The following is a 144,179-nucleotide window of genomic DNA, read 5'->3' on the forward strand; positions in this document are numbered from 1 at the left end:
AAGGAGAAGGAGAAGGAGAAGGAGAAGAAGAAGAAGTAGGAGAAGAAGAAGAAGAAGAAGAAGAAGGAGAAGGAGAAGGAGAAGGAGAAGGAGAAGGAAAAGGAGGAGAAGGAGAAGGAGAAGGAGAAGGAGAAGGAGGAGAAGGAGGAGAAGGAGAAGGAGGAGAAGGAGAAGGAGAAGGAGAAGGAGAAGGAGAAGGAGAAGGAGAAGGAGAAGGAGAAGGAGAAGGAGAAGGAGAAGGAGAAGGAGGAGAAGGAGAAGGAGAAGGAGAAGGAGAAGGAGGAGAAGGAGAAGGAGAAGGAGAAGGAGAAGGAGAAGGAGAAGGAGAAGGAGAAGGAGAAGGAGGAGGAGGAAGAAGAGAGGGAGAAGAAGGAGGAGAAGAGGGAGGAGGAGGAAGGGGGAGGAGGAGGAGGAAGAAGAAGAGGAGGAGAAGATAAGGAAAAGGAAAAAGAGAAGAAGGATAGAAGGAAGAGGAGGTGGAAGAGAAAGAGGAAGCAAAGAAGGGGAGAGGGTAGATCAACATATCCAGAGACACGCTGAGACAGACACATATGAACAGAAAGAAATAGAGACAGAGAGAAAAAAAAAAGTGAACCTTGTACAGATTTCCGGCTCTTACTTCAAAAGGGAGCTCTTTTCTCTTGCATTATTTCCTTTCCCATTAGCTTTCCTTTTTGGCTCATGATTCCAAAATGAGCCAGGAGTCAACCTCAGTGCAAACTTGATATTAAAAACTAACAGGCTAATGCCAGGGAAAACATACTCTCCTCTTGGTTTCAAAGAAAAGGATTCCTCCCCCCCATAAGTATAGCCATACTTTTCTAATAAAAATTCATTAAATAATGGTTATAAGGGATGAAGCACAGGAGGCAAAAAAGAGCACACAATCAAGTGAATTCCTTTGAACTTGTTTTTTCCCCCTCCCCTAAATACAAAGAAAACAATTCAGCTGTTAGTGTAGCACTCACTGTTCCTCCATAACTCCAGACCCATACGTTTTTGTTCTCCTTTAAGCAGGATAAGAGGAAAAAAATAGCTCCCTGAAAACTGCCTTTTTCCCTTTTATTTATTCAATATATAGAGGTGAGAAACTTTTTCCCCCATTTACATTTACATAATTTTATATGTAGAAAATGGTATAGAAATTGCTTAATTCATATGTGGAAAGTAAAAACAAATGTGGGTTCCCTCATCAATTTTATTGTTACCATAACACTGAGAAGCAGGAGAGTAAATATTTTGGAAGTTGAAAGCAATCTACTTATGCTTAATAAGAATGCTTGGTTTCCAGTAACAGAAGACAGTACAAGTTGTTGGTAGATCAAAGATTACTATGAGTTTTATAGCAAATCTGGGTCAAAATCACTGGGGAGGGGTAAATCTTTAGAACTTTACTTTTCCAGTCTTTCATGGCAATCATTTGACATCTATGGAGAAAAGAAGTGATGAGGAGAGATTTCAAACAGCTCTTCACTACAAGAAAAGTCTGTTTCAGAAATCAACCAAATCCTGGCTTTTTTTGGGGTGGGCAAGAAATGGGGGGAGCTTATTGATTGAGAAGCAGAGGGAAAAGAAGAGAGAAAATTCCCCCATTCCCCCTCTCCTAAATAGCTTGTAATTTTCCTTTTAGGTAATTGGGTTTGGGTCTTTAAGGAGACCTGAGAGGCCCTCCAGGTCTAGAATATATGCATATGTGTCAGCACTTTTTTTTGAATCATCTACCTATTGAGAGACACCAGGCACTTTTTATATTCTTCTGAGGAATGTCTGTCCTTTCATCTGAAATGAAAAGGAAGAATTCAGTATGTAGGGGTTATTGATATGCTTATGCAGCTTTTTAGAAGAAAGATTAAGGAAATATCTTCTAATGACTAAAACCACGAATGGATCCCACGTTAGGAAAATTTAGTATGTTTTATGCTTCAAGTACTCAATATGCTTGAAGTATGCTGTGTGGTAGTATGGAGCTCAGTTGAAATCCGAGTTCCAATTTTGCCCCATAATGTAGTTTGACCTTCTTGGGAGGCAGCATTATCCAGTAGAAAGAGCACTCAGACTTGGAGTCTGAGGGCCTGGGTTCAAATCCAGAGCTTGACATTTCCCACTGTGTAACCTTGGGCAAGTCATTTTGACTCCCCAAGCCTCAGTTTCCTTATCTGTAAAATATGTAAAATTCCTTATCTGTAAAAATCTACAAAATCTATTAAAAACATTGTAAAATTGGAGTGGGGATTGGACTAGATGATCTCTGAGTTCCCTTCCAACTCTATGATCCTAGGAATGGAAGGACATCAAAGTAAAGTTAGCAGATAGATGAACAAAAAAATGTCTCTATTTAATACTTATGATCATCTCCAAAAGAGTTGAGGGAAAATTTACTTCAAAAGCTTCAAAGTGGGTGACTTGAGTCATGGAACAGATTAGTTGCTTTATGACTCCGAGTAGGTCACTTAGCCTTAATGAGTAAAATGAGACGAACAATCACATCTCTTTTACAATGTTTTTTTTTTTTTTTTTTGGTGAGGTTTACATGATATAACTCATGTGCAGGTATCCTTTCCACATCTCAGGGGTTAGGGTCAGTGGGCCTTTTGATCTGGAAAATTCACATAAAATTTTTTGGCCCTCACTTCATACCAGAGAAGAAATCTGAATTTTTTTCTTTTTCTTTAATGTGTTGTTTACAATACCTTGTAAAACTTGGGTTGATATTATGTAATACTATGCATATATTTTATACACTTCTGAATTTCTAAACTTTTTCTGTGTTGTCTGCCAGCCTTCAAGTATTGCGGCTTCCGCAAAACTCCCCTCAAATTACCATTTAATTTTTATGCTGACCTGTGATATACTGAAATCATCATGGAGATGGGGAAAGTCATGATGTGGAAGGGATAATTGTAAATACTTTCTAAATCTTAAAGAAAGAGTTTCTATCATTTTTTGGGTCGCAAACTTCCTGGCTTTCAGAAAACCTTTTATATCCCTATTTAATATGAATACAAATAACTTTCAGAACGCATCATACATTTGTACATAAGAAACAAAATAAGTTAACTAATCTTATTAGGGCAATAATTTACCCAATATTCCTTGCATCTTCTTGAAAAACTTCTTAGTTCTTCCATGGATATTCATGTCACTGGTTGGGACCCCTTCATTTAAAAGCTGATCTACATAAATGTTAGCTTTTGAAAACTGACCTGTATTACATAGGATAGTGAAGTTTGAGTTAGAATGGACCAAGGTCATCGAGTCCTTTTAAACATGAGGAAAATGAGACACAGAGATAGTGGGGTAAGTGACTTGCCCAGAGTCACATGGCTAGTAAATATCTAAGGGATGGATTTGAATCCAGGCCTTCCTGACTCCAAGACTAATGTCTTAGCCATTTTGTTGTTTGGTCTTTTAGGTCATGTCCAACTCCTCATGACCCCATTTGGGATTTTCTTGGCCTAGATACAAGAGTAGCTTGCCATTTCCTTCTCCAGCTCATTTTATAAATGAGGAAACTGAGGCAAACAGGGTTAAGAGACTTGCCCAGGGTCACACAGCTAGTAAGTATCTGAGGCTGGATTTGAACTCAGATACTCCTGAGCCAGTACTCTATCCACTGTGCTCCTGATTCCATCAGCATAGGGAAAATCCCATTAGGAAGATAGCAAGACAGGTCAGCATGTTCTCTGCAACTTAGAGCTGTAGAGAGGTGCCTAGAATTTTGACCAGGAGGTTAAGATGCTTGCCTAGGGTCACACAGCCAGTGTGTGTCAGAGGCGGGAAGTAATTCTAGGTCTTTGTGCCTTCTGAGATCAGTTCTCTATGGTGTCTATGTATTACTTCATGCTGACTCCATTAGCATTGTATGCATGTGAAGGGAGAGAATTATGAAATAACAATAATGGACATCTACAAAGAAGGACTTTAAGGTTTACCAAGTATGTTATTTACAAAGTATATTAGCCTATTTCATTTGGTCCCCAGGACAACCCTGTGAGGTAATAAGTGCAAGCACTACTACTCCCATTTTATGGGTAGGGGAAGCTGGCTGGAATTCCCATGACCCTTAGATGATACATCTAGAATACAGATTCCAAATCTAAATCTATTTCAAGCACAGCATGCTGCTTCAGAGTTGAAGGAGATCATTGAGGTAATTAGACAAATCCCCTAACAGAAAATGGATAACTTCTATGTCATCCCTGACAAGCAGATGGGTATGTTTTGTTTTAAGTACCTCTGGTGACATGAGTCCTCACTACCTCATGAGGTTTTCCATTTCATTTTCAAATAGCTTGAATTGTTGGAAAATTATTTTAATGAAGCAGATACCGGTTTTGCTATAACTCCCATCCATGATCCTGGTTTTCTCTTATATCTTCTACATAGAAAAACTCTAATTATTCTCCCATGTATCCTTTGTGTATTTTCTCTAGATTAAAAATCCCTTGGTTCTTAATTGATTCCTATGTGAGGTATTTTCAAGTCACCTCATCATCATAATTCCAGTGGCTCCTTATTACCTTAAGTCTCAAATATAAAATCTCATTTGGCTTTGAAAGCCCTTTATAATTTGGTTCCTTCCTACTCTTCCAGTCTTCTTACACCTTACTCACTCCCAGTGCCATCCAGTGACAACGGACTCCTTCTAGTTCCTCAGTCATGAAGTGTTATTGTCTGACTCCATTTATTTTCTTCCCCCCCTTTTATTTTAAATAAGTTTTTATAGATATCTTTTCTTTCTTACATCATCAGAATTATCCCAAGTATCCCTCCACCTTCCTTCCCTGAGAAACACACCATATATTAAATAACAGTGTTTTTTAGAGAGGACAAAATCACCACAACTGATCAATGCTTTGAATAGTCTGAAAACACGTGCAATGTGTAACACCTGTGGACGTCCTACCTTCACAAAAAGAATGAGTTGGGGTGACCTGTCATATCTCTGCTTGTTCTTTATAATTTTGTTAAATTTACTTTTGGGGGGTATATAGCTCTTTACCTTTACATTGTTATAGTTTCTGTGCATAGTTTTCTTGGCTCTGCTTGCTTCCCTCTGCATCAGTTAATATGGATCTTTCTATTCTTTTCTGTATTCATCACACACCTCATTTATTACATCATAATAATATTCCATTACGTTCATGTACCACAATTTGTTTAGCCATTCCCCACTTAGTAGGCATTGTTTTAGATTCTTGTTTTAGATTCTTAGATATCATAAAAAGTATTGCTAAAAACATTTTGGTGTATGTAGGGACTTTCTTTTTTTTCTTCTTGTAACTTCCTTGAGGCATAAATCTAGTACTGGAGTCTTCACAAGTTATGGGCATTTTTGTCACTTTATTTGCCTAATTCCAAATTGCTTTCCAAAATGGCCATACCGTATCATAGCTCCTCTCTTTCTCCAACTCCTCCAACATTGACTATTGCCATTTTTTCATTTTTGCCAATTTGCAGGTATGAGGTGAAATCTCATGGTTATTTTGATGTGCTTTTCTCTTATTATTAGTGATTTGGAACATTCTTTCATGTGGTTGAAAATACTTTTCAATTCTTTTTGAGAACTGTTTGTGTCTTTTGTCTACTTACTTCCTGGGGAATAGGTAGTCATACACATTTATTGAATGCTTCTATATCTTGGATACTAAACTCTTATCAGAAAATTTTGATATAAAGTGTTTTTCCCCTCCAACCACTTCCTTTCTTTTCTTAGGTGCATTAATTTTACCTGTGCAGAAGCATTCAGTTTCATGTAATCAAAGTTTTTATTTCATCCTACAATTGTAATTGCCTCTATCTCTTGTTTGGTTAGTAATACATCTCCAACCCAAAGCTGTGAGAGGTACATGCTCTGTTTCTCTTCTATTTTTTAATATTAGGATCTTTAATATTAAGGTTGTGAATTGACTTGGAATATATTGTGGAATATGGTATAAGATATTTATCTAAGCCTAATTTTTGCTATACTGCTTTCTAGTATACTCTCTAGTTTTTCATCCAACAAGGGATTTTTTCCTAGGTAATTTGTTTTCTACTTTATTAAACACTGGGTTATTGAGTTCTATTTTTTTTCTGATTTTCCTTGTCTAGTCTGTTCCAATGATCTAGCTTTCTATTTTTTAACCAGTACAAGATAATTTTTATAGCTGCTGCTTTATATTATAGTTTGATGTCTGGAAGTGTTATTCCTCCTTTGTCCCTACTTCTTTTTATCATTTCCCTTAGTTTTCTAGATCTTTTATCTTTCCAAATGAATTGCTATTATTTTATTATGTTCTATAAAGTATCAACTTGGTATTTTGATTAATATAACATTAAATGTATAAATTAATTTTGGTAGTATTTTTATTTTAATTACATTGGCAAAGCCTAGCCACAAGCACTGAATATTCTGTTGTTTAGTTGTTCAGTTGTGTCTGAGTCTTCATGACTCCATAGACCATTATACTCCATCTAGGCCCTTCTATCTTTTGCTGTCTCTCAGAGTTTGTCCAAGTTCATATTCATTGTTTCCACGATGCTATCTATCCATTTCATCTTCTGCTGTCCTGTTTCCCTTTTGTTTTCAGTCTTTCCCAACATCAGAGTCTTTTCCAATGAGTTCTTTTTTCTCTTTATCTGGCAAAAGTATTTAAGCTTCAGCTTCATTCAGTATTCTGCCCTCCGGTGAATGGTCTTTAACAATTTCTTTAACCATTGACTGATTTGATCTTCTTCCTGTCCAAGGAACTCTTAAAAGTATTTTCCAGCACCACAATTCAAAAGCATTGATTCTGCAGAGCTCAGCTTTCCTTATAGTCCAACTTTTACAGCCATACATTGCTATTAGAAAAAAAAAAACATAACTTTGACTATACAGTCTCTTGTCAACAAGGTGATGGTTCTGCTTTTTAGTGTGCTTTCCCAATCTGCCATAGCTTTCCTTCCAGGAAGCAAGCATCTTAATTTCATGGCTGTAGTCACCATCTACATTGATCTTTGTGCCCAAGAATATAAAATTTGACACTGCTTCCATTTCTCCTACCTCTGTTTGACAGGAAATGATGGGATCAGTAGCCAAGATCTTAGTTTTTTTATGTTAAGCTTCAAGTCAGCTTTTTACACTCTCCTCTTCCACTCTTATCAAGAGGCTTCTTAATTCTTTTTCACTTTTTCCATCAGAGTGATATCATCTTTATATTTAGGATTGTTGATAGTTCTCCCAGAAACCTTAATTCCACCTTTTACTTTGTCTATCCTGGCATTTTGCAAACTGAATTCTGCATATAAGTCAAATAAATAGGCTGCCAATATACACCCTTGTCATACTCCTTTTGCAATCTTAAACCAATCAGTTGTTCCATGTTGAGTTCTGACTGTTGCTTCTTGGCCCACATACAGGTTCCTCAGGAGACAAGTAAGATGATATGGTACTCCCGTCTCTTTGAGGACTTGCCACATTTTGTTGAGATCCACAGAGTCAAAGACTTTAGTGTAATGAAGCACAAGTATATTTTTTTCTCCCTTGCTTTCTCCCTAATTTGTGAATGTAGGCAATTTGGTCTCTAGTTCCTTTGCCTCTTCAAAAACCAGCTTGCTCTTCTGGTAATTCTCAAATCACATGTTGCTGAAGCCTAACTTGAAAAATCTTAAGCATAACTTTGCTGGTGTATATGAAATGAGTGCAGCTATTTGGTAATTTGAACATTCTTTGGCATTGCTCTTCTTTAGAATTGGTACATAAACTGAGCTTTTCTAGTCCAGTGGCTACTGTTGTGTTTTCCAAATTTGCTGGCATAGTGAGTACAGCACTTAAACATCATCTTTTAGTATTTTATACAGCTCAGATGGAATTTCATCACCTTCACTAGACTATTGTTAGCAATGCTTCCTAAGGCTCATTTAGCTTCATTCTCAAGGATGTCTGGCTCTAGATCAGTAACCGCACCATCATGGTTGTCAGTGATGTTAAGATCTTTCTTGCGTAGTTCTGTGTATTCTTGCCACCTCTTAGTCTGTTCTACTTCTGTTAAGTCTCTACCATTTTTGTCTTTTATTATGCCCATTTTTGCATGAAATGTTTTCTTAGTGTCTCTAATTTTCTTGAAGAGATCTCTTGTCTTTCCCATTCTATTGTTTTCTCCAATTTCTTGCATTGCTAATTTAAGAAAACCTCTCTCCTTGCTATTCTCTGGTATTCTACATTCTTTTCCTTTCTTCTTTATCTTTTACTTTCCTTATTTTCTCAGCTATTTGTAAAGCCTCATCAGACAGCCATTTTGTTTTCTTGCTCTTCTTTTTCTTTGGAATTTTTTTTTGTTATTGTTGTCTCCCATACAACATTATGAACCTCTCTCTATAGCTCTGTCTACCAGATCTATTCCCTTAAATCTATTCATCACTTCCAATCCATATGCATAAGAGAAGTTATTTGGGTCATACCTATATGGTCTGACGATTTTCCCTACTTTCTTCTATTTAAGTCTGATTTTTGCAATAAACAAGTCCATGAACTGAGCCACAGCTAGCTCCAGGTTTTATTTTAACTGACTATAGAGCTTCTTTACCTTTGGCTGCAAAGCATATAATCAATCAGATTTCGATATTGACCATCTGATGATGTCTCTGTGTAGATTCTCCTTTTGGGTTGTTGCAAAAGAATGTTTGCTATGACCAATGAGTCATCTTGACAGAAGTCTGTTAGTCTCTACTCTGCTTCATTTTGTACTCCCAGGTCAAACTTGCCTGTTATTTCAGTTATCTTTTGATTTCCTACTTTAGCATTCCAATCCCCTATGATGAATGTGACCTCTTTTGGGGGGTATTATTTCTAGAAGATGTGGGGTTTGGGAGCAGGTTTTGTTTTAAGCCTAAGCCTGTGTGTTGGGTCCTTGGGTCTGCTGCTGCAGCCTCATTACTGGGGTGTGGGATATACTCAGGGTCAGTAACTGTAAGTTTGTGGAGTTTTTGCCCTTCTTTTTGATTCTAGGTATCTTAGACCATGGACATAGCTGCAGTTATTTTACCTTTGATTTCATAATTTCTATTTTGAAAGGGTTTGGGAGGTTGTGGAGATCAGTGAAAATATCTGCTCCTCCATCTTGTTGTTCATGCAACCCAGAAGACTGTATATTTTCACTGCTTGTCTTCCTTGACTGAAATTTTCTCCCTTCTCTTCGGTGTTTCCTGGCTTCCCTGATATTCTTCAGGTCCCAGGTAAAATCCCACCTTCTACAAGAAGGCTTCCCTGATCCAATTTAATTCAAATACTTTCTCTTCAAGATGATCTACAATTGATGTCTATATCTTGTTTATGCATGTAAACAACTTGTTTACATGTTGTCTCCTCCATCAGATTATGAGCCTCTTGAAAGCAGAGTGTTTCGTTTTTCGTTTTTAGTTTTCTTTGTGTCTTCAGAGCTTAGCACAGTGTTGGACATATAGTAAGTGGTTAATAAATACTTGTTGACTTGGTTCGATCGTGTCTGTCCTCTCTTTTGGACACACTCCACTCTGTCGTTATCCATATCAAAATGGTGCCCAGAAAAGAATCTGGTGCTCCCAAATTGTGAGAAAGATAGGGTGGATTTGATTCATGTAGCCCAGTAATATTGTTACACCACTAGGGAGGAGGTAGAGATAGACAGCTGACATAGTAGATAGTGAAAGACTTGCAGTTAGAAAGACCTCATTTCAAATCCTGCCTCAGATCCTTACTAGATTTTTCACCCCGGGTAAGTCACTTAGCACTTCTGTGCCTCAGTCTCTTTATCTGTAAAACAGAGATAATAATAGCACATATCTTACAGGATTATTGTGAGGATCATATTAAATAATATGTGTATCAAATGAAAATATAAGGTTTGGAAACCTTAAGGTCATATATAAATGATAGCTAACAACAACAACTCTGAATTCTGGTAGACAGAGCAGAGTCTTCTCCGTTTCTCTACTGCCTTGGATCAATAGATGTGGTGGTGGTTGTGGTGGTAGTGGGAGATGTTAGGAGGGCTTGAAGAGGGAGCAAGGGACCTGAAAGATGGAAGGTTGGAAGCTAAAGGAGCTCTCTGCTCTGAGGTGTGAACTCTAGCAGTGTTTTCCAGAATGAAGCTATAAGATTGGGCTATAAGAAGTGAGCTGGTTTTGGAAACCCAGTTAAGGGTATTGGAGTCAGGGGTTCTGTTCCTAGATTATGGTAAAAATGCCTTCCAGATTCCTGGAGAGGTGTATGGGCTGACATTAACCATTCTTAGAGATTGTGTGCGTGCATGCATGCGTGTGTGCTTTACCTGTATTTATATAAATATTTCAAAAAAGAATCGTAATAAAGTTTATAAAGTCTATGAAGCACTTCATATTAATTATCTGATTTTTGATTATAATTAATTAATCACAATTATTTGAGTCTCACAACAATCTGTAAGCTAGGTACTTTGGGTGCCTGCTTATTTTTTTAATGGATGAGGTCTCAGATGTTTGGAAGTAAACGACTTTTCCATGATCATGCTGCTAGTAATCAATCTATCACCAAACATTTATTAAAGCCCCCTATGTGACAAGTACTGTACAAGTACAAAAGTAAAGCAGTTCTTGTTCTCAAGGAATTCTACTGTAAATGTCAAAGGTGGATTTTTTGGGGGGTACGTAAACACATTCATTTATTCCTCTGAGAATAAATATTATGGCCTTTATAGTAACCTTTATTCACCAAGCTGTATAATTAAAGAGCAGTCTCCCTGTCAGTCATTTTAGAATGGGAAATACACTTCGACTTGGGGAGGTCAGCAAATTTGGCATCTGAAGAGCATTTCACTGCATGTCTACATCAGGTCTGGTTATATCAGTGCTCTCAGTTGGGAACCCAGCTCTTCCTGACTCCAATTTTGGCACTCTATTCAACATGCCAATTCTTCTCAATATTTAGAAAGGACCCATAGATTTCTTATGACCATTATTCACATGAATGTGCACCTCATCTCCTTTACTGTTTGACAAACTCTCCTGCAGCTGCGTGGAGTGTATTTTTTAATATGCTTTCCCCATGAAGCTCCCAGATGTACAGCAGACTTGCTCAGCAATATCTGTTCAGTCTCTCATGCCAACAATACAAAAACACAACAAAAAAAGAAAAGTGATTATTGAAAATCAATACCATAATAACAGGGAGCGAGGCTGTTTTTTCCCCCTTCTCTGATAGCCAATTATGGACAATTTACTAAAGTTGTCAACTCATGGCAAAACAAATAGTGTTAATAGTATCAGTTTCATAAAGACCTATCTATCTTGTTATTGCCTCACTCTGTGCAGAGTTCCAAGTTCAAAGTGCTAATGGGATCATAACTCACCCAGGGACAAGAAGAACATTATAGTCATCACCAGTTAAGTTGGGACAACTGGGGACAGATGACTTTTCCTCTGATCTAAGTTTGTCTGTGAGTCTCTTTTTGAGAAACATCTCTGTATTCTAGAGTTAAAATCTAAAAATGTACTACCTTTAAAAAGCATACAGTCTTTTTAGAGGAGTGGTTAATAATATTATCCATATGTATTATCCTTTTCCCTGAGATACTTTGAATACCACATGGGCATTACCTAAATTATCCTCAAAAGCTCCATTTTAAGCAGATAGAAATAGTTCTATTCTGTGTGTGACAGATGAAGAACCTGGGGCACAAAGAGATGAAGCAAATTGTTCATGGTAACAAATGCTTAGTTCTGGTCTAGAGATGGAAACCAGTTCTCTTAGTTCCATATAAAGTTCCATTTGAAATGTAAAAATCTTAATATTCTTATAAAATTAAAACAATCAATTTTTTGAAGCTCATGAAGGACAAACATATCATTCTATACAATTTTAGGTATAATGGAAGTAGTGCTGAACTTTTTTGATGAACTTAGAGTTGTATTATAGGATGTCCCTCTCCTTCTGGTAGATTCATATTCAAATTATTCTTGTTAATTAGATGTTAAGCTCAGTTGTTTCTTGCTGCAAAAGGACTTAAGTTTTTTTCATTGGACATTGCCTAGAGGACTGGACAACTTTATAGTAATTACTTAATGTAGAATTCAGCTCAAACTATCACTACCCAAATGCATAGAGGTCTTTCAGTAAATATAATTTCTTAGATTTTTTCCCTCCTTCATTTTATCGCAGAGGTCAAATTCCTCTAAGACAAATGTGGGTGGAAGTTGCAGAGAAAATATTTAATAAAAATAGTTTTTGTATAGTGCTTTATGCAAAGCACATTGCAAATATCTCATTTACTCTTTACAACAATCCTGTAAAGTGATATATATTTTATTATGCTCATTTTATAGAATAGAAAACTGAGGCAAATGCTGTCTAAATGATTTGCCCAGATTTGAATTCAGGCTGGCTGTAAGGAAAAACTTTCTAACAATCACAGCTATTAAGAGTGGGCTGCCTCACTGGAACTCTTCATGCAAAGGCTAGGGACCATTTGGATGTGTTGTAGAAGGATTCTTAGTCAGGAATGGGTTAAATTAGATGATCTCAGATGTCTCTATTAAAAGAATTCTGGGTTCCTGACAAGTCTGTACTTTATAGACTCAGCATATAATGGTTCTGAAAACTAGAACTTTGGGTCAACCTCATGAGTGCTGTTGAAATACACCTTTGCTTCCAAACCTGGAAGGAGATGTGATGACCTCATCAACTCAGAGCTAGTGATCAGATCAATATCAGATCACAATGATGGCCGGTTACAGTCAGAATATCAGTTATTGGTGTAGTTCTGCCATGGAGCACACTTCATAGACTTGTAACATTATAGAACTTAGAGCTAGAAAGCTTGTTAGTATCAAGATATTAACAGATACCCTGTTTTTCAGAGCTAAAGCCCAGTAAGCAAGCTGAGCCCTGAGCTTGGCACAACAGCAATTCTTTGCACTCAACTTCTAGAACTGATGGTGCCTTCCAGAAAGCACCAACAGGCCCAGACATGAAGCCCTGCTATGAAGAGACTTTTCGTCACTGGATAACCTTGCCTCACTGCTGTTGTGCCTCACCACCATTGCTAGGCTGCATTGTTTGACTCTTTGTCTAGCCACAAATATATAAATCAAGGTTTGACCCCACTAAAGTGGGTCCTCCCCCTAGGGGTGGGGCCCCAACACATGTCTACATCTCTCCTTGCTTGCAAACTGTTTCCCAAACACTTTGAAGTTAAACTTCTGTTTGATTCCTGACTCTCCTGTCTCTAGCCTGCTCTGTTTGGCTCCAGCCATCCATAGGTTAGAAGCTGGTTTGGTCTGGTTGCTATTAGAAATCATTTTACAGATTTAAAAAATGAGGCTCAGACAGAGACCATAGTCATGGGCTTAGGGCTGGAAAGCACCTTTGTGGTAATTTCTCATCTCCCCCTCCTTTTTTTTTTCAATGAGGAAATGAAAACCTAGAGAAGTTAAGTTATTTACCAAAGGTCTCAAGGTAGTAAGTCATATAACTGAAATCCCAGCTCTGGTTTTCCAACTTTGAAGCCAAAAGTCTTTCCATTACACCACACTGTCTCTCTGCTATACAATGCTTCTGTATACTTAACTTGCTGATATCTTAGGTGAAATGGTAGTTCTCAGAATCAGGGATTAATTAAGACTCATCATGCTCCTCCTAGTTGCTAGAATGCTCTTTCTCCAATGTTTTTGTATGTATTTTGTATTTAGGGAAACCTATTCTGATCCTCCCAGTGGATATTGCCACTCCTTTCCCTAATTTCTTTGTATTTATTTATTTATTGTTTCTCCTAAACACAATGTAAACCCCTTGAGGGCAGGACTGCTTTCATTTCTGTGTTCATATTCCCCTGTGCCTAGCACAGCACCTATTACTAGTGGATAACAATGGAAGGAACATATTGGAATGGCATCCTCCTCGCTGCTTATTAATCAGGTGCTTGTCGAATGAATGAATGAAGGTAAAGGTTTGTTGTTATCAGAGTAAAATGATAGAAAAGGAGCTGTGTATAATGATTGGAGAAAGGAATTAGTAGAAAAAGGAGGAAAGGGATCACGTTTGTAGGGTATCGATAGTGCGAGAGACCATGTGAGGATTTTGATCTTGAGAAATTTGGTCACTGTAATGGGAAAAGCATCTTCCTCCAAATCTTTGACTTCCTTGGCAGCCTAGGTGTTTCTGAATGTTCCCCTCCTGTCTGCTGAACTCCTGAGCTCTGATGGGATTACTGAAGAAGGCAAGATGCCTAAGGGTGATGAAATGTACTGGGTCAATATTCTCTTGCTTGCTGCATAAGTGGCACCAGCACCGACGGCAAACAGTACCTGGCCTTTTTATTGTGGGAAACTGTCTCCTGCAAGCCTATTAACCATGTGGTGAATTAATCTTCTTCATGAAAGAAAAGCTTTGTGCCACAGAGACCACAATTTACTGCATAACTGGAGGAGAGCAATTTTTTATTGTCAAAACTGCTAAAATATGGTCAGATGATACGTTTTAAGGATGGGTTTATGAGGAAAATGGCGTCATCATCGAACATTCTCACAGTTGAGCTTTGTTTCAGGGAGCAGAGGAGCGGCTTCCCTGGGACTTGAGATATAGTTGCTATCTGATTGCAGTTCATGTATAAGGAATAAAGTAGATCCTATATTGTGTCACCCCATCGGATCATTCCAGGTGTTGTGAATGAGCTTTTGTGATCTAAAAGTTTGAGAAGAGTTGCTATTTTAATCAACAGCTTGCTGCCGAAAGGCACTAGTGAAGCAGTGACAGTCTATAGTTTGTGGAATTCCCTCTTGACTGTTATGACAGAGTGGAAATACAGAACTAAAAGTCCATTTTCAAAAGCCTCGTGTTTTTTTTTTTGTGATGGGCAAATTCTTGAGTCATTCTGTTCTTATGTTAGGTACAATAACAGAGAACCACATTAAATCTTTGCTTTAACACCTTTTTAAACAAGTTTTACTAAAATCCATTTTGGAGAAATGTCTTGATAAAGCAGTCTATATTTAAAGCAGTTTATAAAAGATTCAGGTTGCTAGGAAGAATCCCAACTGCTAAGAGAAGTAGCATTGTGTTTAACTTTTATACAACACTTATCAGAGTACCTAGTAGCTGAAGTTCCCAGTTTCTAGGATAGTTTTCTTCTCTTCTCTAAGTAAAGTGAAAAATTGTTCTTTCCTGATTAGTAAAAGGGAATCACATGAGTTTCTAATTTCAAATATGGAGATACAGTTATGTTATTTGGTTTCCCCCTTTTCTGCTTATGCCCTATTAAAAGGGAAGAGACTTGCCTGCAGTTATCCAGGTAAAATGAATACTATTTTGTCCTCATTCTCCCAGAGAGGGGTCAGCAACATCTCCCCCTCCCAAGGATCTAGTGGTACCCCTGAGGAGTTGGGGGGTCCCTTTTCTAATGCTTTTGGCTCAGGTTACTACTCCATTATGCTCCCTGTAGCCCCTTTTAGATGGGGCTAGCTCCTCAGTTCCATTTAGCCAATTCATGCCAATTAGCTTTTACAAAGGGATATTTTCTTTGAAGATTTGGCAAGAACAGAAGTACTCATGTCACCCTCTCCCTCTCGATACCTGGGGAGCACCCTGTCTCCTGTACTGCCTCCTTGATCTCTGGGGAAAGTAGATTTAGATTTAACATGTTTTCTACATATTATTAGTTCCTAAAAGTTCACATCAAATTGCAGCATTGCTATTGGACATGTCCCTGTTTCAGTTACTGATGGGCTTGGTCCTGAAGGCTGCTCCTTATTCTTCAGGACTGGCTGAAAATCTCAGCCTAAGTTCCACTTTTAGAGCTCCATCTCCAATATCTTCCACCTACAACAAACAAGCGAATGCTGAGGCAAAAACAAAGAATAGCCCCCAAACAAACAAAAACCAACTTGGCCTATGTTCAAGGGCTTTATGTTAGCCTAAAATGAGAAGGGCCCAAGGCCTCTGCTCTTATAGCATTCATTGTCCTTCTCTTTCAAGAATGTCTCTAGGTAAGACTGAATCAGCCTAAGGAGAGAAAAAAAAAAACGTGTTATTGCCAAATAGCGTCTTTTGAACATACCTCTATTCTTGGCTACATAGCCAATATTAGAGGCTTCTTTTCACCATGTAGTTAATGGACTGGAACCAGTTACAGAATGTCTATCCATGGGCCAAAGTCCATGTGGAAATTATATCAACAGCATTCTTTGATGGCTCATAAAGACTGAGGTTATTGGCTACCTGTAATGAAAGTAAATGAAAAACAGAGTTAGGATTCAAGCCCTGGTATTCTGATTCCAGTTTCAAAGATCTTTCCATTAAGCCATGCTGCCTCCCTCATTTCTGTTAATATTCCTAGAAAAAGCTAACTATAATCAGTGCTTCCATTTTCTTGCTGTCTACTCACTTATCAATCCCTTCCAATTTGGTTTCCAGTCCTATCAATCTACTGAAGCTTTTTTTCCCTTTCCCTCCAGGAAGTTTTACCAGTGATTTCTTACTTGCTAAATATAGTTCTCAGCCACCTTGGTTTCTGCTACATTTGACATTGTTGACCATCCTTTCTTCCTGGATAGTCTTTTCTCTCTGGGCTTTCTTGGTACCTCGCCCTCCTGTGCATTACCCCTTCTATTTCTTACCATTTTTCAGGCCAGGGAAATTTCCTTTGCTGGATTATGCACAGTTCCTTCCCTCCATTGGTGTACCCAGAGGTCTTTCTGTGAGCTTTGAAGGGTCCAGAGGACCTTGAACTTTCCATCTTCCCATCAGGGTCCTAGCTGCATTCCTGGAACATCTGAGCATAGTGTCTGCTTTGGGAACCAAGGACACACTGCATATAGATTCATAGTTCATTAAGGAACCCAGCAATGAAACTATCCATGCCTAAGGGGAACTTTTTGAGCACCTTATAAATAAAATTACTTCCATCAACAATGAACTACAAGTTACAACTTTGCTACATATGTTCTCTATGTTTGAGTTCATCATCCCCTGTACTTTGTATGTACTTGTGAAAGAATGTATCTCAGACTTTTGGGAGGATGTTTTACACTATTTTCTTCCTGCACCACATTAGTAACACCTCTTTAAAAAACAAAAACAGAACTACTTAAGATTAGCTGATTTAATTAATCCTCAATTGATAACTTTGGGTACTGGGATTTTCAGTGGTGGGACCATGAATCAATCCTGACTCCTCAATCCTGATTCCTTGAGATCATGTTCTTCGGACGCTGAGGTGACGTAGCTCTCGTCTGTGAGAGTCGCAACTGTGAGAAGGATCTTTTGGGATTTCATAAGAGAGGTGTGGACCTACCTGGGGATTGTAGCTCTGGCTTAGAAATGATCCAGGGAGCCTTTGGTCTTGGCTTTAGGGCTCTCCCCTTTGCTGTTTCTTAAACCTTCACTGAGTTCCAGCACAAGGTCTTCCTGACTTTTTAAAAGTGACTTTCATGGCTCCCTAGCTGCAGAATATCTTTTATTTTGTTGTTGTTCAGTCGTTTCAGTCATGTATGACTCTATGTGATCCTGTTTGGTGTTTTCTTGGCAAAGATGCTGGAGTAGTTTGCCATTTTCTTCTCTAGGTTATTTTACAGATGAGGAAACTGAGGCAAACTAGGTTAAGTGACTTGCCTACGGTCATATAGCTAGTAAGAATTTGAGGCCAGATTTGAACTCAGGAAATCTTTTATGCCCAATCACTAAATTATTGCTCCCCCCACTTCTGGCAATGTTATTTTATCTTGCCAATTGGTTCTGGTACATATTTTTATCTTTTCTTTTCTACCTCAATCACCATACTCTTTTGATGATGAGTATATTTTTAGGGTCAATTTACAACAGGAAACTAGGTGATGCAGCGCTTAGAGTTCTAGATTTTGTGTCAGGAACACCTGAATTTGATTTCTGTTTTAGACACTCACTAGCTATGTGACCCTGGATAAGTCTCTCATCTGTAGAATGGGGATAGTAGTAGTTCCTTTACAGGATTATTGTGAGGACCAAATGGGATAACATATGTAAAGCTCTTTGCAAACTTTAAAGTGCTATATAAATGCTAGTTATCATCATTATTAGAGAAATGCATGTAAGACCATGTAGCGCCATACCTGGCTTCTCTTAAATTTCCTAAGCTACTTATTCTCTCTAGCTATAGCTTCCTAGATTTCCTTTGATTTTCTTTGGGTCATAGCCTATGTTCTTCTGGGGCCCCAAATGATATGCTCCATCCCAGAACATTCCTAAACCAATTTTGGAATCCTTCCCAGTTATTAGTGCTAGATCAAAACATGTTAAGTTTAGTAGGCAATGAACCAAAGTATACTGGGTATAGATTTCTTTTAAGTGTTTCATCTCCATCTACCATCTCTCTGGATGTACCACTTACTTTCTTTAAATAGAATGTTCTTTGGTGTTATATAAAGCTGTTTTAATAAAAAAATTATACATGCCATTAAAAAAAGAAATAGTCTAGAAAAATTCATGTTTCTTTCTAAGTCGTTTGTAGTTAAGAGCACTGCCCCTTTTAAGACAAAAGTAAATGCTACTGAAATTAAAAAGATACAAAGCAAAACAGATTTTCCATCAGGGAATATACTGCTTACAGCAAAATTGCTGTAGAGGAGAAACCTCTGTTCCTGGGCCCCTGTTTACCTGGCTCCTGACAGCTTAATCTGTCTTAATTTTAAATAAATGAATCTTTAAATCAAATCTTAATTTTATCCCCTTTCTTCTTACTGCACGTTTATTGTTCCTCCTTTATGACCTGGTCTATAGTTGTACTGTTTTTTTCATTTTGGCATGATGACTCAATTTGCTGATTCCTCAAGTTCTAATCCTTGATTTTATTCTTTGTCTAAAGCCTTGTTTGATCCAACTGTCCACAGTTGATTCTGGTGGTCCTCTTCTTTGCCTCCTCTTTCCCCATCTCTCCATATATCTCCTTTCCCATCTCATGCATAAATGGCTGCTACGGTTTGCTAGCATTTCAGCTGGTAAAACCTTTTGGACTAATGCCGGTGGACCCAGTGGCATGTATCTCTAATTCAAGTCATCATGTGAATGACTCCTCTGCCTGAATTCTGATAATTGGATTGTCAAACCAGATTACCCACTGTTCTGTGTGCAGATTCAATTCTCAAGGGCAAATAAGCCTCCTAAGGGATATAAAACCCAAATGGATAATGTTACATGGAGATGATGTGCCTACTTGTGCATAATGTATAATTTGCATATTTAGGTCAATGTGAAAAGTTGGGGGAAGAAATTTAAGTCCTAGACTTTCAAGAAACACTTTATTCATTACAATAATAGATCATAAAGTTTAGATCTGGAAGGATCTTTAAAGATGCTCACTTTTAGCAGTTCTTAAACTTCTTCCCCTGGACCCCTTTGTACACTTAAAATTATTGAGGACCCCAAACAATTTTTGTTTATATGGGTTATATTTATTAATATTTCCCATATTAGAAATTAAAGCATCTTAATATTATCATAAAAGTACTTTTGAACTCACAGAGTCCCCCAAAAGATCCTGGGAACCCTCTGACTCCCCAGACTATACTTAGAGAACAACTACTCTATTTTAATGCACTTCTTTCACAAATGATAAGAGCTTAAGTGAGTTGTTAGAGGCAGTACAGATAGCCAGTCAGCTACAGATCCAGGATTAGAACGTAGACTTTGAATCTACTTACCAGTTCTGTTCTAGGTTTCTGTTGTTAGGTGCCCTTCTTTTCCTGCTACCTCAAAGTTCGAGATGCTGTTTCAACAATTTGGCTAGCATCTGTTGTGGGGGTGAAAGGCCAACACAAGCCCAACAACAAGAATGTTGCAAAAGCCCAGGTTCTTTTGATCTGCTTTACCAAGGAAAGCAATGTTAAGGGGTTGACAGGTTTACTTTAATCCAGCATACAAATATCACTCACTTAGTTCAGGGGGAAAAGCCAGCACCCTGAACTTTAGAGCAAATACAAATACAAAGATACATTAGAAACAAACCAAATCACAATTCATAGTTACCAAAAAGCATCAACATCTGAGTTCACAAGCCGGGAAGCTCGATAACTGCTGGCCCACAGTCATGCGCCACTCCTCCTGCGGCTCAGAGCTCCAATAAAGAGAAAGCCAACCCCTGGTTTTATATCTTTTTCAGGGTCAAGGGTGAGTCACACATGCGACTCACCCACATGACCTAAAATTGTCACAAAGAGGCGACTTAAACCCACGTGGTCTAAAAGCCTCTGATGTCCCAAACATGCCACTCAAACACATGTAAACTGGGCCCTCCCCTGAGGCAAGGAGGTCACCAAGGGCTCCCAATCTAATCAAGAAAACAAAGGCCAAACTCTTTAAGGGCACTTGGTTGAACTGAGTGCTGAGAGCCCATTTTGATTGCCAACACAGATGCCAAAGGAACACCAAATTAAAAAATATTCAGTAGGCATCTGCTAATACAGGATTGGAGCTCAGAATAAAGATTAGGACTAGAGATATAGATTTGGGAACCATCTGTATGGAGATGATGATTGAACCTCAGTGCCCTAGTCAACTCCCTAAGACATGAAATAGAATAGTAGAGACTAAGTTACATTAGTGGAAGGATCATTGATTTAAACAGAGCTGGAAGGCACCTTAGAAGCTCTCTAACTGATGCCCCTCATTTTCCAGATAAGGGAATTGAGAAGTTCAGTTATTGGCCCAATGTCACACAGAACAGAGCTTGAATTCAGGTCCCCTGACTCCAAATCTAGTATATTTTCTATTGTATCACTCTATTTCCTAATTTCCTTATCAGATATTTCTTCTGTGGATTAAATCACAAGCTTATTTTCTCTCCCTCCACCAACCCCCCAAAATCATCTTTTATCTCCTCTGGCAAGAAATGTATTATTGAATTCCTCTCCCCCTTTCCTATTAAGGAAAGAATACAAACAAAACCAGCAAAAAACAACAACAAAAAAATACAAACAAAAAGCCCCAAAAACACTAGATCCAAAATCCTGTTCTTTTGTTTAATTTTTGTTGTTGTTCAGTCATTTCAGTCATGTCTAACTCTTTGTGACCCCATTTGTGGTTTTCTTGGTGAAAATATTGGAGTGGTTTGCCATTTCTTTCTAAAGCTCATTTTATAGTTGAGGAACTGAGGCAAACAAGGGTAAATGACTTGCCCAGGGTCACATAGCTAGTAAGTGTCTGAGGCCAGATTTGAATTCATGAAGATGACTTCAGGCCCAGTGCTCTTATCCACTTCCCCAATTTTAAGTATTGATAAAAACAAGACAAATAAACAACAGTAATGAAAAAAAAAACAAAATAGAGCAAAATGATGTCTCACAAGAAAAACAAAAAATTACAAATCCTATACATTTTCCTGTGCTTTAAAGGGTACACCTGATCTATGTTTGAATGGTCATTCTGGACCGCTCACTGATCCCTACTTGGTTTCAACTGTTGAGTAAATATCTAAATTTTCCTGATATTGAAATGACTCCATCTCAACCAATCTCTTAAAAGATGAAAGGAAGTTCATCATCTAATGCTTTAAATTATTTGTCACATGCCTCTGGGTAGGAAAATAAACACAGTCAAATGGAAAGGATTTTTTCCCTCCCCTTATTACTCACAGTTGTCTAAAATCATTCTTGTCATTAATATTTAACTTTATTATTACTTTTTAGTACAAACCATGTGTTGGAAAATGTACAAAAAGCAGAATTATACATGATTGCTGTCCCAGAGGCTTGGCAATGTAAATCAGACAGAAAGACTTGAGAAAATGGTTAGGAGATTGTAATGCTCTTAGAAGAGATTTGGGCACCAGTATGGTCAGAGTTTGTACATGGAAAAATGAGCTGGTCTTATTCACTTTCACTGGTTCTGTGGAGATTTACTACAAAAATCAAATTAAGGGAAGTAATCTGAGGGGTGGAGATGGAAGAAAAGAATTCAAAACTTCCCAATAATCAATTAACATGACAAAATCCCTTCCATTCAATCCTTTTCAAAAGTGTGATATAAATCATTTTACCTTGAGTTTTCTTTGCTAACTTGATCCTTTTTTCTGCTTCTTTTTTGTTTTACTTATTTCATCCAAGTCTAAGCTTCTTTTTACTACCCACCTAATTCTAAAGAAAGTAGAGATCTGATGTTTAGAGGTGGCCACAATGGGACGTTTGTACCCTAGTCCCAGCTACTATGAAGCCTTTGAAAAGAACTTGGTGCTCTTAGATGCTCTATTGGGAACAGCAGAAAGATCCCGATAGAGTAGAAGGCCTTCTTCTTTTTAGTTAAATTTCTCACTAAAATTAAGGGATAGTATAACTGATAAATCAGGGGAAAGGTGCTTTTGCTTCTTGGTGGTATTGTGTAGATTATGCATTGCTAGGTATCCATTTGAAGTGGTGGGAAATTGGGATGAAACTCAGCTGGTACCATTCAGATAGGCACTCCAAAGGGCATATGAACATGGCCTTCATCACTACCTACTTGTATAATTTCATTACATGCCATAAAGTAGCAGGTGCTATCACCCCAGTTGTTTGTCTTTTGTTCTCAAAGATGACCATAACAACAGGAAGGTGATGCCAAGACTTGCAAGTGAATCGGATTTAAGTGAAGCAGGGCTGTGCAAAGTCACAAGCCTCACTTTCCCCTCCAGAGCCATCTGGATCCAGTGGCAAGATATAGATCAGGATGACTGGAGATGGTCGCAGATGCAGTGGGAAAACCTTGGCCTTTTTAAGCTAAGGTCTTTCCCAGGTCTCAGGTTGACAGAGGCAGTGCCCGTTCAGTGATGAAAGCTAGGTAAGAAATGAGGCAGTGAATGGTCTCTTTTACACACTCAAAAAAACAAGAACAAAACCAAAAACAAAATCAACCTGGGAGGGGAAAACCCTTGGGGTTTCTGGCCAAAGCAGAAACAATTGCTATTTACACTCACTCTGAGCCATCATAGGCCTAGATACCACTTGATTCCCATGAAACTATGATTCAATTGTTCCCTGAAACTCTAGTATTGTGGATACTGTCCTAAGGGAACCTGTCAAGTGTGGTAATGAAGTACCACCAAAATTCTCTGTGCAGTGGAAAGTGTCTCACTTTTAGAGTCAGCAGGCCTGGATTCTAATCCAGGATCTACTCTTTACTGCCAGTGTGACCCTGGGACAGTCACTTAGTTTCTTTGAGCCTCAGTTTCCCCACCCGTAAACAAGACGGCTGGGCTAGATTACCTTCTGGGTCCCTATGATCTTTAAATCTTTCATCCAAAATGTTGTGATCCATGTTAATGCTCACTGTTGCCCTATTCTCCATACTATCAAAACAGGTGAGTACTTTAGCACCTATGGACTATTTTGGCAGACTTTGGGTCCCATGTCTAACATGACACTCCTTGACTTTATTGTTGGTGACAGGGTGTAATGAAAGGCCAAATTTTCATGCCATTTGTAATATCTCATGTTTCAGATTTTTGTGTTATGGTCAACATGCAATCAATTTTTGGAGTCACATGAGTAAGGAGCCCAGCTTTCTGGGTTGTTGGTACCATTTATATTTTCTTGTTCTGACCTTCTATACCTTTTTGATGCTGCTTCTGAGCCTCTTCCAAGATAACTAAAGGTCATTTTGGCAGAAAAGGATCTAATGATGTGGGCAAACATTCATAAGGTGACTTGTATGAGGCTATCAACTTTTTGTGTGATGTCTGGGGACTTAGCCAAAAAAAACCCCACGAACTCAAATTTCTAAGGGTGAAAGGCTAGTCCATTAACCCATATCTACTACATTAAAACCATAAACCAAATGTCTGGTTATATAGAACCAGCAGTCAAATATGATAAATCTACCATTCAGCGACTTTAAACAGTTGTCACACTCTCCTCTTTGATACACTACGTAGTAGACAATGGAGGGAAAAAATATACAACTGTCAGTCTGAATTAGAGGGGAGAGTGGTGCACTGCACAGTGTTCTTACTCGCCAATTACTGACTAACAGGCATGTCATTGTTTCCAGTTGATGTTCGTCGCTTCTGTACAAGTTGAGGGTGTGCTTGCAGACTCTGGGTTTGGTGTGCGTGCAAGCTCCATGGTTTTCGTGTCGTATGAGGTAGACTAATATAAAAAGCAGCTTGAAGACCATGGCAGCAGATGCATGCACTTTCATTTACCCAGGGCTGTTTGTGCAGAGATGTGTGGAAGGAAAGATGTCAAACACTATTTCCAAAGCAGTATACTTTGCCATCAGGCTTTTGGTTGGAGGGCTCAATCCATAAACCTCCTGCAAGTGTTGGGGTGATGGATGTCTAGAGACCTGTCTCTTGCTGCCCCCTCTCAATCAATTAAGCCTATTTTCAAAGCATTCAAAAGCACAAAATGGGAGTTTAGACAATGAAAGATCTGTCAGGCACTCAAGACCAAAGATTCCAGTCTAAGGTGTTTGTGTTTCAGTAAAATACCACATGGGTAGAGGTTTAGATATAGAGATGGAAGTGAGCTTCAGGGGATGCTGGTGGAGGGTGAGGAATGCCTTCTCTTGTTAAATGAGACACATTTTCTGGGTAGTGAATATACAAGGAGAGGACACAAGGGAAGGGTCATGTCCTTTTCAAATATTGTACCATTCTAGAAACCGACTTCAATGACTAAGCTTTTCTCCCTCTCTTCCCTTCTTTCCTCCTTCTTTCCTTCTCTCCTTCCCTCAAGTTTTGTTCCCTTCCCCTTCTTTCCTTTCTTTCTTCCATTCCTTCTAGGTCCTTCTCTCCCTCTTTCTCTCCCTTCCTTCCTCCCTTCTTTCCTTCCTTCCTCCCTTCCTTGCTCCTTCCTTCCTTCCTTTGTCCTTTCCTTCCTCCCTTCCTCCCTCCCTTCTTTCCTCCCTTCCTCCCTTCCTTCCTCTCTTCCTTCCTTCTTTCCTTTCTTCCTTCCTTCCTTTCTTCCTTCCTTCCTTCCTTCCTTCCTTCCTTCCTTCCTTCCTTCCTTCCTTCCTTCCTTCCTTCTTTTCTTCCTTCCTTCCTTCCTCCCTCTCCTCCCTTTCTCCCTTCCTCCCTTCATCCTTCCCTTCCTTCATCCCTCCCTCCCTTCTTTTCCCTTTTAAGAGAAGATTTGCTAGTGAATTATAATTCAGTCCCAGACTGTTTCAATTTTTGCATGACATACACCTGCCTGAGAGAGCTTTGGGGCACTCTCTTGGAAGACAAACAGGAAATGAACTAAAATGTACTTGTAATCCTAAGGAATGAAATGCATTAGGAATAATTCACTTTTAAAGTAATAGTGATGGAGACAGAGGAGCACATGAAGTCTGGACCTGAGAAAGAGGAAACTGCAGGGTGTGGGGGGTGGGGGAGGGAGGAGACCAATGGCTCTGTAATATTTGGATTTAGTCTGTTATTGTTAGTAAATTATTTTTAAAAAGCCAACAAACGGCTCGTAGGAAGCCTGTCAGCAGTATCAGGTATCTTGTCCCTCACCTGCCTGCAATTGTTCAGGTGCTGCCTAGATGGTGCTTTCACCACTCTATGACCCAAGGAAGCACAGATGGTCCTTGCCAAGTCCTTGCTTCATCATCTTTTTTTTGCTTTTCCAGGGGTACCCGCTGCCAATTCTAGCTCCATTAATATGGCGTGATATCCCAGCCCTCTATTTTATTATTACTTTTGGAAATTATATTAGATCTGAAGAAACAGATTTAGGCAAAGTGCTTAGCAGTCTTCTAGACACTGCTAAGGTTTAAGCCCTTCCCCAACTCCTCTCCAAGTACTCTGTTTTGAGCTAAAAAAAATGCATACTCTACCTTTTCCAGTCAGTATGCCAATACTAAAGAATAAAGGGAGTGAAGTTACATGGAGTGGTAAAGTGGGAAATCCTATTCTGTATTCCTTGTTTCTTACTCTGACTTCCTTCCTTCCTTCCTTCCTTCCTTCCTTCCTTCCTTCCTTCCTTCCTTCTTTCCTTCCTTCCTTCCTTCCTTCCTTCCTAAACATAGCAATGTTTTTGTGGGAGCAAAAGAAAAAGAAACAAGGTAGGCACAAATCTGATGGGAAATAATTGGAACAATCAAGATATGTAGATGTAATGATTTTTTAAAAAATATTTTTGTCCAAGTAAAACAAATGTAGTTAATTTAGAAAGGAAATAGGTAATTGGGAAAAATATTTTCATAGCAAGTTTCTCTCATAAAGTTTTCATATCCAAGATATACAAAGAACTGATTCAAATTTTTAAGACTAAGAGCCATTTTCTAATAGACAAATAGTCAAAGATTATGGCAGTTTTCAAAGGAAGAAATCCAAACTATCAATACATAATACATATGAAAAATAATTCCCTAGCAATTAGAGAAATGAAATTAAGTGAGGTTTTATCTACCACTTACGAGATTGGCAAAAATGACAAAAGAGGAAAATGGCAAATGTTGGTGGAGGAGATTTAGGGGTCCAGTGGGGTGATGGAAAACAGGCACAATAATGCATTGTTGGTGGAGTAGAGAATTGGTATGACCATTCTGGAAAGTTGAAACTATATTCCCAAAGTCACTAAACTAAGCATGTATTTGACCCAGTAGTACCACTACTAGGTTCATACCCCAAGAGAGCAAAGAAAGAGGAAAGACACCCATATTTATATCAGCTTCTTTTATCATAACCCCAAACTATAAACTAAGGGGAAGGAAGAAGGGGAGGGAATAAACAATTACATATGTGCCCAGCACTGTGCTACATGCTTTACAAATATAACTTCATTTGCTCCTTATAACAACCCTAAAAAGTAGGTGCTATAAATGTCATCCCCATTTTACAGTTGTGGAAACTGAGGCAGATAGAGGCCAAATGACCTGGTTAGGGTCACATAGCTAGTAAGTGTCTTAGGTTAAATTTGAACTCAGGTCTTCTTGAGCTGTATACACTGTGCCACCTAGCTGCTAAGAGGGAGTGCCTACCTATTGAGGAATGTCTAAACACATGATGTTATATGAATGCAATGGAATATTACTGCACTATAAGAAAGATGAAAGAGGCAGTTCAGAGGAATCTGAGAAGACCTCTTTGAAATGATGCAGCATGAAATGAGAGTTAGGAGAATAGTTTAGACTGACAATAACAATAATAGTGAGGCTGGCGACCTTGCACAGCCCTCCCTTACTCAAAACAGTCAACTGCAAGTCATGTCATCATTTCCCTGATGCCATGGTCGTCTTCGAGATCTAAGAACAAACACAGCCTGTGAATAATCTGAGCTGCCTGCTTGGGGACCCAGCCAGCTGGGTAACTCAGCTTGGCCTCTCACTCTCCCTCTTCCTCTCCTTCTCCTCTCCAAAGGAAGATAAATTTTGATGGCCAAAAGCTGCCCAGTTAATTTGGGGATTACTGGTTAGACTTTCTTTCTTTCTTTCTTTCTTTCTTTCTTTCTTTCTTTCTTTCTTTCTTTCTTTCTTTCTTTCTTCCTTCCTTCCTTCCTTCCTTCCTTCCTTCCTTTCTTTCATTAATTTATTTTTAGTTTTCAACATTTATTTCCACAAGATTCTGAATTACAGATTTTCTTCCCATCTCTAACCTTCCCCCACCCCAAGATGGCATGTAATCTGATTGCCCCCTTCCCCAGTCTGCCCTCCCTTCTATCACCCCACTCCCCCCACCTTATCCCCTTTCCCTTTATTTTCTTGCAGGGCAAGATAGATTTCTGTACCCTATTGGCTGTATACCTTATTTCCCAGTTGCATGTTAAAACAATTTTTAACATTTTTTTAGAACTTTGAGTTTCAAATTCTCTCCCTTCTTACCTCCCCACCCACCCTCCTTGAGAAGGCAAGCAATTCAATATAGGTTATACATGTAACATTATGCAAAACATTTCCATAATAGTCACATTGTGAAAGATTAACTATATTTCCCTCTGTCCTTCATTTATTCAATATTTTCCTTCGACCTTGTCCCTTTTCTAAAGTGTTTGCTTTTGACTACCCCCTCCCCCAATCTGCCCTCCCTTCTATCATCCTCCCCTCTTATCCCCTTCCCTCCAATTTCTTGCAGGGTAAGGGTATGTTATTCCTTCCTTAAGCCAAATCCTATGAGAGTAAGGTTCACTCATTCCCTTTCACCTACTCCCTCTTCCCTTCCATCATAACAGCTTCTTCTTGCCTCTTTTATGTGAGATAATTTACCACATTCTATCTCTCCATTTCTCCTCTTAATATATTTCTCTTTCACCCCTTAATTTTATTTATTCATTCAATTATTCATTAATTAATTAATTTATTTGTGCATTCATTCACTCATTTATTTATTATCCATCCATTTATTTATTTATTTATCTGTCTATTTATTTATTTATTTTTATCTATTTCTTTTTTAAAATTTATTTTTAGTTTTCAACATTCATTTCCATACGATTTTGAGTTACAAATTTCTCCTCATCACTACCCTCCCCCAGTCCAAGATGGCAGATATTCTGACTGCAGCTTTCCCAGATCTGCCCTCCCTTCTATCACCCCAGTCACCGCCCCCCCCATTCGCTTTTCCCCTTACTTTCTTGTAGGGTAAGATAGATTTCTATACTCCATTGCCTGTATACCTTATTTTCCAGTTGCATGTAAAAACAATTTTAAACACTTGTTTTTAAAACTTTGAGTTCCAAATTCTCTCCCTTCTTCCCTCCCTTCCCAGGGAATTCAATATAGGTCATATATGTATTTTTGTGCAAAACATTTCCATAATGGTCATGTTGTAAAAGACTAACTATATTTCCCTCCATCCCATCCTGTCCCCTTTTATTCAATTTTCTCCTTTGTCCCTGTCCCTTTTCAAAAGAGTTTGCTTTTGACTTCCTCCTCCCCCAATCTGCCCTCCCTTCCATTATCTCCCCTTATCGCCTTCCCCACTACATTCTTGTAGGGTAAGATGCCCATTTGAATGTGTATGTTAATCCCTCCTCAAACCAAATCTGATGAGAGCAAAGTTCCCTCATTCCCTTTCACCTGCCCCCTCTTCCCTTCCATTATAACAGCTTTTTTCTTGCCACTTTGATGTGAGATCATTTACCCCATTCTATCTCTCCCTTTCTACTTCTCCCAATATATTCCTCTCTTACCCCTTAATTTTAATAACATCCCTCTTTTGGCCAGCAACCCTGAGGGTCTTCCCTTTCCAGTTTGATTTTTTCTCTTTTTTTTTTAATTAAAGTGGTCATCCCTTGACTCACTTCTTAAAGAAGCCTATTCATTGTATCCCTTCATATTCTACTCACCCTGTGTCCTCTGTATATATATACATATATATATATATATATATATATATATATATGTATATATATTACTTTCAACTACCCTAATACTGAGAAAGGTCCCATGAGTTACAAATATCATCTTTCCATGTAGGAAGGTAAACAGTTCAACTTTAGTAAGTCCCTTATGATTTCTTTTCCTGTTTACCATTTCATGCTTCTCTTGATTCTTGTATTTAAAAGTCAAATTTTCTATTCAGCTCTGGTCTTTTCACTGAGAAAGCTTGAAAGTCCTCTATTTCATTTGAAATCCGTTTTTTTTTTTTGCCCTGAAGTATTATACTTAGTTTTGCTGGGTAGGTGATTCTTGGTCTTAATCCTAGCTCCTTTGACCTCTGGAATATCACATTCCAAGACCTTCGATCCATTAGTGTAGAAGCTGCTAGATCTTGTGTTATCCTGATTGTGTTTTCACAATGCTCGAATTGTTTCTTTCTGGCTGCTTGCAGTATTTTCTTCTTGATCTGGGAGCTCTGGAATTTGGCAACAATACTCCTAGGAGTTTTCTTTTGGGATCTTTATGAGGAGGCGATCTGTGGATTCTTTCAATTTCTATTTTACCCTCTGGCAGTAGAATATCAGGGCAGTTCTCCTTGATAATTTCTTAAAAGACGATATCTAGGCTCCTTTTTTGATCACGACTTTCAGGTAGTCCAACAATTTTTAAATTTTCTCTCCTGGATCTATTTTCCAGGTCAGTGGTTTTTCCAATGAAATATTTTACATTGTCTTCCACTTTTTCATTCCTTTGGTTCTGTTTTATAATATCTTGATTTCTCATCAAATCGCTAGCTTCCACTTGCTCCAATCTAATTTTTAAGGTAGTATTTTCTTCAGTGGTCTTTTGGACCTCCTTTTCCATTTGGCTAATTCTGCCTTTCAAGGCATTCTTCTCCTCATTGGCTTTTTGGAGCTCTTTTGCCATTTGAGTTAGTCTACTTTTTAAGGTGTTATTTTCTTCAGTATTTTTTGGGGTTTGCTTTAACAAGCTGTTGACTTGTTTTTCATGATTTTCTTGTATCACTATCATTTCCCTTCCCAATTTTTACTCTACTTCTCTTACTTGATTTTGGAGGGATTTGGGGGAGAACTCATGCAAATCCCTGCTTTCACTCCGCCATCTTGACTCCACCCCTCTTTCTTTCCTTCTTTCTTTCTAACAAACCTTAAACCCATTTCACTCTGGAGCTCATAGAGGGGACAACAGTCCCTGCTGTTTTAACAATCTGGCTAGCAGCTTCTTTGGGGGTGTAAGATCCACCCACAGCTAGCACCCAGAAAGCTGCTGGCACACCGGGAAAGCACAGGTTCTTTTTATCTGCTTAACCAAGGAAAGCACGGTGAAGGGGTTGACAAGCTTACTTTAATCCAGCATACAGACAGCATTCAGTTAGTTCAGGGGAGCATAGCATTCAGTTAGTTTGGGGGAAAAGACAGCCAGCACCCTGAACTTTAGAACATTCATTTAGTTTTGGGGAAAAAACCAGCATCCCAAACTTCAGAACAAAATATAAACAAATTACAAATATCAACAGACAGACCCAATACAATCCATAGTTACCAACATCTAGGTTCAGCCCGAGAGCTGGCAACAAGGGCTGGCCCAGAGTCACGCTCACCACTGCTCCTGCTGCTGCTCCAACCAAAAAGGGATCTTCAAGCTGTCTTCTCCCCTCTTATAGAGTTTTTGACATCACCAAGTGCTGCCAATTGGTTCTTGAGTTGGCCCCTCCCCCTAGGACCCTGGGAGGTTCACATCCACGTAGACTAGGTTAACACCCAATAGAGCATGGCTCTGGAGTTAACACCTCTCCTTAGCCAGCCCCATGAATCGTCACAAAGAGGTGGACCCAAACCCACGTGGTCTAAAAGCCTCTGCTGTCCCAGACATGTAAACTAGGCCCTCCCCAGAGTTAGCCCTAGCAGGGGCCTAGCACCCAGCAAGGCTCAATGAGATAAACTGAGTCACTCAAAGAAAACAAAGGCCATTTTGCCTACCGACACACCTGCCCAAACACCACTTAATGGCTATTTTTGGGGCCCTCTTGATTCAGAGTGAATGTAAATGGTAACTGTTTCTCTTTTGGCCAGCAACCCTGAGGGTCTTCCCTTTCCAGTTTGATTTTTTCTCTTTTTTTTTTTAATTAAAGTGGTCATCCCTTGACTCACTTCTTAAAGAAGCCTATTCATTGTATGGGTGTTACCTCACTCCAAGTGAGGACCTGAAAAGACCTTAACCTTAAAAAGGCCAGGGTCTCCCATTGCATCCTGGGCCATCTCCAGTCATCCTGATGAATATCTGGCCACTGGACCCAGATGGCTCTGGAGGAAAAAGTGAAGCTAGTGACCTTGTGCAGCTCTGCCTTACTCAAATCAAAGTCAACTGCAAGTTACATCATGATCTCCTTGATGTCATGACCCTCTTCGGGAACAAAGGACAAACACAACACAGCAATAGATGAATCACATTACCCTTCTGCCAGAGAAATGATGGACTTAGAATACGGAATGAGTAATGCAATTTTGGACAGAGCCAATGGGGGAATCTGTTTTCTTGGAATATGAATATGTTATGAGATTATTTATTTGTTTGGTTGGTTGTTTATCTTATTGTTTAATTGAGGAGGAGTAGTGGGAGGAAAAGATAAATGTGAACAAATTAACCAGAGTAAATAAACTAAATAAAAATAAATATATAAAACAAAGAAAATAAAGAAAGTAAGGCAAGTAAAAGCAGATGGCTAAGTAACTAAGTAAATAAAGGAGATTAAGAATAACTGGCATGGAACCCTTAATGGAACAAATAGCAAGGAATATGATGAATCCAGAGAAACATGGGAAGACTTGTATATACTGATACAGAGCAAATTAAGCAAATCAAAGGGAACAATTTGTACAATCACCACAATGATGTAAAGGAAAACAAGACTAAAAACTATAAGAATTAAATTCAGTTCAATGATCAATCTTGGTTCCAAAAGACTGAAGTGGGACAAGCTAGAGGACTATAAATATAAAATGAGGTATCTGCTGTCAGTTATGGTTAATATTTTTGTTTTAATTAACTATATTTCTTTGTTACAAGACAAAGTTTCAGGGGTAAGGCAGGATACTGGAAAGTGACAGGGATTTTAAAAAATCCCTTTCTCACTCTAATTTTGTCATTCAGCTGTTCAATAGTGTCCAATTCTTCATGGCCCCATGGACCATAGCATGCTAGGCCATTTTGAGAGATAATTCTAAAGTCAGTCTTATTGGTTACTGACAGTATTATGGAGTCATTAACATAATGCTTTGGCATATGTGATAAATAGTACAAAGGGCATAGATATCAGAGATACTATAGATCTCTGATTCCTTTTGGGAGCTGGTAGTAGAGGCTGGGTCAATATTTTCATCCTTCAAAGTTACTCCATCTTTCAATTCAACAACCATTTAATAAATACCTACTCTGAGCATCACTGTTCTCTATGGCTTGGGAGAGATACAAAGCTGTTTCATGGAATTTAAGGTCAAATTTGAACTAAGAAATGAAGAAAAGAGAAGGAAGGAAGAAAGGAAGAAGAGAATAAAAGAAATGACAATGTGGCAATTAGCCTTTCTGGGTTTGTTTCCTCATCTGTAAATTGAGGGAGGTTAGGCCAGATGACCTTTCAGTCCTTTCTAGCTGTAAAGCTCTGATCCCATGGGCAAGTAAACATTTGGAAAAAAATTAGTTGGTATTTGTAGTATTTCAACTATACATTTCTTATTTTGTGTGTGTAAAGAAAAGGTAAGAGTTGTTGTTCTTGATCTGACATTTAGTTAGCAAGTTTGAAAAGTATCCCTAGGCAGAAATGGAAAGAGAAGTTCTTTGTGCACAGAAAGATAGATTTAATATCTATGGGATTGGATTATGATGCCTCATTTTGGGGATTGTGTGGTTCATTGACATTAGCTATGGTGACAAAAATGCCTTTTTATAATGTTTCCATAACTGGAAGTAAAGCAGGTATCAAGGGGACCAAATTGAGTAATACATCACATCAGAGGACTGGAATGAGTAATACATTAACCTTTTAATTTTTTTTAAAGGATTGAGGTTTGACTTACTGTTATGTCCATGGATTTGATTTTTGTAGTTTAGATTTGCAAAAGATTTCCACTGATGCGTCCCTTCCAGAGGAACAGAAGGAGGAGAGACTCGTCCACTCTCTGACCAATCCCTGAGAATTCTCCATAGATGTTTTATGGACCTAGTCCCAACCCACAAATGCAAAACCATTCCAAAGGCCCTGAGTAACCCTGACAGTTATGGGGAAGGAGAAATTTAGATCTATGACTACCACACTCCTTTCTGACAAGTTCTGTCCAAAACCACACTGCATTTAGCACTCCCTCCGGGTGGCCACAGTACTGCTTCCTCTCTACCTAACCAGCTTAGCATAGTGCTGGATGGACATACAGGACTCCCTGGAACAGACCAAATTCCCTGATGATTCCTGGGGCCTTGATGTTAAGAGAGTCTCAGTACTTTTTGTAGAACAAAATGTAAAACTTCTCACTGGCTCAATCCCACCTCCTATTCTAATGAGTTACCAAGGTGGTCCAGAGGAGGTTTTACTTGGCATTTGTGGCAAAAGGACTTACAAAGTCTGTGTAAGTTATTTGGCTTAACAATAAGATTCATTTTTAAAAAGAATAATTTGAAGCTGAACATTGGGACCTTCCATGCTTTAAGTGGGTTTTGGCAAAAGGCTTTGCACTGGGGACAAGGTGTATTTTCTCTGTATCCTACTTTGTGTTAATGGGTGTACAGGACATAGAGCTGTCTTCAAATATGTGAAGGGCCAGTATGTGGAAGACAAATTCTCTATAGTTCCAGAATGAAGAGATATGATGGATAGATGACATTTACAGAGATTTATTTGGATAAATATAAGGACGAACTTTTGAACCACTAAAGCTGTTTGAAAGTGGAATGAGTAGTAAGTCTTCTGCCATGGAGGCATTCAAACATAATCTAGATGACTACCTGTCAGGTACTTGTTAAAATGGACTTCAGCTTAGGCTAGGAGTCTGAATTACATGATCTCTGAAATACTTTCCAACTCTGAAGTTCTAGGATTATTTTGTCCTCATTTAAATACATAAGGCTCCATTCTATGGGCACATAGAGGCAGCAAGGCTGAGTGGAAATGGCCAGTCCTTAGAAGAAGGAAGACTGAGGTTCCCACATACTATCTGTGTGACGATGGCAAAGTCACTTAATATCTCAGTGCCCTAGGTAACTTTTTAAGACTATAAATTATAGAAACATTGATTACTGGAAGAGGCAGTTTCCGTAGTAGGAGTTCCCCATGCTGATGAAATCATCAGTTCTTCCCCTCCTCCTTACCCAGCATCAAAAAAAAAAAAAAGAAAAAAAATGTCTTAGTGCTAGGAATAAACCACCAAAAAGCAGTCAGTACCTTTAACAGTTCACTTGGTGACTTTAGGAATACCACGAAATCTTTTTTTTTTTCTAGTTGTAGTTTATATGCCAGCAACAAAGGAATTTAGAACAATTCTTATTTATGTCATTGATGCATTGAGTTGCTTGGGAAAAAACAGGATAAAAGCAAGGCCTTATATTTCTCTGAGATTTTGCTAATTTATTCCTTTAGTAACCCTGACAACTGATAGGATACCATTTTTCTTGAGCCCCTGGACGTGACTTCTCCAGGTAAGGTTATTATGGTTCAGGATGATGTGTTAGTCAAGGATGGATCTTATCTTCTTGTGGGTAACAAGGTATCCTAATGAAATGAGTTTTATTCAGTCTGGGACTCATAATACTTCAGGAAAACAAGATAAATTGAATGATTCTTTTAGCAAATGCATCATACAAAGCACTGACTTATTGCTTATGAAGTTTAATTTTGCAATAGTTCATGTATTATAATATACCTGCAGCCATTGCAGTGGAATGATTCCTGCAGGCTCATTACAAGAGTGTAACTGTTGTTGTCCCCAAATATTGCTTTTCTGGTTGAACTGTAGGCAGAATCCAGTGTAATTTGCATGGTTCTTAACCTCTGTGGAAACATAGTGTTTCCCTTTATTTCTTACTGGACAGCTGTTAACTAGTGAGCTGAGATCATTTCGACTAATTGACAGGAGCTTGGATATTCCGATGGTTCTCATTCTGCCAGCAGTCCCTGAACCAGTGCCTATGTTTTAGGGGTGTGAAATGAAACTGAAATTTGGCAGATGTTGATTGGCAGCCAATTTAGGTGTGGGTATGATGTGTTTATTTTATTTTTTTTCTCTGTTAAAATGGTATAAACTCAGAAGGGCTTTTACAAATGTCTTTGGGATGGACCCAACTAAACGAATAAGAGGTTATAGTTGGTAATTTTCTTTTATATCTAAACATTTTAGATGAAAATAATGGCCCTCACTTATTTTAAGAGGTAGTAAGAAATCCAATAGGTGAAATATAAATAAGGTGGCTAGAAACAAGCTAGGGGTTGTATTAATTCATCTTGTTTTGTACAGTAAAATGCCCCAACAGGTGAACATTTTTGTGGAAGACATTTGAGAATATAAGGATTTTAGGGAAAATAAAAGGCCACACGCAGTATGTGATTAAAATTTGATGTGGGTTGTATATTTTGTCACTTGTGGTGTTCATAATATAATTTAGTGGTAGGATGTGGCATTGGTATCAACTAAAACATGAAAAAGTTATTTTTGAGTGTATTTTGGAGTTTGAATTTTGGAACTGTGCATACTGTAAAATGCCATTAATTGAGCCTGCATGCTGTTAGATGAATCAACATTACAGGTGGAGATCCTTAAATGCCAGCTCAGGTCATCACTAACCTTCCCAGTAGAATGTAAGCTCCATGAGGGCAAAACTATTTCATTCCTGTTGCTGTATATCCAATGCCTGGCACAGAGTGTTTTTTAAAAGCTCATTGGATATCGAATGATGAACTGTACTATTTTCATCTCAAACCACAGAATCACATCATAGCTGAGAGTTCTTAGTGTTATAGTGAGATTTGTTTGTAATGTATGAAAGATGCTGTTGCTACGTGATATAGGTTAGGGAAATGTTATGTGGCATGTATTGGTGTTTCTAGGAATATAACACCACGGTGGTGATAAGGACTCTAAAGAAGCGCCAAATCACTCACAAAACACAAAACTCGTGGATGCATATTTATACTCCTATATTTGCTAAAAATGCTTAGGATTGGTCTAGTACCTGTTCCTTTGCCATATTTATTTATCTTTCTTGTCCTATAAACATTCTTGGAAATGACCTTGATAGTATCTGTTCATTAACTACTGAAATGTGTCTATGTTGGAGAATTCCAATTTGGGTAAAGTCTCATCTTCTACAAGAAGCTTTTCCCAGGCTCCCTTAATCTTATCACCATCCCTCTAGATTATCTCCAGCATATCACATCTCTCTCTCTCTCTCTCTCAATATCTATATCACCTATATTTATATCCTTGGATGTTTGCATGTTGTTTTCCCCCATCAAACCACGAACTCCTTGAAAGCAGAGATTATCTTTTGCATTTCTTTCTATTCCAAATGCTTATATGGCATCTGGCACATAGTAGGTGCTTAATAAATGCTAGTTGACTGACTTGGAGAAGATAAATGTTCCATTTTATATATATATATATATATATATATATATATATATATATATATATATATATATACACACACACACACACACACACATATATACATGTATATATATCCATTGGAGCATTAATTCAATTCAATTGAATTCAACTCATTTCAATTCAATTTGATGAACATGTGTTAAGCTTTGAATGTGTGCAAAGTGAATTATTTAAGCATCAATGATGGAAAAAGTGAGAAGCCACATAGTGTAGCGAATAAAATATCAGCCTTGGAGCCATGAAGGGCTGGGTTTAAGACCTGCATCTGACACATACTGACTGTGTGTCCCTGGGGAAAGTCACTTATCCTTGTCAGTGCTCCAGACCAGAGGTTACCAATGGGTGCTGGAATGATCCAGGGGGGTGGCAGTAGCCTCAGGTGCAATTGGGGTGTGTTGAATAAAAATAAAGGGGCAGTGAAAACATGAAAAAATGAGAAGGTAAAAAATATTAAAAAACTGTTTATATATTTCATGTGTTATATGACAGATTTAAAGTTATAGTGATTATAATATTTTCTTAATAAACACACAAAATGCAAGTTATAACCCATCAGCGGTCAAGTCTGCCAACAGATCTTAACAAGCAAGTGTTGGCAGGTGAGTGTTTCATGGGTTGTCAGAAAGTCCAGCATGCATAGGTAGGAATATGTCAGTGTAATGACTTGTTTACAATATGATACTATGCAGTTACATGATGTAATATTGTGTCATCAAAATTTCAATGCAGGAAAAACTCCACAAATTTATAATAAATTATTAAATTAAGATGCATTTAAAAGTATTTTATATTTTTTAAAATGACACAAACTAAAAAAAATATATTAAAGGGTTAAAGAAAGTAGATTTCCGGGGTGGGGAGGGCTGAGTAATTTTTTTTGAAAAGCAGGTGGTAGGCCAAATAAGTTTGGGAACCTCTGCTCTAGACCAATGGAATAAACACATATATAAATGGGGGGGGGGGAAATCACTAAACCAAATAAGAATATTCCTGCAGGATTCATGTTGACTTAGAAAACTGCAAATTATAATTGTCTATGCTTTATTATATTTTTACTTATTTTGTTACATATTTCTCAATTACACTTTAATTTGGTTTAGCTATACTTGGGAGTGTTGTATGGTCCAAGTGGCCAACATGTTTGATACCTTAAGACTATATCTGGCAAGGATGGTCTCAATTTTCTTTGGTAGAGTCATTTTCCTCAGCAAAGGTTCCCTTTATCAGTAAAATCAGAGGTTCCATCCCTATCCATCAAGAGTGACATGCTCATTCACTAAGGACACTTTTTTGCACACAGTACATTCTTAATGTTTCAATGCTTCAAGTACATATAACTACATCAATGTGGGTGATCCTTAGTCTGATGTGACGCAACCCTTCTATTTCTTATTAGATGGTCCTCAAGAGTTTCTATTGCTGGAAAATTTATATAGTCACCCTTTTGATGAGACTCTCTGAACTTAGCCAGGTTGATCGTAGGAAAAACGATAATCCATTACTGTAGTAGCAATTAGATTTGAAGATCTTTCCCACCCATTAATAGGCCATGTGACCTGCCTACATCACGGGAAGCCTAAGACATGGTGGGAGGAACTTCCTGACAGGAAGAGGAAGTTGTGTCACAGAAAATTCTGAGAGAGAGAGAACAGTTATGGCTACCCATGGTTTCTAATGGCCGCCCTAGTGATTATTAGAACTGGACAGGTTGACTTAGCTGTACTGTGAGTTTGTCTTTGGGGAAGACCGCAGCAGAGGGTTGGAGAGGTTTTTGGGATGGTGAGGCTCCATGTTGTGATATTATGTATTGAGTGTTTTACTGCTCTGATAGATAAATGGCTTGCGAGATCTGGTTCTCTGGTGTCTGAATGAATGGTTTACTTCTGCCTTCTATGTGGAGAGTCTCGTATACTTTGCAATACAGAACTACACATGGGCATTTTGACAATTATCATCTATATTGTTATTATTGCCTCACTTTTTCAATTACCTGGCCCATATTGAAGCTTTTCTTTCTCATTGTTCAGGCATTTCAGTCGTATCTGACCCTTCATGACCCCATTTGGGGTTTTCCTGGCAAAGATACTAGAGTGGTTTGCAATTTCCTTCTCCAGCTTATTTTACAGTTGAGGAACTGAGGCAAACAGGGTTAAATGACATGCACAGGTTCACAGAGCTAGTAATTGTTTGAGGACAGATTTAAACTTACAAAGATGAGTTTTCCTGACTCTAGGCCCAGTATTCTATCCACTTCACCATCTAGCTGTCCCTGAAGCTTTTCTAGCCTGGAAGAAGTTACCAGAGCTTTTCTTTCTCTGGTTTAGCTTTTGAGAATTGAGAGTCATCTCCACACCGAAATGCGGCATCCGGTGAAAGATTAATAAAGATGCTTGATACATGTAGGCAATGAGTGTTAATTCTCTTGGTTGCCTAGAGTCCTGAAGCAGAAAAGCTTAAAGTCCTCTACTATAGCATTAGTTAGGGAATTCTCGTGGTATCTGTTTTGAGTGAAATGGAGGTTTTATAACAAAGCAAATAGTACTTTCAAGAAGCAGAGGAACTAGGCAGAATGGATCCCCACTACCAAGAGCTCGTGAAGGAAATACAAATTTATTTCTGGAACTGTATTCAATGAACTCAAATTCACCAAAATTGCTGGACTCATATGAATTCTAACTAAATTGGAAGTTAGCCCTATTTTAAACTCTAAGTTATCATTGTGAGTTGTTGTTGGCTCTGATGCAGCCATAACTAACTGAAGGTATTCTGGGGCATTTTAGAGTATCAAGGGGAAAAATCACTTAGATTCTTTGATGTCATTGACTTGTAAACATGATCTTTTGCCAGTACTCTCTCGTTTGGATCCAACAAAGTTGACATGCCAGGTAATATACATTCTACTTTTCTTTTTTAAATTATATATTTTTCCTAATTACATGTTTGCTTCTGACCACGACTTCCTCCAAGCTGTCCTCCCTTCTATTACTCCTCTCCCCTTCTCTCCTTCCCTCCTAATTCCTTATAGGATAAGGTACATTTCTATAGTCAACTGAATGTGTATGTTATTTCTTGCTTGAGCAATTCCAATGAGAGTAAGGTTCAAGCATTGATGCCAACCCCACTCCCCCATACCTTCCTCTCACCTGTAATAGCTGTCTTGCACCTCTTCATGTGAGATATTTGCCTCATTCCATCGCCCCCATCCTCCTTCTCCCATTATTTTTTGGGGGGGATATCATCTTATCATAGTCAACTTACACCTGTGCCCTCTGATCTTTGTGTACTCCTTCTGATTGCCCTAATGGTGATAAAATTTTCTAGAGTCACAAGTATCTTCTCATGTAGGAATATAAACAGCTTAACCTTACTTTACACTGCTCTTGAATTTTGTATTTGAAAGTCAGAGTTTCTGTTCAGCTTTGGTCTTTTCATCAGGAATGCTTGGAAGTCCTCTATTTAATGGAATATCCATTCCCCCCCTGCCAAAGTATTATACTCAGCTTCACTGGGTAGGTGATTCTTGGTTATAATCTTAGCTCCTTTGCCTTTAGGAATATCATATCCCAAGACCCAAGTAGAAGCTGCTAAGTTCTGCTATGTAATCCTGACTGTGGCCTCACAATATTTGAATTTTTTTCCCTGGTTACTTGAAACATTTTCTCCTTGACCTGGGAGCTCTGGGATTTGGCCATAGTATTCCTGTGAGTTTTCATTTTTCATTTCAATTTCATTTTCACCTCTTTTAGGAGGTGATCGGTGGATTCTTTCAATTTCTAGTCTACCCTCTGGTTCTAGGATATCAGGATATTTCCTTGATAATTTCTTAAATCTGATGTCTGGGGTCTTTTTTTTTTACCACAACTTTCAGGTAGTACAATAATTGTTAAATTATCTCTCCTGGAACTGTTTTCCAAGAGATATTTTTCCAGTGAGATATTTCACGTTTCTGCTATTTTTAAAATTCTTTTGATTTTGTTTGATTGTTTCTTAATGTTGCATGGAGTCATTAGCTTACACTTGCCCAATCCTAATTTTTAAGTTATTGTTTTCTTCACTGGGTTTTTGTACTTCCTTTTTCATTTGCCCAATTTAGTTAGAAGTTGTTCTCTTTAGTAAATTTTTTGTGAAATTTTTTTCCATTTTTTGTGCTTCCTTTACCAAGCTGTTGACTTTTTTTTGGTGATTCTCTTGCATCATTATCATTTCTTTTCCCAATTTTCCTTCTACATCTCTTATTTGATTTTTAGAATCTTTTTAAGCTCTTCTAGACATCTTTTTTTGGGCCTAAGACCAATTCACATTTTATTTGAGGCTTTGCATATAGCTATTTTGACATTGCTGTCCTCTTCTGAGTTTGTGTTTTGATTTCCCTGTCACTATAATAACTTTCTATAGTCACATTCTTTTTTTTGCTCATTTTCCTGACTATTTCTTGACTTTTAACTTTATGATAAACTTGCACTATGCTCCTGGGGTGGAGGGGACTAAGCTTCTTGGACCAGATGAATGAGGCCTCATGGCTGGCCTGTTCCAGGGGTGCAAAGCCTTACCACCAGCCTGACCTGGTGGCATAGGGCCTAGATGTTGGCCTGTCCTGTGGCTCAAGGCCTCACTGCTGGCTTTCTGGAGTATAGCCTGCTGCTAGAGTGTCCAGACATCACCCATGCTGGACTGTTCTCCCCTTTTATCCCAGTGAGACAGATCTTTCCCGCTGACCTTCTAAACTGTCTTGTGCAGGAAAATTGTCACGCCCCATCCTTTTATGGGTTCTGCTGCTCCAGAATTTGTTTTGAGGCATTATTTCATAGTTCTTTGGATGTGAATTTTGGAGATTTCAGATGAGTTCCTACCTTACTCCTCCATCTTGGCTCCACCCCTTCTATTTTCTACTTCAAAAAAAAAACAAAACTAAATCTTTGTATTTCTCTGATGTACATTATAGGGGAATAAAGTGAGAGACAGAAAGAAAGTGGGAATAGAAGGGAAGCTAAAAAAATAGGTAGCAAGACTGGATAGATGCCAGGAAAATGGAGGATAATAACGGTAGGTGATATTTATATAACACTGTAAGGTTCTGCAAAGCACATTGCAGGAATTATTTTGCTTGATTCTCAGAACCATCCTGTGAGATAGGTCCTGCAGTTATTATTATCACTGCTTTATAGATGACAAAACTGAGGTTTAGAGAAGTTCTAGTTAGTGCCACTGGGAAGATTCCAAAAGTTTTTCTGATTCCAAGACCAGCAGTACCCTGATGGCGATAATAAAAATAATAACACAGCAGTAGCAGAAGCATCAACACTATCACCATCAACAATGATCATCATTTATTCAGGGTGTCATGAAAGTCTTAGTGCAGTTTTAAACTTTAATAGCTTTTTCCTGCACCAAAATTTTTGGGACGCTCTTTAGAGTTTTAAGGTTTGAAAAGGCATTTCTCCTTTTAAACTTTGCAACAACCTTCTGAGATAGGTTCTATAAGTATTATCTCCTCCATTTTATGGGTTAAAAAAACTCCTAAGTTCAGATGAATGACTTGCCAATGGTCTCACAGATGGTGAAAGGACCTCATTTTGATAGATTCTTATATTGAAAGTGCATTATTAATGCCAAGAATTCTGTCCATGGCTAAAAGATCACAGAATGTTAGAAGTAGAAGGAGACCTTGCAGATAAGGAAGGGCCTAGAGAGGTAAGGTGACTTGCTCAAAGTCACACAGGAAGCAGATACCGGGATCAGGACTTGGAACCAGATCTCTTTACCTCCCAGACCCATGTTCTATTTTTAAAAGAAATTATTATTATTATTATTGTTATTATTATATTGCACTGTGTCTCAATGCTTGTTCCATTTTGTTTTGTATTTTATTTTTAAATTTTTATTTTTTATTATGAATTTGAGAAACATCTGCAACCACCAACCTTTCCAATATACCAAGAGGAAGAGACAAAGATTATATAATGAAACTGCAGATTTCTATTTTGTAATTGCTTGCTTCAACACACACACACACACACACACACACATACACAAAAATGAAGTGCAACAGCAAAGCTGTCCTGCTTGCTTATGTGTCGCTTTAAACTTCTTTCTGTTCTTTTCTGTGCATTAAAATATTTTATTTACACCCTTTTCTCTGTTTTCTTTTTTGGCATTACTATGACTCACTATCCTCTCCCATCCCTTGTTTTACAGAGGGGGAAAATGAAGCACAGAAAGTTCAGTTTGAGGGTGGGAGCACTTCTAACCACGATGATTTGATCCCATAGATGCTGGCAATACAAAGATAAAAATGAATATAGTCCCTGGTTTCAAGGAATTTAAATTCTACTGGGGGTGGGGAGTGGGGACAGGTACACAATTAAGCAAAAATAAAATTTATATGAAATTGGTATGGGTTTCATTGATAGTAGAAACAATAACAGCTGGGGAGATCAGGAAAGGTATTATGTATGACTATCCCAGTATTCTGACCACTGAACCACATTTCTGGTTGTTGTATTTGAACAATGACAAGAATGGTCCCATAAATACACACTTACATACGCATGAACATACACACATATAACTTCTCAGAGGTGGAGAGGTTCTCTTCTTCCATCAGCGCAAGTATTCCACAGAGAATGGCTCCTCCAAATTTCTCTGTCACAAAAGCTACCCAACTCTGAGTTGTGACAAAAGATCAAATCTCCATCTTCAAAAAGATTTCACTTTGGTCCCCTACTTTCAGTATCCTTGGAAGGTGGAAGTGTGATATGTGGGCAGGCTGAGGAGGCAGTATATGAGAGAAGACTCAAAGGGTGCTAAGTGGAGCAATAGCCACTTGCAGCAATAGGGGCAGGGGATAGCAGTGATAGGAATGGGCTGACTCTTCTGTGAAACTAGTCTTCTAATTCCAATTATGAGCCACAGCATATAAGATGTGAAGGTGAAGTGGAAAAAAGACACACATACTAGAACTTCCCTGGCTGCTTTCCCAGGGCACACAGAGAAGTATTCATATCATGAAAGTCTGCTAGGGATTCCATGACACTTCTCAATATTTCCATTATCACATCCTCTCTTTACCACCCAACTCGATGATGATAACAGGTCTTCTTATCACCACTATCTATGCCCTCCAAGACTTAATTTCCTTATACATAGATTTTGTCTTATTCTTCTTTTCCTCAAAACCCTTCTCAGTAAGTTTGTTGTAAAAGTGAATGAATGAATGCATATGGTGAGTTTGAGATTACACTGGTAGATCTAGAAGGAAATGTATATCAGGAAGTTGAAAATATGGCATAAGGCCTTGAATGAAATATCAGGGTTGGAGATAAGGTTAATATAGTTAAATCTATGGAAGCAGATGACATCACCAAGGGTAAGCTTAGAGGAAGAGAGTACTATGCAAAGACAGGGGCCAAGGATAGAACCTTGGGAAATTCTCACACTTAGAAGATGGTAAGAGGGAGAGAAGCGAGTGATGGAAATAGACGGATCAATTAGAGAGTGAGAGAATTTCCTCATTAGCAAAAATAAAGGAATTAGACTAGCTTCTTTTGCAGTTCTAAATCTGATCTCTGTGGGGTGGGGGGTGGGGAACCAGAATTATAAATAGAGTTTTGTGCTGCCCAAAAAATTAACGTAGATGTTTGAGAAGGAAAAAACTGGTCAATAGTGTTAAATGTTAAAGAAAGGTCAAAAAGGATGAAGACCAAGAAAATGCTATTAGATTTGTTGATAAGGAATCATTAGTTTTTTTTTAAGAGAAATCTTTCAGTGGAGAAGTATGACTGTTGAAATCCAAATGAAGAGTAGAGAGATCTTCTAATATTTTTTTTCATCCTCATAGATCAAACTATATTTCTGGAGCTTAATATTTTGGGAAAAATGGTTTCTGGATCCCCTATAAATTTACTGAATGTAAATTTATTGAATTTCCAACAAACTTCCTTATTTTGGTACATCAAAGGCTGAGCGATGAATATATATTTAAATATTGGAATCTAGAAGTCTATGTGGACTTGGTATTAAAAATCACCTTGTATATCACAGTGAGACATGTCTGCCAAAATGTATGTGTAATCACGTTCGGTGTAACTATCGTTTTGCATATACTTCACCTATTTTTCTTCCTTGGCACCAATTAGTGTTTAATGAACTAAGGGAGAGTCAATTATTAAAAAGCGACTCCAGGGGTCACACGTTTGCTCTTTGCAATAGAGCCACAAATGTGTAGTCTCTGGCTCCTCTGTAAAAATGGTTGCTTGCTCCCTTTCTACGTACAGTGATTTTGCTATGGGTTAGTTTATATAGAATCTAGTTATACAGTTAGTTTATCTAGAATGCATATTTCTTTAGAGAGCAGGCAGGACGACAATCTTGGTTTTTGGTGTAGAGGAATACAATTATACAGTTTGTAGAGGTTATCTTTTTTCCTATCACTTTATGAATTTCCTTTGAAGCATAGAAGAATAAATGTGTTTATTTTAAATGCAAAAGAATTGAATAATTGTGCCATTTATATTGTAGAATCTTACAATTCAACTATTGTTTCTTAGGGTTAATTAGAAGGGAGTACCAGTTTCATGAATTTCTAGCCATGTTATATACTTGTTAACTTTGTGAATACAAAAAAGTTGTGACTTGCAAAATTTTGATAATGCCATTAAAGTCCATGGTATAGACTCATGTACTTCCAGGAATGATGTTCTCCCTCCACCCCTGACTTCCCTTCACTGACAGAGTCTAAGGTGGATCTGATTTATGCCAAGATCTTCTCTAGAGAGATAATACTTTTCTTCTAAAGCTTCAAAACAGTCTCTGGCAGAGGCATCATCCCTACCCCAATTTCCCTGATACAGTGGTGAGGAATGAGGAAAACAGAAAGGATGCTGCACCAGGGAGCTCGGTGACTGTCAGTGGTTGTTTCTAGATTGGATGAGTTTGTATGCTAGTTACTGATTGGCATACAAGGTTCACTGGCCTTTGATTCAGTTATTCATTCCCAATTCATTAAGTAAATAATCTTACCAAAGATAAAAAATTCTAATATTTTCTTTCATTTATCATTCAGGTCCATAATTTGCATTAAAGACAAAACCTTTCTTGATAAAAAATAATTTTGCTTGATAAACAAAGAGGTATTTTACCCAATACCACGTGATTTTTTATAGTTTAAAAGTTGTTTTTCAAAGCTATCGTTATAAGTTGATTTTTAGATTGAGGTACTAACGATTTTTATGTTATCACTCTTCTTCATGTTTTATAAATAGTAATTTGAATCATGTATACTTGAGTCACATACATACATATATTTCTATCCATGTATAATCATCATAATTTGTAACTCAAAGGGACTTTGTCCATTCCCATATTAAAAAAAATATTTAATGATACGTTTTGTTCTTATGTCAGTCATTTCCTGATATACTCCCTCCAAACACCCATTCGACTCACCCTTATAGCAAAAAAAGAAAAACAAAAAACAAACAAACTCAAAACTAAACAAAGCAAAAACCCAATGGAGCAAAACCAACTGAGAGAAACTGCCTCTGACAGTATATGTGAGATTCATTTCCTGGAGTATCCTACCTTTCTACTGAGAGATGAGAGATATGTTTCATCATCTTTGCTACAGGATCCAGACTGGTCATCACAGTAATTTAGAATTCAGTTGCCCTTTCTTATTATTTTCATTTATATTACTCTAACCATTATGTATATGTTCCTTCTGGTTTTGTTTACCTTACTCCGTATCAGTTCATATAAATTTCTTTGTATTTTCAAGTTGAATACTTACACTAATACTTAAACAAATAGAAAAGTTCTGATTCTGATTTCTACAAGCCTCTGCTAGCAGCCTGCCAGTCTCCTGGTCCTTTTACGATCCCAAGGACACTCATGTTGAAAGAACTTGGCCTGCATTAATTCATAATGACTGGCTCTAATGATGAGAGAGTATTTACAACAGTGAACTGTGTGTCCTTGGTTTTCAAGGAGGTCAAGATCTCATTAATCTTCAAATGTAGGTGCAGCTCAATGCCAGTTTACCTTTTAAAGGCCAGTGCTTGATATAGACAGAGGGAAATGCTGTCCACAGTTCAACAGCTGCTTTAGCCAAAGGACACATGGGTAGGTCTTATTTTAGCATGTCTCCTTCATGAAGATGAAGTTGAATTTGGTACTTATTTGGATATTATTGCCTAGAATCTGAACAATGGATGTCAATTTAAAAAAGAGTCCTTTAGTCTGTTGCAATCCACTTATTTATTTCTATTCTTGCCTTATATGTGGGAGAAATTGGCTATCACTCCATCCTCGACATACCTAAAGGATTGTACCTTTGCCATTACCCATGGACTCATCCAGGCTCCAAAGCCTTTAAAAGAGTGGGGTTGTGGGTCTCAATCAGACAGATGCGAAGTGAAAAAAGAATTCTGGCAGCCTTGCTGGAATATTTCCGTCAGGAAACTTTGTATTAGATGGTATAATAATAGCACTTAATATTATTGAATAGGATTGTTGTGAGGATCAAATGAAATTTTATATATATGTACATACATACATACATACATATATATTTGTTGCTTTGAAAACTTTAAAGTACTGTTTGATGAATAGATATTCATATTCTTATTATTTCTACAGAAGAATATCTATATTATATATTTAGGTCTACATGATAATACATAATACCTATATATAAAATACATAATAATATATATTCATATATTATTCTCTATAGCAGGGGCTCTCAACCTATTTATGCACAAGGGCTATGAGACGCTTGTTACTGCTACTACTACTACTACTACTACTACTACTACTACTACTACTACTAGTACTAGCATTTATATAGTATTTTAAGGTTTACAAAGCACTTTACAAATATTTCATTTAACCCTCACAACAATCCTGGGAGGTAAGTGCTATAATTATTCCTGTTTTACAGATGAAGAAACTGGGGCACAGAGAGACTAAATTACTTTTCCAGGGCAAATATCTGTATTTGAACTCAGTTCTTCTTGACACCAGGTCCAGTGCTCTATCCACAGCACCATCTCACCGTTTACGGGGATAATTTGGTAAAGAACTATATTATCCTATTGAAATATTCCAAAGGCTGTAATGTCAGAGGAAAAAATGTACATTTGATAATTGATAAACATTTAAAAAATTCATGATATTAAAATGTGACGTGTCAAATGCAATTTTCTTTATGAAAAATTAATCTATTTTATTTCTTCTATGAGTATTCACAGAAATCTCTACCATGTATTTCTTTTCATATTGAGAATAGGATTCAAGGAAGGTCTTACTCAAAGTCATTGGGTATAGGGATTGACAAAGATTAGGAACTTCTGCTGTATGGCAGAGGTGTCACACTAGCACCCAGGGCCACTCCTCAGTGCAGAGCAGAACCAGAAGGAAATTGGGAAATGTTTAACAAAATAAATAAATAAACATTACAGCATAGGTAATGTTAATTTGTGGTTTTCTAAGTCAATATGGCCCCACAGAGATCTATTTCTATATGGGTTTGACACCACTGCTTTATGGAATATATCTGGGGATAATGCTGACCCATCTTCTACTCTGTCCAGGGGCTTAGAAGTAGTAGGACTCATGTGATGGAACCTTAAGACATTGCAATTGTGACAATTCAGTTTAGTTACAATGGCTTTGAATGCTTCAAAGTTTTGATGTATCTATCATCTTATCCATGTGAACTTCTGTCCAATGGTACACAGGCATGCAACTCATCCATACCTTATTCTCTGCAAATCTTGTTTATTTTCTCCAGTAAATCTTGTACTGGGGGAGGGGAGTTGGAGGAAGGCATCAAATAAACCAATAACCTTAATTTCTAGGGTTTTTGCCACCATGAAAAGAACTGCTATAAATATTTTTGTATATATAGGACATTTTCATCTTTCTGTTATCCCTTTGAGGTATAGCCTAGCAGTGGTATGGCTGGGCCAACGGACATGCACTGATTAGTAACTTTTTGTGCATAATTCCAAATTGCTTTCCAGGACCTACCTTCAGGCCTTTGACATTTCAAGGTACTAAGAAAATATGTACCTGGGCTTTCTATCTATGCTATTATTAAGTGACCAGCGGTTGGGCAATGGTAAGGGTCTATTTCAGAGTACTGGGGTGATAGGCAAATACTATGCCAAGCCTAAGTAAGTGGGATGAGTCATCCTTTGAGTTCTGTGTAATGACAAGCACTGAGCTCACCTTTAGCATGGAAACTACACACCAATGTGATGTTGCTTTCATTTCCCTTCAGTTATGTTCATGGGGGGCAAACACCATACAGTTGGTCAGTCCCAGTAAAGATGAGAATGTGGATACCTTTTATGACCTATAAAATGTGAGTTCAATCTCTCAAGGGACATGTTTCCTAGGCTTGTTTGTTCACATGTCAACTTATGGCACCATATCAGTGAACAGAGGTAACAAGAGTCTAACTGGTGATCTGTTGTTTTAAAATCCCCTCTGGAGTGCTATCACTAGTCCACCCTTCTTAATTTCTGCTTTGTACTTCCTGGAATTTTTCCTGATCAGAATGCAATCTATTATGTTCATTCACCAAAGCAAGACCTTGTCTTCAAGCTTCTGCTGTATTTTGATTGATCATAGTCTTAATTTTGGGGGGGGGTCCCTTTTAAGAATACTCACTGTTAAGCAAACAAAAGTTTTGTAAACATATACACAGATTTATTTGACTAGGTGGAAATTGGCTATATGCCTCTTATTGGGCTGGGCAGGATGTGAAGTCCATTCTTGCCCCAAGTTGAGAAGGAAAAGGATTTTTAGTGGTTTACATTAGATAAAGCAATTGATTTATCTCCATCATCGTCTTCATTATCCAGACTTTTCAGTCTACCATTCAGTCTTCTGTTAACTGAGTCTCACCTTTTGTTACCTTTCCAACTTCATCTCTTGTTAATTCCTAATATGATTCCTCTCCTGCAGTCAAGATAATTTCTTTACCCCTCTTCCCTCTTACTTAGCAATAATTACATAACTTGTTTTAACCCTCTAAATTTTTGCTTTCATTTGGACTGCTATAAGACTCTCTCCATAATCCAGGTCCCTCGGTGCTTTCTTAGGTTGTAGGATATAATGGAGTGTTTACCCAAACAAGTGTTTATAGGCATCCTAATGTAGGTTTTTGGAACATGAGTGTTCTCTTCTAGTATTCTCCTTCTGCTTTGAGGACCTTAATCATTCATTATAGCACACCATCCCCCCTCCTTTTCTGGTCATGCATTTTTATAGTACCTTTTTGCTGCTGCTTGCATGTAATTTTTCATTGGCAATACACAATAGCCTATTTACACCCAGCATCCATCTTTCCATTGCCCTTTGGGTGACCTGTAATTTTGAATCTCCAGAGGTTGTGGTATTTCATGATTTGCAGCCATATAAAACCAGTAGGGGAATACTGATATTAAAAAGTTAGCCCTTGTTTCAGGGAGGAGCTCAGAACTTACAAGCACTGGACATTTCCCAAACATAATGCAGTTTGTTTTCTTCCTCCTAGTAAACTTCAGGTTTCATCTAATATATGTACTGATGGACAAGCTTTATAGGTTCTCCAACTGAATTCAATAGTCTAGACAGATATTCTTCATCCATTTTTTTGGTGAAGATTATTAGTCCAAACTATTTCATGTTTGTAGTTATTTGAGAAACTCCAAGACTTGATGTGATTAACAATGTCATCTATAAACAGGAGCATTTTAAGAACCTTACCATAAAGGGTATCCCCCTTCTATTTGGGCTCAGTGATAGCCATCCTCCATGAATGCCTAGGGAAATACTTGGGGTAACACATGTCTATTGTCATATGCTTAACTTGATATTAATAACCAGAGAGTTGTCAAAGTTGCCTTTGTTCCAATATCTTTCAAGGAATCATGTACATGTATGATTTTAACATATGAATGGAAGATATCATGTTGAAGCAAGACCTTTTAGACAGTGTTTTGCTCTACCGAATCAAATGCTTTTTTATAATAAAACAAGCATAATGGACTCTTGTATTCTCTTACATCTCTTATAGGCAGTTGAATGACTTTAACGCTGTGGTGTGAGACAGAATATCATTTGTTAAAGTCTGCCTTTTTCTTGTTTCATTTTTTCTTCAAAGATACTCTCAATGAATGAATAAATTTGTAGAGATGGTAAAGTAGGCATATGAGTTGGTAATTATGGATGTCTTCTCAATTATCTTTTAAAAAACAAACTAGTTGTTGTCAGATGTCTTCTCTTCTTTCTAATATCCTAGAATCAGTTCTTTAAAGCTTTCAAAATTGTGTTACCTTCCGTATGGACCTCATCTTTGTATATTTAGTCTGGATCAAGTGTTCTTTTTTTGCATTCTTTTTGCCATTTCTATTCCCTTGTGTAGTATTTCAGGAATTGTGATGGCAGGGCAGGATAGTGGAAAGAACACTGACTGGGGTCACAGGATGTGGGTTCAAATTCTGACTCTAATTCTTGCTACCTTTATGACTTTGGACATATTATTTAAACTCTCTGGACCTCAGTTTTCTAACCTGTAAAATGAGTTTGTTGGGTTAGATGGATTCTGAGGTCCTTTCTAGATCCATATTTATGATCCTATGTAATGACTTCACTATTTATGATGAAAGAATTTTTTTGTAACAGAGGCAGATAGATACTTTCATTTGCTTTGAAACATTATATAATTAAATATGGGTATAGTTATATTATCTTTTTCAGTAGCACCATTTTTACACAAACACAAAAAATAAATATTTTTTCCTTCATACTTACTGGCAGTTTGAAAGTATCTTAATGTTGCATTAGGAGAAGCACCTTTCAGTTTCCATAGAGTTCTTGGGCCACTGTATGGCCTGGGAGAGAAATATCGGAGAAATGAAATTATAGAACAATATCTTTAATGAATATTGATGCACAAATATCAAATATAATAGCAAAGATGCTCCATCAACATAATCGAAAGCTCATCTAATGTGATCAATTTGGATTTATTCCACAACTTTCGACATGGTTCAAAATTGGTAAATATACATATATATGATACTTTATCACTATAATACTGTATTACACAATGCAATAACTACATATATGATGTAGTATATTAACAATTGAAATAAAATGACATGATTATATCAGCAGATGCAGAAAAAAAGCACTAGATAAAATACAAAACTTATTTATCTTAAAACACACCAGTAAGGGCAGGAATAAATGGAGCTTTTCTCAGCTTGGTAAACAATCTTAATTAAAAAACTGGTGATAAGAAAAAATGACTATTATAATGATGAACATTGATATTAATCATTTTAAATTTTGCAAAATGCTTTACGTGTATTATCTTATTTGAGCCTTATAACAATCATATGACTTAGTGGAGGTATCTTCCCCACTACTTCACTTTGTCACTTATACCAGAGGAACTTCCACCCTGTTGGCTTGATTGGTGACTGCCTCTCCTGGACCATTGTTTCATGAAAACCTTAGTCGCCATGCTTCTGTTCCCTATTTTCCACCGTGTTTTCATAAAATTATCTTTCTTCTATCCCTTCTAGCTTGAATTTAGGAACCATGATCAAATTTACTCTGATTTTATTCCAGAATGGGGTATGCTTATTCCTGTATGGTCCTTGTAACAGTATCTTCATGATACAGCCGGATTTATATGACTGCAGATTTGAAACAGTTAAAAACTAGAAATAAAGTAAGAAACGTAATTGGAGATATACTAATTGCTTATTGTTAATTTGCAGATTTGATGACATGCCAATCAAACAACCAAGCGCTTATTTTATAGACCTAGATGAAATAATAATAAAACATGTCTGGGGTGGGAGGAATAGAACATTGAGAATCTCAAGGGAAATAATGGAAAATAAAGAGGAAATGAGGAGGCTTAGTAGTGCCAGATTCAAACTATCCTGTAAAGCAGTAATCATTGAAACAATTTTGTATTAGTTAAAAAAATAGAAAAGTTGATCCATACAATGGATTAAGGAAACAAGATTGAGAAAAAATTGTATGCAGCAATATAGCATTCAATAAACCTGGGGACACTAAGTACTAGAGAAAGGAGTACTTAGTTGATAAAAATTGCTGGACAATTGTAAATCACTCTAGAAGAAGTTGGGTTTAGATAGTACTTTATTCTATGTACCACAATAAACTCGAAAAGACTATGAGAACTATATATAAAGGCCATAACATGCAAAAATTTAATCACAAAAGAAGGAAATGTTTTTTTACAGCCTTGGCCAAGGGAAGAATCATTTTCTAAACAAGTGTGGCAGAGATGTTAATAAAAGATAAAATGAACAATTTTGATTATATAAAATTAAAAAAAATGTTCTGCAAGTAAAACAAATGGAGTCAGAATCAGAGCAAAAGAATTTATTTGAGGAAAAAATTCACAGAAAATTTCTCTGATAAAACTCTAATATCTAAGATACATAAAGATGTGATAAAACTACATGAGAATGAATTATTTACCAGACTGTCCTGGAGCTGGCTCAAACCGGCTCACAAATATCAATTGTAAAATTTTCAGCCTGAGCATTCACACCTTGGAAATCAACAAAATATACATACTAGACCTTGATTTATAGCTTTTTAATAGTATAGACTTAAGCGATAAAGAAAATATTAGTAATATAGATTAAACTTAAAAGTCTACTATGTGTACATTTCAAACCCCTCCCCCCCACTAGTTGTTAAACATTTACCAGGACATCTCCAGTTATTTCTCAATAGATAAATTGTATGGACAAGTAGTCTTCTAATAAAGAAATACAAGCTATGACCAACAGAATAAAAAAAAATCCTTGAAGTCACTAAGAAAAGAAACGCAAATCAAAACAATCTTGAATTTCCATCTTACACTCAACAGATTGTCAAAGTTGGCAAACAAGGCAAATAATAACTGTTTGAAGGATGGTATAGGAAGGCACTTGACTGAGTTGTTGGCTGATTTGTGAATTATTTCATCCATTCTGTAAAACACTTTGAACCCGTTTCTAAGAAGTCACTTATTATACCTATTTTTGATCCTCTGATACTACTATCAGGGATATACTCTTGAGAGGTCATGACAGAGTAAAAGGACCTATTTGCTCAAGAATATATATAGAAGTAGTTTTGTTATGACAAAAAATTGGAAAGAATAGATCTCTATCAATTTGGAAGTGACTGAATAATTTGTGGCATGAATGCAATGGCATTTTATTGCTCATTAAGAAATGAGGAATATGACAGATTCAATAAAATATGCAAAGACTAGTATGCAATGATACAGAATGAAGTGACCAGAACAAGGAGAATGATTTGGCAATAACATGAGAAGAAATGACACTGAAAGACACCAGAAATTTGAAAGCAGTGATCTACTGTGTCATGATTTCCTAAGACTGATCTTCCACCTCTTACAAGAGAGGTGATGGATTCTAAGTACAGAAGCAGATATGCATTCTCAGATATGGTCAATATTTTTGTTTCGTTTGAATACATACATATATACATACATATATATGTACACACACGTGTATATATATGCATGTATACATATGCATATATATGTATACACACACATATAGTGTGTATATATGTATATATGTGTATATATATGTATATGTGTGTATATATGTATGTATATATGTATATGTATATGTATATGTGTGTGTATATATATATATATATGATTTGTTATAAGGGAGGACAGCTCAGTGTTGTGGTAGATAGAGCTCTAGACTTGTATCCAGAAGACCTTAGTTCAAATCTGGCCTCAGATACTTCCTAGCTGTGTGACCCTAAGCAAGTCACTTGGCATCTGTTTGCCTCAGTTTCCTCAACTGTAAAATGGGGATAATAATTATACCTACTGCACAGGTGAGTATGAGGACAAATGAGATAATATTGTGAAGGAATTGGCACATAGTAGGCACTCGTGCTTATCCCTTTCCTTTTCCCCTTGTTGTAAGAGAGAGCTTCCTGGGGGAGGACAGAAGATGAATTGGTGGGCAGTTATGAACATGAGGGTCACTTACACATTTGAAAAGCTGCAGAAAGGGAAGGGAAGTGAGGAACAGAAAGGGATAAAAAATAGAATAATTTGTCATTGCCTGAATAAGCTTCTATTCAGGGGTGAAGATCAACAGCGGACCTGTATTTTAATTTCCCAGATGAAGAAATCCTTTAACTAATGCAGGTTGGCACTTTGGAGATTTGTGTAAGAGTAAGGAAAGGTTAAATGACTTGTCTGTGTTCCCACAGAAAATATGCATCTGAGGAGAAACTTGAACCTAAATCTTTTGGGCTCCAAAGTCAACTGTTTACTATATCATACACTATATGACTTTATAATCATACATATACATGTATTTATTATATGCATGTGCATATATGAAATGCTGTATGCTGTAGAGATTAATAGGATCAAAGATTTTTGAGCTGGAGGGGAACTTCAAGGCCATTAAGTCTAACATTCTTCTTTTACAAATGAGAATATCAAGATCAAGAGAAGTTTAATAACTTGAGTAGAGTTACACAGCTTCTAAGAGTTTGAGGCAGGTTTTGAACACACATCAGTGTTCCTGAGTCCAGTATTCTTTCCAAGTTCATTGTTCTTCATATCTTTTTGTAATTTTTGATGATTGAGTGAAAAAATAATTTAAAAAGAATCCAACATTTTCTTGCCCCAATAGCTTATAGTACCCTTCTAAAGAAGATGGATTTCAAAGGATGAAATTATTATGCATGGGAGAAATTTGAGTTTATGCAGATAGTTATTAAGTCTTAAATAGGTTCATTTTCCACAAACCAACATCGCCGCCATGAAGGGATAATCTCATGTTTGAAATATACCCTTCTTTAGTATAAATTCTGAGTGCTTCATTGGATTGAATCCAGTCCTGAAGCAATCAGCTCGGTTTAGGATAGCATGAGAATGTTGCCTTCAAGGACAGCAGTGAGACCGGATGGGAAACAGCATTATGGAAATGCCAGGAACACAGGTGCATGGGATTTTTACTTGGATTTTTGTACAAACTATGGTGATTCTGTCTCTATCCCTGCTTCTTCTCCCCTTTACTAGTAAAAACTGAATATGATTTTGCAAGAGACGCTTCTTTCATCTCAATCACTATAATGATCTGACACAATGATGCCATCCTGCCTCCTCATTGCTCCCATCACCACTTGAGTCCTCAACCCTGATTTTCTGCAGTACTTGGTATATTGGGTTTACTAGGCAGGTCATTAGACTAGAGGAAAAGCATTTTTATTCAAACCCCACAAAGCAATGGGGAAAAAATGTAAAAAAGTTTGACAAATGGTGATTTGACCACTTTACATGTGTTATAGATTCTAGACATGATGCACAAATGGTAAATTCTGAAAAGTGATCTTCGGTGTAATGTCATTTTTTAAGAGTACTCTTGCCTCAGGGCTGTGAATTATTGTGCTGTGAATATTGTAGGAGGGATTATTTACAATAAATCGTGTAAAACCCCAAATGTTTCATAATCAGAATATGTCAAATGTTGAGCAACGAGGAAAAAGTTGGTTTACAGCTTCCTCCAAGAATGAGCCAAAAAATTGTATGGCATAAGAGCTAATGGAAAAACATCCAGCCCACCCTCTATAAATACTTACCACATCCCCATAAACTAAACTATTAGGAGTACTTGACATTTTCATTTATAACTATAAAAGCTGGCAAAAAAGTAATTTACTGGAGCTCTACTCTCAATATCTCTCATTTACAATGGAGTCCCATACTGTGGCTTTAGACTTAAACTCACTACAATTTGATCAGTGGTGTTTTCGGGAAGGTAGTTTATTTGAACAAACAACTTAGCTGTGTGGTGTGGTAGAAAAGGATCTGGTCTAAGAGTCAAGAGACCTCCCTTTGAGTCCTGGCTCCCCCATGATCCCACTGTGTGACCTTGACTAAGCCATTTAATTACTTTGTACCTCAGTTTCCTCACAAATAGAATGGGGTCAATTTTTATTCCTGCCCTATCTCAAGAGACTGGTATTGGCAAAAATTATTGCTCTTGAGTTCCTAACAGTTGAAAACCCTTCCCTTTTATTTAGACCCTATTCTGCCTGGAGACTCATTAATCCCATGTAGTCAAATACTGTTCTATAAAAGCAACTTATTTTTAAATTTTTTTCAACTACCAAGCATTTATTCTCTCTCTCTCTCTCTCTCTCTCTCTCTCTCTCTCTCTCTCTCTCTCTCTCTTTCTTTCTTTCTCTCTCTCAGAAAAAAAGAAAAACAAAATCTTCAGAACAAATATCCATGCTTAAATTTAAAAAATTCCCACATTGACCATGTCCAAAAATATGTGTTTTTTATTTGTACCTTGAGAATGTCACCACTCCCTCAGCAGGCGGGTGACATATTTTATCATTGATACTCCGGAATTATGGTGGGTTATGAAAATAATTTCACTTGGTCACATTGCTATTCTTATTTTTATTTATTGAACATACAATTATTATTATTTAAAGTGTGGCATCTTAGAAATGAAGTATAATGTGAATCTGAGAGACAGTGGTTAGAAAGTGGGTCTTGGAAGTCTGGGATGGTTGTTGTGTTTGTCCTTCATTCTCGAAGAGGACCGTGACATCAGGGAAACGATGACATAACTTGCAGTTGACTTTGATTTGAGTGAGGGAGGGCTGTGCAAGGTCACCAGCCTCACTTTCTCCTCCAGAGCCTATCTCTTGATAAGTACTGATTGTGTGATTCTGGGTAAGTCACTTAACATCTCAGTGCTCCAGATGCTATCATTCTACAAGTAGCAGAATAGTTTCTGGTTTATGTTGGTAAAGGGTGTTTCCTTCCAGTGTTTTCTACAGCAATGCAATTATAGATCTATGCCAAAAGATACAAATCCAAAACAACCCACTCTCTAGTCTTGTTCATTACTTTGCAGTGGAATATAAATGTTCCCTCAGTCTCAAAGACAATTGATTTATCCCTATTATCATCTTCTTTATCCACACTTTTCAAGTCTACCATTCAGTCTTTTGTCAGCTGAGTCTCACATTTTGTTACCTTTCCAACCTCCTCTCTTATTAATTCCTAATATGATTCCTCTACTGCAGTCATGATAATTTCTTTACCCCTCTTCCCTCTTGCTTAGCAATAATTACATAACTTGCTTTTCCCCTCTAAATTTTTGCTCTCATTTGGAATGCTATAAGCCTCTCTCCATAGTCCAGGTCCATCACTTCTTTCTAGGACACATTATCTGACTAACAACATGCATCAGAGAGAGTTCTACCCCTGTGTGCATGGTACTTTACAAAATATCACAGGATTGAGAGACAAAACTCAGCTTCAAAGATCTTAATAACTAAACCTCAAATGGAAATGAATCCTGTGGAGGGCAGAATAAGATGAGAGTCAGAATCTGTGTAAATACTGTATTGATATCCCGTTCCCCCGAACTTCACAAAGAGCTTTGATTAATCCTCCCAGCACACCTGCGAGACAATTGTCCTTATCTTACAGGTCAGTAAATGGAAATATAATGACCCAAAATGACCTTCCCAACGTCAAGCAAACGAACTGGTGCTAAAGGCAGAATGACTGTGCCTCAGTCCAGTCCTTAACACATTCCTGACTATAACCTTCTTTATCAGGATCAAATCATCCTGCCCGGGTAAAAACTAAACTCTGTAAAAGTGGTTTCACTGTTTTCACTCATTAGGATTGTGAAGTTTTGCACATTGATAAAAATGAATGTAATGGGGGCAAACAAGAGAATCCTGGGATCTACTGGATTCTGAGCCATTTTCGGTTGGTCTTACGATCTAACAGCCCTGAAGAGTTTGGTGCTTGGGAAATATGAAGCACACACTGGTTGGTCCTTTGTTCTCTGCTCCCCCCTTCTCTGCCTCTCCCACTACTGGAGGAGGCAGGACAGCCTCAAAGCTGAATCAGAGAGGACTGACCCCTGAGCTAGGAAGAACAACTCCACTCAGGAGACCTTAAAAAAGGAGTAATACTGCCTTCTTTCTTTCTTTGTTTCTCCCTCTCTCTCTCTCTGTCTCTCTGTCTCTCTCTCTCTCCCTTCCTTCCTTCCTTCCTTCCTTCTTTCCTTCCTTCCTTCCTTCCCTCCCTCTCTCCATTTTTTCTTTCTTTCTTACTTCAGAATGTGTGGAAATTAACTCTCACTTGCCGCTTTGATATAGCTCTCCCTTCCCCTGCCTGCAGTCATCATGGGGATAGGGTGGAGGGAGACAATCAAGAAACCCTCTAGGGGTTACAACTCAGTGATGAGGTCCACTTAGAGAGGCCCAAGTTCCAGCAGTGATTAAGCGGTTCTTGTATTTGCCTCCATTACATCATAAATATACTTATTATCACAACTCTCTCTCCTTCCCTCTCTCTCTCTCTTTCTCTCTCTCTCTCTGTCTCTGTCTCTCTCTCTGAATGTTTATCTATCTCTTTCTTTTCCCTGTACAACTCTATTTCAACTAATGTATTCTAAAGTTGAACTTAGTGAAAAAGAAATGTGTTATATCAGACTGGAAGATATAGAGTTCCGAGAATGCTATAAAGTATCTCAAATTTGCTTATAGGAATCATCAAATTGCTTAATAGATGAGCAGGTTCATTTATCATTGCAATGTGATTTTTGAATATGGATTTATCTCATTGCCTTATTGGTTTGGCAGAAATTCTGGTAATTCATTAGACCATTAAATCACATGTTGTTTTATAAGAGCTACAATACAGCTGGATAATTTCTTTGGCTAATAAGTACACATTCATAGACATGAGCATGTTACTGTTACAGTATTGATTTGGAAAATACAGACTTAAAAGAGAGAATAAAAAGCTGAAATGACTCCTTCATTCTCCTCCATAAACTCCCATATAAATCAGATCATTGACAATTACTTCTGGATCCAATTCAATTAAACATATACCAAATGCCTACTATGTGCCAGGCACTGTGCCAGGCTCCTAATGCATCTTGTAGAGATATATGAAAGATCCCCTAAATCCAGTGGTTCTTATTCATCATCATCATCATCATCATCATCATCATCATCATCATTTTATTCATTCAATAAATATTTTTAAGTGCCTACTATATTTCAGTCACTATGGAAAGCAGAGAGAAAGGAACTATAATTAAAAACAGAATGGGGATGCTTCTGTTAGAATATAGGACTTTAGCTGAGACTTAAAGGAAGCCAGGGAAGTTAGTCCATGGAGATGAGGAGAGTGAACATTCCATGCATGGGGAACAATTAGAAAAAAAATGCCAAGAGCCAAGAAATGAGTGACTTGTTCATAAAGCAACCAGTAGGCATTGACATAGATTAAAGCATACATGTCGGGGAGTAAGGTTCAAAAAGACAGGAAAGGTAGGAGGGGGCTATGTTGCAAAGGGTTTTGAATGTCCAGCAGAAGATTGTGTATTTGCTCCTGGAAGCAATAGTAATCTACTGAAGTTTATTAAGTTGGGGGGTAGGGTGACATGATTGGACCTGAACTTTAGGAAAAATCACTTTGGTGGCTGAATGGAGAATAGATTGGAGTGGTTAAAGACTTGAGGCAGGCAGATATTTCAATATGCCAATATTTCAGTATGCCCATTCAGATATGCCAGCCTTGCAATATTTCAAGTGTGGGGTGATTAGGACCTGCACCAGGGTAGTGGTTGTGTCAGAGGAGAGAGGGGGATATATTTGAGGAATGTTGCAAAGATGAAATTGACAGGCCTTGGCAATAGCTTGGATATGGCGGATGAAAGATAGTAGGGAATTCACAGTGACTCCTATGTTGTGGACCTGAGGGGCTAGGGGGATGGTACTGTCCTTCATAGTAATAAGGAATTTAGGAGTTGGGGAGGACTCAGGGGGCAAGATAAGTTCCATTTTGGACAAAATCAATTTAAGATGTCTTCTGCACTTCTACTTCAAGATGTCCAAAAGGCAGTTGGACATGTGAGATTGGAGGTCAGCAGAGAGATTGGGGCAGGATAGGTACATTTGAGAATCATCAGCAGTGAGATGGTAATTAAATCCAATGGAGCTGATGAGATCAGCAAGTGTAGGAGTATAGGGCAAGAAGAGAAGCCCAGGACAGAGCCCTGAGAGATACCTACAGTGAGATTAAGTTAATTGCTATTCTCCCATTGAGGATAATAAGGGAAGTGAATTGTATTCTGAACCCTTGTTATCCTCCTATATTACAGATATTTGATGAATGATAGAGAAATACAACTCTGGCTTGATACCCATCCTGGAGATGGGAACGTGAAGGAGAAATCACCTATCCAGGGCTGTCCTGGATCTTGCTTCTCCCTCTGTTCCTAAGCTGCTGGCAGTAACTACACAGCTCTCCTACTCTCCCCCAAAGTGGAAACTGCTGTCTCTGTTGGAGACAGGGCGGGCCTGTTTACAAATCAGATATTTATCCATGCCATGAATGAATCAGCTCTATATCTATATTAGATGTCTAACTACGCACATTTATTACATCATCATTATTATTGTTATAAATTGGGAAAGCCAAATTTCTCAAAAGATGTTTCTCTAAAGTGCTTACTTCATTTTGCAACTGCTACCCTGCCTGGTTTCAACTCCATGCTGCTCCTCCCAGGATAAGCTCATCACTACTAAACTTACCTCCATGCTGTTAACTCAAGCCGTGATTGACACTACCCCCCTTAGCCTTCTCTCCCTTCTGATTGGAGGGCTGAAGGGTAGAGTACCAAACTCCTTCAAATGCTTTCTTTTGTAAGGGGCAGAAACAACTTTTTGGCTCACTCCATTCTGCATCTGGTACTTTACTTGGTTTCAGTTCCACAGAACAAGCTATGCTCCTCCCTACCAGGCATCCCCTGGTGTGTCCCGTCCTCCTCTTTCTCCCTTCTTCTCTTCCCCCTCCCACTTTCCTGCTTTGTGTGCTGTCTCCCCCTTTAGATTGCAAGCTCTTTGGGGGGGTGGGAACTGTCTTTTTATTAATTATATCCCTAGCGCTTAGCACAGTGCCTGACACATAATGGGCAAACCAATAAAAGCTTATTGGATTGGAAAGATGATAAAATAATTTTTTTTTCTTTCCAAAGTATTTAACTTGCTTTCTTGCTCATATTTCTGGCAAACTATCATCTGTGCTGTGTATTGTCAAACTACCATTGCCACAGTAAGCAAGGGTGTTAGGCTGGTGACCCCCATACAAGGAGTTTTTCCAGATGAAGAGTATGGAAGGATTTCATCTCATGTAAATTGACATTTAAGAGCAAGAATCCCAAGAACAACCACAAGAAAGATCTTGTCCAAAGAGAACGATCTAAAATCTATAATAGCAACAATACATGATTGATAATAGATATTCTATCATTAGCCAAAGCAGTTAGAAAATTATTGAATTTTTATTGTTGAAGCAATCTAAAGATCAGAAACCCGAAATTTAAAAGTAGAAATATCCTTAGGGTATTGAGAAATACATACATGTTTTATAAAATCAGACAGCCAGATTGCCACTCGTGTCTGATAAAGTCAGGCGTTGCATTCATTTCTTCCAAATTATTTGCTTGGGTTTCAGGAACAGGGCTGGATATTAAAATCCTCCTCCTCTAAATCTACTTTGCCTTAAAGGGTCCTACAGTCCTCATGGAAAAATCATTGCTAACTTTATTTCCTATTTTGTATAATTATTTTTCTCTTTTTTTCTTTACTATTTGTAGGTTAGGTGCTAACAATTCACTGTCCCATTTTTCTTCAAAGAATAACATTTTAACTAACGAGTACTAGTGGCAGAGAGAGACAGAATCATAACAACAGAGACCGAGACAGAAAAACAGATAGAGATAGAGAGAGTTAAACAGCATGGCATTAAAAGAATACTACTTCAAAAGGCAGAAAATAAATGGGCTAAATTCCTCGCTCTGGTTTCCACCCACCTACTATGAGGTCTTAAATTACTTTATCTCTTTTTTGCTCAGTTTTTGTACCTGTAAGATGAACATAATTCCTGGCTTATTTCTATAGGGATATTACAAAGACATATAAAGTCTGCTGGGACAATGAGATGCCAAATTATCAGATTCAAGCCAAAATATTTAGATCATATATGTAAGTAAATCTGGGGAAATTTTTTAACCTCATAATAGGTACCCAAGTAGGGAATTCACTTATATGAATGAGAAGAGGTATTTTTTTCTGATTGATTATTAAATGCAATTTTACCTATAAAACTATATCTTCTATCAGGAATAAAGGTGGTAATTGACTTTGTAAGGGTAAAGACAGACAACTTGAAAAGGGAATATGAAATCTGGGTTGATTTGAAGCATGTGAAATACTGTTCCTTCATCAGAATATTCCAAATTAGAGAGAAATGATGGAAAAAAAAGATTTAAAAGGGATCATCAGGAGTTGGAAGGGGGAGAGGAAACTCAGGAAATGGCATTGATATCCAGTACTTTTCAGGGAAGTATTGACAGAATAAACAAGATCAAAAAAGAAATCACAGGAATGGCAGGAATTAAAGAATAATTAGGAGAATTATGGATAAGAAAAGAAAGGGCAAGCATGAAATCAAACTCAGCTGATGGAGAAGACAATGACGGACAAATGTAAATTTGAGTAAAAACAAGTTACAAATGACATGATGACCTTTCACAGATTTGCTTAAGAAAATGGAAACAAGCACTAAATAAAGAAAGACAAGAAATAGGGGTTCCTTTTAAGACATTTAGTATGGGAGAAAAGAGGAAACTAAAGATTTGGCTGAACAATGTGGTATGTGATTGTGATGGAATGCTACTGTGCTATAACAAATGACGAGCTCAATGATCTTAGAAAAACATGAAAAGACTTGCACAAAAGAAGAACAAAATGAGCAGAACCAAGAGAACATTGTATACAGTAATAGCAATATTATTTTAAGAACAATTTTGGGTAATAATCATTTTGACTACTATAAATACCCACATTAAGTACAGAAGGACATATGGAGGAATATGCTATCTGCATTCAGATAAAGAACTGATAAATAGAAGTATGTATCGAATGATTTTACACACATACATACATATATTTGTGTCTATTGGTAACCATTTTGAGGCAAGAGGGAATAAAAAAAGAAATTTACATGATAAGTTTGTTATATATTTATGAGGAATAGCAAGTTGTACATAATCGATTTGCAGTTTCATGTGTAATTGTCTATTTTTTTAAAAATGATACTATGGCATGGAAATGCTTGTTTTATTCCATAAGTTGAAAATTAAATAAATGAACATTTTAAAAAAGTCAGAGCCAGAAAATATTCAAAAAACCCAAAATTATGTTTGGGGAATAGGGGAGAGCTAGAGATCCCAAAACAGATAGAATGGTGACTGAATTTTTAATAGATTTCTCTGTTTTGGTAAATTTTTGGCGGGGCCTTTCTATGTGATTTTGAACATGGGGAACAAGTGGACAGAGAGGAAACCCTTCCAATCGAAGGGGAAATGAAGCAGAAGAGGTAGAACTTAAGGATAAAAATAGAATCATGTGGCAAGTTACTGTCAATTCATGACGGTCTTTGAGAAAAGGAGTGACATTTTTAAGACATGAGATAAGAAAAATGATTTCCCCAGTGGAGCTTTATGAGATGAGGTAATAGGTAGAACATTCAGAGGGTAAAATATTTGAATATCTCTTCTTCAAGTCAACAGGAATACTATATGGCAAAGAGATATGTTTCACCGTCTGACCGTTGAGATACAATGAGCAACCCTGATCTTTGTGGAAATGGGCTCCAACTTTAATCACAGTGAATTTTATTCTGCTCTGTTTTTGTGCATAAGTCTTGTGCCCTCAGTTATTACCATAGGATGTACTATGTGTTGGAAAGGACGAAAGAGTTGCTCTCACATTAAAAAAAAACCCCAAAACAGCCCACGTCTCACCTCCTACTGTTTTCTTTGGCTCTGTGACAGCTTGCCTTGAAGCTAACGTCCAAACCGATGTTTAATTTCCCATTTCTGTTCCCCTTGTTCGTCGGACATGTTCTTCCTTTTTATTTTTAGGATGTAAATTCAGCCAGATCTAAGATGTTAGAAATCAGTAATAATTTGCAGTGGAATCCAGGCCTTTGAATAATGAGATTCTGGAAATGGCTAGAGATTCTAAGGAACATGTGTTTCAAATTGAACAACAATGATACAGTTTTGTTTGCACTCATAAATAATGAATTTTTTCCGAGACCACAAGTAAAGATTGTCTAAATTAGTCTCCCCAATTCAGAAATTGATCCGAAGCGCATGCTGTGTCAGTGTTATCAACATGCTGATGCCTTTCATGTGGTGGTGAACCGGGGAAAGGGTGGGTGAGGGGTGGGGGGGTCACTGCTGATAGCATTATAAGGACATTATAGCAGGGAAAGAAAAAAAAACAGAAATGTGTAAGAATGTGTGCGTGTGTGTGGATGTGAGCTTGTTTGATTATATTTAGTTAATGGCAAAGCAAATGACATTTTATGGCCCTAATTTACAGAACATTAATAATAGTATAGTTGAGGTAAATCATTTTAATAGTAAGATTTATGCCAATGTCTCCAGTACTAATTTACATGAGGAATTTAGAAAATCCATTTTGTCCTCTGAGGATGTGCTAAATGGATGCTATGATTTGGTTTCAGGCTGGCCCTTGACACGGCAACCTTAGGAACAGTAAGACTTCCTCCCAAGGGTCCTGGACTTTTTTCCCCTTCATTTGTATCTCTCTCTGCATAAGTGATAGCCAGGGGGATGGGCTTGAAGGCAGTGGTACATGCTGTAAGTTGAAGGTAGGTATTTAAAATAGGAGTCTCCAGAAAGGAGAGTCAGTAGGCACAGGGGAATCAATACTGTCCAATGACACATTGTTCATCTGAGCACAGGCCGGGTGTGGAGAAGGGAGTAACCATCAGTTTAAAATATGATTCTACAGAGTACTTGATTAATCCAAGGAAGTTATGGGCTCGATTAGGCATATGATTTTATAGGCATGTGTGGAACCTGGCTTGTTTATTGTGTGACACCATTTAATGGTGAAATGAAAAACAAATCAGTTCCAGTCTAGGCTAGGATGCTGGAGGGGTCATGGGGAACATGCATATTTATGAGACAAGATGGATTTGGAGTAGTCTTCCCTTCCCGTACTCCTATTATTCACTGTGTAAGTTCCATGTTGTGCATGGTATGCTCCTGCTCTACATTTTCATGTGTAAATAAAACTCCTCATAGGGGAAAAATGGTGATTGAAAAAAAGTCTTCTGTGAGAGAGATCCATAGTCCTTGGTGAAAGTCTTGTTGGGAACAGAGAAACATCTTTGGGTACTGATATGGGGGCATTTTCGTTTTGGTAGGTATAGGCCTTGCTTTCGTTGAAACTATTAGGACACTGAGCATGGTAAGTTTGGCAGAGAAGAGAGAAAAGGAACTCTGTATGTTGAATTGATGTAGGAAACCCAGGCATAGCATTGGAGAGAAGGAGGGACCATTTTGAGGGAAGATGTTCAACCAAAGACAGCTTGTAATGGCTCTTATGATCAATTAACCCTATAACTAGGAGCTTCTTCTCTCTTCATGACCTCATAGTATCATAGATCTAGAGTTAAAAAGGACCTTGAAGAATTCCTAGTACAGGGGTGGGGAACCAGTGGCCTCGAGGCCACATGTGGCCCTTTGACTAAATCCAAACTTCACAGAACAAATCCTTTTAGTAAGGGAATTTGTTCTGTGAAGTTTGTATTCAACCAAAGGGCTGGACTTGTGGGCCTAGAGGGCTACATGTGGCCTCAATGCCACAGGTTTCCCACCTCTGATCCAATATAACTGCCTCATGTTCTGGGTGAGGATGAATAACCTGTCCAAGGTCACATGGCATAGTAACTGTCAGAGTGACAGTGGAAGCCAACTCCTCTAGAGACTCCAAATGAAGAAATTCTGTTGCTCCCAGATAGTTGTTTGCTACTATAATGACCATTCTTTGCCTCAGAGAAGGGATAAAGAAATGCAGTGATTGGGGCAGCTAGGTGGTACAGTGACTAGAGCACTGGCCCTGGAGTCAGGAGGACCTGAGTTCAAATCCAGCCTCAGACATTGACACATTACTAGCTGTGTGACCTTGGGCAAGTCACTTAACCCCAATTGCCCTGCCAGGAAAAAACAAAACAAAACAAAACAAAAAAAAGAAATGCAGTGATTTTGTTTGTTTTCCTCATCTGCTTTCTCTCTGCCTCAGTTCCTACAAATATTCCTACATTTCTCTGAATTCCTCATATTCATTATTTCTAATGATGCATTCTTATTTCCTTACATTCACATAGCAAAATTTGGTTTTTCCACAATAGATGGTCATCCATTTTGTTTCTAATTGCTATTTTTTTTAGGGATTGCTATTGAATACTTTGGCATATATAGAATCAATCCACCAACAAGCATTTATTATCATATACCAGATACAGTGCTAAGAGGCCCTGATGATGCGAAGACAAAAATGAAGCAATTCTCATCCTCCAGGAGCTTGCATTTTATTGGGGGAAATAGATTGGGCATACAGAAGTATATATAAATAAATATAAGGGTGTTTGTTTTTTCCTCCAGGGTGGAGGAGGCACTAGAAGTTGGGAGAATTAGAAAAGCCTTCTTATAGAGGGTGGGACTTGAGCTGAGTTTTGAAGGAAACAATTGATTCTAAGAGGTTAGAGGAGGGAGTACATTTCAGGCATGAGGAACCAGTGGTAGAAAGGCCAGGAGATTGGATCATATCCTGGAGGTCTTAATTGTTTCAGCCCCAAAACTCTCACTCTGGTGCCCCAGTGCTCTGATTGGCAAGTGCTTCACCTCATCCATAATCTTACCTGGGCCTCTTCATGCTTCACTTCTTTCCCTACTCTTCAGCAATCTCCTTACCCCACTGATTAACCCCTTCTACTCTTCTGTTTCTACTCACTCTTTCCATAATTCTCCATACTAAAACACCCCTTCCTGTGCACCACTCTGGATATTGCTTTCTCCTTTTAAAATGTAAGTTCCTTGAGCCTGTCTTCACTTCTCTATTCTCTTGTGATTTGTCCTTCATTCTCAAAAAGGACCATGACATCAGGAAGATGATGATATGACTTTCAGTGGACTTTGATTTGAGTGAAGGAGGGCTGTGCAAAGTCATCAGCCTCACTTTCTCCTCCAGAGGCATCTGGATCCAGTGGCAAGATATAGGTCAGGATGACTGGAGATGGCCCAGGATTCGGTGGGAAACTTTGGCCTTTTGAAGCTAAGGTCTCACTTTGACTGAAGCAATGCCTATTCAGTGATTAGGTCATTTTAAGAAGTGAGTCAATGGATGGCCCCTTTAATAAAAAAAATCAAACTGGGAGGGGAAGACCGTCAGGGTTGCTGGCTGAAAGAGAAAAAAAATACTTTTTGCATTCACTGTGAGACATCAGGGCCCCCCAAAATAACCATTAAGTGGTGTTTAGGCAGGGACCTACTGTTGGACAATCGATGAGCATCAGAGTGAATTAGGTTTAAAGCATGGTTTTCAAGAAAGAAATCTAGCCAGTATACCCCAAGATAACTAGATAGGTTTCAGCCATCAAAATTTACCTTCCTTTGGGCAGAATACCTTCAGGTAAGGTATAGGGGGTGCAGAGGTGAGGAAGGGAGAGGAGGGGAGGGAAAGGGAGAGGGAAGGGGAAGGGAGGGGAGAAACTGGTTTGCTGGAATGGAAGTGGCTAGTCGGCTCCCCATTGGGCAGCTGAGATTACTCACAGGTTGTGGTTTGTCCTTTGTTCTTGAAGAGGACCATGACATCAGGAAGAATCCTCAGTGCTTAGCACAGTGCTTGATACACAGCAAGGGCTCAATAAATGCTTTTTATTCATCCATGCATTCACTAATTCATGTAAAATGGAGTGTTATGTGTGAATAACAGGTAATTTTGACTGCATTGTAGAGTGTATAAATGAGGAGTAATGTATAATAAATGCTGGAAAAGTGGGTTGGATCAGGTTTTGAGGGCCTTCAGTGCCTAAGAAAGAAGTTTATATTTGATCTTAGAGCTAATAGTGAGTCACTGGATTTTACTGAATGAGAGTGACATGGTCAGATCTGTGTTTTAGGAAAATCCCTTTGGTAGCTGTATGGGAAATAGATTGACGAGGGGAATCTTGAGGCTGGAAGGAAAATTGGAATACTATTGTAATAGTCTAGAAAAGAAGTGAAAAGGGTCTAAACCAAGTTGGTGGCTGAATGAAGGGAGAGAAGGGGATGGATGTAAAAGACGCTTTGGAGGCAGGAATAACAAGATTTGCCGACTACTTGGATATGCTGGGGAAGAGAATGAATAGTTAAGGATGTTGTAGAAGTTTCAAACCTTGTTATGTAGAAAAACGAAAGCACCATTGACGGAAGTGAAAAAGTTAGGAAGAGGGATACATTTTTGGAAATAGGTATTTAGTTCTGTTTTGGATATGGTGAATCTGAGATGCCTATGGAGCATCCAGTTTGAAATATCCAGTAGACATATGGTGATGCACAAGTGTAGTTCCAAGGAGAGACTGTCTGGATATATAGCTCTGTGATTTATTTGCATAGAGATGATAATTATACCCATGGAAACTAATGAGGTCATTGAATGAGAGACAATAGAGAGAGAAGAGGGCCCAGGACAGAGCCTTGGGATATACCTACAATAAATATGCATAATAATGAATAATGAACCAGAAAAGAAAACTGAGAAATTAGGAGGTAAGGCTGGAAAATAACAGTGGCATTTTTAAAAAATCAGCAAAACAAAAAAATATTAGGAGATGAAGTAAATTGTATACAAATGTAAGAAGAGTTATTTGGGGAAAAACAAAGAATCTAAGTTGTTCTTGTACAGGGTATTCCTAAAGTCTGGGTACATAGGCAAAAATACATATTTTCAAGAAATGAAATTTTCAACAACATTTTATTTAATTGGAATATTAACAAATAACATCTTCAATATGATTTCCATCATTTGTGATGCAAAGGTTGATGCGCTTTGCAAGATTCACATGAAGTCAATGCAATAACTCCACATTGCCATCAATTTTAGCACGTTCACTCTTTATGTGTTCAATCAAGTGTGCTGCATCTGTGATTTTCATTGAGTACACCTTCTCCTTTAGCATACCCCAGAAAAAGAAGTGAAGGGGACTAAGGTCTGTTAATATTCCAAATATTGAAAAATATGCATTTTTGCCTATGCGTCCAGACTTTAGGGACATCCTGTAGTATGATGTACTCAATTTTAGTTACAACCCTGGAATGGAAACTGGCGTCATTGTGGATTTTTCTCTGGAGATAGCCATACAGTGGGTTGCTGGACATCATCAGAAAGGGTATCAGAAACCAAACTCCAAATGGCATCCTATCCTTGTGGGACATGAGGACACAATCATCTCTGGAAAGCTGAAAAATTCTGACTGGTACATGTCAAATGACTGAACAGAGCTGAATATGGTCTAGAGAAAGGAAACTGAAATAATAAGAGATGGAGAGATTGATACAGGAGATTAGGTTAAAAATATTATGACTTCAATCTAGAAAGACCTTCAAGGCTTATAGAAATAATGCAGGATATGGATAAAAAGACTATGCATTTATTCACTATTCTAGAATGGGAGGGGACATACCTTAAGACCTAATATTTAGAACAAACATTGCTATATATGGTAGCTAATAGGCCAAAACTTATGGAATGTGCTAGGAGTGAGGGTGAGTATATAGTTTCTAAAATGGTAAGTTCATGGACAAAAGGTAAATTAGGATGCTAGGGATGGGGCGATAACCTCTTGTGGTTTACATCAGGGAAGCCATCTTTCCCTCCTCTTCTCCTCAGTGTATCCAATAGTGTTACTGGCAGAAACTCAGTATTGAAGGTGACAGACTATAGGGCTCATCTAATATAAAAATTACGTTTATTTAGGCTCCATTCTTAACTATACTGAATTCCTAGTCATGAGAAGCAGCATGATGTAATGTATTGAGATTTGGCTTCAGAGCCTGGAAGACCTGGACTCCAATCCTGGTTCTGGCAATTCTTTATGACTAATTGCAGAGGAGGCACTAACCTTCATTGCCAGAGCTAGTTCTCTCACCTAGAAGCTGCCCATATCAACTATAGGTCCAGTCCTATCAGTATTCCTATCCATACTTAGAGCCTGTATTCCCCAAATGGTTGGGCTGGCCTATCCAGGGTGCATGTGCTTGTAACAAATAGGATATTTACTAAGCATTTGCTATATGCAGAGCATTGTGCTAGTTTCTGGGAGAGGTGACAAGTTAAATAAGGTATAATCCCAGTATCCAAGATTCTAGTGTATAAAATGCTTTTCACACTTCGAAGCCTTGTCTAAATGCCAATTATTGTTACTGTTATTATTGGAAGACATTAAAAAAGAGAGGGATAATACACATTACATGAAAAAGTGCATCCAAGTACAAAGTAATGAGTAGAGGGCATGACTTTGAATCAGGAAAATCTGGGTTTGAATATTGCCTCAGACTCCTACTCACTGTTGTAACATGTCACATCCATAAAACATCCTGGAAGACTTAATAAATTTGTTAAATTTAATTCCAGGTTTCATGGGTTTCACTTCATTTTGAATGACTGACACATAGCTAGCAAGTGTCAGAGGTGGGATTCAAATCTATGTCTTTTTGACTCCAAATGCAGTACTTGATTGACCATACCATGCTGGAAAAGGACTTGAGTGACCTCACAATGTCACATTGAACTGTGAGAACCTGGTTCTGTAGGCATAGTGCAATGCAGACAATGAAATAGAGTCACAGACCATACGATTTAGAGCTAGAAGAAATGTATCCCAATCCTACTTACTCTACAAATATGAAAATTGAGGTCCCTAAAGGATCATAAATTCAAGAGTTAGAAGAGGCTTCAATTAATCAATAAACATTTTTAAGTGCCTACTATGTGCCAGATACTGTGCTAAACGCTGGCCTCAGAAGTCAATTAGTCTATCAATGTGGGAAACCAGGTCAACTAGGTGACACAGTAGATGGAATGCCAGGCCTGAAGTCAGGGAGAGTCATCTTCCTGAGTTCAAATTTGACCTTAAACATTACCTAGCTGTGTTCCCCAGGGCAAGTCACTTAACCCTTAACTCATCTGTAAAATGAACTGGAGAAGGAAATGGCAAACCACTGCAGTATCTTTGCCAAGAAAACCCCAAATAGGGGCACAAAGAGTCAGCCATGACTGAAAAATGACAGAACAACAAAAATGGGAAACCAAGAACTAGAGAGGGTGTGACTTGCCGAAAGTCACACAGATAATAAATAGAAGAATTGGGATTTCAATCAACCTTTGTCTCTAAAAATATCACTCTTGTCACTGCACCATATTGCCTTACCCGAGCCAGTAAGTAGCAGAACCAAAAGCTTCATATGGTGTTAATTCCCATCATGGAAATAGCAAAGAATGCACAAGCCTGCCATTTTAGGACCGCCTCACATCACAAGCACATGAATCATTGAGTATGAATATGGTAGGAATTCCCAGGGTAAATTATTTCCATCTCAATCACCGACTGCTTAAGTGTGGGTTCTAATGAAACAAATCATTATGTATTTTGTCTGTATATACAGTGACTGAAATATGCTTATTGAAAAAACAGTTTTACCTTCTGTGCTCTGTTTTATTATTTTAAAAATGTACTGTTAACTACTTTTAAAGAGTTTACTTAACCCAAGCCTCTTTTACAGAGCAGGTCTGCCATGTTTTATTAATTTTACATCACTCAACTGTAGGACAGATGGGGAATATTGCTTTGGTACTAAAATTGCAAGTGACACTTTGTTCCAGCCTCTTAAGAAAGACTTTTTCTCTCTTTATCATTTAAAACAAGTTTTATAGGTTTTAGATATTCTACTGCAAAGCATTCCATGTTAGTTGCTGCCTCGGATCTTTAAAAAATTGTCAAGCAATTAATTGATAAATAATGAAAGTTATAGATGCACACCGTGTACCATAATTTATGATTCCTTGTCTGCCTTTTTTAGTTTGTTTGTTAGTTTGTTCCAGCTCACATGCTTGCTTTTCCTGTTTTCTTTTCTCATGCTCTTGTTCATATATTTGAATACTTGTCACTCAAAGTCAAAATAAAATATATTTCTAAGCTTTCTTAAAAAATAAAATCTGATCCTTCTAATCCACATCCAATCACAATGTACAGCAACAAACAAAATAATGGCTGACCTCTGAAACATGCAGATTTTGGTCAGAATTCTCACCTTGGTCTTTGGACTGAAACCTTTCACTTCAATTCAATTCGATAAACATTTATTTAAATGATGTGCCAAATATTTGAGGGGTGATAATACAGAATAGGAACCATGCAATAAAGGGCAGCACAAAGCTACTCTGACCAGCATAATAGTCCCCACTTGAGTACGTGGACACCCCTTCAGAGTCCTAAATATGGCTATGTAGCTCTTATAAAAACTAGGTTGATTTTCTTGGTACCACAGAGAAAAGTTTCCTTAGATAATCAGAGTTTCAGGAAGAAGGCAGAGTCAGCAAGGTAGATCTTTGGCCATGGTGGTAAAAAAAACAAACAGTTTGCTATTAGACCCTTATAGTTATCTGAGGATTCTAAATTGTATTACTTTGAAAATGTCTTTGATCCAGTGGACCTCTGTCTCTGTGACTGATCTACTGCAGCCTCTGTAAGCTTTCTACTTTGTTCTTTTAAATTTGATTCCCCCTATAGCAACCACTTGATATAATTTTAGCTACCAATGGAGCACCTGACAAGACTCTATCATCAACCTTGTTTAATCTTGATGATAGAACTTTGTGAAACTTTAGGGATTGGTGGGAAGAAGAGCAACCAATGAATCATAACAACGATAACCATAATAATATTTGGCATTTAAATGGTACTTAAAGGCTTGCAAAGCACTTTCCATGTTATCTCATCTGATCCTCAAAACAATCCTGTGAAGTAGGTACTCCTTTTTTACAGATGAAAAAACTAAGGCTTAGTGGTCAGCACCTTGATCTGGTTCCATACAATACAGCTATAGTAAAATATGTATAAACTTCCCGAACATTTTCAAAGAATGTTGCTGCATGTACATCCCCACTCCAAAACTTCCTAGGTCCCTTTTATGTATTGTCTTTTCCCTTTAAAGTAAACTCCCTGAAGGCAAGAACTGTCTTGTTTGCTTGTATTTCTATCCCTCAGTGCTTAGAATACTGCCTGGCACATAGCACTTAATAAATGCCTTTTGTTCATTCATTCATTCATTCATTCATTAATTCACACACTCCATTCATTCATTCATTCATCCATCTATCTATCCATCCATCCAACCATCCATCCATTCATTTATCCATTCATTCATTCTTTAATTCATTTATCCATTCATTCATTCATCCATTCATAAGGTTAGAGACTTGCTCATAGTAGGGGTTTAATAAATATTTGTTGTATTGAATTAGACTTTCTCAGCTGTAGTTAGTAGAAAAAATGTTTCTGGTAACTGTTTCAGATTGCTCTTTTATATTGGGGAAAACTATAGTAATCTCACTGTGTACCTAACCCTTAAAAAGAAAAGGAGAACACATTGTGCATGTATACATATACATATACAATACATATATACACCCATATATATACACACATATTCACAGGCATATATATATATATACATAACTACACACATATATATATACACATACACATATATACATACGTACACACACACACACACACACACACATATATATATATATAGAAACACACACACGTACACATATACACACATATATATGTAAACACATATATAGAACCCATGACTCTTCTCATATGTCTCATTAACCTGATTAATGTGTCCACAGCTGCCCCTTCGTTTTTTCCCCACACATCTCTCAGACTATCCTTTTAAAACTTCTTTTCCTTTTTGAGACTTCCATTTATATTCATTTAAACATTAACACAAATGTCATAATTCCCATGTGCTATAAACTACGTTTTTGTTCATGGGTAAGAATTCTGTATTAGATAAAATTGTGCCTTATTTAGAACTAATAGTGGGAGTAGAATTGGCTTATTCCTTTATGACCTTCAATCCCACTTACCTCGTAACCATACATGCAAACCTACCTACTGAGATTGTGGCAAGCCAAGGAGGAGCATATAGTCAGTCTTATATTGTACATTTGAACCTTTGTCCTGATCACCATTCTATTTTTCTATTCTCTTTCTTGAAAGATCATTCCCCAGGAATTTTTTTTTCTTTCATGCTTATAGACATGAAAATTAGGAAAATTATTTCCAACTTCACTTGAGGAAGGTTTGTGTGAACCTAGAGACTTTTATTCCTGTTTTTCTATAGGTTTTCCATAACAAAACATTGCACAACTAAATCATGACAGCCTATGAGTAACTTAACTTGAATCATTTTCATCCCAAGTTAGGCAATATGCAAGACTGGTTTCGAGATAGAAAGAAAGAGATTCAGGGATCCATCTGCTCCCCAGGCGAAACCCTTGTCATGACTTTCTGTCTTGTGGAACACACAACTACATTTCATTGTTTTCACTGACACAGACAAATATATATGTAATAATGCCACTGAGGTCCAGTTGCTTAAACACAAATTCAATATTAACAGGCAGGAGATACACAGCACTTTATAGAGAGAGCTGGAAAGAGCTTTAGAAGTCATTTCATACAAACCTTTCATTTTGTGTATAAGAAAAGTTAGGCCCGGAGAGGTTCAGTTACTTAAAATCATAGGATCTCAGGTCTAGAACAGCTAGAACCTTCCCCTTATATGGTTGTCTTCCATCTACTCTCTGTATCTTTAATGTATTTATTGGTTTTAATGTTTTCTTCCCCATTAAAATATAAGCTCCTTGAGAGCAGGGACTGTTGTTTCCTTTTTGTTTTTCTTTTTCATTCCCAGTGCTTAGCACAGTGACTGGAACATAGAATGTTCTTAAAGAAATCTTGATTGATTGATAGAGCTGAAAGGGACATGAGAATTCATTCAGTTTAATTTATACATCAGGAAACTGATGCCCGGAGATGTTCAGGTACTTCCTCAGGGTCACAGAGGCAGTGATAGGATTTGAACCTAGGTCCTCTAATTCTAGGTCCTTTTCAACTGTACTACTCTACCTCAGAGGATAAAACTATTCATTTTGTTACATTTATACACATTAACTCTCTTAAGATTCACGTTTCTAGCTTTCTGGCAATAGACAAACTCTGCTATCCCCGGGTAAGCAGATACTTTAAAAATATTCTTTTATTGTAGGTACAAAAATGTTATGAAGCCAGTTAAGGTTATGATGTTCTTTTATCATCAAAGCTTGTCTTTTATTTTAGTTTGCATCATTAGCATTTTTAAGAATAGCTAAATAATCTTTATTCTGCTTGATATAAATGGCACAGATTCATTTCTCCTGTTAAGATATGATTCTGCAAATATTACTAAAACATTACTAAAATCATGATGACAATTATAATAATTCACCAACTGTATACATTATCTGGGGGATACCTAGAAATTAAATTCCCCCACATTTAACATATTTTTATTAGTCTACTATGTTTTATCAGTTTCATGATCAGCCAATTATTTTTTTACTGAATATGTTTAGTTTCCTAGTATAGTTTCAAACTTTAAAATAGAGATATAATTTATATAATGCAAATGATTAAGTCAATTTCATTTGCTCATAAAATCTCACATTTTCAGTGACCACCAGGCTATCATCCAATTATTTCCAGGAAAACTATTCATAGGAAATATGTCTGACTAACCTACTCTAGACATGCATATCAAATCATCTTTTCTGAGCTAATTGTTCAATAGCTTTCTTTCCATTGGATTCAGCAAACAATTAGACTGATTATTCATTTACTCAACAAATATTTATTGAATGTTTGTACTATATGCATGCTATCTACAAACATATCTGATGCAAACATAATCATGCTGTCAAAACAGTGTGTTGTTCTTGCTTCAAGATTTTCTGATTTTCACTCTTGTTTTTCCCCTCCCCTCCCTCTTTTTCTTTTCTTTTCTATTTTTTTCTTTTCCCTCCCCTCCCTTCCACTCTCTTCCCTTCCCCTCTCTTCCCTCTCCCCTCTCTACCTCCCTTCCCCTCCTTTTCCTTTTCCTTCCCTCTTCTCCCTCTTTTCTTCTTTCTTCTATAGCAAGCCATTCATGGTCCTGATGCCACTGCTGATCAGCATCAAAGCTTTAACTTCTTGTTTCTGACCTGGCCTAGTTTGTACTTCCTTGCCCAACTTTCCTTCCCTTCCCTCATGGAGTGCTCACCATACTGATATCAGAGTTAGAGTGCACACTCCATCAGCCTAGCTTACTGCAGCTCAGAATTTTCAGGCTCAAGTTATCTGCTAGCCTTAGCCTCCCCAGTAGCAGGGATTATAGGTGTGTACTACCACGCTTGGTGGATTTTCACTCTTTTCAAGATGCATACACATTTTTATTTCCTCTTCCAATATTAAAATAGCTCTTATGTGTCTTTGCTTTTCACTGGTACTATTTTACAAACTCTGTTATAGGATAGCTTGATATTGGACTTTTCAGAGTAATATACCCAGTTCAGCATACTACTATTGGTTTTAAATTGAGTTTTTCCTCTTCCTTCTGTTTTCTACCTTTTGCCATCAGCCACATTTATTACTATATTCATTACCAGAACTTTTTGATCTCTTTTCCTGAGTTTATCCAGTGTATCATATTGACTTTTACCTTTTTTCTCCTCACTTGCCTGTTTCTCTTTTTAGTCTATTGCTGCTATAACAACACTTCTTTTCCCTTCCTGTGGTTTTGCCCCTGTATAAATTTATCTTTTCTTCAATTTAACACTTTTTAATCACCTGAATATACAATGACACTGACAAAAATAAAACCATCTCTGCCTGAACTCTTGCTTTCCACCTGCAAAGGAAGCAAACCTGCATGCGGGTTATGTTACAAATATTCATTAAGAACCCAAAATACATTTTCCTGCAAAAAACAATGTAATAAAACTTTGTTAGGATCATAGGATTATAGATTTAGAGCTGTAGATCATAGAGGTAGAGGTTGTCTAAATCCCTTATTTTATAAAAAAGAAAAATGGGGTGCTAAAGTTAAATGATATGAGAAGCAGAATGGTGAATAGATAGGACAATGGATTTGCAATCAGAAATACCTGGGTATAAATTCCACCTCAAAAAAAAAAACTTTTTAGCTGTGTGACCTTAGGGGAATCACCTCATTTCTTTTGGCCTCAGTTTCTTCATCTGTAAAAAGAGGAGGTTGGACAAGATAATTTATCTCTAAAATCCCTTCCGGCTCTCAATCCTATGACACTCTTTAGGAGAGGAGGATAAGAAATCGTGGGTGACTAAGTCTCTTGATAGTATAAAGCCCAAGTGGTACCTCTGGGCTCTGGTTCATTTTTATTTAATTTTTTAAATTAGTCTTGCTACCACCTGTGCTTCTGACCAGCCTACTTTTCTTTTCCTGGGTTGATGAAGAAAAGATTGCAGTTCCTTAAGTAGCCCTTTGAGGTCTACTAAGCATAAGTATAAGAGATTCTGAATGTAGTCATCCAGTCTCTTAGTGTTGCTTCCCCAGCTACCACCAATTCTGGAACATTTCTGGTAGAGACTCAGGACTGACTTAACTTAGCCTAAATTGGTTGCCTGAGTGGAAGACAGAGAAAATGGTATCCTCATTGATGACGATGCCATTTAATTGAGAGCCTCTAGTGCAGGCCCTTATCAAATCAAATCAGGCCTGGATTATTGCGATAGCCTGCTGGTGGGTTTGCCTGTCTCAGGTCTCTCCCTGATACAATCCATCCATCCTTCGCTCAGCCACCAAAGTGTTTTTCTTAAAACACAGGTTTGATCATGTTACTTGCAACCCTCCCCCAAGCCAATGCCCCAATAAACTCCATGTCCTATTGCCTCCAGGATAAAATTAAAAATCTTTTTATTATGTAAAGCTCTTCATAACCTAGTCCCTGTCTAATTTACTTCTCAACACATATTCTTTGGTCCAGTGACATAGACCTCTTGGTTGTTCCATAGACAAAACTCTCCATCTCTCAGATCTTAGCATTCTTTCTGGATATCCCTCGTGCTTGGAATGCTCTCCCTCCTCTGCTTCAAGTGCTGTCCTCCTTGGATTTTTTTCAATCCCATCTAAAACTCCACATTCTACAGGAAGCCTTCCCCAACCCCACTTAATTCCAGTGCCTCCTCTTTATTAATTATTCTTAATTATCCTGTATATAGCATGTTGTCTCTCCCATTAGATTTTAAGCAACTTGAGGGCAGGAACTGTCTTTAGCCTCTTTCTGTATCCCCAGTGTTTAGTAGTGACCAGCACATAGCAGACATATAATAAATGTTTACTGATTGAATGATCAGAATGAAAGAGCTGAGAAGGAAGAGGAAATGAATAAAAGTACAGGCTGGATTGAGTTAGAACACTCTGATTGGCCTTGCCTCGTCTTGTGACCATTGAGGGCCCTCTTCTCCTCCCTCTCCTACACTTCTACGCTGTGATGAGGGTCTCTTCTTCAAGGGAGACTGATTCCTGCAGGGAGGGAAAACAAAAGGTTAGGGCCACAAAGCCCTCTGTTCTCCTCACAAAGAGAAAATAGCAGGCTAGAATTATATCTATTTGCTCCTTTAAATATTATTAGTCTTGGGGAAGAAATTTTTAGGTTTAAGCTGCACTCCTGATTTCTATCCCTTAATGGGAAAAGAAAGCCTCACACTATATATTTGAGGCTTGACTTCCTTCACATCAAATGCCACTTATGAACAGATGTAGGGAATAGCAAAAAACAAAACAAAATGAAACAAAAACCTAGTTATTCAAGTTGATACTAACACAGAAATTGGAGAAAATATACATAAGTAAATAAAAGTAGACCAAACCATACAGAGTGAAGGAGCTTTCCCACTTGGAGTAAATAACCCAACTCAGTCAAAAGAGAGTCTATTAGGTCTTTTACCAATGATGATTAGGGAAAAAGGAATCTATATGTTCTGAAATATTTATAGCAGCTCTCTTTGTGGTGGCAAAGAACTGGAAATTGCAGGGATGCCTATCAATTGGGGAATGGCTGAACAAGTTGTGGTATATGATGGAATACTACTGTGCTATAAGAAACTCATTGATTGTAGAAAAACATGGATGGACTTGCATGGAATAATGAAGAGCAAAGTGAGCAGAACCAAGAGAACATTGTATACAGGAAAAGCAATATTGTTTTAAGAACAACTTTTAGTGGCTAAAATTAATTACAAAGGACATATGAAGGAAGATGCTATCTACATCCAGAGCAAGAACTGATAAATAGAATTATGTATAGGATGATTATATATATGTGTGTATATATATATATATATATATATATATATTTGTATATATACACCCACACCTGTTTGTGTTTGATGGCAGCCATCTTAGCTATCTTTAGGGGGAGGGAAGAAAAAAGAAATTTATATGATAACTTTATTAAATATTTAAAAGGGATAGCAAGTTGTAATAATAAATTTTCAGTATTATGTTCAATAGAATGAGAGAGAGAGAGACAGACAGACAGAAAGAGAAAGAGAGAGAGAGAGAGAGAGAGAGAGAGAGAGAGAGAGACTCAAAGCTTACCCAAGGGGAAATTCCTCAAAGTTTCTAGTGTTGCAAGGTACAGATAGGGACATGATAGAGATTGCCAGCTCCTCTTCATGTCAGTTTCTTCCCAGAGTCTTTGTCACTTCAAGGACCCAAAGAGAGGTTGGAATGGAGCATCTTCTCTCTCCGAGCTGGATGCCAGTAGATCCAGACCTGTCTTCTTTCCAGCTCTCACTAACTCTGCCTGTCTCTCACACCAGTGTGGGGCATTGATTAATCAGTCTCCATCAAGGAAGAGAGAATCCCATGCAAATGGCCCTTTGAGGCACGGGTTACGTATTTGTTCTTTATATATTGATTTATATCCATATTGTCTCCTCCAATACAATGTGAGCTCCTTGAGAACAGGAACTATTTCTTTCTTTTTTTCTTTTGTCTTTGTATCCCTTGTGCCAGGGTGCTTTATAAATACTTTTTGATTGGTCACTTGATTACCACCACTCTTGTTGCTACTATTCCTGCTACTTTAAGAGCCTACCTTGAACCATCCCAGGAAGGATGTGGAAAGAAGTAACTTGGGACTATATTTAGTATTAACATGAGGGAATCCAAGTAAGAAACTGGCAAAAGGTGAAGATGAAGAAAGAGAAAGTCTAAGAAACAATTGTAGAATAAGAATCAGAGTTCTCTCTCCTAGGCAACCAACCCTATGTATTATAGGAACACATCTATATTACTGTATTTCCCATAATTACCGAGTTCAGGGAGTGACCATTTATTGTTAGAACTTCCTAGGACTTTTTTTTAAACTAAGGGACAATTTGTTTGGAAGCAGAGGGATTTTATTAGGAGGTACAGACTGGGTATCATGCCTACTGGAAAGGAAGAGAACTATGTGAAGGAATTGCTTATGGCAGTTCTCAGTACAGAGTGGAGAAGGGTCAATTTAGGCCATAGGTTCCCAAAGTGGCCATTCCCCCCCAGGGGGGTACTGGAATGACCTGAAGGGGCAGTAGTAGTTGGGTGAAATTGGGGTGTGTTGGATAAAAATAAGGGGGTGGTGGAAGTATAAGGAAAGAAGAGAAGAGAATTTTGAAAAAAAAAACATTTGTACATGTTGCATCTGCTGTGTAACAGAGTTAAAGTCATAGTGATTACATTTTCCCAATAAGCACACAAAATACAAGTTATAACTGATCAGTGGTCAAGTTCACTGACAGGTCTTAACAAGCAGGTTTTGGCAGGTGAGCATGTCACACATTGTTGGGAAATCCAGCATGAATCAGCAGGAATATGTGCATGTGTTTACAATATGGCACTATTACATGACACAATATTGCATCATCAAAATTTCAATGCAGGAAAACCCCCACAAATTTATAATAAAATATTAAATTTAAGATACATCATTTAAAAATATTTTCTATATTTTTTGAAATGACACAGATTTCAAAAAGCCTGTTAAAGGGTTATAAAAGGAGATTTCCAGGGGGGTGCTGAGTATTTTTTTAAAGGGGGGGGGTAGGTGAAGCATGTTTGGGAACCTCTGGTCTAGGCTATATTGAGTTTTAAGGTATAGAATATTTGTACCAGAAGCCTTGAAATATATCGTCTAGATTACTTAACTATATCTAGACATTTCAGATCAGCTTTCCAATTCTTGTGAAAATGAATCGAGAAGTAAATAAGACAAGTTAACGCAAGAAAGAGGAGAAACTGTCAGATGCTCTTCCTTTCCCTGCCTCCCACCATAGGGAGAGACTCTGATATATCATATAGTGAAGAGGAGATAGGTACCCCAGCATCATGGGGGTGTGAGCAAGGTGGGACTTTGACAGGGAGGTGCTTACTTGATAATCACATAGCTGTTGTGGGGATTGAGAGTAATAAGTTGTCTTATAACTTTCCATCATAACGAATTATTCTTGATTTAACTAGGTGTTAAACTCAGTCATCTATGACCATCAGAAGGAGTGAAAGTGATATCAAAATGTAAATATAAAAAAATTAAATTTTTTGAAATCATTTAAAATTTTTGGTTCTTCACAAAGCAGTCTCCTCTAATGCCTCTTCATGCCATCATGGAAGCACATTAAAAACCTTGTTTTTAGTTCGACTGAAAATACGAAAAAAGAAACATTTTTCTATTCTAAATTCTTCCCTGACTTTTCCCTTCAGGAAAACGTGTAGAAAGTCAAGAAGAAAGAGTAAGGTTCTGGGAAATGAATAAAGGGTGGAAAACAGCTTTAATTTTCCTCTAGTTAAGATCATTGTCTTCCCCAACTCTACAAGTAATTGGGCTATGATCTATCTAGAAGTAGCCTGTGATAATTGAAGTCTCAAACAACTGAGGAAACAAAAGTTCAAACTCATGAGCATATTGATTTATCAAGCAATGTATACTCATTGCATAACAAATTGGGACCAGACCTCCTCAGAGTTAACATGGAACCCCAAATAAAGGTGGAGAAAGACTTTTATGCATTAAAAACAATCAACTAAGGCCAACTAACTAAAAGAAGGCAATTAACCAGGATACAAAATTTAGTAATTTGATTCTGAATTGGAGGAAAGATTAGGGATTTTCTGAGTTGAAATCAGAAAAAAGTGATGCCTCACTCTCCACAAGTGTCCATATTCAATAAGAGGAACATGGAAATAATAACTGATTGATAAGTACAAGGCCAGTTTTCAGATAATACATACAGGTTGCTTGAGATGTATAATTGTGAGAAAATTCCTTTCATTCATCTTTGGATCTGAGTGGGCATCTACTCACCATAACCTCTAGGTCCTTAGTTAAGGGTCTTTAAGCAACAGGTAGAGGTGGTTGAGCTTCTCAGTCACAAAGGGCTAAGTTTAAACAATGCAATAAAGTTTTCTCACAATTCCCATAATTGAATGAAGTTTTCTCATGAGACAGAAGTCATATTAGACACATAATTGAATAGAAAGGCAATTTACATAGATCCAGAATTGAGTTACGAGATTGAGTTACAATTTTCATTCAATTCTCACAATTTCTTCAACCCTATTTCTTTAGAAAGGATTAAAATGTTAATCACTGGGAAGAAGCTTTTGGTTCTAGAGGGGAGTGGCCAAAGGAAAAAAAATGAGTAGTTGTAGTCAAAGATTAAATGGCTATTGCTTCAGAATATTAACCCCAAATTATATTTTTATTTATTTTGACCTTTCCCTTGAATATGATTTGCATAACTGTTACCTCTAATTGTCTTGGGGTAGAGTGATACCCAAAGGCATGGAAAGTCTATTCGGGGAGTTCTTGAACTCTAAAATGGGCATGATAATAATACCTACTTCCCAGTGTGGTTGCAAGAATCAAATGAAATAATATTTGTAAAGTGCTTAGCCCAGTGCCTGGCAAGTAGGCTTTTAATCAATACTTTATCTTTCAATGTACCCTCACCCTTGGATTCTTAGAGGCTATGCCAGTGGAGCATAAACTCTGGAATATTCTACCATGTTTGAAAACTTTCAGGTATGACCTTAGGAACAGACTTGATAATAAGTCTGTCTAACAAGGATCCATCTAGACAGCTCTGGAGAGATACATTGCCAGTAGGTCAGCCATCTGGTGATGATTGTTTTTCCTTTGGCTATGAAACAAAATAACTCTCAGGCTTGTCTAGACCCCTTCCACTTCTTCAATGACAATGGCAGAGTTATGGAAAAGGGACAAAGAATGCTAAGAATCATATCATTTTTAGATGATCAGTAAACTACTGTCACTCAAAATGTAAGACCCATGTTCAATAACTAATAAATGCACTTGTAGTTGGGAGGATTTGAATCATATAGATTTTCACATTCTTCACATAGATCAGGGTCAGCAAACTACAGCTAGCTGGCCCACCACCTGTTTTTGTATAGTTTTGCAGGTCATTTTTTTAAATTTAAAAATAAAATAAAACTTTATGAAAAAAATGTAAAAACCATTCTTAGCTTCCAGGCCTACTCTAGGATCTGTTCTGATCAAGATCATGATTTTTAGTGACTTGGCAGGAATTAAAAGTCTGGGAATATACTGTACCATCCTTAGGGGGACCTATAGACAGAGTATTTTAATTGCTGACTGTTAAACCTGATGAAGACTCTATGGTGTAAGCAGAGAGTTCAGTGGAGTTAGTATATAGCTTAACTGCAGTATGCATATAACACAACCAGGAATGTTTCTACAGGTTTTACTCCGTACCTGTTGATGTTTGGGTGAGAGCCACCAATGCCTGTTGATTTGTGCCTTGGAGCATTGGAAGACTGAGCTGTGCAGATTCACAAACAGGACAGTATTTGGCTTGGAAATCAATTAATGAAAGATATTACTTCAGCTTGGAAGATCTCATAGAGGAACATGATACCCATATTTGTTGTCAGGAACTCTGGCAAAGGGGTAGAGGCTAGTTCATTCTGCATTCTATCCACCTTAGTTCAGGCTTTCATACCTCTTTCTTATACTCTTGAAATTGTCTCTTTGGTTTCGGTTACTAAAATTTTAAGCTATACTAAGAGTTTGGGGGGATACTTTATATAAAGAAATGATTTAAATTTATAAGGATTAGAACAATTTCCCAACTGATAAAAATGGTCTAAGGATATGAAAAGGCAGTTCTCAAGGGAAAAAACCCAGACTATATATATCAATATTAAAAAAAACCACTCTAAATCATTACCAATTAGAGAAATGCAAATTAAAGCAATTCTTGATTCTTCCTCATACCCATCAGATGGACCAAGATGACAAAACAGGAAAGTGATAAATGTTGGTGGGATTGTGAGAAAAGTCACATTATGGCACTACTGGTGGAATTGTAGAGTTCTGTAAAGTAATTTGGAATCATGCTACAAAAAATTACTAACCAGTGCATACCCATACACCAAAGAAATGAGAAAAAAGTTTTGTATGCACAACTGGCAATTGTGTGGAGGAAAACTTGCATGGGGAGATACTAGAGGCAGGTAAAGCAAATAGGTCATTTCAATAATGTAGATAGGAGGAGATGAGGATCTGAATGCAAGATAAACCAACTTTAAAGATACTGTAGGAAAATGATTCCTATAAATGCAATGGAGTGGACCAATTTCATCAGGAATGCTTAATATCATATCCATTTTTCTTTGTATAACCAGGACAGATCTTTGATTATTATTACTGCTTTTAGCTTATTCTAATCTACTATTCGTGGGGATTCTAGTAATCACTAATTAAAATTGTGATTCTTCTCCTCTTAATTTTAGTTTAAAAGATCTATTTAATTTGCTATAGAAGAAGGTTTGTATACTTCTGATGGTCATATAAATAAACATCTGGCTACATCCTGGTGACCAACAATATTGGCATTAGGATAGTGTGTAGTGTCTTTTTATGAATGGTATTTCACAAAGTCATTCATCACTCTCAAAGCCATACTCTCTGATATCTTATCTCTCGCCTTACAATGTGTGTCTCTCTCTGATTGAAAAAAAAAAACATTCTGATTTTGTAGCTCTAATTTCTCTCCCATTTAACATAAAATGAAATAGAATTAAAATAGTGGCACTTCTATTTTCTATCCTTGTTATTGCCATCAAAGCAAAGTACCCACCCTCCCCCATTTTGTCTTGCTGCCACTGGACTGTCCTCTTTGCTATGAATATTAAATAAATAAATTCTCCAAAATGCTATTGGATCGCCTTGCCCCAGATAAACCTTGGAGGAAAGTAGTAGGACTTACACAGGTAAAAAAGGGAACTTCAGTGGTAAAGGCAAATTTATGAGATTTCAATGCTTTACAATATGTTTATTATGAAAAATCCCTTTACAGTAATAATTGGTGTGAAATTAAAAAATAGTAATAATTTATGTTTGAGTGGCTCTTTACTATTTACAAAAGAATAGTGGCTTGGAAATTAGGAAATTGGTTTCTAGTTTTAGCTTCATTAGTAACCAGCTTTGTGACCTTGAACAAGTCACCACATCCACTGTGTCTTGTCTCTCTCATTTGTGAAATGAGGAGTTTGGTTTTGAATTCAATGGTCCTTAACGTTATTTTTTTGTCATGGATTCCTTTGACAATCCGATGAAACCTATAGATCCTTTCTCAGAATAATGCTTTTAAATACATATAATACATTGGATTAAAGAAAATTAACTATATTGAAATAGTTATCTAAACATACATTCACAATGCACACAACACACAGATGTATATGTGAACACATATTTATATGTAACTGTGTAATGTACATTGTATAATGCACATACATGTGCATGTGTACACATGTAATGCATATTTATACACACATATATTTATAAACACACATATACATATACACATATATTTATTTTCAAGGATGTCAGGTTAAACACCCTTGCTCTCTATTATCTCAAAAATTCTTTATAGTTCAAAAATTCCATCATTCCACATCTATAATCTTGTTGATACAAAGGCCCTGGGAGGTCACTTGTCCAAGGTCATACTAGTTAATGGAATAGCTTCCTGAACCACAATCCACTGTGGTTTCTATTGCTCTATAACACATATTAGAGTAGATAGAGAAACAACTTTGTAGTCAGGATGACCTGGATTCAAGTCTTGCCTTTGCTACTAGCAACCTGTTTGACCATGGACAACTTAGTGACTTGCTGTGCCTCCAGAGAATTTTCTAAGATCATAGGTTTCTGACAAGTTGCCTATCCATGTTTGGTAAATGATATTTCTACAATGGAACTTCCTTACACTGGTAAAATCACAGGTTCAGAGTCTTAAAAATATTCTGCTTAATATGAAAATTAGATATAGCACTATTGCGCACAAAAGGTCAGAACACTTTGCTGTGTCTGTTAATCACCCTTTTTCTTCCCCACATTCACACACCATTATTGGCAAAACTAGGCCCTGTAGTGGAAGCATAGTGGGTCATTGAGCACATTCCACTGTGAGCATATGCCATTTCAGTGAAATTCTATTGAGTTTAAATTTTGCCTAGTCCTGAGATCATAGGTGCATGCATCTTTTGTATGTTATTGCATAGAAAAAGCAGTTATAAATAACAGTCCTAGGTAAGGTTTTCAAACCTGATTTGCAGGGTGGAAAAACATGTAGATTTCTAGTAGTTAGGAGGGAAAGTACATTTAATAAAATAGAATTGGTCTGGACAATTTCTTAAATGAGCATAGACCAGAGGTCTAAATGTGCATATGGATGTTGTTAATGATTCAGTCCTTGACATGTGAGTATAGAAAGTGAAAAGAACATTCCCGTTATAAGCAAGTCACATTTGTTAAATTAAGATAACAAGTTGAGCATGGAAGAATAAAGGATCATTTTTTATGCTGTTTACACATTATCAGATCCCAAAGGACTACTTATTTTGTGGTCATAAATGCATTAGGCACTATGCATAAACTCCTCCCGACTGGAGCAACTCTGAGGCCGACACAGATTAATTGATTTCTAATGGAAAGATGCGCCATGCACTTAAGCATTGCTTTAGCTCAAAGCATTCCTTCCCAAATGGTGGATAATAGTTTTGCATGTATCAGGAAATTAAAATCAAATGCACCTTCTACCCTTTGCTGGTAATATGATCCTTTATTTTTACAAGGAAAATAGAGGTCATTTCCTAAGCCGCTGGTTGGTGCCATGGCTATTTCTGTGGCCATAATTAGTGTTCTCTTATAATAATAGTTTATATTTTTATGGTGCTTTATGGTTTAGAGAGCGCTTTCACATGCATTATCTCAATTAACTCTGATAGTAGTCCTTTGAGATTCAGTAGGTAGGACACATAATGTTATCTCCACTTCATAGGTGAGGCTACAGACTCAGAGAGAGGGTAAATCATTTGTCCTGTATATATTTCTGTATAGACATACACCCTTCCATCCATCTATCCACATATACACTATATGCATTTATGTTGTGTTTTCCAATAGAATGTGAGATTCTCAAGGGCAAGAACTCTTTCATTTTTTATTTTTTGCATCCCCAGAACCTAGTACAATTTCTGGCACATAAATATTAACAAATGTTTGTGGATTGATTGACCTTGGACAAATAAGATGGTTAGAAGCAGCATGGTATGGTGGATAGACAACTAGCCCAGGAATCAGTTGTTGTTAAGTTGTTTCAGTTACATCCAACTCTCTGTTACCCTCATTTGGCATTTTCCTGGCAAAAATGCTTGGAGCGGTTTGTAATTTTCTTCTCCAGCTCATTTTACAGAGGAGGAAACTGAGGCAAAAAGGGTTGAGTGACTTGCCCAGGGTCACATAGCTAATAAGTATCTGAGGCCAGATTTGAACTCAGGTCCTCCTGACTCTATTTGCTGAAAGTGAAGCATGAACTCATTAAGACAAGGGTGGGGTTTTTATTGTTGTTATTTTTGTCCTGCGTAGTACAGCGTTATGCATTTGGAAGCTTTTTCTTTTAAAAAAAATTTGTGATTAGCAAGCATTTACTTTCTGTTCCTCTCAACTTCCCTAATTTCCTAAAAAAATAAAAACAATACTTTTATAATGCACATCTATCCAGAAGTCTTTCAAAAGCTGCTTGCTGGGTGATGAATGGATGAAGAACCATAATTAGGTATTTTGGTGTCCTGGGCAAAAAACACATAATGTGCTATAAAATGAAATTTTCAACAAATGCTAGTGTGTGTGTGTGTGTGTGTGTGTGTGTGTGTGTGTGTGTGTGACTCTTCCCATTCTCTGACCCCCACCTCCCAATCCTCAGTGTCCATGAGTAAAAGCCTAGGACATTGAGAGGCTACTTATTGCTGGGGAGGCCTGTACCAGGGGACGGGGCAAGTCAGGATTGAGTTTAGGTGCTGAGTCCAATTACTTTCTCCTTGTTGAAGTATAAAAAGTGTTGTCAGTGTCCTTTAAATTTTAGCTCCCTGATGAAAAGTCCAAGTCACTCTGCCATAGTTATGGCTCTGAATAGATGAATATAGTATCCTGTGGCTTTAGGTTTGGTTTTACTCCTTGATCCGTGATATTCTCCTGGGTAAGTCTGAATTTTCTTGTCCTTAAGCTGAACATACCAATGACATTTGCCACACAGGTATTGGGATTAACCACTTAAAAGTGATGCCTAAGTAATCTGGCATGTAGGTGCCTTATTAATGCTAAATGGAATGAAATAAGTATGACATATGGACTAAATTTCCTTTGTAATAGACATGAGCTTAAAAATTAAGAAAAACATATTTGGCAAAGCATGTATTGGACTTGGCCAAAACCAAAATGTTTGGAAAATAGTTGAAGATGTTTTACCAAACCCAAAGTACCACCCAGTTTTCCCATTCCCTATACGTGTTGTTATGTATTCAGCTGGTAAAATAATAGCAAATTTATTTTAGCACATCTAATTATGATAGGCATCCTGACTCTTAAGTGGATGGTACCTTTTCACAAACATGTAAGTTACTAGGGAACTTGAAACATCATGCTTAACGGTTTATGTATTTGGAATTTTGCCATTTGTCTTGGGCATCATCCACCAATTTTATATGTATAGTTATTCACTTATCTTTAGTCAGCCTTCTAGTCAACTCCAAAGGCTTACACATTCTTCACAGACTTTAAAATGAACTTTTAACTGGAAACCGGTTCAGTGAGATAGGTAAGCAAGAACTATCATATGTAATAAAGTGATGGGACTGATTGTTTTTGACAAACGTGCTAGGATTTGAACATGCAAACGTCCTTCAAAATAGTCACATTGGGAGCCTAGACATGTACTCCAAGGTTCCTGCCAACATCTAAAGTACTTACACAGTTACCCTTTTGGAATGAACTTTAGAGACAGTTTTGAGTCACAGAAGAATGGGCTACTTACATTGGAATCCAGTATTTTTGACCAAAAAATGGTAGTGTCTAATTTGATCTTTCACATTATCCCCCAGATTTAGCTCAGAATAACTTCTGGGTTCAAAAATTATCAGTTCCTCCGACAAAGGAAGAATACTTTTCATTAATGAAAATGACAAAAAAAATATTTCACAGACTCAGAAGAAAATTCCTCATCTTTAAATGGAGGAGTTGGATTAGATGGAGTTTGAGGTCTGGCCCAGTGCTAAGATTTATGTATACATACACAAATACATACACATATGCACACACACATACAAGCATACATATACATATATGTGTATATGTATATATGTATGTACACATGTATCTAACATATGATTATATATGTATACATACATATACATATATAATCACAATTCCTATAATTTTGTTATATATCGGGAAGCCTACATGGACTAATTCCCACATACCAAACTGTTGATTGAGGCAAACTATTTGTTCTCTTTTCTTTTTCCTTCTTTGTTGGTTTCGTTTCTTCTTTCTCATGATTCATTCCATTAGTTATAATTCTTCTTTACAACTGGACTATTATGTAAATAAGTTCAATGTGAAGGTATATGTAAAACCTACATTGGATTACATGCCGTGTTGGGGAGTAGGGAGGAGAAGAGGGAGGGAGAGAAAATTTGGAACTCAAAAACTTTTGGAATTGAGTGTTGTAAACTAAAAATAAAAAATAAATAAAAAAGAAAATATAAAGAAATATATGGGATTATTGTTGCTGCTTTTCTTGCTTCAGGAGGGTAATTATGATAATAATTATTATTATAGACAATGTACATAGTAGATACAGAATAGACCTGGCTTCAATTTTTTGTCTCAAAAATTTATTGGCCCTATGACTCTGGGCAAGTCACTTAACCTGTCTTGGTGATCTAGGTCAGTGCAAGGTATCAAACTCAAATAGAAATAAGAGACCAAACCAGACAAAGACTCCCTAAAGGCTGTATATTGACCTAGAAAACCACAAATTACCATTATCTATATTTTATCGAGTTTTTAATTTATTTTGATAAATATTTCCCAATTATGTTTTAACTTTGTTTAGCCTTACAGGCCATATCACTTCCCCATATTTGATATTTCTGCTTTTGGCAACTCTCTGAGACTGTAAGTTGCAGGTAAGCTGCCAATTCTGCATTGGTGGAAGGAGTTGTTTTAACTAGGAGTTCCCTGTGCCAATGAAATCACAGGTCCAGTTCCTATCTCCCTAATAAAAAGAGCAACAGCTGAGTGGTACAGTGGTTAGAGAATTGGGCCTGGATTCAGGAAGACCTGAGTTCAAATCCAGCTTCAGAGAATTACTAGCTGTGTGACCTTGGGCAACTCACTTAACTTCTGTTTGCCTCAGTTTCCTAAACTGTAAGATGGGATAAGAACAGTCTCTACCTCAAACGGTTGTTATGAGGATGAAATGAGACAATATTGTAAAAAAAAAGTACTTAGAACAACCTCCTGGTCCTTTTTTAAAACAGAAGATATGTGAGGAGCTCTCCAATGTCTATTTTCCATCTTCTCCAACCAGAGGGACAGGAGGACCTAAGAGGCAAGGGGTACAAAGTATGTGTGAATTCAGATTTCTGCCACAGTGGGAAAGGAAAGGGTATGTGTGTATAGAGGGAGAGAGAGGGGGGAAATCTTTATTGCATGAGTAACAACTCATGCAGGAGAGATAATGACCTTTCTGACACAGGTTTTGTAATAGTTAATAGATTCAAGCAGGATTCCTGCTTTCTATTTTGAGACAGGAGGAGAAGGAATTTTTAGTCTAGAAAGTGGTTTAAAAGAACAGACACTCTGAACATTCCATCTTATTGTTTACTGGAAACCACAGTGTTCTGTTGGACTCAAGTGTTAGTTTAGAAATGGGATCATATTATCATTGGATGTATGTTCCAAATCTGGGCATTTTGAAGTGCTAAAGAGATCAGCAATGATTTTGCCAGTTCAAGTAACCATCGTGGGAAATCATCAAAATAAGTTTCTTTAATCTATAGATAAACCTCAGGTCAAATCATGTAAGGAAGGAGGAGATTGCTGACCCTCTACAATGATCCTCTACAATGAAGAGGTTCCCAAACTTGTTTGTCCTACTGCCCCCTTTAAAAATATTACTTAGCACCCCCTGGAAAGCTACTTTCTTTAACCCTATAATTTTTTAAAAATTTGCATCATTTCAAAAAATATATAATTTTTTAAAAAATGCATCTTAAATTTAACAATTTGTTGTGAATTTGTGAGGCTTTTCCTGCATTAAATTTAGATGACAAAATATTTTGTGATATAACCATATAAGTATTGCATTGTAAACAAGGCATCATACACACATATTCCTGCTGATGAATGTTGGACTTCACAACAGTCCATGACAGGCTTGCCTGCCAACACTTGCTTGTTAAGACCTGTCTGTGGACTTGACCAGTGAGAGGCTATAACTTGAATTTTGTGTGTCTATTTGGAAAATAATGTAATCACTACAACTTTAACTCTGTTACACAATAGATGAAGCATATATGAATGGTTTTTCAAATTTTTCTTATCTTCTTTTTCCTTATGCTTCCACTGGCCCCTTATTTTTATTTTATTTATTTTATTATTCAGTGCCCTCCAATTGCACCCAAGGCTACTATTGTCCCCCCATCACCCACTTTGGGAGCTTCTGCTTCTTCTCTCCAGGTATTTTGCTAAGTATATGAAAACAAGAATGAAGCACCCTTTAATGTCAAAGAGCTTACACTCTTTAGAGGGAGACCATATATTATTAAAGGGAAGTCACTTAACTTTTCTGGGCCTTGGTTCTCTCATCTGTAGAGTGAAGGTGTGGTATTAGATGACTTCTCAGTTCCTTTCAACTCTAAATCTATGATCACATGACATTCCAAATAGAAATGAATGCAGCAAAAGTCATATGCATTATAATTAGTAGGATTGTCGAAGGAATGTTCTATAGGCTCTTATCCCCCAACATTAGTGAGTTGTTCTCCCCAAACTACTTCATATTTACTTTGCATATATTTTGTATTTTCTTATTGTCCATACGTTTTATTTCTCCTAGGCAACAAGAGAATATGAGCTTCTAGACGGCAGGGATGGCTTTATTTTTGGATCCTTAGCACCTGGCACTATCCCAGGCCCACAATAGTTGCTTAATAAATGTTAAATGGATGAGTAAGTTCAATGATAGATTGCTTAAATAAATATCCCAAGTTCTATGGTTTCTTTAGCTCTGTAGAGTTTCTCCTCCATTCTTTCTTTTCATTTCCATGTTCACCATCCTAGCCAAAGTCCTTACCATTTACAGTCTGGATTAATCATAGGAATAAGATTCTTAGAGTTGGAAGGGACAGATGAGATCTCTTTGAACCTCTAACTCTATTACTAATCCCTATCTCTTTTTGCTAAGGATCATATGAAATACAAATACTCCACACCCAAGAGCTATTTTTTATCAAAGACACACCCTACATTTGACAGGCTGAATGTTTTACAACAAATTCAAATTCTTCAAGACTCTTTATAATCCTAGCAACCAAAATTCTTATAACTTACTGAATGATCTTTCATTCGGAAAGCATTTATTTAGCACTTTCTATACAGAGAGTGTGGGCTGCTAGGTGGTACAATGAACTGAAGAAGGAAATGGCCAGCCACTTCAGTATCTTTGTCAGGAAAATCCCCAATGGAGTCACAAAGAATTGGACATGACTGAATGACTTAAACAACAACACAATGCAGAGAGCACCATGTTCCATGTTGAGAGAGATATAGAAGAAAGAAAAGTATAATAATTACCAATGAAGAGCTGTCAAAGCAGTTGAGAAGGCAAATATAAGAACCGACTAGATAAGACAAGTACCAGTGACATTTGTGCCAAATGGGATGTATTGTGTTAAGGGAATACAAGTGAATGAATCGTTGTGGGATGAGGTGAACTTCCATAAGGTGACTCTTATACTTGGAGGACTAAGAATTAGAAAACCTAGGTTTTAGTCCTGGTTCACCAACCTAGTAACCATGTGAACTTAAGCACATCCGTAATCACTCTGAACCCTATTTTCTGCTTCCTGTGTGAAATGCCCTTTCCCTCCCTACTCTAACATCCATCCATATCCCACCATTGTCAAAGGCTTCCCCAGAAACATCCTTGGTCTCCTAGCTAGAACTGGAAATGAGGGTGTAGTGAAAAGCTTGATGGATTTGAAGTCTGAGGACCTGAGTTTAAATCCAAGCTCTGCTACTTACTATCTTTGTGACTTTGTGTAACAACAATGTTGCTAGCAGCTACTGTGGCTGTGTAAGACCAATAATACCAGCACACAGAAGGGCTGCTAACAAAGGTTCTTTGATCTTCTTTTCTAAGGAAAGCAACTTTAAGGGGTTAACAATCTCAGTTTAATTAAACATACATATATCATTCACTTAGTTTAGGAGAAAAGCCAGAACCCTGAACTTCAGAGAAAACGCAAACAGAAATTACAAGCACACATTATACAAACAGAGCAAATAACACAAACCAGTCCATCCTTAGCAATTCAGAGTTACCAGAAAAGCACCAACATCTGGGTTTTCAGAGCCAAGAGGGCTGCTTCAACAGCTTGTCCAGAGTCTTATCACCCACACACTTTCAATGAGTATGCCACCAAAAGTCAAATGCTAATCTTTCAGTACATATATGCTGTTGAGGACCCTGAGGGCTGGGGGCCTACCATTTTGGGTGTGGGAAAGTTCTTCAATCACTAATACCACATCGTATACATTGTTTCCAATCAATGACTCCTGATTGCCTTAGTGCTGAGAAACACTCCAAAACAAAAAGGAGTCCACTTTACCTGCCCCATTGAAACAAAGGCGAGATTCATTAAAGGCACCTGATAGCCTTAGCATCCTAAAAGAGAAGAAGAGCAAAAAAGTCCTTCCCTGATTACCATTACACTTTGGAAAAGTCACTTACTGCCCATTGTGGTGGCACATGTCTACAATCACTGCTACTGGGGAGACTGAGGCTGGTGGATATCTAGAATTCAAGAGTTCTGAAGTGTAGTGAGACTATAACAATTTGATTGTTTGCACTGTCTGGCATCAAAATCATGAGCCACTTGAGTGGGGTGCCTCCAGAGTACTTAAGAGGGAGGCCCAGGTCAGAAATGGACACGTCAAACAAAACTTTTGAGCTGATCAGAAGTGGAATCAGACTTGTGAGCGGCTGCTGCAAATCCAGACTGACTCAGGTGGGGAGGCTTTCACTAAAAGAAACAAAAAAAGACACTCAATCTCTGTAGGCCTTGGTTTTCTCTTCTTTATCTAACAGGGCCTTGCTCTCACTTGTAAGTAACTCTTCAGCCTGCTTTTTAACTTGTTCCTATCATTATTCTTGGTATCCTGAGTTCTAGGGTAATTCAGCAGCATGTCAGGATATCTACTAAATTACAATAGAGACCGCTTTCTTCATATTCTTTTTTTGTACATGACTAAAATGAGAGGTCTTAGTTTTCTCAAACAAGATTAGCTTTTACAGAGACCAAGCTTGAGGCAAGAGATGTCATCAAATACTGCAGATTATGCTGTAAGTGAAGAGGTTTGGGTAGAGTGGTGCTCAACACCCTACAATACCGATAGGCCAGGTCTGAGAATTCGACTCAAGCCTTCTCAGCCAAGGGAAAAGACAAAGTTTATTAGGGATTCACCACAATGGGTTGTCTTAAGAAATCCCACCCTTTTTGACGGCCCCGGTTTTCACAAGAGGGCCAGATTCAATCTACTGAGCTAGATTGAATCTGAGCTCCTTCATGGAGGCAAATGGAGATTATATACACAAAGACCGTGGGAGGGATCGAGGGGTGACTTGAGGAGGGGTTTAGGGAGGGACTTGAGGAGGAGTCTAAAGAGGAGCTTGATGGGACTGAGATGAGGTCAGACTCTAGGGTGGGAAATAGCTGAACAATAGAGGGCTAGGCTAGGCAGAGACTTGGGCCCAATGATAATGTAAGGCCCATGGCTTTAGAGGAAGGCCAGATCCAGTTGGAAGACTCAAGGAGAGTTCAAGGGGGCTCCCAGAGACTGTACTCCAGGTTCAAGGGGATTCCCAGAGACTGTGCCTTGTCTTCTTGCTGTTCTGAGTTTAGATGTGTTTCCACAGAGAGTAAGCCTATAGTAACCAGAATGTTTTCAGAGCATGTGTCTCCAGCCAAAAATATCATGTCCTCTCCTCTGAGTGTTAGACAATTATTCTGAATTTTTTCCTTCCCCATTCCTAGAGGTGAGAGGTCCATAGGTCTTACATATTGCACATGCTTTCCAAATGCATCAACCAGTTTGGCTGACCTTTTTTGCCCCTTCTCCATCATACAACCTCACATACATTCGGGATACTCAAGGTTTGGTCAGGGGAGGGGAGTGGTGAGGGGAAGGTAGATCTGAAGCTGCTCCAGGCCCCCTCTTCTGGCTCCAGTGAAGGGGGAACTCACTTCTTCTCTAGTTTCTAACAGCAGCTATCTCAGTGTTTTGTCCCTCCAGCATGAAGAATGGATACTTTGTGCATTGTAGGTATCCAATAAATGATGAAATGCAATCAATAAGCACTTATAGATTTCTTATTCTGTGCCAATCACTGTGCTAAATAAACATGGGGGACAGGAGAAAAAAGGAATACATTCCTGCCATCAAGGTGTTTACATTCTGACTGAAAACACAACATGGTGCATATAATAAGTGAACATATAGAATATATAACAAATAGAATTAATACAATGTGGTTAGGGAGAGTACAAGCATTCAGGGCCCTCAGAAAAAGGCTTAATGAAGAAAATGGTACTTGAACTGATTCTTCAAAGGAAACACAGATTCTGAAGAGCAAAGAAAAGGAGAGAGTATATTCCCAGAATGTAAAATGGTGACTTCCTCATGGGTTATTGTTTAAAAGCATTTTGAGAACCCCCCGCCCCGCAGAACTTTATGAATGGAAGTCCTTAATTGTTACTATTATGATCCAGTGTCCTGGAAATGTAGAATTTGGCTTTCTGAAGAGGAAGGATGAGGGCATGATGCTATGTAGGAATAACAGCCTGATGGAAGGTGCAAAGGCTAGAATAAGCATGACGTGCTGGGGATAAGGAGCCCTGATTTAATGAAGTTGAGGGACTGTAGTTAGGGATTGAGAAGTGGAATTGATTAGATATGAAGTAGGGAGAAGTTGGTGGGGTCTTTGAATGCTAGGCAGAAGAGTTTAGATAAAACCCAATAGACAGATCTTAGGAGTTACTTCAATCCTTGATCAGAGAAATTATTTAAAAATAATTCTTCTATGCCTATTAAAAATCCATTTGCCCTCCCTAAGATATTACTTGTTTATTTCTCTCTTGCTTTCTCTCAATTTGTCTTCCTTTCTCCTTGAAAGCTATTAACATCAATTTATGTTTTTAGCCTGCTTTAAAACTGTTCAAATTCACAAACTCAAGATTTCCCATCAAATTAATTCTACATAACTCAGATCAGATCTCTGATTGACATCCCACAATATTTATACACATTTAACTTCCCTCAACCCTATATGAATTTTTACTTCATAAATTATTTTATCACAAGTGATTCAGATATTGTGTGTGTGTGTGTTGTCTTGTCAACTCCATCATAAGCTCCTTGAGAGCAGTGAATACATCTTCTGTTTCCTTCTACCTCCTATAGACACTGAGTGCTCAGGTACTGTTATGTTAGTCTTAGTATGTCCTTGAAAAAAGGAACAATGTAGCTTCATATCTGCCTGTCAGGTTCATTTATTTTGTTGGGCTTTACATAGGAGGTTCCATCGTTTGAACACATTAGACACAATATACATCGCCGAGTGCAAACATAATTGTCATACATGTGATATAGACCCAGGGCATTTAAAATTCTTCCATCTTACCTTCATTCTGATGAAAGCTGGAACCAATGGATAGTCCTCTAATCCATCTGCTAACTTAATTAAGGAACTGAAATGGGAAAATAAAGAACAAGAATTTATTTTCCTCTCTCTTTTCCTTCTCCCTGAAAAAGGTATTTCTGAATGTTTTTCTTATTCAAAAGGAGTGGAATAAACTTAAAGCCTTCTATTGAATAACTGGTGGTTTCCTTCCTTATCATTAATTCTTCAATATTTTAATGAGTATATGATACATACATACATCATACATACATCAATATGTTATACAACAATACAGATTGCAAACTATTCATGCCAACCCATCTTGTAACACTCATCTAAGCCTTCCAAATAGTTCTCCACAAGGTCCACCCAAGATTTTGGAGGAACTTCTATCCAGCCTGTCCAAGAGTGATGGTAGGAACTGGCCTGAATACAAATTTCCAGTCCAAAAATTGATGCTTAAAATATGAATTAACAGAAGACACCAAATACAATGAACCAAATACAATATTGATAAATTCAAGAGAAACAGAGGCAATGTGCTCATGAACACAAGGCAACTGAGTGGGAAATAAGGCATCCCTCCATCTCCCCCCCATAATACCCAATTGTTCTGCATTTTTTTGTTGGCAGAAAAAGACACAATAGAGCTGAGAAAGAGGAAGATCACTTTTGTATGTAAATTGCATTCTGGCTCATCAGCTATCGAGTCATAAATTTTTATGGTTCCGAAGTCAACCAGAAGACCCTTTGTCACCAAACAATACCAGCCCCTCAGTCACTTGTGGCTGGAAGTCAGTTCAACATGCCTCCACATGTGATTGGATTGAAATTAGTCAAGGCATATGTGTGTATGCCTTGTATAACCCACCAGAGAGGGCAGCTTCAAGCGGGCTCTAAAGACTGGGCATTCATTGGCTACTTACAATAGAATCAAAGAATATTAGAACTAGAATGAATTTTACTAATCATTTCATCTCATTTAACAATGGGAAAACTGAAGTCCAAAGATTAGAAATAAAGTACATAGTGCCTAATAGGCACTGCATAAATGCTTATTGATTAATTGATTGAATGAATTTCTCAAGTCTACAGCCCACCTGGGATCAAGATCAGAGTTTCTCTTGTCTACTAGTCTATTATTCTCTTTGCTATAACTATGTTTCTTCCTGACCTTTATAAGTGTATGCAGTTTGAAGACAGGATAAATTGTCAGAACACAACCTCAAAGACTTGAAACACAAGACAAGAGTGACAAAAATGAGAAGAACATTTGAATATCAAGTTCATGAAGGACGGCCAGCAGAACCACACTGTAGAACCTTATGGTATGATGGTCATTTTTCTGAGAAGACCCACTCAAATATTTATAATATTCTAAGGGTTCTGTGAACTACAGATATCACAAAATGATATTGTAGACATTAAAAGCTTATTAAAAGTTAATTTTAAAGGGGAGATTAATTGAATTATATTAATAAAGTATTCAATAGATTTTAAAATTCATGTTAAAATGGCAGACTGAGCCCATTGAGGATACCATGTTGTAGTCTCTAATAAAACGATGAATTTCATTGAAATCCCTTGGGAATGACAGAAAATATGCTCTTTTGAAAACCTTTCCTTTTTACCATTTTTAAGGACTAAATCATAAGTCAAACTTCAAGTATATCCTTTTTTAAGTTATAATTTTTTTCAACTTAATCTTTGGTTTTATTAGTATAAGAAACCATGTTGAGGGACCTCCATGGACTAATATACATCAGGGTCTAGTCCTACAATTCATAGTTTTAGAGATTTGCCTGGGGCTCTGAGGCATTCAGTGACTTTCCCAGGGTGACAATAGTATATATAAGAGGCAGAAAGGTGCTGTCTTCTTAATTCTAAGTCCAGCATATATCAGATTGTCCCTTTAACTTTTGGTATATCTTAATGGCCTCTGTTGGTATAGTACATTAGTATAATACATTAGTTAGTCAACTTCTTCACCGGCTTGCATGGATAAACACAGAGACAAGAGTAAAATGGTGAGTAGTGGACTTGAAACCTCACTTCATTCAATCAACGTTTTCCCTTAGTATTTTATGGCTTCTGTCAGTGTTACAATAAGTATTTCCTAATGAGCATCTACTTCCCTGTTGTAGTCATAAATAGGATTGCAATGCAATACAAATTATTCCTTTATTTCTTCCCCCTTGTAGGAAAGCTTCCTTTCTCTAAGGAGCTGTGAGAGCCCAATTGACATTATCTCATTAACTCCAACAAAGGGCATGTAATGATCTTACTTATTGGGGAAAAGGAAGATGCCAATTGGAAAGATCGAGGTTAAGTAATTCACTGAAGCCTGCACCATGACCAGAGAAAGAAATAAAAGCCAAACCTCTTGGCAACTTATGAGTATGCAGTCCATTTGAAATCATTGTGCCCCATTCAGCAGAAAATCATACTACAAAGAGAATTGGAAGATATGGTAAAAATTAGAGGAGGTGATGCCGTGTCCTGAAGAAAGGGAGAGAGAAAATCTAACTCAGATGGGACAACATAAATATGGCAGAGTAACCTCTATTTCCTTACCTCTTCTGTCCCCCACTTCTCCCTCCCTACCCAGGACTTTCTCAAACTTTTTAGCGTAATTGGCAATATTAGCTAGACTGCAGAGAGAATTTAGGTGACTCAAGTATTACCAACATTTTTTTAAACAGCTAATAAGGATTTAAACTTCTTAGCCACTTTAGCAGAACAATGAGAGCTCAAACCTGGATGTTTACCAAGACTGCAATTATGAGCCAAGTGGCCCCTACATATCATCATAATTTGAAGCAACATATAACAACCAGTCCCCAACCAAATAAATTGCTGTAATACAACATGATTATTTATTACAAGGTCAGAATAAGTGAAATAACATCTTGGTCATCAATCAGACTTGAAGTGATTCTAATAACCCTCTCCATTAAGGGGGGAATAATGGTTACTGAAAATGGAATGTTTGCCATAATCTCAACAGCGAAACATTTTCTTTTCAAATTGTGGGAAAGTAATTTTGATCATAATGGGACTATCATGATGGGACTATTTTAAATAATATAATTATTGTCTTTAAAAGCTGGGATCACATATACTTGCAAGCCTGGGAATGAAAAATCAATTCGTTTCCCTGCTGATGGATTGTACCCACAGAAAATTTTAATGTGAAAGAAAAGGAGACTTAGAAGTATACCCCAGGAAACTCAGAACTGGAACAAACATTCCAGCTAATCACTAGATTTGAGTCAGGAAACAAACAAGCAAGCAACTGCATATGTTGAGTAAAGTTAGTCGTGTTCCCTGCATAACCCTGGAAATCTTATAATTTACACTATCTTGCATCAGCATAGTACTTATTACCATGAGTCAACCACATGATTGACTTCATCTGTTCCTTAGTAATAAGTACATGGACACTTTCGCCACATAGCACCAGGAGAAATAACTTGACCTAGAATTTGCCAGAACATAAGTCCATAGTTAAGCTCCATACATTGGAGACCTCAAATGTAGGTAGAGGAAATAGCATTATGGAATAGGTACAGAAATTGGAGAATCAGAAAGTTGAAGGTGATTTTTCTCTTAAATGACTCTACATTGTTTCCCTTATAAACTATTTTGGTGGGTAACAACGTTAAGAGAATCAGTGGGGCATAATGGATAGAGAGCTGACCTCAAAGCCAGTAAGACTAGGAGCCGGGTCTTATTTCTTATACAAACTGGTTGTGTGACCGTGGGCAAGTCATTTTGCAGAGAAGAGTTGTTCAACTCATTTCTTGGGTGGGGGGTGGTGGTGGATATAGAGAAATAGCTTGAGCCTCAGATGGGGAAAAAGATAGGGCTGTTTTTCTCAGAGAAAGGAATCATACATAGAAACTCAATACTCCAGGTCATTCCATACATAAACTTCCCTCCCTTTTGTAGAGATACATATGGGCACAGAGAAAATTTGAATGATTTTCCTAAGCTTTTGAAGGTAGCCAATAGCAAAGGTAAGATGAAACTAAGTGTGTCTTCTTCATTTTTCACAAGTGGAACGATCTTATCGGAATATTCCATTCAGTGTTCTAGGAACAACTCAGATGTCTTATTAGGGATGGGGCAAGGACAAATGGTGGATCAGGAAATATTCCCCAAATAGGGATGCTTTTGCCACATCTGCTCATTTTTCAGTTTGATGTGTACATGAGGTAGTTATTGATGACTATTCATCCTTGCATTCTTTTAAAATTTCAAAGCATTTTCACATCTCTCATTTTTTTAAGCCAATAGGATCATAGACGTAGAATTTATCTTCAATAATGCTGTCAGGTAAAGCAGTAGGGTTATTCCTATTTTACAGATCTATTCCAACTTAATCCAACAAGCATTTATTAAATACCTTCTATGGGCAAAGCTTTATACTATTTTCTGGAGATAGTTTGCATTTACCTATCTGAGGACATTCTATATTCCCTTACTGAAGTTTTCAAGGACAGCGACTGTTTCATTTTTGTCAATGTATACCCAGAACCTGGGACTGTACCTTGCCTAAATAGTAGATCCTTAGCACAAGCCTTTTGAATGGAAATAAATCAAAAGAAAAGGAAAAAAAATCCCTTCCCTCAGAGAACTTACCTCCTACAGCAGGCATTGTAATACATAAATAGACATATATGTGCACAATAGTTTAAGAAGAAATAGAACGCTAACAACTAGATCAGGAAAGGTGAAGGTTAAATGTCTTGTTAGGGGTAGTTTATAGCTCTAGAGCTGAAGGGAACCTCAGAGGACATCTAATCCAGGCTCCTTATTTTCCAGCTGAAAAAACTGAGACTCATGTAAGTTAATTTCCATGTTCAAAGTCAGTCAGTAAGTATTTGTTCAGCTCTTACTGTGAGCCAGTTATTATGCTAACTGCTAGGAAAACAAAGAAAGGCAAAATTAGTCTGCCATCAAAAAGCTTATATTCTAATGGAAGAGATAGCATGTAAATATCTGGTTACACATAAGATATATTTACAGTAGAAGGAAGGGAAATCTGAGAGAAGGTACTAGTGACAGAATGGGGAAAGGTTTCCTGCAAAAGGTACTATTTGAGTCGAGTCTTCAAGGAAGTCAGAGAAACTACACGACAGTAATGCAAAGGCACAGAAGTGGAAGACCTATTCAGAGCAATTAAGCGAGTGGAGCTGAATTGCAGTGTTTGGAGGGAAGTAAAGTATAAGAAGAAAATGGAGTTTATATTTGATTCAGGAAGTGAGGTACAATTTAATTGGTAGTCTGTTGAATGTTCTTTTCACTGTGTACTCTGCCTGCAATTCCTTCCTTCCTTCCTTCCTTCCTTTCTCCATTCATATATTTTTAGTAGTACAATCTAGAATCATAGAATGTTTTAGTGAAAATTGATGTTGGAGTCCAACTTCCTCATTTTATAGAGTCAAGGAAAGGAACTGACTCTAGGAGACATGAAATGATTATGTTCTTTTCATTATGATGTAGGTATAGCTCCCTCCTAGATGCTACTAGAAGAATCTGCAGAGATTCCCCACATCCCCAGTAAAGAAGAAATGATAGGTAATTACTTAGAGGCTTAAAGATTACCTGGGTTTTAAGCCTGAATTTTGCTTTGATTGTGAAAATGGAGCCATTGAATACTAAGAACAACAGTATATTTCAGGTTGAAAGTTAAAGGAGTTTTTCAATTTAGTTCTAGTTATAGGTGAAAATTGACAAAGTGGAGAAGATGATGGGAATTGTTGTTTTCCCAGCTGGAAGGAGAGACTGAAGGGTCACACAGTAGGTAGGAGCTCCCTTGGGGGGACGGGGCAAGCTCTAAAACCTGTGAGCTCCCAAACACTTTCCATAATCTTTCCTTCCAGCTGGGAAAACCATATTTCCCATGGGCCTCCTTGCTGATAGGGGGTTACACACATAACCCCAGATTAAGACAGCACTACTTGCCCCCAACGACTTTACTTTCATGAAGTTGGACATTCTTCTTGGAAAAGATTTCTGTAGAAACTTCTACACAAGGCAAAAACAATTAAGATTGCTACAGAAATGCAACCATAAAATCCATCTTTCTAGTTTCTCTTTCTCAACCTGGAAAAAAACAGACATAGGGAGTATGTAACAGGTTGGGGGGACCTCCAGTCCTTTTAAAATGACTGTGCCCCTATCCATAGCAGTAAATTCCACTTATCAAAATAAAGCATTCTTTTTGTGACCTCCTAATTAATAAGATTAAGGGAGTTTAGCCTGTGAGTCTGACACAAGGTGGTGTTCTAGGACCCTTCCTGAATATTAATATCTACCTTGTCAGGAAAGCAGAGTCCTTGCTTGTGTAGATTGGAGCCCCACTGGCTTAGGTCTTTACCAGGAAAATAACAAAGAAGAGGAAAAACACAATAAATTACAGCTGAAACAAATCATCAGCATCACTGTTTTCAAATTATTATATTTCTGGGGAATTTCAGTCAGTTACATGAAAAAGAAGATGCCAGTTTCAATGGAGCTTTGATAGCCAGGTTATGTTAATAATGGGGACTCATGCAAAATGCATAAGGTATACCTTACAGATGAAGAAGATTGCTAATAATTATTCTGTATGCTAAGAGTGTAGCTCTTTCTGAACGGATATATAAAGACTCCTTTACATCCCAGCCTAATTACTTATAGACAGTTGAGCACAAAATTACTTTCATCTGTTTGAACATGTGGAGGGAAAGAGATTAGAGCTGTACCTTTCAAAACAGCTGGCTGGAATGTTAGAAAAGAAAACACATTGTTTTTTTTCTTTTTCTTTTTCTCTTTTTTTTTGGGGGGGGTACTGATTGCAAAGTGCATTTTCTTGTAATTAGACCTATTAAAGTGAGGTAAGCTCCTTTCTAGTATCCGTTTTTCGCTCTCCCTCTCCAACATTTCCCCACCCCCAGCCTGGGAAAGGAAATTCAACTAAGCTAAATACAAATAGGTCTTTACTTTAGTAGATGTCTTAGAAAATAACATTCTATCCTTCCCTGATTTTTGATGCTTTGGTGTGGTGACTTGTCACTCAGCCTTGCAAATACCACTAATCACATCTGGATCTGGAAGTGATATAGAGAGCAACTGTGGAGGTGCACAACAGACCCACAGCCAGAGCCATTGGGAATTTTTCTTTGATGTTGCTTTTTTAGCTCATTCTGGTCTTGAACAACTCTGAAACCTTAATGAATCCTATGCATCTATGTAATGGCTTTTCTTTTGACTTATCTTGACTGTATCCATTCAGGCAAAGGGAAATGAATTGAGAAAATCCTCCAGATAATTAGGAACATAAAATTGCAGAAATGAAATAAGCATGTTAGAGGTCATCTAGTTCAAATATTGATTTTACAAATAAAGAAACTGAGACGCAAGGACTTAAGTGATTTGCCCAAAGTCACACTTGTAGTACATGTTGGAGCAGAATTTGAATTCAGGTCTTCTTATTCCAGAGCCAGCATTCTTTCCACTGTACTAATTAATTAAAAAAATTTTATACTGGAGGAAAAATATTTTAGAATCAGCCTGAAGCATCTACATTGGCATTTTGCACCAACCAACTCAAATGGGTAATGAATCATTTGTGTCTGCAGTTCACTTTAGCAATGCCTATACAGAGTGGGTAATATTTCTTTTAAAGACCAGAAGAATGACAAATGGGCATTTTCCCAACCTACCCACATGATTTGGCTTGCCTCACATTGAGCTCCTTGTGTTATATCTGGGAGTCTTGGTCTGGCTCATGGTGGGTATATTTAGAGCAATCTCAAGCAGAGTAGGCACAAGCTCTATGAATCTTATCAACTAGTTTTGTTTCTCTATCCTCAGTACTGCCACCAGATACTCTTGTTATAAGGGGATGTGATTTCTCGAGGGTCCCTCCTGAGGAAGGTCAAACCTTCACAGCCACAGACAACTAAGGAAAAGTGGTTATTTAGGCCAGCTAATTTGTTCATGGTACATTTGGGAGCTTGAAATATATTGATAGGCCATCTCATATCATCCATTAATACACATTTATTAAATGTCTACTATGTGCCAAGCACTGTGCTAAACATTGGAGGTACAAAAAGACACAAAAGACAGTCCCTGCCCTGAAGGAGTTTACAGTCTAATGGGGAGACAAGAAGTATGTATACAGCTATATAGAGGAGAATTAGGAAATAATTAACTGAAGGAAGGGATTATTCAGGAGCAAAGTAGAAGAAATCAAATCTATTTTTGTACAAAAATATTTATTAAGTTTAATACTTATTTTAATTACATACAGAATTTTAAGATTTAATATTTTTGAAGGAAAATAGCATCAGCACTTGTATGTTCTTGTTGAACTAAGTCCTAATCACATTGCCCTGGCTATGAGACTTGAGAAATGAGATTCAGGCAACTTTGGCCCTTAGCCTAAACTTTTCTTTTAAGGGCAAAGTAGAGGTTTGCTTATCTCTAGGACTCACTGCTTTTGAATCAGAAGAATTGTGCTCAAATACTCCCACTGGCACTTAGTACTTATGAGACCTTGGGCAAGTCTGCTAGGTTGTGTAGCAACTGGAACACTGCACTTTGGAGTCAGGAAGGCCTAAATCTGAATTCTACCTCAGACGTTTACTAACTGTCTTGGCCTGGTTAAGTCATACAACTTTCTGCCTCAGTTTCCTCATCTGTAAAATGTGGATGATAATAATAGCACCTATCTCACAGGATTTTTTGTGTAGATAGAATGAGATAACATAAATCATTTTTCAAAGCTATAAAGGATTATATATATATACACACATATATACATATGTGTTATATTATGTCATATTATATTAGCTAGTAGCTATTATTAACCTCCCTGGGCATCAGTGTTTTCATCTGTTAAAAAAAGATAGTTGGAATAGATGCCCTTGGAGGATTACTTCTACTCCTAAATCTTTGATCCTTCTGGCCTTAGAAATTCATGTGAATAAGAGCTTAAATTCCCATCTCTACTCAGTTCACATTCTTAAACTTATTTAATTGCTTCAAATACATGGAAGCTTTCCTTTAACAAAAGACTATGGGTATGGGAAAGAGGGTGGAAGTTCAATTGAGAGGGAAACCAAGGAATTTTACACTTAACATATGGCTACAAGGGACTCCATTGATTGCTAATAATTTAATCCTTATAACAGACTAGAGAAAACCTATTACTAGGGAGTCTGCATTCGATCAATATATTTTGCAAAATAAAGAGTCTATTGGGTGAATCACTAATAAAGAAAAAAAAGGAAGCTGTCCCAGCGGTCCTAATTTACTACATCTTCCCCCCTCCCCACCCACAAATTGTAAGTACTACAGACTCATCATAAAACTGTTTCCTTGTTAATCCTACTCCATGACTTTTTCCTGTACTTAGGACCTGGCTAGATAAATAAGCGATCATGATGTCAGTTAAAAACCCAAGGCACCGGCTCCATAGAAGCAGAATACCAGAGTACAAACACAGAAATATACATTGGAAAATGGCTAGCGTGCACAGAATGAATTTTCCAGATGCTGGGATCATGGGGATTGTGATATTCCTTAGAGGATGGTTCGTGTTTAAATAAAATTTTGTTGAAACAACAAATTATATCATTCTTCCCTTTTATTATATTAACAAAATAACAAATTGAGAGATCTCTATTACCGGATGGGAGTAATTCTCAGTGATCAACCAAAGTGTGCCCAGTGTGACAAAATATACATGGGCCTACTGTAAATTCCTTTGACTTCTTATGTTTACTTCCTTCTCTCTAATTTAACCATTATGCGTTTTTCTTTTTTCTTTTTTTTTGGAGGGGGGAGGTTGGCAGGATTTTCACATTATCATAGGGATCAAAGGGGATGATAGATATAGAGCTGGAAGAGACCATTAAGTCCAACCTTCTAATTTAACAGATGGGGAAACTGAGACCCTGGGAGGTGAAGTTACTTATCTAAAATAGTAACAATAATAAATGGTAGAGCTGGTATTTAAACTCCTTTTCTCAGAGTCTATCACCCTTCCTCCGCCACCATGCTATTTATGGGCTCACATTTAGGTGAAAAGTTTATTGGATAGGGCAATGGATTACAGGTCCTAAGAGACTGGGATTTGGTGCCTGCTCTGCCAAGAGTAAGTAGAAATCCTTCAATGAATCATTTACCTTCAGTTTTCTAGTCAATAAAAAATGAATGTGTTACCACAGGACAGATGTACTTTAGGATTTCAGTCAAGGACCCCATGAGGACCCATATATTTATATGGCCTGGTCTACGTAGTCACAGTTATCCAGGTAATTTATATTTTAAATTGCCCCAAAATTCAAGTTGATTTCTATTGGAATTATGTGGCTAATTGAAGAGTTAGATTTTTTTAAAGAACCAATTGAGAATGAAAGGACAATCTTGGCCTGACTATTTCTATACTTTAAATCCATTATTGACTTAACAATGCTTTAGTGGGCTATTCTTCATTAGAAGTATTCAACAAGATGACCACTTCCCTGTGCGTCTATTTCTATTCAGGTGTGGACTAGATGGCTTCTGAAATCTCTTCCAAATCTGAGATTTCTGGCTAGTAAAACTTGAAGTAGCTGACCTTCATTGTCAGAATCTTACCCACCTCCCAGCACCCCCCTTTTAAGCCTTTTCATAGGATGATAGATTTAGTGCCAGAAGGGACCTTGGTCATTATTTAGTATGATCCTATGATTTTACATTTGAGAAAAGAGAAGTTCAGAGAATTTAAGTGATATCTTTTAGTTTCCTTCAAGGCTCAGCTTAGGCATCACTTTCTACATGAAGTCTTTCTTGGTTCCTTCAACTGCTTGTGCCTTCCCTCAAAATGACCTTGTACAGAGCTTGAATATATTTTTGTACATGACTAATACAGATGCTTTTGTTTTTTTCTCCTCCTGTTAAATTGTAAGATCCTCAAAGGTGGAAACATTTTAGTTTTGTCTTAAGGTCCCCAGCCTCAAGCACAATGCCTGACACTTAACATATACTTATCAATTATATTGATTGAGTGATTACTCCATCACCCAGGTAGTAATTTGCAGTCCTGGGATTGGAACCCATGTTTCCTGACTCCAGATCTATCATTCCTTATGTTGACCCAAGTGCCCAGGGTCTTCATGGGGTGCTCTGAAGTCTATTGGAAGCTGTTCTTCCTGTAATGCAAAGTGCTCAGATTTCCCCTTCCCATTCTCCTTCCCTCTTCATGAAAACTTTTAGGTCCCCTGCCTGATTTCTTGGAAAACAAACTATCTTAGTAGGTAATAATAGTTGATCTAATTTTCAAATCTTTTTGTTGTTAAGATTTTAAGTAGGGAGTGGGGAGAACTAAATGTATTGCTTGACTTCAATAACATTTTGAGGGGTGCCTTCAGAGGAGTAACTGAGTTAGGAATTTCAGGAAGACAATTGAGGGAGATTGTTTTTGCAGGCCATTAACAGCCTTGTCCATCTAGCATTTCACTTGATACCATGAGATCCTCAGGGAAAGACACTGTGTAAATATGTCCTACATTGTGTTTCTTCTCTGTTTATAGTGATTGGCACGGACCATGCGGTTTTTTACTGTGCACTGCAGACTAAGAGGGTCTAGGTGATCAGGACAAGTTATTTTTTCTTCGACATATTTATGGTCTATTCCCTTATGAGGTTTTCTTCCAAAGTCTGTTATAATATTCAGGTCTCAACTATGCATATATTTATTTTAACTATTTTCTAAAGACTGTAAGTATGGATCCAGATAATTTTTTAGTTCAAAGATGTATTGTTGAGCAAGGTAAACCCACTTACTTAGTAGGCCCACATGTTAGGAAAGATAGAGGAGAAATGCTACATCCTCCATTTTTTGGAGGGTGGGAGGGGGTTGGACTTGCTTGGCTAGTTATCAGACTCGTTGTTAAATTTTAAAAAATCAATCTATCATCAAGCATTTATTACCTATTTACTATGGGTAAAGCACTGTACGTGCAGTGTATGCGAAAGGTAACCTTAGAGGGGGATTTCCTACCAGAGGGATTCTTAATAATTTCTTTTTTTTTTTAGTATTATAGACCCCTGTGGAAGTTTAGGAAAGCCTATGAACTCCTTAGAATGATGATTTTCAATGAATAAAATATGTATGACTACAAAGGAAACCAAAGGTTAGAGAAAACAAAGTTGTAATTATTTTTTTATTCAAGTTCGTGAACTCCAAGAAGCTAAGGAGGGTTGGGATGGGGGTAGAACTAGGAGAGGCCTCCTGCTGGAAGGAAGATATGGTTTGGGTCTTGAAGGAAGCCAGAGATTCCAAGAGGTGGAAGTAAGAAGGGAAAGCATTTCAGATATGGGAAATGGTGGAAAAGGCACAGAGACAGTGGTATTATGTGTGAGAAACAGCAAATAGGCCAGCATGGCTGGACTGAAGAATGTGTCAAGGAAGTAAGTAATATGAGAAGACTGAAAAGATAGGTGGGGGCCAGGTTGTGAGGAGTTTGAAATGTCAAAAAGAGGATTCATATTTGATGCTAGAGGAAACTACTGGAGTTTATTGAGTAGGGAGTTGACATAGTCATGACTTCACGTAGTCACAGGCTTTAGCAGCTATGTGGAGAAAGTATTGGAGTGGGGAGAGACTTGAGGCAGTGACATCAATTAGGAAGCAATTGCAATGACCCAGGTGAAAGGTAATGATATCCTAAACTAGGGAAGAGGATGGGTGTGTATGTAAGGGGATAAGCACTTACTTTGTGCTAAAAACACTTTACAACATTATTTCATTTGGTCCTCACAATAACCCTAGAAGGCAGATAATATTATCATCCTAATTTTATGGTTAAGGAAACTGAGACAGTTAGTGATTAAGTAATTAGGTGGTTTAGCAGATAGAGTGCCAGGCTTGGAGAGTCAGGAAGATCTGAGTTCAAATATGAATTTAGACACCTACTAGCTGTGTGACCCCGGATAAGTTGCTTAAACACTTTTGGCCTCAGTTTCCCCATCTGTAAAATGAAGATATTAAAAGCACCTGTTTCACCAGGTTGTCGTGAAGATTAAAATGAGATAATTGTAAAGCACTTAGCACAGAGCCTGGCATGCCGTTGTTCACCTATTTTTCAATCATGACTAACTCATTATGACTCCATTTGGGATTTTCTCAGCAAAGACGCTAGTTGGCCATTTCTTTCTTTTGTTCATTTTATGATTGCTGAGTTGTTTCAGTCATGTCTGACTCTTCGTAACACCATTTGGGGTTTTCTTAGCAAAGGCATAGGAGTGGTTTGTCATCTCTTTCCCCAGCTCACTTTACAGATGAGGAAACTGAGGCAAACAGGGTAAGTGACTTGCCTAGGGTCACACAGCTAGGGAATGTCTGAGGCTGGATTTGAATTCAGGTCTTCCTGACTCCATGTCCATGCACTGAGCCACCTAGCTGCATGGCATACCAATGGTAGCTATGATTTTTTTATATATGTCTGAAGCTGGCCTTGAACTCTAGTCTTCATGACCCCAGGCTCAGTGCTCTACCTGCTGTGCAACCTAGCTGCCCCCTAGGGAGTGTTGACTGTGTCAGTAGAGATAAGGGACCATAAGGATGTTATGTTGGGGAGAATGAAATGACAAGATTTGGCAACTGATTAGATGTGAGAAGCAAAGTGACTTATTCAAAGTAACACAACTAGTGAAGGGAAGAATCAGAACTTCAACTTTGACCTTCCAACTCTGAATTTCTACCAGACCAGGGGTGGGGAACCTGCGGCCTTGAGGCCAAATGGAGCTCTCTAGGTCCTCAAGTGTGGGCCTTTGACTGAATCCAAACTTCTTCTGTGAAGGTCTTGAGGCCGCAAGTTCCCCATTCCTGTACTAGACCATATTGTTCTAAAATCACAGTTCTCTCTAATCCTTAGAAACACTCTCTGATTCTTACGAGTACTAGAGGAGTGATACAGCAGGCAGTGTTGATAGCCTGAAGTAGGTCAGGGTCAGTGTTAGGGATTATGTCTTCATTTTTATGGACATTCATCCTTACCTGCTGCTTGATCTAATCCTAAATAGAATGCACTGGATTAGAACAAGCAAGAGGTAGGGATGAATGAATTCCTCTCAGGTTTAGGCTGCATTTCTTCCTTATTTATTTGGATGGTGACTTTCAATGACTGAAGGGAATGGGGCAGTGAATAGAGCCCTGGCTCTAGAGTCTGGAGGACCTGAGTTCAAATCTGTCCTCAGATACTTGACACTTACTAGCTGTGTGACCTTGGGCAAGTCACTTAATCCTAATTGCCCTGCCTTCCCCCCTCCAAAAAAATGATTGAAGGGAAGGTAATATAATATGCTGAATATTGTGGGGTCAAATTGATACCCCCAAAAAGAGTAGCCATGGATGGAAGCTTCAGCAATAGGGGTGATCAATAGGATGGGGATAGGGCTTCATAGAGCAGTGAATGGCACGCTCAGTTTTGAGTCATAGGACGTGGTATGAAATCCTCGTTGTGATACTTACTATCTGTGTGATCTTGGACACATCACCTAACCCATCTGAGCCTCATAGATGGACTCCTAAAGTTCTTTTCCATCTCTAAATTTATAATTTTATGATGAGTGATTTACTGTATTCTGGGCCTGAAACCTCTTTTTGCCCTTTTCCAATGACGAGGACATTCAAGTTGTCACTTTCTTATCAAAACCTGCTCTAGGGAAAGTCTGCTGTTCTGTTGTTCATGTCTGACTCTTTGTGACCCCATTTGGGTTTTTTATTTTTGGCAGAGATACTGGTGGTTTGTTATTTCCTTCGTCAGCTTACAGATGAGGAAACTGAGGCAAACAGGCTTAGGTGACCTGCCCAGGGTCACACAGCTAGTAAGTATCTAAAGCTAGATTTGAACTCAGGAAGAGGAGTCTTCCTGGCTCTAGGCCCAGCATTCTATCCACTGTACCCTCTAGCTGTTGCCTCAGGAAAGTAGCTGACTGAAAAGGCTTGATGTGCTACCTCCATAGGTAATATATATTTAGACAGAGAAGATTAACAAAACACATACACCTCTATTGGTGGGATTTCAGGCATCATTGAGAAATGGAATAGACATTTTATGTGCGTGGAAGTCATACCAAATGGCAATTTCCTATTCTTCCCCTCCTCCTTTCCTAATTAAAGAATTGATAAATATCAAAGGAAAAGAGAACTACTTATCAAATTGTATGAATCTCTCCTATGCATGGAGTTTCAGGTTGTTTTTATAATATTGTTTAAAACTGCCCTATTTGCCTGAATTCCCTTTTGAATTTTCTCCTACTCTTTTTTCTTTACCTTTTAAAATAATTCAACATCAGTCTTTTTTTCGTTTTCTTTCAGTATCAGTATCACTATCTTTCCCTGTCCCTTTTAAATTAGCTGTTCTTTGTCATAAATAAGAATGGTCACACAAAACAAATGAACACATTGTTCATGCCTGAAAATGCAAGCCTCATTTTGAATTACCAGTTTGTTTTCTCTTTGCCAAGAGGTAGGAATTGTACTTTATGAATGGTCAATGCAGTCACCAGAGTTCTCAAGTCTTTCATAGTTGTTTTTCTTTAAAATGTTATAGTCTGATAATTTGTTCTCCTGGTTCTTCTCACTCCGCTTTGCATCAGTTCATAAGAGTCTTTAGATGTTCTTATGATTTCTTCCCTTTTGCTATTTCCTATAGGGCAGTAATATACTATTATATTCATATATAGGGTCTTAATGAAGTTTTAGGTTTAATAGCTTAAAATTGTACTAAGACTTCTGGAACCCTCTATGATATAATTTGTTCTCACAGTTCCCAATTGATGGGCATTTACTTTGTTTCTAGTTCATTGCTAGAGTGTTAACGGGGGACCTGAAGCCAGGACTCAAGTTCATTATTAGGTAAAACATTGACCAGCTAAGCAAAATGAGGTTTACTTTACCCTAACATAACAAGGATATGCAATAAGAATAGAGCAGCAGTTAGCTTCTCTAGGGGTGACTGCTCCTCATCTCCATATGGAAATGTGTCAGTAGTATAGGGTATGGTTAGCGGAGATGTCCTAAATATATAGATAATTAATTCCTAAAATATATGCATGCATATATATTGTGTATATGCATACATACATACATGCATGCATATTTACAAGAAAGAAAGCCATTCCCTTATTGATAAGTGGTCAAAAGATATAATGGGCAGTTTTCAGAGAAAGAAATCCAAGTTCTCTATAATCATACTAAAAGCACTCTAAATCAATGATAATTAGAGGAATGCACATTTATACAGCTCTGAGCTACCACTTCATACCCATTAGATTGGCTAAAATGACAAAAAAAAAAGAAAATGACAAATTCAGGAGGGATCATGGAAAATTAGATACATTAAAGTACTGTTAGTAGAGCTGTGAATGAGTGCAATCATTCTGGAAAGCAATTTGAAACTATGTCCCCAAATCCTAGTCTGTACCTCAAAGAGTTCAACAAAGAAATAGAAATAGGACCCATATGTGCAAAAATATTTATAGCAATTCTTTTTATGGTGGTAAAGAATTAGAAACTGAGGGGATGCTTATTAATTGGGGGATGGCCAAACAAGTCAAGGCATATGAATGTGATAGAATACTAATGTTCTGTAGGAATGGAAGGAATTGGCTTCAGAAAAAAAAATCCTTTGAGGACTTGTATGAACTGATGCAAAATGAAGTAAACAGGCCTGAGAGAACAATTTATGTAATAACAGTAACATTGTTGGTATGGTAATTAGGGTGGGACTTTTTTTTTTTACTGTTTTCTCTTTTCGAATGCTGAGGTCATCTAGTGCCTTTAATGAGTCTTGACTTTGTTTGAATGGGGCAGGTAAAGTGGGACCCTTTTGTCTTTTGTTTTGGAGTGCTTCTCAGCATTGAGGAATCTTTGATTGAATTGAGAGTCTTTGATGAACTGCTTACATCAAGGGAAGGTCTAGTTCACATGGGTTTGAGTTGCATGGTTATGACACCCCTGAAGAAATGTATATAAACGTAGAGGTTAGTGTTTTTCCTTTGGAGGCACACTCATTAAAAGAGTGTTGGTGACAAGACTCTGGGTAGCTGTTGAAAGAGCCCCACAGCCCTGGCTTTGAAAACCTACATGTTGGTACTTCTTTCTCTGGTAACTGTTTGTGTATTGCTTGGACAGACAGCTAGAAGCCTGTCTGCTGATTTGTGTTTATTTGCTCTGTTTGTATTCTCTCTGAAGTTCAGGGTGTTGGCTTTTCCCCCTGAATTAAGTGAATGGGATATGTATGTTTAATTAAAGTGAGATTGTTAACCCCTTAAAGTTGCTTTCCTTAGAAAAGCAGATCAAAGAATCTGTGCTAGCAGCCCTCCTGTGTGCTGGTGTTGTTGGCCTTTCACCTCCACAGTAGCTGCTAGCAACATTGCTGTTACAATTGTAAAGATAATCAACTTTGAAAGAGTTGATAACTCTGATTAAGATGATTATCAACCAAAATTCCAAAGGGTTCATGATAAAACATGCTATCCTTCTCCAGATAGAGAGCTGATGGTCTTAGAGAGCAGATTGAAAGATATTTTTTTCCTTCCTTCCTTCCTACCAATGCAGGAATTTGTTTTGAATGAGTAAACATACTTGTACAGGGTGTCCCTAAAATCTGGACACAAAAGAAATCTCATTAACATCTCATTAACCATTTTACTGAAGACTCTGTGTTGTTCAGCAACTTCTTTTTCTGGGGTATGCTAAAAGAAAAGGTGTACTCCGTGAAAATCACAGATGCGACACACTTGATTGAATGCACAAACACATGAAGAGTGAATGTGCTAAAATTGATGGCAATGTGGCGTTATTGCATCAAGTTCATGTGAATCTTGCAAAGCACCTCAAACTTTGCATCCCAAAGGATGGAAATCATATTGAAGATGTTGTTTGTTAACATTCTAGTTAAATAAAATATTGTTGAAAATTCCATTCATTTCATTTCTTGAAAACATCCACTTTTGCCTATGTGTACAGACTTTAGGAACACCCTGCATCATTTTCCCCTCTTTTTTCCTCAGTGGGTGGGGGAAGGAAGGCGAAACAATTCAAAACAAAATAAAATTGAATTTCAAAAAAAAAAAGTCACTGATAGAACTAAGTCTCATAGCACAGGAGATGGACAGTATTACTAATAGAAATAATGAAGTTAGGGGGAGAAGTAAGCTTTAGGCGTAAAGATAATAGGCTCAGTTTTGGACCTATTGAGTTTGGAGAAATTCATTTCAATTTAGCATTTATTGAGTACTTGTTATGTGATAGGTACTGTGCTAGCTACCTCTTTTTGAGGGGGCGGGGACAGAGTGGTGGTCCATATCTGTGATTTCATTGGTATAAGGTAACTTCTAGTGAGGAACCTCTCTCTACCAATATTCATTATCATATACATATATATATATATATACATTATGTGATAATATATAATATTAATATCAGTGTATATGTACATATTATATAATAGTATGTAATACTAATATATTACTATATATGTACATGTATACATGTGAGTACACATGTGTATGTGTGTGTGTGTGTGTGTGTGTGTGTGTGTATGTATTAGCAAGTTATAGTCCCAGAGATTTTTCCAGGCTCTCTAAGAGAGAGCAGATGTAGTGATCAGAGAGCTGACCTGTGGAATAAGATACTGGGGATATGGAGGCAAAACTAAAGTTGCCCCTGCCCTCAAGGAGCTAATGTTGTTCTGGGGAGAAACAGCCTGTATACAGATAACTATATATGGAGGAAATACAAAGTAGATTTTAGGGAGTGTCCTAGAGGGTTATGGTAGTAATGTGATGAAGGGTGTAGCTAAAGGGCCTTGTTGAGGAATATGTTTAGTGGTCTGTCAAAACTGGCTCACATTGGCTAGGGATAGATGATTATTAAATTCTCAGTGTGAGCATTTGTACCTCAGTAATCAAGAAATGCTACATATCTGGTTCTGATTTATTGTTTTGTTGATTTCTAAACTTAAGAAAGTGATAAAGAAAATGTTAATAAATCTAATAATGTGGATTAAATTTTAAAATGTGTCGTGTGTACTTATTTTTTCCAAGAGACCCAGTTGTTAAACATTTGCTGTTAAATCAAGGCTCAATGCCCTTGAAACTGTGTTTCCTCCAGCACAAGTCTTATTTGAATATAGTCTTCTTCAGCTGTTCTTCCCTTCTGTTTTCTTCAGCATCACTTCTTAAATGTGATAGGTTTACTGTCATTGATACAGAAAATTGCTATAGTAATCCTGACAGATATTTTTCACTTGATATCATATTTATTTTTCCCCTTCAAGCTTTTTGCACATTTGTTTTTCCCCCTCTATCACCTTTTATTCTTCTAGAGATGATGCTGCATGTAATCTTCCCCCCTTATCTTCTGTAAAATTTTACAAATTACTTAAGGTAAACTAGTGTTGTCCCTGGCTGATGTATCTCTCCATTTGGCAAGGAGATCAAGTGTTTGTTGGCTAAGTTGGTTTTGGGGCTTTTTTGATATATGTAATGTGTGGATTTATGCCAGTTAAACTGTCTTAGAAAATGATGAAAAGCAGTGTCAATATCTGCTATTTTATCAATTTCCCATTTTTGGTGCTAATAGCTTATTTTAATAATAATAATAATAAAAATTAGCATTTATAAAGCACTTTCAGGTTTATAAAGTGCAAACTAGGGGCAGCTAGGTGGTTAGAGAGCCACTCCTGGAGTCAGGAGGATCTGAATTCAAATGTGACTTCAGGCACATACTAGCTGTGTGAACCTGGGCAAGTCACTCAACCCTGTTTGCCTCAGTTTCCTCATGTATAAAATACGCTGGAGAAGGGAATGGCAAACCACTCCAGGTTCCTTGCCAAGAAAACTCCAAATGGGGTCACAAGAGTGTTGGAAGCAACTAATTGACCAACAACAAATGTTCAGTACTTTCTAACTTTAATTGAATGAATCAGTAAACAACATATATGAAGTGTCCACTATGTGCCAGGGACTGTGACAGGAATATGAAGACAAACATGAAACAGGACATGCTCTCAAGGTGTTTTTTTTTTTTCTATCAGGGGAGTTGCACTAGCAAGGCAATAATCATAATATAAATGATAATTGTGAATATGCCTATGTAGTTCTGTACCACAAAACATGAAAGACCCTCCCTATAGAAAGTAGAAAAAGTAAACCATTTATTCAGACATCAGAGAACCAGAACCCAAAGCCAAAGAGTCCAATCCATCATAGCAGCAAAGAAATTAATACACATTATCACAGCAGAGAATGACTCCATCTCAAAACCATTCCTGCCCTCTGCTGGGGCCTTGCCACCAACAAATACTCACAGAACAGCTAGCACAGGTCTGCTCTTTCCCTCAGCTCTAACCGCTCTGAGCATTTCCTGCTCCACCCTTTCCTATTCCTCTCATTCAGCAAGCTCCTGCCACCACATGTGACTTAGGCTTCCTGTAACATAAGCAAGTCACATGGACCTGTTAGTGTGTGGGAAAGATCTTTAAATTTACCTTGCCATTGCAAGTCACTGTGTAAATGCATATCTAAGTATTTACAATAAATACATGCATACATGCATACATAGAGCCACATTTTCTTACTCACGTACATACAAATATATGTATATATGTATGTGTGGGTATGTACACACAAAATAAATACAAAATGTATTTAGGGGGAAGGCATTAGCAGCTGGATATATCATTGATAGTCTCATGTATAAGGTGGGATTTTACAATGACTTTGGAAGAAACTAGGTATTCTAAAAAGTTAGAAGCGATATGCATGTGTATTCCAAGCATGATGAACATCCAGTACAAAGGCAGAGTCCAATAAGGAAGAGATAGCAATAGTTCAGGGGAAAAAATGATGGGATCTTAGACTCTCAAGCAACCAATTGAGTTGGCTAGGTGGTACAATGGTTATAATGCTGGACCTCGGATCAGGAAGATCTGAGTTTGAATTTGGATTCAGATATTTGTTAACTTTGTGACCCTGGGCAAGTCATTTAATTCTGTCTGCCCCAGACGCCTCGTCTGTAAAATGCGAATAATAAAAGCTCCTACCTCCCAGTGTTGTTATGAAGATAAAATGAGGCAAGAATTATATAGTGCTTTGCAAACCTTAGAGTATTATATAAATTTAGCTATTATTATTAATGAACAAACATTAAGCACCTATTGTGTCAGAATGCTAGATACTGAAAATTCCAACATAAAAATGAAACAGTTCTTTTCCTTACAGAGTAAAGCAGTGAATTTAGTTCAGCTTTTGATCAAATCCTTTAACAAGAAATAGGTTACATTTCCAAATTGGATTTTTTTTCCTCTGTCATATAGGATTTCTTATGGGGGTACTTATTTACATTTTGGTGTGTGTGTATAAAATATGAATTTTTAAGTGTGAACTTTACAATGCCCTTTGGAAAAAAATGTTTGGCATGTAGGAATTCATCACATTAGAAAGACTGAGGTAGAGTGAATATTCCTGACTTTTTGCCAAAGCAAATAGTGATTAATATTTTACATGCAAATATCTTGTACTGCTTATAAGGATACATTCAGGGGAGAGGAAAAATAAACTTTTATTTCTTTGTAATTAGTTTCTTCAGACTTTGTTCAACGGCTTTAATAATAATGAGATTTAAATTTATTTATGTTTTAATTGATATTTATTGCAGAATGGTCCTTTTTAATCCCTACTTATGAGGTTTGACCCTTAAGAAGACATAAGGGGTAGAATGGTTGAATTGTTAAAGGTAATGGTTTAGTTTTTCCAGAAGTAAAAAGCAGAGACTGCTTGTCTACCATGGAGCTATTCCAGAACGTGTGAATTAGGTTGGTCTCATTGCCACAATTAGTTTGAAAATAACAGTGAATGCTTTCTGGGAACAAGACTCATATTCATGAACTATCCATCAAATATGACAATACGGGGATAACACAATTTCATTTTATAAATTATCTTCAATTTTAAATATCATATCCCCACATGAATATAAGTTGTAGCCCAAAATGTTAGCTATATAAAGGTAGGTATTTTCTCCCTCCCCTGCTAAGTGAGTACCATGCTTTAAGCAAATCAGAGAGATTAAATCTGAATTTATAAAATTGATACATCTAGGGATAAATATTTGCTTTACAAAAAGACTCCTGGTGGTGGTCCAGAGAATCTTGAGAACAGAAGTTGTGGAAGTTGATGTGATTGACTTTCAGCAGATTTTATTTTGCACTTCTCAGCTGACTGTTTGTCAGATCCCTGGAATTGTTTCTTCCATTGTTTACACAATAGAAGAACGCCTGTTTCTCCAGTAGGATCTGGTTAACTCTCAAAGCCAAGGATAATTCCACGGCAGATAATGCTATTTGGCACCATTCATAATTCATGCATTATTTGTATTGACTCATGTAGTTGACCACATGAAAAGTCTATGCCCATTTTTATCCACTGGGTTGCCTGAGCCAGTACTATTAGCCCCAATGGGGTCTGAGCATTTCTGAAGAGGTGAATAATAATAGCATACTAATAACAGTTACAGTAATAACAGGGATTGGACCTGTACTTTCACTAACATAGGTAAGACTCTCCAGGATGAGAAACTCTATGAGTGCAGGTGCAACTGACATTTTTAGATAGTCATTTGGAGTACTGAGATCAAGAGAATTGCCCAGGATCACTTAGTAAAAATGTTTGAGGCAGGATTGCAACCTAATGCTTTCCGCCTCCAAGTCCAGTGCTCTAACCATCACAAAATACTACCTCCAAATGATATCCATGTTCCTGTCTATATAAGAGTTCAAGGATCCTGGGACCCAGGGGTCACTTCATGGTTGATGTAGCATATGTTCTTGCATTGTATCTTTTGCCTACTAAATAGCCTGATTTAACTTGTTACTGGTGAGCATAACATATTCCCTCACTCAATTAGTTCCAGCACTTGACAGGAATTAGGAAAACTGCTATACTCAACGTAGTCTGCCTTTGCGAAAAGTGCCTGCATCTATATTTAATGACAGATGGAGACTGAATAGGGCAAAAGCAAATAAGAAAGGTGCTCCAGAGCTCAGTAAATGAGCAGACTGCCTCTGCAATAACAAAACAAATGAACAAGAAAAACGAAATTTAAAAAAAACCTACTTCTGACTCATTAGATGAACACTCAGGGAAGAAAGCCGAAAGTAAAGGGAAGAATGGGGACGGGAAAGACTGATAGACAAGCAGATAGAAACAATTGCATAATCTGCTGATTCCTCAGGATTTTTAAAATAAATCAGCAAATCATTAGCTGATCAGGGGTAGTTTTTTTTTTTCCTTTTCTTTGCCTATCTTTACATTATTAATTTTTCTATCTTGATTTTTGCCATCATTAGCATTTCTGCAACTATACCAAATAATACTAGAGAGAGCAGGCATTCACAATTTACTCCTGTATATATTGAGAAAGCTTCTAGTGCATCCCCATTATATCAACTTTAGATACATTTTATGATATTAAAAAAGATCACTCTATGTTTATGCTTTGTAGAATTTTAGCATAAATGGGTGTAGTACTTTGTCAAAGGACTTTTTTGCATCTGTTAAGAGAATAATATGAGGTTTGGGGGATATTTTTGTTTTTGATATGATTACTTGCATTGATTGTTTCCTAATATTAAATCATCTTTGCATCTCTGATATAAATACAACTTGTTGACATAGTATGATTTCTTGGATAAATTGCTGTAGTCTGTGTGACAGGATTTTATTTTCAATTTTTAGATCACTATTTATTAATAATATTGGTTTATAGTCATCCTTTGCTTCTACCTGGTTTATGTATTAGGACTATATTTGTTCCATAAAAGTAGCTTGGTGGAATGCTTTCTTTCTTGATTTTAGAGAATAATTTGTGCAGTGCAGACACTAATTGTTCTTTAAAAATCTGATAGGATTCTTCTGTGAATCCGTCAGGATAAGGAGGTTTGCCTGTACTCCTCTGCCAACCCCACTTTAGTAGTCCTATTTCTTTTTTCTAAGATTGGATTATTTAAGTTCCCTATTGGGTTTTCTATTGGATTGGGTATTGTGAAGAGTACAACGCAATAACAGGGAAACTGAGGCACATTACTTCACTCAAGATAACAATTTATTAACAGTGACACATATAACTGTCAATAAAGTGTTCCAGAAAGGTGGATTGGCCTTTTGGTGTGCATGATCATGCCTCTCTGACAATTAAGGAATATAAATTCCTTTATGGGCTTCCATTACCTCTAGTAATGTTGGCTAGAAAATCAGAATCACCCCAAACAGGACCAGCTGGTTAGTCAACCCGTTGGAGGAAATCAAATCACCCCTAATTTTACAAGGAGAGACAAGGGCAGAAGAATCCTCCCTTGGGGAGGAGCTGAACCTAAACTAGTTTCTGTTTATAGGTAAACAAAACAGATGTCCTAGGGGCTAGTTGAAAGGGAATGACATCATTCTATCTTGTCTTTAATTGAGACTGGGATTTTTGAGATTAACTGAGAAATGGGTGTTGACAAAATGGGGAATAGGGTTAATTACAGAGCAGGATCAATTATTAAATGATACAGTATAATTTTAATTTCCTCAGTATTTTTTCTTTTCTTGATTTTGTTAGCATACAACTGTGCATAAAAACTGATAATTCTTTTTTTATTTTTATTTTTTGCTTTTGCTGCAACTTCATCTTATTTGTTGTTTTGTTTATTTTTTCCCTTTTCTTTTTTATCAGGTTGGCTATCAATTTTGCTAGTCTGTTCAAAGAACCAACTTTTAGTTTTATCATTTCTGTAATTTTTTTGTTTCCCAATTTATCCATTTCTCCTTTAATATTCATCTTTCGTATTTATTTTGTGGTTTTTATTTATTTTAGAAATGCATATTCAGTTTGTTAATCCTTTCCTTTTCTATTTTGTTAAGGTATTTTTGGGGGGGATATAATTTTCCCCATGATGATTGCTTTAGTAGTGTCCCAGAAGTTTTGTCATGTTATATCACCATCGTTTTCTTTTACATAATTATTAACCACTTCTGATTTGTTTTTAACCCATTTATTGTTTACAATTTTATTGTTATCTCTGGTTGGGTTTGGATTTTTTGTCTGCACACCCTGAAACGATTAACATTTTATTACATTATTGTCTATAAAGGATGCCTGTATTACTTCTGCCTTTTAAAACTTCTTTGCGTTATCTCTGTGCATGGTCATTTCTTTTTGGTAAAAGTCCCATGTGGCCTTGAGGATATAGAAATATTCTTTAACAGTCCCATTTAGATTACTAAAGTGTCAAATTTCTCTAGAGGTTTGTTCAATTCTGCAATTTCCTTTCTGTTTAACTTCTTGGTTCCCCCCCCCCCACTCCCCAAATTGAAAAAGACATCAAAGTTTCCTACTATTATTGTATTACTCTCTATGTCTTCTTGTAATTTAGCTGATTTTTCTTTTAATGAATTTCAATGCTAAGGCCTTCAGTGCATATATATTTTATACAGATGTTGGGTTGTTATCCATGGCGCCTTCCAGCATAATGTAATTTCATGGCTTATTTTGTCAATTTTGTTTTTACTTTGTTTGGTAGTATGTTTTCACCTTCTGCTTTTTCAGATTTATTTGATACATGATATGTTTTTTTTCCAGACTTTAAATTCTATTGGTGCATGTCTTTGCTTTTTAGATGTGTTTTTTTGAAGCAGCAGATTGTGTAGTTTTGTTTTCTTATTAAATCTGTCACCTTCTTTCCTTTGTTGGGTTGTTTAGGCCATTCATATTTAAAGCTGTAAAAGTTAGGTTTATGTTCCCCCCCATTTGTGTTTCTATTTTTTTCTGAAGTAGGATCCTTTTTTTTTGGTTAATTGCATACTTAGAATATATTTCATTTCACATGCCTAGTCACCCAGGCGTTTGGGAAAAAGTACTGCTGGATTTGGGGTCAGAGTCCTGGGGTTCATCTCCTAGTTCCTTAACTTATAGCTTGTATGACCTTGGGCAAATTTCAAATCTCTACAGCCTTCAGTTCCTCTAAGGTTCCATCTAGCTCTAAAATCTTTGATCTTGTGATACAGTGATTCACATGACCCTGGGTAGAAATATTAGTTAGCAGTTTGGTAACTGCATAGTCTACTTGACTTTCTTCATTCTGCTCATCTCACTCATAACTTTTGATGGTGCTGGTTTTAGTTGGTCACCAATGCTATTGCTATAGTTATCTTCCTTACCTATGGTTTTGACCTTGATACCTGTTGCATTGGGCTTGGCAATGACTTTCCATAAAATATTCGATTTGCTATAATATTTATAGTCCTTGATTTAACTATTTCACCACACTGTGACTTGCCTTGTCTTTCTTTTTTGTTTTTAACCTCTGTTCCTGTTAGGTGAATTTGTTCAATGTTCCCTTTTACCAAAACACAGCTTGAGACAGTCTTATATGATGAACCTCATGCCTGAGATACCAATCCCATTTGTCAAAACCTTAACTCTCATGAAGATATTCACCACTGAATAATCTTCTGAGGCTGAATCTGTAGGACTTGTGAATGAAGCTTAGATCTCCTCTTATATGTAAAAAAATCTATGTCCTGGTTCCAGAACGGCAGAAGACCAAGCTATGGATTATTGGAGACATAGACCTGCCATGTGAGATTCCTAAGTGGTTTTTTTGTCCTTCATTCTGGAAGAAGACTAGTGACATCAGGAGGGTGATGTCTTGACTTACATGTAAATTGCAGTTAAGGGAGCAGAGCTGTCAAAATCATCAGCCACACTCTCTCTCCTCCAGAGTCATCGGAGTCCAATGGAAAGACATAGGTCAGGATGACTGGTAATGGCTTTGGATGCAATGAGAGACCTTGATCTTTTTAAGCTAGGTCTTTCCTAGTTTGTCTGAGGCAACACCCAGTCAATAGTTACAGACTAGTAAGTATATTCAATTGAATAAAGCAGCCATGGAGAGAGATGACAGGAAAATCCACAGCACTAGAGCTGATGTAAACTTCTCACCGCTATAAACTTCTTGCATGGCCTGGTCATTAATTTTATTCCATTCTTCCACACTATTGGACTCTCCTTCATTTATTGCAAAAGATAGGCTTACCCTGAAAATAGTACACTAGCCCTATGGGCCCTGGGAGCTCATTTAAATATCTGTTCTTTCCCTAATCTGGGAATGTTTGGCGTTGCTGATGCTTCTCCCTGGTGTCAAGTCTGATATTTTCCTACTACCTGCTCCTACACTAATCTGGCCATTGCTATGACCCTCTTTCATCCATGAAAGTTTTGAAATCTTTCTTTTTCCCATGGCCTAAATCTAACAACAATAATTAGCATTTAGAGAGCGCTTCAAGGTTTGCAAAGTGCTTTACAAAGATTTTCTCATTTTGTCCTCACAACAACCCTGGGAAGTACATGTCATTAGCCCCATTTATAGATGAGGAATTTGAGACACACAGAGGTGAATTAACTTGCCCACAGGGCAAGCTTGGACGCAGCTTGTAATGTCTAAGGTCAAATTCGAACCTAGGTCTTCCTCGCTCCAGGCTCACTGTGCTGGGATAATAAATGTCCTATAAATTCCACTCCCTTTAAAAATGCAACCCACCTCCATGACTTGGTGTTGTTCACTAGAATGTAACATACCAAAACCTCCTTTGGGTGCTGGTATAGGATACTGAAGGATTGTCTCATTATTTCATTTATCTGCCAATTTCAGTAGAATGTGTGCTCAGTTATTTGAATCTCCTTTGTATCCGTCTGCTGTCAGTTTTCAGTTGAAGTTCACGTCAACAAATATTAATCAAGCACCTACAGTCTGTAAGACACAATGTAATTCTTTATATTCTTTGGACAAGAAGAGGTCAAAGAGAAGAAATGTGTACGTGGAAAACCAAGTGAAAATAAAAAAAAGAGTTGAGGGTTACAGAGTTGTTCCTACTATAGCAATAGATGGAAGACACTGAGAATATGGGACACAGACTCAAAATCATAGATCACGCCAAACCTACCCAATGACCCAAACACTTTTTGCTTGAGTTGAGTGGATATCCAATCAAAATTCTGCCAGATCACTTCAACCTTTATTATCAGTTCTGTTCTACAGGTATTTATACTAAATACACTGTGTTGTGAGGATTCCAGAACTTTTACAATGGTCTTATTTCCTTTTTTAAACAGAGGGAGTTATCGACAAAAATGCTGCCTCCCTATCGCATGATGTCTGGAAGTCTTCCTCTGTTTCTGAAAAGAAAGTATTCTTTTTTATCTGAAGCTAGAGTTCTCTTCTTCTCACTTTCCTCTCTCCATTCTCTCCCCCTCCTTTCTCTCTCTTTCTTTGTTTCTCTCTCTCTTTCTCCTCCCACATTCCCTTTTCTTCTCATTCTCATGCCATTGTTTCTCTCTCCTCTTCTCTTTCTTTCTCTCTTTCTAGTTTTCTTTTTTCTCTCCATCCTTTTCTTTCTCTGTCTGCTGTATGTCTCAATCTGTTTCTCTCTGTCTTTCTCCTCTTTATCACTCTCCTTCCCTCTCTTACTCATGCTACTGTTTCTCTCTTTTCTTTTCTTTTCTTTTCTTTTCTTTTCTTTTCTTTTCTTTTCTTTTCTTTTCTTTCTGTCTCTGTCTCTGTTGTCTCTCTCTCCTGTAAGCAGGCCTTTTCTGTGTAATAGATTAAACAACTTTATGCTTTATAATGTCTTTCATTAAGATCAATGACCATCAAATTAGCCTTAAAATGTAAACTACATATGAATTGAAAACGTCTTTACCATTTCTCTAAACTATAGGTATATTGTAATAGAATAGGTAGCATGGTATGGATATGAAAATAATGGTCTTTCCCTTTAAATGTTACATAGATTTATTATTTATGCTATATTTTCATGACAGCTTAGACCAATTTTATATTGGGTTTTATGAGACAATGAAAGGTAGCACAGGGATGAGATATAAAAGGACAACAGAGTTTTAAAAACAAGAATTAAGGGTTTTAATGCCAACCATAGGACTTTTGATGTGTTTACACTGTTGGAACAGCTCTCTATCAACTCTGGGGACAGTGTAATTACATTGATTAGTCTTGATTACTTAAATCCCATGATTCACCACATCCTGTGCACAAATGCGCATTACAGGTGATATTGCCCATCTGCATGATTTTGCTGTTGGGAGAAATATGTCTTCCATTGATGCTAATGGTGAGAACAGACTGCCAATTGGCAGTGTACAGAAGAGAAATAATTTGATAATATCAATAATTATGTTTTTAATTATGGAGGCTTTGCTTCCATTGAGAGATATTTTTCCTACGTTGTGCACTGTTTTATAATGTATACGAAGAATCTCATTACACTAGGCATGATTATAGAGCTTCATAGTCCTGAAGTCTATTCTTTAATCATTATTTATCATTACTTAGCTTTCATCTTAAAATATGTTCAGCAGATTGGGATTTTTTGGGGGGAGGGGTGGGGAGAGGAATAGGAGAAGAGCTCAGGATACTCAGAACAGAATTTGAAAGTGTGTTCATAAATTTACATGAAAACAGTTTAGATAGAAGGCAAAATGCTTCAGGCTGTAAAAGAAAAAAAAATGTTGAAAGAAGTCATAGGTTCATAGGTTCATTGATTTAGAGCTGGAAGAGATGCTACAGGTCACCAAGGCCAATTTCATTGTACAAATGAGGAAACTTAGTAGTAGAAAGGTTTGATGACTTGTTTCGTAAGCTCCTGAGGTGGGACTTTACCTAAGTCTTCCTGTCTGGAACCCCCAGGTCTCTATCCAACATATCACATTGCATGAGCACCACAGAAGGGAAAGTAGTTTTATTCTCTTTTTCTTAATGATGGTCTATTATAGCCCTGAAATTTAGGTTCCCATGTCCCCCTGTGTACTATCTTGGCTAAACAGGCTAACAGCTAACAGCTAATTCTCTTTAAAGGTGTTACTGGATACTTACCTAATGAGTGATCAACCTCATTTACACGGTATCTAATTTACCTTTGTCCTAGTTGGAGGGTATCTAATTTACCTGTTTTCTAAAAGGAGGACTTCCTTCTATGGGACAGGGGAAAGCTACAATAGGAAAGTACTCTGTGTGCTTTTTCTTTCTTCTCTTTTGTTTTCTCTTTGATAGTATGCTTGACGTATGGATGACTTTATAGCAATATAAAAAGATTTTTAAGGAAAAACACCATCCCTCTCTTTCTTTTAAAGATCACTGCTATTTCTTTTCTTTTCTTCTCTTTTTTTTACCAATCAACACACTTTTATTATAGGCCTACTATGCGCCAAGTACCCAGCTGGGTGCTGGGGATAAAAAGACAGTAGAAAGATAGATCTTGCCTTCTTGAAGAGTAGAATCTACTGGATCCTTCACTGTGGCCAGGAATTAGTTGTAGCAATCATGACTCCAAGCAATCCAGGGAGGCTCAGATTTCAATAGTGAATCCCAAACCCTCCCTTTTTCCCCTAGTATGGTATGCCTTGACTGAAGTTTATTTCTTTTTTTGTAGTTTTTTAAAATTTATTTTTAGTTTTTAATATTCATTTTCGCAAGATTTTGAGTTAGAAACTTTCTCCTCATCTTTACCCTCCCCCCAACCCCAAGATGGCATGTCTGACCATTGCTATTTCTACAACATTTTACAATTGATAGAATGTGGAATTCTAGGATATCATTGGAGGACACCTCCAAGTTGGTCTATCCCAAATTATACTCAAGCCCTGCTTTCAAAAAGCTATCATTTTACTAGAGTGAATATTATGTATAGGGCAATGTACAAGAAGATAAATAAATAAATACAGGGTGTCCTAAATGTCTTATGGTAGTTTTTAACCATTATAGCTATTAAAGCTTAAAACTGACTTAAGACTTTTATTACACCTTGTTTATGCATGGCAATTTGAGGATGAAGAAATGAACACTAAAACCAAGGTCATCAACAGTGGTTACGGCACACAATCTGAGCCTGGAAGACATTTGAGGATTCTAACTCTACCCCTCCCCTTACCTGTTCAGCTCCTTTTTATGTGTCATCTTCTCCCACTAGAATGTAAGCTAGTTGAGGGTAAGGGACTGTGTTTCTTTTTAAGTGCATTTCAGTACTTAGTATAGTGCCCGACACATAGAAAGCAATTAAATACGTGTTGACTGTCAAGCTAGAAGTGAGGAGAAAGTGCATTCAAGTATGGGGGGATAAGGAACAATGGGAAGATGTAGAATACCATCTTTGGGGAACTATAAGTAAGTCAGTTTATCTGGAACACCATACATGAGGTTAAATATTTTCAAATAAATTTAGAATAGTAATCTGGAGCCAGATTGTGAAAGATTTAATTGCCAAACTGAGATATTTGTAGTTTGTCTTAGAGGTAGGCGGGAGCCACTGAAGGTCCTTGAGCAGGATAGTGATATGGTCAGACATGCTTCAGGAAGATTAGTTTGGCAGAGGTGTGGAGAATGGGTAGAGTGCAGGAAAGGTGAACACTAGGAGTTTGTGGTGTTGGTCAGACATCAAAATGGTGATGTTTAAGAAACCATTAAAAAGATAGATTTGGAGTTCAGGGAAGAATTAAGGACTGAAGTTAGAGATCTTGACTGGCTGTTCCTGCTTCTGTTTTAATTACTTATAAACAGTTAAAACAGACAAGATTGTTAACCACTATACCATAATTCTTCATTACACTGATCAGAGCCAAAATTAATTGACTTTGCAGTTATTGGAGATATAATAAAAATTACCAGTGTCTCCAAAATTCATAAGCTTCTACATTTTAGGGGTAGCTTATAAAGCTGTTTTCATACCAATTTAGTTCAGATGCAAATGGAGATTCCCCATTCAGCCAAGATAGATGAGTTGTCTGTGACTTTTTCTTTCTTAGCTTATTTGAAATAGTTGATATTTGCTGCTCTTTGGAGTAGTAGTCAATCATGGTCTGATTTGGACTACTCTTAACCTCAACCATTACTTTATTATCCTTGGGGGAGGGAATTTGGCAAGTGGTTGCAGTGGTTTGAAAATATGACTAATAACACCATATTGAACCAGGAATATTGCAAATAGCTACCTCCCGTGACTTTGCTAATGCTTCTGACTTCCAATAGAACAGGATATTAATTCCCCAGATTCTGAGCAGAGAAATCAACCCTATAAATCTGCACAGAGGCTACATTCATCTTTTTTCGTTCATAATCCAAACCAGTACTTGAAGTCAAGCGTCAGAGCATCAGATGTATCTCTGCGGAGCATACCCATTGGATACTAGGGTCTTTTCATATGAAAGTACTGACCTCTTACATCATCAACTGGCATATATATATGTATACATATACACACACACACACATATACTCTGTGTTGTTTATGTATATATGTATGTATACAACATATATGTATATATATACACAACACACATACAATATATACACACACACATATAGCCTCTATATAATACATACAAACAACACACACACACACCTACAAATAAGATAGTGTGTTGGGTTTCCTTTCTGACATTGTTAGAAATCTTACATGGCATCTTTCGCAATGGAAATCATCTAGATTACATTAACTATTTAAGTTTAACTACTTTGGGACTTTTTTATCTTTCAATTTATTTAAAAATACATTTCATTGATGTCATTTGTTTTTATGTTGTCTAAATGTCTACTTTTATCCCTTTCTATCCCTGCCAAGAGTTATCTCATCTAACAAAGTATTTTGTAAAGGAAAAAAAAGAGAAAAATCAACAAAACTAAACAATATATAGAAAAAACCCTGGTAATACATGTAATGTCGCCTTTCTGTGGACTGTCTGCCTCTGTAAAGGAGTAAGGAGATGTACTCTTGCTTTAAATGAATTTATTGGTAAGCTCAATCAATTGGCTGTTTTGTTCCCGAGGAAACTTAACTATAGAGAATCTCCAAATAATGATAGTGGTAATGAAAATAATGATAATATCTAACATTTATCTAAAACTTTAAAATTTGCAAAGTATTTTCTACATATAAATATACATACATACACACATATGTGTGTATGTATGTATATATACATATGTGTGTATAAACACATAAACTCTACAAGGACGAGACAATGACAAAGATTCAATTCACAACCTTGGGTGTCTTTACGGCAATATTAGACTGTAGCTTCAGCTTTGTACTGATCTCGAAGAAGGTTCTGCTGCTAATCACAGATTTTGGAATGTCAGGTGAGTGGCTTTGAACTAAAATCCCAAGGAAGCCAAGGAAAAATAAGCACTAGGGCCTAGACTGACCCTTACATACTGTTTAAATGGCATTGTGATTGATTAACCCATGTTCCCACTGGAAAGATATGTTTTGGAAACATAATGATACCATTTTTGAAAATTTAGAAAATACTGATTAAACTAGTTTTTAGTGCTCTGCAAGACTTTTTTCCCCCTTCAAGTCAATCCCATCAAGAACTCCTTCTCTAGAGCCAGAAACCTTTTACACATTAAAAAAATGTTTAAAGATTCATTAAGATATTTCATTAATTAATTAAGATAATATTCATTAATGGTTAAGATATCAGAACAAGACCTCCCCACCAAAACTCTCTTAAAGTAGCAACTACACAACAGAGAAATGGTGCTTTATTTGTCTAAACAGGACACAATTCTATAAATTATAGAAATAGAATGTTGCTCGTGTTAGGAAAGAGTCCTAAGCAAAGACAAATAAGTAGAAATTTCATCAGGGTGCTTATTTTTTTTATGGATGTCAAAGTATCCAAGTACACCATTTAATGAATGGCTACCACTGGAGCCTTAACTGAGCCACCAAAGAAAGAAGAAAAAGGGAGAGAGAGAGAGAGAGAGAGAGAGAGAGAGAGAGAGAGAGAGAGAGAGAGAGGGAGAGAGAGGGAGAGAAAGGAAGGAAGGAAGGAAGGAAGGAAGGAAGGAAGGAAGGAAGGAAGGAAGGAAGGAAGGAAGGAAGGAAGAAAAAGAAAGAAAGACATCTTTCCTGTACAGGAAAAGGTTATGTCACACAATGCAATTGGGTGAATGTGTTTTCATTCTATTCTTCATTTTGCCAAAACATTAAGAGAGAAAAAAACCCTTCAAAAATATGGAAACTACTTGTGTTAGGAAAGAAAAAGGTTTTGGAAAGAAAGGTGGAGAAGCCCATAGCAACCTTCTGATACCTGTCATCCCAAGGGAAGTTAATTTGTTATTGTGGCAAATTATTTATTTCAATCAAACCCTGAACATGAAACCTTAATTTATGTCCTTATCCTGATATGAAATTTGTTTGAGATTTCCTTCTGCTGTTTAGTTTTCTGGTTTGAGTTCTAGGTAACAGCAAGGAATAGAGATGGTCTTTCTTCCTAAGATACTAAGGAAAAAGGACTCATTTTACCAATTGGGATGAAATCTAGACACTTCAGATTGTGAATGAGTACCACTGTCATATAGCTCAAGCACAAGAAAACTCACGAAGAGGAGGTTTCTTGGTTTGGGATGTCACTTCCCAGAATGCCATCGGTGCCATAAGGAATGAATCATTACAAAAAGTGGCAGTGCCTATTTGGGATAGTGGAATGACATTAAAACCAGTCAGAGTGTTTCAAGTTCACTTGTTTTGTGAGACCTTTCAGGATGCAAGGGGGATAGACAAATCAGTCAGAGAAGTCATGGGTTATGAATAAACAAAGCAATGCTCTTTTTTTTAACCAGTTGACATCCACATTCTCAGGAGAGGTGAAACTTCACTCTCATTCATCTGTTCATTGTCATTCATAGACCATCATTGTGTTCATGGCACATCACAGAACTCAGAAAAGCAAAGTTCCCATTTCAAGTTTACCATTCCAGCCAATTAATTTTTTATGACAAGTCCTCTTATCATGCAAAATCTTACCCTATGAATAAATGATGTCTAGGAAACAAATTCTGAAATCTCAGGAACTGACTTTTTTATTTCACTTTTTAGGGCCTTCCCCTTCCTGAAACTGAAATATATAATTCCCTTCACTTTTTTTAATCTGACCATCATAACAGAAGGCAAATTCAGGAAGCGGTTCAGGCACATGAAAATTGAAATATGCTCTATTTGTGGTGCCCTCTATACTTTGGGGGATCTGTTACCCCCTCGTTGTGGTTGGTGGTTAGTATGAATATCATGTTTTTGCAGTATTACGTATCTGAGAAAATGTAATTTTTTTCTATTCCTTTTAAAATCAAATTACAATGTGACATTCAATAAAATATCTTTTGTGCAGCTAATAAAAATGAGTTTCGCATCTCACTGCTTTGACAAATAAACCACACAAGTCAAAATATGGCCTCTGATACAGTTTACAGCTTTAGCTTTCATGTCAGCCTTTCCTATATGTATGTATATAAAAAAGGCCCATTATTTATTAATAGCCTTCTATGTTTTAAAAGTTTCTTTTTCTTGTGTGGAGAAAAAATCATTTGCCTTTTAATGGGGTGTCAGATTTGTTTTCCAAACCTTCTAAAAGGTTATCATTGTTACATATGGACAAGTGTTTTTTTCAGAATCAATGTAAACTCTGTTACCAGGGTAATTTACTGTCGTCCCTTGGTAGCTGTACGGGAAACTTAATTTCACCGTTTTGCAAAGTGGAGGGGTGGGACCCTTTCCATGTGGTTAACTATTTTCACATGGAGGAAAAAAGAAAATGCATGCTTCTAGCACATACTAAATAACCAATGGGCCCTCACCCTGAGTTCAGGGCATATTGGCAGTCTGGTGGGGTTCATGGCATATGAAGATGACTGACTCAATTAGACGAGTCATAAAACCTCTTGGCCATTAACTCTCAGCTAGCCAGGAGCCCCCAGCTAATGTTAGCAGGAGAGGATAAGAAGCTTGTTAGATCTTGGTATAATATATACTGATATCTGAGCCACATCTTCATTAGTGAGGCTGCGGGGTGAAGTGAAAAATAGCTCTTGGTTGGAATTAAGGAACCTGGGTTTCAGTTCTAGTTCTGGCACCAACTTGCTGCATGACCTTAGGTAAGTCACTTAATCTTTCATTCTCTGTTTCTTCACTTGTAAAAATGAGACAGTTGGATTTAATGAGCACTAAGATAGCTCCCAGCTCAAAAAAATTATATGACTCTAGACTTGCCAAATTCACTGAGAAAAAAGAAAAGTTCTCTAGAGGAGCATTTAACCTTAGCTGTGAGTCAGCCTTAGACAATAAGAGACATAAATAACTGTCAGACTAGTACATTCAAATAAAGCTTGTATTGGTATTGGCTACTTGGAGATCACGTGTAAAAGACTGAAAGGGTATGTCCTACAAATCTCATAAATGGGAAAAGCCTAATGTGTCAAATATGATAAAATAATCATGTATAGTCAATAGTTAATATGTGTTTTTTAAGGGCCTATTATGAGCCAGGCACTGTATTGCAGACTTTTAAATTCTTTTTTCATTCTGCAGGTTAAAAGACCCTGTCCATGTTTCACTGAAGCAAATAGTTATTGTTTTTTAAATTTATTATTTATTTTAGTATTCTTTTCTTTTGAAATTTTGAGTTCCAAATTGTCTCCCTCACTCCCACCCCTCCCCATCCTCTGAGAAGGCAAGCGACATGATATCAATTATATACATGAAATCATGCAAAACATATTTCCATATTATTCATATTTAAATATATATATATATATATATATATATATATATATATATACATATATATGTTTATTTTAACTTGCATTCCGAGTTTATCAGTTCGCTCTCTGGAGATAAATAGCATTTTTTCATCATGGGCCTTTGAAATTGTTTCAGATCATTGTACTGATCAGAGTAGTCAAGTCTTTCACAATTGATCACCATTACAACATTGTTGTTACTATGCACAAAGATCTCCTGGTTCTTCTTATGTCATTTTGCATCCATTCATATAGGTCTTGCCATGTTTTTTTTTTTTTTTCTGAAACCACCCCCCTTGTCATTTCCCATAGCACAGTAGTACTCCATCACAATTATGTCTCAACTTGTTTAGTCATTCTCCAGTTGATGAGCATTTCCTTCATTTCCAATTCTTTGCCACTGCAAAAAGAGCTGCTATAAATATTCTTGTACATATAGGTCCTTTTACCTTTTCTTTGACCCCTCTGAGGTACAGACCAAGTAGTGGTATTGTTGGGTCAAAGGATATGCATAGTTTTATAGCCCATTGGGCTTAGTTTCAATTTTTTCTTCAGAATGGTTAGAACAGTTCACTACTCTATCAACAACTCATCAGTGTACCTATTTTTCTCTCCTCCCGTCCAGAATTTGTCATTTCTGATAGGTGTGAGATGGTACCTTAGAATTGTTTTAATTTGCCTTTCTCTAATCAATAATGATTTGGAATATTTTTTTTCATATGACTCTAGGTAGTATGAATTTCTTCTTCTGAAAACTGCCTACTTATATCCTTTCACTTATCAATTATGGAACAGCTCTTATATTTATAAATTTAACTCAGTTTGATATTCAGTATATATTTGAGAAATAAGACCTTTATCAGAGAAACTTATTGTCTATGGTACCTTTAGCAAAATGTAGTTTCCCTGATTATCCATTTTAATTATTTCTATCTTTTTCTTTTGCTTTGTCTGAGATCATGATTGCTAACCCCTGACTTATTTTTAGGTCAGCTGAAACATATTAGATTCTTCTCCTGCCCTTTAACTCTGTGTGTGTTTTTCTGTTCCAAGTGTGTCTCTAGTAAACAACATTGTTGGTTTCTGGCTTCTAATCCATTCTGCTGCTTCCATTTTATGGCTGAGATCATCCCGTTCACAATCACAGTTATGATTACTAACTGTATGTTTCCTTCCATCCCATTTTCTGCTGTTTATTCTCTTTCTCTTTTTATCCTGTCCCTCCTAAAAATTCTGTTTTGCTTCTAACCGCTGTCTCCCTTAATCTGTTTCATTTTTTATCATTGCCCTTTTCTCTTCCCTCCTATTTCCCTTTCAGATAAGTTACTTTTCTGGATGTATGTATATATGTATGTATGTGTATATATACATACAAAAACACACACATATATATACATACATGTATATGTATGTGTATGTATGTATGTATATATGTATATGTATGTGTGTATATATATATATATATATATATATATATATATATATATATATATATATGTTCTTCCTTCTTTGAACCAATTCCAATGAGAGTGAGGTTCAAGCATTGCCCACCACCTGTATTTCCCCCCTTCCCTTTTTTTGAGACCATCCCATGTGTATGAAAACTCCTTTTTTACTGTTCTAATAATGCTAAAGTTCTTGGGAGTTACATGAATCATCTTCCCATATGGGAATGTAAATAGTTTAACCTTATTGAGTTCCTTATGAATTCTCTTTCACTTTATCTTTTTATGCTTCTCTTGAATCTTTTGTTTGAAAGTCAAATTTTCTATTTAGCTCTGGTCTTTTCATCAGATATGCTTGAAAGTCTTCTATTTCATTAAATATCCATTTCCTCCCTAAAGGATTATACTCACTTTTGCTGGGTAGGTTATCCTTGGTTGTAATCCTAGCTCCTTTGCCTTTCAGAATATCATATTCCAAACCCTCTTTTCCTTTAAAGTTTAAGCCACTAAGTCTTATGTGATCTGGACTGTGGCTGATATTACTTGAATTTTTTCCTTCTGGTTGCTTGAAGGATCTTCTCTTTGGCTGCAGAGCTCTGGAATTTGGCTATAAAATCTTTCAGGAGGTGATCAGTGGATAATTTCAACTTGTATTTTATCCTTTGGATCTAAGATATTAGGGCAGTTTTCCTTTATCACTTCTTGAAATATGATGTCTGCTTTTTTCCCCATGGCTTTCAGATAGTCTAATATTTATTAAATTATCTCTCCTTGATATATTTTTCAGGACAGTTGTTTGTCCAATGAGATATTTCACATTTTCTTTTATTTTTTTCATTATTTTGAATTTGTTTTATTGCTTCTTGTTGTCTCATGGAGTCATTAGCTTCTACTTGCCCAATTCTAATTTATTTTCTTCAGTGAACTTTTGTACCTCTTTTTCCATTTGGCTAATACTACTTTTTATTTTATTTTTTTTATTTTTATTTTTAGTTTACAACACATGGTTCTACATAATTTTGAGTTCCAGATTTTCTCCCCTCCCTCCCCTCTCCCTCCCCAAGACAGCATGGAATCTCATATAACTACCACATCTAATACTACTTTTTAAGGGGTTCTTTTCTTCAATGAATTTTTGTACCTCCCTTTCCATGTGGTCTATTCTACTTTTTAAGGAATTATTTTCTTCAATAAATTCTGTTTTTTAAGGTGTTGTTTTCTTCAGTATTTTCTGTGCCTCTTTTACCAAGCTGTTACATCTCTTTTCATAATTTTCTTGCATCACTCTCTTTTCTTCTCTCAATATTTTCTCTATATTCTTACCTCTTTCTTTAACTCTTCCAGAATACTTGTTGGGTTTGGGCCCCTTGTGTGTAGCTGTTTTCACATTTTTGTCATCTTCTGACTTTATGTCCAAGTCTTCCCACCAGTGCAGTAGTTTTTCATGGTCAAATTATTATTTGTTGTTACTTGCTCATTTTCTAGCCCATTTCTTGACTTTGAACTCTATGCTGAAGTTAGTCTCTGCTCACCTGGGGTTGAGGAGGCACTGACCCAGGCTTTTGTCTTTTTCATTTTGCTATTTTCAGATCTAGTTCTGAAAAGTCTGAAAGTTTTTGATGCTTCCAAGGTAGTGTGATCCTGGGAGTGGTGTGATTACTGCTCTTCTGGTCTACACTCTGGGTTTTACCCAGGAAGGGTCCCTGGTCCCCTGAAGCCACAAATACTAGTGCTTTCTTTGCTTTGGAACTTTGACTAGGTCTCTTGCTTCCTTGTGATCAATCCCCAGCATTCCTCTCCACCCTAGACTTTCTACTGAGAACTGTATATGGGTAATAGAGTTGCCAATCAGTGCCAGCTGTACTTAGTAGTAACAAATGGTGCCCTGTAATCTGTTTCTGAGCAGTTGTCCAAACCCTTTACCATCCATGGGCTAAGAGCTTCTAGAACTGCTGCTTCTGTGCAGGTATTTTTGCTACTGCTGCATTTGTGGGCTTCAGAGAGGCTTCTACTCCAGTTTCATAAACTTCTCCTGTCAACCTCCTAAATTCTCTTAGACTGGAAAAATGTCTCACCCTCACCTTTTGTTGGCTCTGCCACAGCAAAATTGAATTTGAAGAAGTGTTATTTTAAAGTTGTTTGGAGGGGGATATACAGAGAATTCAGATGGGTTGCCCCTAATCTGCCATCTTCTGAACCACTTAGTTATTTAAAATTTCCTATTATTCATTAAAAATATCTTGGTGAGTAGATAGTATAGTGTAATGGAAAGAATTCTGGATTCTTTGTTCAATAGCTTGGGTTCAAATCTGATTTTTGTTATTTATTACCTGTAGTCTTTGGGTAAGCCACTTCACAGGTATGATCTTTAGTTTCCCTATCTTTAACGTAAAAGGTTCTGCTTGTTTGCCCCATAGGTCCCTTCTAGTCCTAAATCTTATGATCCTGGAACAGTTCTCCCTCTCAACATTCATCTCTAACAGGGGCATGTAGGTACATCACATGAAAAAGAATGATGAAAAACTTCACTTTGAAAATACTGGGAAATACATAGACATGGACTATCTCTGGTTTTCCTTTATGGTATGAGTATAAAGTGTCAATGCTGAAAGTAGTTAACATTAAAAGAGGGACTGGACCAATTCAGCTTAGTCCTAGAGAGCAGAATGAAGATGAATGGGTGGAAGTTATAGGAAGGCAAATATTAGCTCGATATTTGGAAAAGTGTCCTAATAATCAGAACTATCTAGCCATAGAATGGTTTTTTTCTGAAGGAAGCATAGTTTTTAAATGTAGGTTAAATTACCACTTGGCTGGATTGTTGTAGAAATGACTCATACATGCTTCAGATAAAAGGTTGAAGTAGATGACATCTGAGTTTTTCTTCTAAATCTGGAAGCCTATGGCTCTATGATCAATAAACAACCACTTATTAACCTTCTTGTGTCTATAGAAAAGTGTTTAGGTGCTGGAGGGCTTAATAAGTTTAGATAGGACACAATCTCTGCTCTAAAGAAGCTCATAAGAGGGTAGGTTAGTAATTCTACATAATGATGTAGTTGTATTGAAGCCAAAAGGCATAACTTGGTCACCTCTGTGATGATGATGATGATAATAATGATGGTGATCGTGATGATGATGACGAGAAATAATAACAGCTAACAATTATGTAGTACTTACTACATTCCAGGGACTGTGCTAAGCACTTTATAATTATTACCTCATTTGATCTTTTCTAAAAAAACTTTTTTTATTTTATTTTTTCTCAGTTAAATGTCAATTTTTAAACATTTGTTATTAAAATATTGAGTTCTAAATGTTCTCCCTCCCTTCCTTCTCTTCCTTCTTCTTGAAAAGGCAAATGATTTGATATAGATTTTACATGTGAAGTCATGCAAAATATATTTCTATCTTAGCTATTTTACACAGACCAAAGAATAACCTCCAAGAAAGATAAAGAAAAAAATTAAAAGGTATGCTTCAATTTGCATTCAGTCTTTATCAGTTGTTTCTAGGAGATGGAAGCATTTTTCATCATAAGTTCTTCTGAATTGTCTTGAATCATTGTATTGCTTAGAACAGCTGTCATTTGCAGTTGATAATCATACAATATTGTTGTTACTGTGTACAGTGTTCATCTGGTTCTGCTCACTTCACTTTGCGTCAGCTCATATAAGTCTTCCCAGGTTTTTCTGAAACCATCCTGTTCATCATTTCTTATAGCACTATAGTATTCTATCACAATCATGAACCACAAATGATGAGTCATTTGATCTTCCTAACCACTGTGGGAGGTAGGTCCCCATTTTGCATATGAGTATACTAAGGGAAATAGAGGTTAAATGACTTGCCTGGAGTCATAAGAAATAATGAAAGAGGCAGTTTTAGAGAAACATGAAAAGATTTGTATGAATTGATGCAAAGTGAAGCTAGCAGAAACTAAGACAAGAATCCAGAAAATAACAAAGACATTTTAAAAAGAAATCACTTTGAATGACTTAGGATCTCTAATCAGTGCACTGACAAGCTATGATTCCTGTGGTTTGGCAATGATCTATCCTACCCACCTCCTGACAGAAAGATGATGGGATCGTGATCCGGAATGGGACAAATTTTTTTTGGATAAAGCCAAAGTGGAATTTTTTTTTTGCACGACTATGCCTTTTTAGATGGAAGGATTTTGTTCTGGTACACAGTAGTTTTAAATTTTTTTCTACAGTTTGGTAAGAAAATCAATACATACGTCCATGAATCTTCAACAAAGGCCAAATAGGCCAAGAGGGATAGATTCCATGAGCCTCATTTGCCATAAACAATTTTCAGGTGTGGTTTTCCATTTTTTCAGTCAACAAATATTTCTCAGTATTCGGCACTGGTCAAAAGTCTAGGCACTAAGATAAAAAAAGTCTGTTTCATCAAGGAGTTTACATGCAGAGCTCAATAATTGCTTACTTCTTTATGCCTTTTTTCTTTATGGTGTTCATTTTCCTAGTCCTGCTCACTTTATTCTATATGATTTCATAGAGGCTTTTTCAGTTTCCTCTGAAACTCCTTTGTCATTTCTTTTGGTATTGCAATGCTCCATTACATTACTTTACCATAATTTATTTAGCCATTTCCCAATGGATGGTAATCTCTGTTTCCAGTTTGGGGCTACTATGAAAAGATGACCTAAAAATATTTTTTGTGCCTATGGGTCCTTTTCCTCTTCCTTTGATCTCTTTGGGAGTAAATGTCTATTAATAGCATCAGTGGGTCAAAGGGCAGGCACAGTGTATTGACTTGTGGGGCATAATTCCAAATGGTTTTCCAGAATCATCAGACCATTTCACAGTGTCATCAACAATGCATTAGTGAGCTTGCTGTCACTACAGACACTCCAACATGTGTCAGTTTCCTCTTTTGTCATTTTTGCTAATCTGATGGATGTGAGGTAGAATCTTAGAGTTGTTTCAACTTGTATTCCCCTTACTAATGATTTGAAAATTTTAAAATATGTTTGGTGATAGCTTAGATTTCTTTTCTGAAAACTTCCTGTTTATATCTGGTGACTATATTGTTGTAGTTGTTCAGCTGTTTCAGTCATGCCCGACTCTTCATGGCCACATTTGAGGTTTTCTTGGCAAAGACACTAAAGTAGTTTGCCATTTCCTTCCTCAGCTCATTTTGCAGATGAAGAAACTGAGGTAAACAAGGTTCAATGACTTGCCCAGGGTCACACAGCTAGTAAATATCTGAAGCCAGATTTGAACTCATGCAGATGAGTCTTCCTGACTTCGGGACCAGTGCTCCATCTACTATAGCAGTAGCAGTGAATATATACCCTTCTTTAAAAACCAAACCAAACCATACTAAACTAAAACCAAAACACCTTAATACAGAATGAAACAAGCCTTACAGTGGATAGATATGGGGGAGAGGTTGAGATAGATGAAACTAAATTGATTAAGAGAATAAAACTTTCTAATCACAAACTCATAGGATGTTAGAGATGGAGAGGACTTTAGACATCACTGAGCCTAATCTTCTTATTTTACAAATTAGAGTAAATTCAGGCCTGGAGAGTTTAAGTGACTTGCCCACACTTCCAGGTCGAAGCCATAACTTGAACTCAGCCTTTCCATGAATGAAAGTTTCCTGAGTCCTGTTATTTAGCGAGAGAAAAAAAAAAGGAAGAAAGAAAAAAGAAGGAAAAAGGGCTATTATCAGCTGTTTATGCCAACTATTTCAGGCAGTGGCCTACATAAAAGAGCATAGACTCTAGTGATAGGAAACTTAAGTTATAGTTCCCAATCTGCCACCAGTTAGATGTACGCCTTTGAACAAGTCCCTTAATATTCCTACACCTATGCCTTTTCATTTCTAAAACGAAGGTGATGACTCCTATAAAAATCTTTGAGAAAAATCCAATCTAAAAATTACCAGGTGGTGTTACTATTTATCACCCTATACTGAAATCAGTTTTTTTTGGAGGGGGGGAAGGCAGGGCAATTGAGGATAAGTGACCTTCCCAAGAGTCACACAGCTAGCAAGTATGTCAAGTGTCTGAGGCTGAATTTGAACTCAGGTCCTCCAGACTCCAGGGCTGGTGCTCTACTACTCACTGCACTACCTAGCTGCCCCTGAAATCAGTTTTAGAAATCAGTGTTGCCTGTGAAGATGGCCATAATGAATGGATGAACCAAACTGGGGTCTGATTGTCTTACCATATATGGACCTGGTCTAAGTGAATCTGTCTTGGAAAGTGGTTTTCTTGTTCTGTACTATTCACCAGCAGATCCATGTTACATTATCTTACAGATGTCAGCTCTGTGATCTTTGCCTAGGAGAACCTTTATCAAAAGGCTAAGGAAAAGAAAGTTTAGAAAAAAGTTAAATCACTGAATAATTACAATTCAGAGCATCCATATGGAGAAAACCAGGACACAAACGGATAACTAAGAACACATTTCAATATTTATGAAGCACTTTGCTACAATTAAAAAAGTTCAGCAAATATATTATTATTTTCTTTCTTTGTAATTTTAATCCACAAAAATGCTGTCAAATCATTAAAATTTAAAAAAAAAATTAAAGTCTTTCCTTTGATGAATCTAGATCCCTACCAGTTGCTATAGGTTTTTATCCTATTTGAACACAAGCAAACTCCATTAGTACTTTCTGACTAATTATTAGACTGAAAATAGGTGCCGAAAAGGAGAGAAGCAAACGTCAGGAATGATGGAACTTCACACAAATAAATCTGTATGAGTTTTACTTAGGAATTACTTTATGGAGTTTAGTTGTAGGATCCTTTTGACCTGATCCCATATTTCTAAAAAAAAAAATTCTGACATTAATTAATTAATTTAGAATATAAATATATTGGTTGTGGAATATGGTATGGGTCAGTGATGATTCAGTAGGTTAGGAAGTAAAATATCTTGGTTTTTGCTCTAGCTGTGTGAACACTTTCTCAGGTGTCCTTTTTCAGTATAGATGATATTATCTCCATCTTTTAAAAGAGGATTATAAGGTATTTTTTTTAAAACAGATTAAGGTTGGCCAGGAGGACCACTAAACTTCTTTGATTCTATAATTAAGATTTGCAAACCTTGTTAAGATATAATCACTCACTGCTTTTTCATATCTATCAATGGTCAACCCTATCCCTCCTGGGTTTCTACCTCATTCCACCTTACCCTATGTTATATACATTTTGTGCTAAATTTTCTATGTACATGCTTGGTAGAATATAAGCTCCTTGAGGTTAGGGACTTTTGTCTTTGTATTCCCAATGGTTAACACAGAAGTTAGTACATAGTAGACATTTATTAAATGCTTGCTGAATTGAGTTCATGAAGAGCAGCGTAAGAGTCTAAGTGCATTTTCTCCTTTTTAGGCTCAACAGGATTTTTTATTGATTGGACCAGATTTTTCCCCCCAGGGGTGTATATGTTTAATGTTTTCATTTACCTATTGAATCATATTCATGTTTAGCAGTTTTGCAACAACTTATAGATTATTTTGAAAGTGAGTATAGGATGTGAGGGCAATCTGGCTGCTACATCTGTCACCCCTTTGATCACCAGGGTCGATTCAGCTGATCTGGCTGGGTAGGCAGATTGACCCCTTCCTCTCTCACTGCTCTATGTACATCCTTCCCTAAACTGTGCACTCAGTCAAAGAGGACGACCTT

This window comes from Trichosurus vulpecula, chromosome 2 (genome assembly GCF_011100635.1).
Source record: "Trichosurus vulpecula isolate mTriVul1 chromosome 2, mTriVul1.pri, whole genome shotgun sequence".
In the NCBI taxonomy this organism is placed as follows: Eukaryota; Metazoa; Chordata; class Mammalia; order Diprotodontia; family Phalangeridae; genus Trichosurus; species Trichosurus vulpecula.